This window comes from Ischnura elegans, chromosome 5 (genome assembly GCF_921293095.1).
Source record: "Ischnura elegans chromosome 5, ioIscEleg1.1, whole genome shotgun sequence".
Taxonomy (NCBI): Eukaryota; Metazoa; Arthropoda; class Insecta; order Odonata; family Coenagrionidae; genus Ischnura; species Ischnura elegans.
Window position 1 is genome coordinate 128,999,739 of NC_060250.1, and position 144,179 is coordinate 129,143,917.

At 39.8% G+C, this 144,179-nt stretch overlaps 5 protein-coding genes and 1 long non-coding RNA gene across 10 annotated transcripts in view; 4 read left to right on the forward strand and 2 right to left on the reverse strand.

Annotated features, from left to right (window-relative positions):
* Positions 1-632, forward strand: part of LOC124159555 — a 5,048-nt gene extending 4,416 nt beyond the window's left edge. For all 3 annotated transcript variants that reach the window (XM_046535436.1, XM_046535435.1, XM_046535437.1), the window contains exon 9: positions 1-632. This exon is cut by the window's left edge and continues 809 nt beyond it. The gene's annotated coding sequence lies outside the window, so the exon portion shown is untranslated.
* A 3,876-nt stretch (positions 633-4,508) lies between these two features.
* LOC124159557 lies at positions 4,509-56,824 on the forward strand. 2 transcript variants are annotated; one of them, XM_046535438.1, is made up of 12 exons: positions 4,509-4,644; positions 5,021-5,235; positions 6,113-6,316; positions 16,957-22,937; positions 24,239-24,485; positions 25,735-25,912; positions 29,497-29,688; positions 30,991-31,154; positions 38,473-38,650; positions 40,684-40,995; positions 44,262-44,771; positions 51,807-56,824. In XM_046535438.1, exons 2-12 carry the CDS (start codon positions 5,105-5,107, stop codon positions 52,734-52,736), a joined length of 9,027 nt encoding a protein of 3,008 aa, XP_046391394.1. In that variant the 5' UTR covers positions 4,509-4,644; positions 5,021-5,104; the 3' UTR covers positions 52,737-56,824. The 2 variants fall into 2 exon arrangements, with proteins under 2 accessions (XP_046391394.1, XP_046391395.1); XM_046535439.1 differs by having other exon boundaries at positions 5,024-5,235.
* On the reverse strand, positions 56,701-59,492 carry LOC124159558 (STING ER exit protein). The gene is made up of 4 exons (XM_046535440.1): positions 59,080-59,492; positions 58,844-59,000; positions 58,537-58,759; positions 56,701-56,993 (listed from the first exon to the last, which is right to left on the reverse strand). Exons 1-4 carry the CDS (start codon positions 59,198-59,200, stop codon positions 56,838-56,840), a joined length of 657 nt encoding a protein of 218 aa, XP_046391396.1. The 5' UTR covers positions 59,201-59,492; the 3' UTR covers positions 56,701-56,837.
* A 234-nt stretch (positions 59,493-59,726) lies between these two features.
* On the forward strand, positions 59,727-70,303 carry LOC124159559 (cyclin-dependent kinase 9). 2 transcript variants are annotated; one of them, XM_046535442.1, is made up of 7 exons: positions 59,727-60,097; positions 60,570-60,651; positions 60,731-60,821; positions 60,901-61,067; positions 63,417-63,535; positions 66,447-66,585; positions 68,029-70,303. In XM_046535442.1, the coding sequence occupies exons 1-7, from the start codon at positions 59,958-59,960 to the stop codon at positions 68,515-68,517; spliced, it is 1,227 nt and encodes a 408-aa protein (XP_046391398.1). In that variant the 5' UTR covers positions 59,727-59,957; the 3' UTR covers positions 68,518-70,303. The 2 variants fall into 2 exon arrangements, with proteins under 2 accessions (XP_046391398.1, XP_046391399.1); XM_046535443.1 differs by lacking the exon at positions 59,727-60,097 and adding an exon at positions 60,235-60,428.
* Positions 70,304-92,759: 22,456 nt separating this feature from the next.
* On the reverse strand, positions 92,760-94,051 carry LOC124159892. The gene is made up of 3 exons (XR_006865056.1): positions 93,598-94,051; positions 93,286-93,451; positions 92,760-92,965 (listed from the first exon to the last, which is right to left on the reverse strand). It is a non-coding gene; the product is annotated as an uncharacterized LOC124159892 (long non-coding RNA).
* Positions 94,052-99,859: 5,808 nt separating this feature from the next.
* Positions 99,860-144,179, forward strand: part of LOC124159780 — a 777,878-nt gene continuing 733,558 nt past the window's right edge. The window contains exon 1 of the mRNA XM_046535698.1: positions 99,860-100,973. Within this exon, the coding sequence (XP_046391654.1) occupies positions 100,772-100,973 (202 nt within the window). The 5' untranslated portion in view covers positions 99,860-100,771. The remainder of the gene's footprint in view (positions 100,974-144,179) is intronic.

Genomic DNA, 144,179 nt, shown 5'->3' on the forward strand with positions numbered 1-144,179 from the left:
AGTCTGTAATTTATTTTGATGACGGGCGCTATGTAAATAATTCTTAACTATGACGATGAAAATTCCACATGACGACTGCAAGTTTGCTCTACTTCATAATATGTAAATATAATATCAGTGACCAAAGCTTGTTGGCTTCAATATGACTTGTGCTTATAAAATGTAATATAATGTATATTAATTCCAATTTCTGACATTCCATCACTGCAAACAAAGCATCACCACAAGACCGGATACACCAGCAATGCAAGGACACCAGGGTAAAAGCGAAAGACATCACCGCGAGCACTTCATCGACCAACAACAACATCAGCTTCATATGCACGGCGGTCTACGTGGGGTTTTGCCGGTTTCCCTCACGTCTCGGACGAATGTCGGACCAAATAGCCATTCCGGAGGAAAAGAGTTCCAGAATACTGTCGCAATTGTTACCCACGATCACATCAAACTTGCACGCATGCAGCACCGCAATTATATTGTTTTTTTTGTATTATATATAGTTTTGTATTGTTCATAATATTTTACAGCGTTTATTGCAACCCTTAAATAAATTATGGACAATTACTTACTATTATCTTACTATGATGTTAGCTATGTATCTCTTTCGAAATATATTTGGTGTACTTCTCATAGCACATTTTTTTATTTGATTCTTCTCTAAAAAACAATTTGTTGGTGGTACTGCTTTCCAGTGGCACCAATTCCATGGGGCCTGAGGGGGCCCGAGCCCCCCCAAAAATTCGTTCAGATGTGAGGAAAAAATGTGCCACGCTTGTCGATTTTCCCCTGAGTGTCCAGATATCGACATTCGAGTGATCAGGGCTCTAATGTTGATCATATGACTCTTCTAAAATGCTTAAAAACTTAAAATTCACTACTTACCTATCCCAATGAAGTGGAATGAGTGCATTAATAATGCACATTCAATATACCTAAAATGGGTAGGAAAAAAAGTGCATTCACAATGCACATTCAATGTACCTAAAATGCACAGACAAAAAATGTGCATTCACAATGCACATATAATGTGCATTCACAATGCACATATAATGTGCATTTAAGGGGGGGGGACTGAAATGCGCTTTAAATGTGCATTTTCTATGTGCATTTAATGCAGTATTGAATGCACATTAAAAGCACATAAAATGCACTTTGGCTCTGCTTGGGAGATAGCAAGGGATCCCTCGAGGCAAGCCCAACTGAGGTAGAGAAATGGAATAGCCTCAAGAATATCATCACAGAGGTTGCAAAGTAGTATATCTCCGAATATAGTCCCCCCCCCCCTAATTTTGATGTTTGAGTTTTGGGGGAAAAAAAAAATTAGGTTTGAATATAGTCCCCCCTTTACTTTTACCATAGGCATTTTGGAAAAAAAGGGCGGACTATAATATTCAGACAAATACGGTAACTTGTGAGTGTGGAGGTGGGAATCGAGAAACCATGGATCACTGATCACATCATAGTTCTCATAAACGAAAGTAAGGAGTGCAAGAACGCAAATGAAAATGAAGAAAGACACCGTAGGACATTGAGGAATCAAGTCATCCAAGAGTCAAAAAAAAGATAGGGATACAAATCTCCTGCAAGAACATTAACCCTTTCCTGCCAGTGCCTACAATAGGTAAACATTTTCTGTGCTAGAAGTAGCAGAAGAATGTTTAAACCTCTCTGTACAGAGCTCTTTTTTGGGGTGGAGTTACCCTGGTATTTTCCCCCCTCAGATTTGGGACCCAGCTCAATGGGGCACATCCCTTACCCCGGCCACTAGACCGGACCCTCACACCCCATCTTAGCACGATTCCACCGTCAACTTATCGTGTTACCTGTTTTTTTTAACCAAATATTGCATTTGATTTCAATAACTTACTGTTCTATAAGAATAACTGATATTTTTTTAAGCATTGTGAAAGTTTAAACAGATTTCTAGAGTTGATAACAACAAAGTTGGTGAACACAAGGTATTCCCCTCCCCCCACTCCTACGCACACCTCCGTCATTACCTTAGTCACCAACAACCTTCCGTTACTCTCGACCAACGGTCTTCCACACCCTGCCCCTCTCCAACTCTCACCACCCACCCACAACGCCCAATCACCTACCTCAGATTTCCCAGCCACCCCTTCCACCTACCTTCTTCTTCCCTCACAGATACCACATGATATATAAGGATGTTTGATTCTTTGTAACCTTTGTACCTGAGGATGACGCCACTGTGTCGAAACTAGTCGTACCGCGTAAATAAATTGGTGGATTAATACAAAGTTTGTTCGTTTTTATTTATTGGAAAGAACTTCCACTAACTTGAGCCTGCGCCTATAGAGATTAAAAGAATCTAGAGCAAGTAACCAAAGGGATCTAGGAGAATGTAGAAGAAATAAGCATGCTAAGATTTGCAGATGAGATTAAAATCATTTCACACAATGAGGAATACCTACAGGACTCCATTGATAAGATTGAAGAAGTGTTTCAGGAATACAGTATGAAAATAAATAGGAAGAAAACCAAAATAATTGAAGGTGTATGGAAGTGAGAAAACTGTGGCTGACATTTTCCTCCAAGGAGAGAGATTGGAGCAAGTGGAATTGGAGTCATTCACCTAACTTTGGAGCACCATTGCCTCGAGCAGTAGAGGTACAACAGTCAAGAATTCAGTAGTCTAAGGTAAGGTGGTGTTCATGGCAAAGGCGCTGCTACTGAGATTGACAACCAGAGAGAATATGGCTGGAGACCACGTGGAACGAGACTCCAGGGTAAGCTCACAGGGTTACTCTCCCAGAGCAGGGTCTGTAAGCTATGTATTCGCTTTTCACCTCTGCACCACGGAAGGGGGAGGACATGGAAGGAGGTGCCGGTGCGATGGAGACAGTGTGTGACAGCATTCATGTGGGCAGTAGCAATCTATGGTTCGGTAGCTTGGACCGTCGGAAAAAGTGATCATAAAAGAAAAGAGGCCAGGGGGACACCAAGGACAAGTATGTAGGATGAAGGATACAGGGAAGAAGAGCCTCAGGGAGAAACTGGTGTGGAAGGGATTGGGATAAATGGAGGACTGCAGTTAGTCACTCTTAGGATAACAATACTATGCATTTGAGGATGGCCAGTTCAGCCTTGAGGATCATTCTGAAGATCTTAGGGTTGGGTGCTAATTGCCCTGCTTGAGGTAACAATGACTTCGGGGGTGCACATAGGGGTGGGGGTTATGGGAAAATATCATGTTGTGTCCTTTAAAATGAATTAACCTAACATAATACATATTGGCCTTGTCCCACCCTACCAATTATTGATCCATATAATTGTTATTGCTAATAGCAAGGTTCGCATGAGAGGTAAGGAGAAGAAATTCTGACAGGATAAAGTCATCCAGCTAAATTTGATGGAAGAGTCCTGACAAGCAGGATGACCCCCTGTCACTCCACTCCTTTGGGGCCAAACCAATGTTTAGAGTCGCTAATTAATGGCAGCCCATCAAAGCCATAGGCACTCTCCCAAAGAATAACCAGGTAATGACCTTGTGCTGCTAAGTGTTTTAAATAATTTTTTATGTCTGTATCTGTATCTTTCATTCAAGCATATAGCTTTAAAACGATCGCTATTAGTCCATTGCCCCCCTGTAGTCTTTTAGACTTGGCTCTGCCACACTTTGGAAGGAGCAATTGATACTTCTCGCCATCTTCATCTACCCGATAGAGTGAGATATTGACGCACTAGTAATGATAATTCTCCTCAGAAAGAGCAAGGTTTCCCTCGTCATTAATTATATATGGAATTCCCATGAGTGAAAAAGGTGGACACCTTGAAATCAGAGTATGAGGAGTAGAGTTTTGATGAAGTTCCTCACGTACCTCGCTAGTCTCTTTCGAATATTTTTTTAACTAACCAGTCTTCTCCGAGCAAAAACTTAAGGCGCAGAGCACAACATAAGACAGCGTATATCATATAAAGAAATGGGAATGTTTAGGAGTCTAGAAACAAAACAGTTGACATTACCACGGAATTACCAGAATACTCTAACGCGGCATAGAGTTGGCACGAAATATAGCGCTCGCTTGATATCATTTAGGCCATCCACTTGAAATGGGTAAAAATTCAACTTTGAGAGAATTATGAGAAATCTCAGTCTTGAATTAACGCGTACATTGAGACTGCCTTCGTTTTCCACGCTCATCTTTAGGTGGTAGGAGAAATGTTAATCCCCTTCTCCAATATATATTGGGACCCAGAGGCGAAAAGCGTGAAAATGAGAAAGTTATTGTTACGGCAATTTAAAGGGAAAGCATTCCCCCTTATCTAAACAACAAAAAAATACTCAGGTGTCAATGGACGTAAAGGGTCTTCGACGAAAACAAATTATTATGATTGAAGCGCTGAGATAGCATATAAAAATATATTTTTTCCAATTTATTTCGAAAAATTATATTGCACTGGATTAAAAATGAATTTAGTGACTCCATTTGTTTCTTATTTATGAAGATGATGAAGATTCACTGAAACCGGGAGCAGGCTATTGTTTTGACTCAGGAGTACATGCACGTACTGCGTGCGCAGTGAAAGCAAGGGTTTGGCAATGGTTGTGGTGAATTAAGCAGACGACTGTTTTTGTTTTACCGTTGGTGTGAGATGTTTAATTCCTTAATTTTTAATCTGGTAAAGATATTATGTGTTTTTGAAAATATTTTTAACTTTCAGCTTTGTATGTTTATTCAGGGAATGTTAACTTGCACATTTTTATCCTAATAGATGCACTTTAGGCGTCGTTATTGCCATCATTTTCTCCAAAATGCTATTCTTTAAATTTGGCAGTTTTGCTTGTCGCAAATGCCAAATCACTGCATTATTTGTACTCTACAAGACATCGTTAAAATTAATCAGTTGTTCGTTTCTAATAATATAGACTAAAGTTGGTGGTTCGAACGAATGAATTGCATGTTCATGAATTAGTGACTTCTTTCGCGAGATGATGTATTATTTTGGCTGTGTCTGCTTTGTGTGTGTTTTAATTTAAAGCATATAACATATTCAGCAGGGGCCACCGCTGAAATACATTATATGGCTGTGTGACAGGTAAAGTGGGAGTGGCTTTTGGGCACTGTTGTGGTCATGCCTCATGGCAGGAGAGGCTCTTTCGAAGACAGCCTCGGCCACATCTCTCACAATATCATTTCATAAAAAATGTGACAAAGAGTGGAGGAAACTACGAGATAAACTTGAAGCACAATTTCAGGAAGACATTGGAAGGTGTGTACGTCATCTTGAGTCCTTATTTAGGCGCTCTAGCTTTAAAAATATTTTTGATGATGCCAAGCAGCAGTATTTCTTTTATATTTAATTTATATCTTTTTTGACATACGAATGCTGCTGATGGTGATGACTGCTTGGCTAATATTTGAATTCAATGATACCTGAGTCGTTGTTTTGAAGTAATTTTTATGATTTAAAGATATTGCTCAATCGTACCAATTATATACATATTGCTTCTTCTTAAGTTATTGTTTTCCAAGTTCATGGCTTTTTTATAGCTTCACCTTAATATGTAATTAGTCGCGACAACCAATTGTTGTTAGAAAAATTTTAGCAGTATTATTTTTAAGTACCATCTTCTGTAGGGTTCACATTATGCTGTTGTCGTTTCATGAAAACTATTGTTTTGTATTTGAACACCTACTACGAAAAGGCTTTTATTTCTAATGTGTAGTATTTTAAATTGTTGCATGACTGTAATGACACCCTTTAATTTGGACATCTGCAACTATCCGCTATGACTCTTTTGTTGTTATTATTTGCATATTCTGTAGAATTGTCATTTTTAAAAATGTATTTCAGGGGTTTATTTAATTACCTTGGGGCAAGATGAAAGCAAATTATGGAAAGACAGTTTTCATAACTGTAAAGTGGTTGACTGTGGTAGATACTCTTTTATTATTGGTAAGTTTTATTCTATATCAACTCTAGAAAGTTTTATTTTTAATTTTCCCTCGTTTTGTTCTCATGCATGAATTATTTTTTCTCATGTATGTATGTATATCAGCCTTACGCTTAATAGTGGCACTGTAGTTGCTTTTTTGGCTGTTTTTTTCATGAGGAATTGTTACAGAGTCTCTTTGTATCTTAACAGACTGTATACAAAATCTCTCTATTGGGACTTGGAGGTCATTGTCAATTGCAAGACAATAAGAGCGCACCACGGTTTCTTGAAAGTAAGAGCACCCAAGTTCTTCTCGCACCTCAGTGCCATCCAAGAACCTTCGTCTCCCAGTAGTCGTTATTCTTCTGCTGCTTTAGAGAAGGCTTCTGTGGACTATTTAGAAAGCTTTATAAGGTATGAATCCTATCTATGATCTTATTTTTAACTCTTGTCAATCAACATCAAAGTTCAATATATATCTGCGCTTGTGTTCTGTTATAAGCCATTAGTATAAATCAGCTGAATTTTTGGCATTGATCCTGGATGCTTTTCAAATAGCTATGCTGATACGTTTAAATTTAATGGTGATTTGTACATATTTGAGGTATGTATTTTATTGCTGCATTATTTTATGCTGTGCTTTGATTGCTATGTTTATGGCCTTCCTCCAATTATTCATGTGCAGACAATCAATGGTGTACTAGGGAGGGGAGGTAGGTGTCCCGGAAGCAATAATGGGGGGGAGAGGCACAAAAATTGAATGTTAAAACTCATTGAACCTTTAAGCCTTTGGGGCCAGCTATCATTGAGCTCTCTTTAGTAGCCGTGATATGCCACCGAAGATAATTATGCATTAATTTTATCTAAGTGCTATATTTGACAAAACAATGTTAGGTCACTGAATATTTTGTGTTGCTAACATTGTTGTTTGCATTCTTAACTGTGTGATTAAATTGACAGAAAAATCTGTTGAAGTATCAAAATTTTTCATAATTATAACATTTTATTCACATATAAAGAGATACATATTCTATTGCTGCCTACTGTAGAGAAAATAATTCATGTAGCGGTCTCCTCAGATGTAGGCTCTTCATTTTGTATTCACTACAATGGGCTAGTTCAACAAATTTATTTCATTGTTGATTATGATTCTAGTGTTTAAAAATAAAGAGACCTACATTTTTTGATATGTTGCTTGCTTCTCAAACTGTTCATAACAAAAATCAACTGCCGTGTAACTCTTTCGCATATTTTTATGATGTCCTGTGCTCTTAGCTGAGCAGTTCACACCTTTTCAGGCTCTCTGGAGCCCTTTGCATCTGCCTTGCTTGGTTTTTTTGTTGCTTTCTCTCTCATGTGTGACTCTATTCCTCTTCCTGCAAGAGTTGAGGAACGGAAAACCATTGACGTCATTGACTCAGGAAAAGTAGCCGGTAACTTTCTCATTTTTCCTATTTTTAACTCATGAGAGAAGGGCAGAAAGAGATCAGATTTTATTTTGTTACTACTTTTGCCGTATTATGTTTCCTGTTCAACTATTCAATAGGGTGGGTTCCTATTATTTTTTTATTGCCTAAATGGAAAGATTATTACTCCTGGAATACATATTTCACGCTTGTAGATTTTTAACTCTTTCGAGACGGCGGAGTTTTCGTCTTAGCATGACTGCTGCACTGAGCCCCAAGAGACTCTTCTTTCTCGAGACTCGTGGTACGTAGCATTTTTGGAGGGCATTCGTTGAGAAGGGTCTCGCTTAACCTTTTTCGACCCCTCCACGCTTGGACTTCGCATTATCTCGGACTCCGAGAGTAGATGTGCTCCCTCCTTTCCGGGTTTATGACTATACCTGCGGCATTGATTCGCGGTCAACCTATGTATTGCTTATATGCATTTATCAAATGGATAATTGTTGCTTGCACATCAATGGCAGACTTTGAATTGAAGTCCTCATTTTTTTCTGAGAATTTTCAATTTTTAAACTAATTTCTAAGGCCAATATTAACGCATTTAATGCAGACACAATTTCTGTGTTGATGTTTATACATAACTCGAGATATAAGTAAATATTTATCGTAGAATTTTGTTTAAAAATTGTAAACGCTGCTCAAAAGACAAATAATTCAATTCTTAGTTTATTTTTCTTGAGAAATGAACAAAAATTTATTTCGAAACCTGACTGGATAAAAAATTGTATGACCGCTGTCCCTTACCGCTAAGAGGGGTTATAAAAGACGAGGGGTCCCGTCGTCTCCCGGGTCAGGAAACGTCCACACGTATATACGCGTATATAGTAGGAAAAAGGTTAAATGATGATATCTATTATTTGCGATTAAATGAAAAGTGAAAATTTTCAAGCGCGCGAAAACGCAACGGCTTAGTATGAATGCTGGGAAAACCATGTGTGACGTCGTTCTGGCTCCCGCTGCCTTAAGTGAGGTGACCTTGGGGCGAGGCTTTGAGCGCTGATACGACGCAGGATGCTAGCAGGTAGCAGAGTACCCTGCTAGCTGGTAGCACTTGGCTTAAATAAGGATTATAGATATCAAACGAAGGAAACTTTCTGACCATAGGCAGTTTTAATAGGTGATTATTAAGACATGTTTCCCTAAGCTCTGTGCCTCATGCATGCATTGGTAATCTCAGACGATGTAAAACTCCTATCTACTCGTACAGAAACTAGGTCCCTGTGACGTCACGTGGAGTGGAATCGCATGGGCTCCAATCTGGCCTTTTTCAAATGAGGATAAAATTGACCATTGCCATTCATCTAAACCGGTATTTCTAAAACCAAATAATTTGTATATTATGAATACACTAATGGTGGGTAACGAATCGCAATCAATACCTTTCGTTTTCTTTGATGAAGGAAACTACCCTATTCTTTCCAGAAATTCAATTTCAGGTCTTAGTGATTTGCCCCATTTGTACTATATCTCATGATATAGTAGTACGCTTACAGGGTTCCCACTCAACCGTGATAACCTTAAAACCGTGAATAAGCCGTGAATTTCGTTGTAAAACCTTAAAAACCTCTCAAACTTGATTGTAGACCTACAAGTGGTGGATCAAAATAAAAATCGATTTGTCGCTCATATTTCAAGGTCAGTCACTTGCAGACACTGTCCATGCATTTATTTATCTGCACACATATATTCGACGCGCAAATATTGGTCGGTGTGCCATGAAGATACACAGACCTTAATCCTGTGATTGGAAGGCCGGTTGCTAAAGTGCTCATTAATTAAAGGTGAAAAATTGACTTCCCTGCCACCCTCCCACTCACAACCTTTAGCCGGCTCAAAATTTTGGCAACTATTGGCGTCCTGAAAGCACTTTCATTTCTGCGTTTGCATTCCCGGCGTTTATCGCGTTTGCTAAATTTTTAGTTTAGTTAAAAGTGCGGCCGGTTATTGTTACGTGATCAATATTTCTTCCTAAAATGCCTTATCAAAAGACAGTGAATTTGGCAAAATTTTGGACCGTGAAAACCTGGAAAAAAAACCGTGAATTTTATAATTAAGTTTGATTGGGAACCCTGGCTTAGTATCACCTAGGGGGCGATGCCAGTCCTATTACATGTAAAATACAGTACTCAGTTAAAATTTCCTCTGTATTGGTTTTTTCACCTGCAAATTAACTTCTTCTTTAAATTCATTTGATGGAGTGGATCAAATTTATTAATACCATTAGTGGTTGTTAAAATTAGTGCCCCCATCACTCTCTTTGTCAATTTTCCATTTACTATTTGATAGACTTGCTACAGCAGCAATGGATTTGATGGACTTTTTCATTTTGATTTTCATGTGCGGATGTCGCTTGCAGAATTAAGAGGACTCATAGAGTCTTTCACGTTGTAGTATTGGGTAGGGAACATTTAAAGCTTCCACACTCCTTTCAACGGATAGGGGAAAAGCCATCGCTAGATTAGGGCAACATGGATATTATCACCCAGTGTACCTGGGAACCTATGGACACATTCAGTCAGTGGGAGAGCTTGAAATCTTGCATTAGCTTTGTGTATTTGTTACTGTATTTTATTTCTTAAGCAGTAAAATAAGTTTTCTAATCATATTAAACTTCATAATGGGAAACCTATGGAAGAATTCTGGAAAAATTGTCTTTTCTAGGCTAAAAGAGCGAAAAAATTTGTTGTTACACCATTGTTTTACTGTCATTTTCATACTTTCGCTAACAAGCATGAACATGCAACCAGAGCCTGTGACATAAGGGCTTTGATCATCATTGGTCAACAATCCTAGGATTGGTTTGATGCAGCTCTCCACTCTATTCTCCTTTCAGCTAATCTTTTCATACCTACGTATTTCTTCTCTTTCACATCTCTCTTTACTTGTTCCATATATTTTGTTCGAGGTCTTCCTTTTCCATTCTTACCTTCCACTTGTCCTTCGATGATTGTCTTCATCAGGCCATCATGTCTCAGGATGTGGCCTATAAGGTTGTTCCGTCTTCTTATTAAGGTTTTCATGAGGCTTCTCTTCTCTCCTACTCTTCTTAGGACTTTTTTGTTACTAACTCTGTCGATCCATTTGATTTTCATCATTCTTCTGTAGCACCACATTTCAAAGGCCTCTATCCTTGCTCTCTCCGCTGCGGTCATTGTCCATGCCTCACTTCCGTATAGGAGCATACTCCAGATGTAGGGTCTTATAAATTGTTTCTTTACTTCCATATTTAAGTTTCCTGCTGTAAGCAGGTCTCTCTTTTGGTGGAATGCTCTCTTCGCCTGGGCTATTCTGCTGATAATTTCTTTCTTACTTCTCCCGTCACTAGTTATCTTGCTTCCCAAATAGCAGAATTCATCCACCTCTATCAGTTTTTGCTTCCCTATTTTAATGTTAGTCTTGACTTCTTCTCTTCTGCTGCATACTAAGATCTTGGTTTTCTTTGTGCTTATTTTCAGTTGATATCTACCCATTACCCTACCCATATTAACTAGAATATTTTTCAAATCCGTCTCTGTTTCTGCTATAACGGCAATGTCATCGGCAAATCTTAGCATGCTAATTTTTTCTCCATGAATATTCACTCCCAATGCATTTTCTTTGATTTCATTAATGGCTTTCTCAATGTAAACGTTGAAAATTACGGGTGACTATGTACAGCCTTGTCGCACTCCTTTCCTAATTCTTGCTTCTTCACAGCTGGGCCCTGATTTTATCACCGCTACTTGGTTTTTGTATAAACTGTGGATGATTCTTCTGTCATTATAAAGAACCCCGATTTCCTTTAGGATTCCGAGCATTGTGCTCCAATCCACGTTGTCAAATGCTTTCTCTAAGTCCACAAACGCAATGAACGTTGGCTTATTCTTTTCCATTCTCTTCTCTATGAGCAGTCTTATGGCCAATATTGCTTCTCTTGTGCCTTTGTTTTTTCTGAATCCAAATTGGTCCTCATCCAAGTACTCTTCTGCTTTTCGTTCTATTCTTCTATAGATGATCCTTGTCAGTATCTTCGACGCATGTGTAGTCAGGCTAATGGTCCTAAAATCTTCGCAGTTCTCCGCTCTTTTCTTCTTAGGGATAGGGATTATAATGTTCCTCTCAAAGTCCTCTGGTATCTCACCTGTCGAATACATTTCACTAATGATTTTGTATAGCTGGTTCAACGTCTTCTCTCCTGAATGTTTAATTAGTTCTGCAGGAATGTCATCAATGCCAGACGCTTTATTTATCCTGAGGTCTCTTACAGCCGCATCAAATTCCGATCTTAAAATTGGGGCTCCCATGTCATCGGCATCCACTTCCCTCTCGTTTTCGATAGCATTCCTTCTGAGGCTGCTTCCATTGTACAAATCTTCCAGATATTCCTTCCATCTCTTCCCTTTTTCTTCGTTTTCAATCATTAGTTCTCCGTTTTTGTCCCTAAGGGTATTACATCTTACGCCCCTTTCCTTAAAGTGGTTCCTCACTGTCCTATAGGCGGCCTCTACTTTTCCGTGCTTAAGATAGTTTTGCACGTCTTCACAAATACTTTTCATCCACATTTCTCTAGCCTTCCGCGCTTTACGACATATTTCATTCCTTATTCTCTTGTAACGATTCTGTCCTTCCTCTGTTTTGGCAGCCTTGTATTTTCTTCTTTCTTCAATGAGATCTAATACTTCCTGCGTGATCCATGGTTTTTTCATAACGACTCTTCTTTTACCAAGAACTTCCTCAGCTGCTGCCTGCAGCCCACTTCTAATGGTTTTCCAGCTCTCTTCCATTGGTTTGTTGGTCGTATCCTCTCCTATTTTATTTTCTACAGCCTCTTTAAAAGCCAGTTGATGCTGAACCTCCCTCAATTTTTCAACCTGCCATATGTTTTTCACGGCTTTCTTCAACTTTTTAAATTTAAGGTGGCATTTCATAATAACTAAATTATGGTCACTATCGACATCTGCCCCTGGATAACTTTTGCAGTCATTCACCTGGTTCCTGAATCTTTGTTTCACTAGAATGTAGTCGATAAGGGCTTTGATATTGATATGAAATAATTATAGTTTTTATGCTCATGATACTATGTATATATTTAAGATATGCTACAAAGAAAAGTTATGTGCTTGGGATTGATTCTCTTTAAATATAAAGAGTTGCCGATGATTCACTCTTTGCCTAGCACACATGCAAATATGTACTAATATATTGCTCTGAGAATTTCCTGTTATGGTCTTCGGTAATAGTTATTGAAACTACCCTGTACATACTTATAAAAATATAGTATAAATAAGAATGAATATTTTCATTGTTGAGTGCTTGATCAAAATGGTTCCTCATGATTCCGTGTGCAAAATCATTTGAATTTCTCTACTTTTTGGCATTAATTTTTTTTCTCAAAACATCATTTGTTGGAAATATAAAAAAAACTTTCATTCAGCTGGCATTATAATAGATCCAATGAAAATAGTCGATGCCATTGATTAAAATTATATCATTCTCTAGAAATTTCAAGGGTAAAAATCCATGAATCTTTTATACTATCTTATGTCTTTATGACAGAAAAAATTATGAATCTTTACTTTGAACATTTTTGACTATGGGTACTCTTTTCTGAGACTTATACTTTTGTTTTGATGGTCATGCACGTTTTCCTTTACTGCCTAAAAGCACACTATGGCCAACAAGGACAAGCACACTAGTCCTATGTTTAAGTATGTACAACAAATGATTTGAAAATTTTTCTTTCGCAATGAATAATATCTCATTGAATTTTGACCTCTTGTCCGTATCACTCATACACTTGAGAAATAGCCAGTCATTTAATGGAGCCATAGCTGCTATTGGTATTGTAAACCAATACTGCATGTACATTTTCACTATAAAAGTGAATAAGCATCTCACCTTCATCTTCTGTTCCGGTATAACTTGTGGGAATTGTTGGCAAACGAAGAATATCAAGAAAACGTAAATCGCACGGTTTATCCGCCAAATACTGTGAGTGGATGGTGGGGCACTGAAGCGTAGGCACATTCAAGGAGCTCCACTCAGGCACTGTCTTAAGGGAAAAAAATTCATACATGTAGACATATCTGCCACCTTTAAGACACAAAATGCCAATAGGGTAGTTTCCTTCATCAAAGAAAACAAAAGGCATTGATTGCGATTCGTTACCCACCATTAGTGTATTCATAATATACAAATTATTTGGTTTTAGAAATACCGGTTTAGATGAATGGCAATGGTCAATTTTATCCTCATTTGAAAAAGGCCAGATTGGTGCCCATGCGATTCCACTCCACGTGACGTCACAGGGACCTAGTTTCTATATGAGTAGATAGGAGTTTTACATCGTCTGAGATTACCAATGCATGCATGAGGCACAGAGCTCAGGGAAACATGTCTTAATAATCACCTATTAAAACTGCCTAAGGTTGGAAAGTTTTCTTCGTTTGATAAGGTATTAATAATCCTTATTTAAACCAAGCGCTACCAGCTAGCAGGGTACTCTGCCACCTGCTAGCATCCTGCGTCGTATTAGCGCTCAAAGCCTCGCCCCAAGGTCACCTCACTTACGGCAGCGGGAACCAGAACGACGTCACACAGGGTTTTCCCAGCATTCATACTAAGCCGTTGCGTTTACGCGCGCTTGAAATTTTTCACTTTTCATTTAATCGCGAAAAATAGATATCGTCATTTAAAAATCTAAAAGCGTGAAATACGTACTCTAGGAGTAATAATCTTTCGATTTAGGCAATAAAAAAATTAATAGGAAACCACCCTATTTTGAGTGCTGGCCCACGATCAAATATTTCAAAGTCCATGGCAGCATGGCAGGTAGAGGAGTAGCAGGTCGCTTGTGTTCACTTTATGCTTTCCTAACCCCTCTCATGTGCCAAAGGAATCTGGTTTAACGTATATTGCTCAACAACATTTTTATTAATGTACACCAGGATTAAGAGATTTCTTCAAAATTTTATCTCATCCATGCAGTGCCCTCTCCCCTCATTGAGAAAATTCTGTATTTTGCTTTCTGTTTTTCTTATTATTCATATACAGTTAGCCATATTCTTATAATTTCCCCAGTTGATATCCATTTTTTTTGTCCTAACTTGCTTCCTGTGTCGTTGATAGGAAAAGGTGTTAATTATTTTTCCTTGGTCGGAATCATTGACTGTGTCATATCTGCCAACTCAAACTAAGTATTAAACACCTAAGTGTCTTAGGAAAAAAAGTGCCCTTGCCTTGTTTGGTTTGACTCAGGGGTTTGATTATGAAATGTAATGGTGTTCATGTTAAAGTCGTCGTAGAATTTTCTCTGATCACTTTGTTTCCTTGTTATTTATAATTTAATGACTGAGTGAGCTCCTTAGTGAAAGGGTTGGTTGCAGTGAAATCGATCACAGAATTTTACCCATGGTATCAGAAACAATATGTAAATTTCATCAAGCAAAAATAAAGAATGGCTGTGTTTCCAGCTGCCTTAGGACTTGCATCTTTGACACCGAAAGATATGTTAAATTTACCTCTGGAAATACGTAAGATTAGATGGCATGGTTGGGGATGGGTGCGATGAAATTTACAATTAGACAGTTAAGGCTCATTGTGCCAATCCATGTTTATCCTGCTTGGTACACGCAGACAGCACACAAGAGCTCTATGGTAAATGGATGAATGGACACTTCAATTTAATTTTGGTCCAGCATTGCTTAAATTTGGCGATATTAGGGGAACCATTGGGTCAATGTGGCTAGGCCCTTGCCAGTCTAAATGAGTTAATTTCATTTAAGAAAGTATTTTAAATGTATTTTATTCGTAATTTGTATTTAATTCATCCTTAATACAGGTTCAAAAATGTTTGTTGGTTATCGAAAGTAGGGGGTGAATAAGAGTAAATAAGGAAATGTTTATGGTCTTTGTTTATGAGTTCTTAGTTTTTTTAGTACCTGGAGATGTAATTATTTTAAAGGGATCACACTTCTGCTTATGTTGCTTTTTCATGAAATATCATCCCTTATTCATGTTCCCATTTAATGTATTAATTGTGGTCATTTTTCTATGATTTGCTATGTACATTAATTCACAATACAACTATATATTATGCCTACACCTGCTGTGACAACTTAATCGGCATGTCATGAGTGGGAATGGTCTAATGAAAATAATCGTTGAAGGACTGATGGAAGGGAAGAATGGCAGAGGAAATTCGTGTGTGAGATAGAGCAGACGATGAAGGATGATGCAAGTGTCAAAACAGAAGCTGATAGGAGAATTGAGTTGTGAGCTGTGTCAAATCAACCTTCAGATTGTTGACTGATTGTTGGTGATTATAAGGAAAAGGAGTACCTGAGCTTATGACTGTTCATGTTTAAAAATTGCTTAAACTGTCCACTATTATCTTTCGTTAGAGACTGGATTAGCTCTTCAAGAAAAGACGTATGTATCATTGAAAACATAATAAGCTAATAGCCATGACAAAAAGGGTAGCACAAGTGCAAGGGTGGCTTAACATATGACCAGCGTGCAATTATGCAAATAAAGTAAAAAATGCAAATTCCGCAATTGAAATGAAATCTGAATTTGTACAGTAAATTGCAGATGTCATATGCAAAAATGCAGATATTTTATGCAAAAATCAATGATGACCTTTTAAATGATTTAGTCCCAAGTTTTTATTGTATTTTCTGCCAAAATTATGATGCATGCTGAAATACATCTTCTAATGAACAGAGTATCATCTATGTACGTCTGACTTTTTCGAATCTCAAGAACTCGAAGAACTTAGAACCCCCGAATCGAGCCATATTATCTCTTGATGGAAATTTAGTAATTGATTAATCCTTTGAAAATTCCTTTCATCCATTTTGTGTGTTTTGACATGACTTTCCTGTTGTTGTTTATGAGAAAATTGTGCAGGTTTATGTTATCTTTACTTGAATTACTATTATACCTGTTAAATGCTTGAATCTTTTGCTGAAGAATCACATTTTCATGAATAATTTTTCTCATTTTGGCATAATTGCTTGTATATATTTCTCTTGCTGTTGATTCTGCAGGGCTCAGTTACTAAAGTAAATCAATGCTAAATTATAGTCTTTTTTATGGGAAATATGTTTGGATGAAAGGAAAACCAAATTTTAATTTACAATTATTTATTCTTAACACGCCATGATGTTTTTGTACATATTTCCTGTGAAGTCTTTGGTGTCTTTTTATCAGCTACTTATTGCTATCAGCTACTTATTTTTATCAGTTACTTATTGCTTCATGGCATATAGAAATAATCATTGCAAATGAATCTAAAATGAATTTTTCTCTGTTACAAAGTATTTCAGTCATGATGACCATTTCCTTCATTATCTATGCCTACACAATATCCTAGTCACCCATGGTGCCAGAAATCCACTGAGATTTAGTCGCTCCATGGCTGCTCACTATAACTTGCATGTGAGAAACCTATTGCTGGTCACTATGGCTGGTGTGGTGATGAATCCATTAATTATCTAAGTGCATAAATATTCAGGTAGTCCTTCATTCTATTCATCATGAAAACTCTGATTAATTTTCCACAACTTTCGTCCTTTAATTTTGTTTTTTTCCCCTTCATCATTCCAGGGACGTATATGTGAAAAATTCCATTGAAGAAGAAGAGAAATCTCTGTTGCGCTACCTGGAGAATATATTGTTGAACCCGAACCTGCCGGGAGAGTTTGACGGCAGTCGGATCGATTCCATTTTGAGCCCTGAATCTGATGTGTATGTCACACCTAAAACCTCTCCAAGTGAAATAATTGAGCAGTTTGGATTGATTGGTAGAAACAGCAACAAGCCCCTGTCTAATGAAAGCATAGATCAACTAATACATTCCACCGAGTACATTTTGCCCTTGGAGACAGAGGCAAAAGATTGCAAGGAAGGTGCAACTTCAGATTGCAGCGGTGAAGAAGATTTCCTATTCTCATCACCAATAAGGAGGAAGAGACCGATAAGCGATCGCGATACGCATGCCTCTTATTACTCGATTGTTCCTGTGGATGATGTTTGCCGTGAAGAAAGGCCACGCCACTTGGATTTGAAGGGAAAGGGGTTCACCCCTGCGTTCAGCAGCAACCCAGGGGGAGAGGCACTGGAGAGGGAGCTAGCGGAACAGGACGAATTGTTGAAGTCCTTCCAGTCAATCCTCTCCAAGGAGGGCGGGAAACCGGAGAGGGGGAGGGGCGGCAGCGGGGGGCGATACAATACCGCTTTCAGAGGATCAAATAGACTCGGCATCCCTGTGCGTGATCGGTCCAGGTCGAATGACTCCTTTGTCAGGAACTTGAGGCAATCGAAAGAAACCCCTGTCAAGGGTGCCGGCAGCAATCCCACCTCCAAGAACAGGGATATTGGTGTCTCTCGTCTCCCAGTCAGGAAGCAACCTAAGGCGTTGAATTTAGCCTCCAGCAGGGGAAACGAGAGGGTATCTGCATCATCTTCGGCAAGCAATCACAGTGCTTCTGTGAGCGATCAGGAGGGATCTTTGTCATTTAGTTTGAACCATTCCTACCCTAAGGACTTGAAGAGATCAGTTCCATTGGCTCATAATTCGATCGCGTCAAAACCTGGACCACTGGAAAACAACCAATATGGGACAGATGCTGAGATGGATGGTTTAATTGATTACCATGAGGACATAGATAGGTCTGTCCCGTTCAAGGCATCACCATATTCTTGTGAAGAAGCTGAAGAGGACGACGAGGAATTCTTGTGTAGTGCCTGTAGTCCCTGTAGCCCCGACATGGAGGGTGGCATCAGTAGTAGCCAGCAGGATTCTGGCCTGGACACTGGAACGAGTGGCTCTGGAGGAAATCCCCCCCCTGGAGGGGGTATGACTGCTGGAGATCCGACTCCCAGCGATGCCACCACGTCATCATCTTGGCACTGCCTTCACTCCGTGTCGAGCCCTCTCCTACCCCGAGATCCCTCTGTTCCTCAACTACTGTCTCCTTCGTACGTATCTGTGACTTCAGAGGGTAATGCAGAAGCCATGGGGATGCTACCTGGGGCAGAGTGCTGTAGCAATGCCATCGGAGAAGACGACACAGAAGCAGCTGTGCTGTCTAAGTTGAAATCTTCCTCTGTATCTGTTTCATCTGGTGCTGTTTCTGACACAGAAGATGTCGGAATGATGGAATACGATGAGACGGAAGTTCGCTGTGAAAACGTTCCTTCATCAAAGGATAATCTAGTCTCCTCTGAAGAAACTGGCAAAGTCAAGGGTCAGACATTGTTTTCGAACACAATGACCAAGTCAATAGAAGTTTATCAGACAGTTGAGGTTGGAGCTGGATACTCGGATGTCTCCTCTTCACCTCAAGTAAATTTTGCCAAATGCGAGAGTGTGAAAGTAGCTGTTGGAATGAATGGACTCCCCGATGAAATGTTTGAAACCCCACCACCCAAAGATGGCCAAAATTCAGTCATAGATAATCAAGAAACGAGTGAATCCCATGAATTAATGAATCCTGTGGATCAACCTTGTAAAATAGATGAAGGAAAAGGTGATACTTGTTCATCTCCCTCTCTTGAATGTCCTTCCAAAGAAGTAAACGGTAGTCTGGCCTGTGATGATGGCATTCACACCTGTACTGAGGGAGAAGTTGGTGATCTCAGAGGTACAGATTTTCACTCTTCACAGCACAATGTAGTTGATAGTAGCATTCTTGAAGCTGATGCACATAATCAAGGGGCACATGGTGATAGCAAGGACATATCAGATTCTGTATGCACTGGCAGTGAAATCCACGAAGACGCATCGTCTAAGGTGACACAGCATTTCTTCATCGATGCTGCCACATTGCTGGATGAGAATGAGGTAGTTTCTCACTTGAGTGACTCCAAAATGATGGGTGTTCATGAAATATCAGGTCATTCTGGTGCTAGCAAAGCACTTGAACCATCCTCTCAGTATCAAAAGCATGGTGATCCACTCAGTCCCAGCAAAGCACTGGATGTAGATAATAAAACAGGTGAATGTAACGGTGAGGCTGATATCCCTGTGTACAGGGAAGGAGATGATAGTCATGGCGGGGCTTCTTCGAAAAGCCGATCACCTTGTAAAGAAACATCAGGAGATGATCCAGTGTCCACAAATGCCTCACTGAATGAAGTGCAACTAAATTATGAGCCTGCTATTAAGGAAATTTCTCAGCAAGAAGAGGGCTTAATTGGCTCTAGTGAAGATAAAACACATTCCCTGTCTAGTTTTCGGGGTGAGGAAGTTGAAGTGCACGAATCTGGACAATGTTGTACGAATGAAGATGGACAAATCATCAGTGAAATGTCTGTTGTGGACCATAAAGTTTTGGGAAGTATTCAACCTGAGGTTCAAGTTGCAATGGTTGACCCTCTAGAGAATGGTAAACCAGAAGGAAGTGAACTCGAATGCATTGATATCCATTCTTCTGGGAGAAGCCATGTTAAGGTTATGGGTGCAGAAATACCCTCAAGTTTAGTGAAGGATTCGATTGCTTGTTCTGGGGAGAAAATGGCTGTGAACTCAACCACACTAAATGAACAACATTCCTTAAAGATGGTTAATCATGTTCCAGATACACAAGTCACTGAGTGTGAACTTACCCAAAAGTTTCCATCTGGGGGAGTGGAGGAAATGGTCTCTATTGCATCTGCTGAACAAGAAATCAGACAAAAGGATGAGGTACAGGTTGAAGTAGGGAAAAAAGAAAAAGGTGCGGTTCCTCAACGTGTCGGGGAGTTGGTTAGAGGAGATACCTTTGAGTTGCAGCCTGGAGAAGAGAGGGTGAATTGGTTTAGACAGGAGCACGAGCGTCGTCAAGGGAGCATGCTCTTCCAGGGTTTACAGAGGCAGTCATCAGCCGATTCCATTAGCAAGATGGAGTCGAGGGGGCACATCAACAATTTCATGGGTGTGGAGAAGGTGCAGAGCCACAACGGCCAATTTTGTGCCTCCGCCATGCCACTGACTCAATCCCTACCTCCGATGCTCGTGCACAATTTGAGCATGCCATCGATCCCCACTCCACCAAACACCCTGCAGCGTACAAAACATCAAAATCAGACTTCACCTGGAATTCCCATGAATTCAGCCGCTGTTGACTCACTTCACAAGCTCTTCGGTGACCAACAGCGAATGCAAGGTGATGTTGACTCTGTGTCACCCCTTCAGAGGTTTTCTCAGCGATTCAAACCATCAAAAGAAGAAGACATTCAGTCTCCAGACTCTCTCAACAATGATGGTCCTATGGAGACCTTTGTTAGGGATGCTGTCATGATAAATCGCGTCTCTGCCCCCAATACAGTTGTTTCGATGGAAACAGGTGAAGAGGAGGAGGAAACAGGTCCAATTGTTGAGAAACAAACTGATGAGTACCTGGAGAAAGAGCGGAGGGATGAGATCAATCAGGGTCTGCCTGTTTGTGGGGTTTTGAAGAGTGACACAGGAGAGTGTTCAGCCGTCAGTGGCAACTCAAAGAATGAGGATTCTGCCAGCCAATCAACTGTTGAAAGTATCAAGTGGCAGAAACGCACAGAGTCCACTCCCATTGTCTCTGGTGGGGCTTCTGCTGCGGATTTCGTGCAGAAGGCGAGGCCCACTGACAGTCCTCTAATGCGTCGTCGGTCGGAAGCAGCACCAATTCTGTCTGGTGGTGGTCCACCATTAGAAGAGCCGAAGAAGGAAAGCAATCCAGGCGGAAGCCCTCGGTGTCCTAGGCGCTGGGATGGAACGCCTCCACCTCTCTCAGCATGGGTTGTTGATATGAGCGATTGCATCAAAGGGGATTCTTCAAGTGCTGGTCCATCATCGCTTGTGTCTTCCTGGTCACCATCCACTCCTGAAGCTCGCAAAAGGCATCGTAGGAGGAGGAGTGAAGGCATGCCGTTCAACATTGGGAAAAGCGGCTTGAGAGCTGTGGAGTTTTCAGAGCAGCCTGTTGATGACGTTTCACCCTCCAGCTCTAATAATGTGAACTCAGCCGAAGTGCAAGAAATCTCATCAGACAGAAGCGCAGAAGGTCCAGGTGTTGAAAACCAAGTGGCGGAGAAGAAGAAACCCCTTTTCTCCATGTTCATTGATATTGGGGACTCCTGTAAATCTGGTGGGCCAAAAAGTAAAGATCCAAAAAGGCCCAAAGACTCATCTGGCATGAGTGCTTCATGGCAGGGTGGTCCATCCCACAATAGAGGTACCTCGGGAAGTGTCGAAAATGTCAGCAAGATGAGTGCTCAAAGGAGTGTGGAGTCTGAAGCTCCCAAGACATCTGATACCAGTAAGAGTGGCTCTGTGTTCATGTATATTGATGCGAGCCAGCCTCCTAAAACAAAATCTGAGCCTGAAAGGGAGGCCAAAGTGGCCGACTCCTCAAAAGTGGAGGCTCCTTTGCAGCAGGCGGGTGGTCAACAACGATCCGAGCAGAAAGGCTTCTTCATGTTCATTGAAGCTGACCCGACTCCTCCAGTGATGAGGAAACCATTCCACTTGAGAGATGGTCACCTGACCAGCACCCCTCCTTCAAAGAGACATTCCTGGAACCAAGAGGCACCCAATGTGCTGGATGGAATGGCATCGTGCTCTACACATCCTAACCGGCGTCATAAGAGAACTCAAAGCCTCTCCGTTGTTGGTCGAAGCAGCTCAGGAAGTAACGTGCCTCATTTGCTCGAAAGTGCCAGTGGGGAAGACAGCGATCACGCATCTCAGTCTGCCAGCATTTCATCCATGTCTGTGGGGCAAGTGTCGACATCCGTTGCCGGCAGCAGCCTCTCTTTAGTGGAAGGTGGTCTTGATTCGGGTTCTTCGACGGGAGAATTCAAAGCCAGGACCGCTGGCTCGAGGGATCGGGGTACATTGATCGGATCAAGTCCCGAGAACATGGTCTTACCTCATGAGGGATCATCAAGGTGTGAGACAGTGGAAGAAGATCGTGAAGAGAGCTCTAGCAGCAGGCCATCGGCAGATGTAGATGTCACTCAGGATGTGTCCGTTGGCTCATGCAATGAATCCTTCAGTGAACCTTTGACCAATGAAGAGGGAGGAGAGAAGAAAGTGGAATCTCAAGGATCCAGTGAACGTACTTACCAGGTTAGCGTCCCGCAAGTGAAGCACGAAGCAGTTGTACCTGCAAGCAGTGCTCCCAAACCAAGGCCAGACACAAAGGAAGCGATAGAAGAAGAAGCGAAGAAGCAGTTTGTGAAACTGTCAGATCTGGACAAGAGCACCTCAACGATTGACGTGGACACCACGATGATGGAGAGTTCTGAGTCTTTTGGGGCAGATGATGTGATGAGTTCATCGAGCGGGTCACGAAGGGTTCGTCCGGTGGAGGAGATGTCGTGGATTGAGAGCAAGGCAAGGCAGGGTGGTGCGTCGAGCAGGGGTCGGCTCCTCTATCCGATTGGCCTGAACAAGGGGACGAGTCGGAGTCGTCGGGGTCGGAGCGAGTCACCGGGAAAGAATGGAAGCAACAGTGGGGGCAGTCCAGCACCTTTGCATCGCGAGGGAGTGGAGGAGCAGCCCCTCTCGGAGTCGGCCTCTGCGCTCAGCAGCATGCAGAGCAGTGTAGACCGATCGGCTTTGGGTGAGTTTGTTTGATCAGATCGTTTTCCAGTAGGGATGTTAGTAATAATGAAAACAAAGCTATTGCACTGTCCACTTCCTCAGTTTTGCACCAAGGGTGAAATTCACCCTAAAAGTCATTTGGCTGAGCAGGGATTCAAACCCACACCCCCCAATTACTGTGCTGGTATGACCTCGTACACCACTGAGCCTTCTTCTAAGGGAATTTCCAGACTGGATTTACTGAACAAGGTGTAAGCATCCCAAGTCCACGTTGTGGCGTAAGAGACAAGAGGTCGTGCTTAGTCCACTGTTAGAGATGAAATTGCTTTTCAGCTATGGACATTTTACTAAGTACTGCATTAATGATGCAACTTGTTTCAGGCAGTATTTTGGAATCCTAATAATCATCATCATGAAGACAACTGATGTTGGACAACTAATTTATTCACGCACAGCAGGTCATTTAATTTTCTAGTCAGTATAAAATATACCCCTGATAAGAAGTTCCCAGATAAGAAGCTTTCCCCTTTAATAAGTTTGGTTCATAAGTCACAAATTAAAGCTCATGACTTGTATGGTAATTTTTTATGGATTATAAGTTTCCGCTTAATAAGTTATCCTGTTGAAGAAGTTTTTACTGGCAGTACCTGTACCTCGTATTACTATAAGTTTTACCTACGTAAGAAGCATTAGAAGTTTTGGCATACATTTTTATTTTCATTAGGTCTATAATACATACTAAAATTCATAGCACAGATTTTTTTCAATGTTCAATAGATAGAAAGTAGTCAAAAGTTCTGGTTTTGGTCGTTTGATTTTGTGACATTGTGACCCTCTTATTACAATGCATCCCATAAACTTATGAATATTGCAGTTATATAACACATTTAGCAGTAGGTATTTGTCATGGTTTCTCTGTAAGGTTAAGGCTCTTTCTAGTTAAAATGACAATAGCTGGAGACCCACAAAATTTTTTCAGTTTCCCCTCGCTGTTTACCCTACCGCAAGGGTATTTCCCTCCTTGGTTAGTGGTTTTTTCTGCACTAATTAATTTAATAGATCTCTAATGACACCCCTGACTCATGAAAAATGGGCTGAGTGGGGAATTGTATGGCTGGTAACTTGTCTTTTCTTTACATCCTCCAAATTCTTTGAACAATTTGGAGTTTGGGTCTAATTGATCAACCCCATCCAAGTGGGAGTGAGCTACTAAGGTGTGGACATTTTTTTGACGTTTCATCGAAAAAACTTAATTAGTAAACTTAATTTATCATGCCTGTGTTATTGTTTGATGAATGGAAATCTTTCCTTTGGATGTAGAGGGCAGCACTGAAGAGACGGATATGTCATCGTCGCTGGGTGGCAGTCGGTCGGCTCCTTGCTCTCGCCTTGGCCAGGACCTGCTGCGCATGTTCTTGGACGAAGTAAACACGGACGTGACGGTGGAGGTGGAGGGACACAGCGTACGTGCACACAAGTGCATTCTGTCGTCGCGGTGCCAGTACTTTGCAGCCATGCTTAGTGGTGGTTGGGTGGAAAGTGCCGGAAATGTGATATCATTACAGGGGTAAGTGTGGAAATATATCATTCTTTTAAAAAAATCTTTAGCCTTGCACAAAAAAATACAGTTTCAGGTGTAATTCTGTGAAATTTTTATTATGAAACATAATGAAATCACTCAGTCTTATTTATACACACTTTTATTTCGACTGTCCTAAGTTTCAGCCCTTGATGCCATTTTCAAATAAAAAATGGCATTATGTGCTAAAACCTGGGCCAGTCAAAATAAAAGTGTGGAAATAAGACTAAGTGATTTCATTATGTTAAATATATTAGCGTCGGAAGTTGACACTGCTAAATTGACTTTTGTATAAACTAAATTGACTTCTGCTATGGTGTAAATGAGGTAGGTATGCTGAATGAAAAAGAATTGGCCATGCAAATTGCATCATTTAAACTTCCTACGCAAAGCTCCAGTATTACTTGGGCCTCTAAATTTCACCTTATAAGCATGCGCGTCACTCACCTTGAGGATCATGTCTACTGTACAGATTTTGCAGATTTTTCTAGACCTCTTCTTTATTTGGATAGATTTCAGTGTTATTACTCTGAAAATTGCTCTTTTCACTTAAAGTTCCGTAGTCCACCTGTGCAGTGGTGCTCATAGCCAATGCAGCACCTGATGTAAAGTAAAACCTCCACAGACTGGCAAACATGGGAGAGGTCAAGGGTGGAGTTGGGAAGGGGTGGCTACTGAGAGGGGGTAAGAGCTGCCTGGTATATTACAGGGGTGAGGTTTGCTCATTGCATGGCAAAGGTGGGAGTTCCTATGATCATCTAGTCTGAGGAGTTCAGGTGCTCCTTAACTTCTTCTTGAGCACTTGTGCACAAAAATATTTGGATATTGATAGAGCTCTCAACTTCTCGGTACAGATATCATATTGCCATAATATTTACAACAGCTTAGAAAAGGTTTTACATATAACTTGCTGCACAACCAACTCCATTGGCAGTGAGGCTTATTTCAGTTTGCCTTCATTAAAAGTGGAATCTTTTTACTTGGATTAAAGGCTTTTTTTGACATTGTTAACAGCAGGACTTTGTTATAATCGGGTTTGTTTTATGCGGCCTCTGCACATATCAGGAAAACATGGATATCTCAGAGAATTTTCAATCGCCCAGCTGCTGGACATGCTGTTTAATAGATGTTTGTATTAGAGTGGTTTAAAAAATATGTTAGCTTAATAAGTAAAAATATTTTCAATCGTCTTGTATCAAATAGAGTTTCCGTCTTACATGATTGCCTTGGCTTGCAGGTTCTCCTATAGTGCTGTGCATTTCGCTCTTTGCCATATATACAGCGGAACAAGTAACATTCCAGACTCTATTAGCATAGTTGAGTTAGCTACGTTGGCAGACATGCTTGGTTTGGAGGGCTTAAAAGAAGTCATCATGTACACCTTGAAAGTGAAATATTGTCACTTCTTTCATAAGGTAAGTATTGTGAGGCTGAGATTTACCATTAATTAAGTTTATTCCAGTGGATATAAGCATCTGAGAACTACTTTTCTTACTATCCAGCAATTAACGTAGAGCACCACATCCACTTTTGAGTGTTGTAAGTTGCTAGAGAAATTTCGAGTTTATTTAATGTTTAATTTTTATTGTATTAGGATTATATGAATCAAGTTATTGGTTAATTTAAAAGGTTATACATAGACGCAACAATGGATATGTTGAACGGCTAGTGTCCTAACACCCCCTGCCACGCACCTTTAAGGCGGCTTGCTGGGTAGTATGTAGATGTAGATGTAAAATCATATACACACAAATAAGAAACACATAAAATTATTTCTTTTAGACGAATGAAATTAGAAAAATAAGAATAAGAAAAGTCCCAGGACTAAATAATTAGCACCTTGTAGTATCAAATTATATGATATCAAGAATTTGTAATAAATCGTTCATAATGTTTATTCTTATTTTTCTAATTTCATTTGTTTAAAAGAAATAATTTTATGTGTTTCTTTATGTGAATTTAGAATTCTTTATAAAATGCTTTTTGCTGTTGACGCAAATTTATTTAAAATTTGGCTCGATGCTCAATTGTATGGTATGAGATACCCTATGATCTGATTAATGAAGTATGTACTATGATCCCTTATATTCTGCAGTTATTAGTTACCGACATTATCTTAAACCCTTTCAATACAAATGACGAAAATATGCTGTAAGACGTTTCTTGACCTGGGAGACAAAAGCAGCAAATTTTTGTCAGATATTTTCCCACGGAGGCGAACAAATGCTGAAAATATGTATATACGTTTCCTTGCTCTCCCTTATACAGTGGAACCTCGATCTGTCGTTTTTCAGGGGGATGGATGAAAAAAATGATGAATGCGGGAAAACGATCGGTGCGGGAAAGTTTGTCCGGGTTGCCTATGTCCCAGGAAACGATTGATTTAGCGAATAATGATATTCACTAATGGATTCAAACAGGATTTTAGCTGATTACAGGAATTTTATTACTTTATCGAAACACTTTAGGTCATATTGTTGATTCGAATTATATCTCTTTCAAATATCCTTAAGGAACGCCGATTTGCTAAAAAATGTTTGCACTCCACTCGGAATTTTCATTGCTATTTCACTGTAAAAATTCTTATCCATCAAATGCCATTTCAAGTACACGTATTTATGAGAGAAATGTGCGTGTTATGCCTCAAACAACTGATTTCGCCGTCGCAGTGATTGGTTATGAGATGGATCAAGAAGGCAAAAAAAAGTTTACTATTTGAAATGTTCCTTTCTAGCAATTAAATTTTTAAGATGATTGAGGCAATGTGGCGTTAATCGTCAGCAGCACGCCCACCTGTTCCTCGGCTTCATCCCATTTCTCGTTTTCACCAGGGATCTCGCTCTAACCCAACCCCTGCCGTCATGTGCTAGCGGACATACCGAGGCGTTCTGCAGTATTCGTGCATTTCTAGCCCGGATTCTTTTCTTCATCTTCAATTATTTTCAGTCCATCTTTTAAAGTTCTCACTTGTGTCTTCGGAAGGGCCATGGTCCGAAGACGAATAAGAATAAAACTAATAAAAATGAAACCGGATTCTATTGAACCAACACTCGCTGGTTTTAAGTCAACCCACCCTGGAAAGTACGGAACCACTCGTACGAGGTGAAGTTCGGCACTAATGCTATCGCGTACGGCGTAAGCAGAGCTTACTGCAGAGGGTGAAGCATGACCATATGACTGCGCAATGAAATTTTTTATCCTATAGAGAAGGCAACTTACCCACTCATTTCTAACAATAAGTAGCGTAGCTCTAGATGAGCCGATGAATTCAGATTGCTAGTAGAGAGAAACAAAATATCCTGGGAAGACATCGCTTCGTTAGCAACTCAGACAAGTGAGACTTGTAGCATAACTCGTAAATTGCAACCAGACGCCCTGTTTTCGACAAAAATCCGCATCAACTGCTTTGAAGCTCACTATCAGCTGCGAGGATATCGATATTCGCCAGAAATCACCATCGTATTATTCCAATTATTTCGTTGCTTAAAATGCTTAAATTACGTTAGAAATACGTCGTGTTTGGTATCATTCTTTTTTTAATTATGTGCACATCAGTAATATCTCAATCTAACAAAAGTATAATACAAATTGCCGAAATTCATTTTTAGACACCTTTTGGGCTAATTGGTGATTCATGCAGCAGTTGACCTCCAGAAGTGGGGATCTTTGAAGCGAGTCGGCCAAAAAAGACAGGAGTCAAGAAAGGGGGAGGCGTGAAAAAGGTTTCTTTTGTCCTCGAGTAACTTGATATTTTCTTTCGAAGGTCTTCGTAATACGATCCCTGCTCGAGCTGGGACCTTTTTTTTCTTAGGGAGAAGAGGAAAGCTTCAGACGGGGGGAGACGAGTGCTGAATGGAGGGGGATACCGGATGTTGGGAAATGCACTAATGTAACTATCCCACGGCACTCAGCTTCTCCCTATCGTATTTCAATCTCTTGGGGAAGATTCAAACTATGTGTATGTCGTTATTAGCCATAAATAACACGTTGTAAACACTTCGTCTCATTTTCGTCAAACGATGGATGCGGGAAAATTATATGACGGGACCGCGATCTTCAAACGATCGATGCGGGAAAAGGATACTTCGGGGAACGATAGATGCGGGAAAAAATTGCATTGTCTTTATGGAACTTAATTTGGGACCAGGAGCGGCGAACGATGAATGCGGGAAAACGATCAATGCGGGAACGATAGATCGGGGTTCCACTGTATATATATCGGTTGAGGATTTGCAAAGTCTTAGTTTCAGGGCCCAACAAAGCGGAACTTACCACATACCTTCAAAATCCAGGAGTAGGTACCGGACCCCTCATCTTATATTAACACCTCTTTGTGATAAGGGACCATGGTCATGCAATCGTTCATTCAGCCAGTTTTCAAAATAAGCATTTGTTCCTTCTCAATTGAATTCTTTGTCTTTTGAGCAGAGTATACAATTTTAAAATTAAATTCTACCATAAATATTAACTTATATCTCAATTTCAGCATAAAAATTGCGTTAAATCCGTTAATATTTTTATTAGAGCTTCGTTCAAAATTTGACAATTCTCAGAATAAAATGGAATTCAATTCGAAGTCTACAATTTACCGGCCAGCAGCAACCATCCATGTAGATAATTCATATAAACAAAGCATGAATGGCTGCGAACCAATGCCTCTGGTAGGGTTGTAAGCCACGAAAGGAGGGAGCCTAACTACATTTGGAGACAGAGATAATGCGGAGTCCCAGCCAGGAAGGGTCGAAAATGGTTGGTTGTGACAGTGTGATTATCCGCAAGATTTATGTTAATGAATGTTGTGCAAAAATGCTGCGTACAAAGGGGACCGAATAGTCTCTTGGGGATCAGTCCCGCAGTCATGCTAAGGAGAGAACTCCACCGTCTCGAAAGGGCTAAAAGTGTTTTCATAAGCGATTCATGCACTTGGAGTACATCAAACCGTAATATAACTTTTCTGCATTTGCCTGCTCCTCTTATAATTTGAATCCATGTCTTTCAGCCATGTGCAGTGTGCGCTGTTGGAGTTTTGGAGTGTCTGCCTTTGGCTGCTGCCTATGGTTTGGATGAAATTTACCGAAAGAGCTTGAAATGGATTACCAAGTACTTCATCAGAATATGGCCATCGAAAGCATTTGCCGCTCTGCCACGGGAACTCATTGACAAATGCTACCATCAGCATGTGGTCCACATGGTGAGTTCAATGCCACAAATGCCCTCCTCTGTTGCCTGCAATGTCGTGAACAGGGATGGTCAGATCGCATGCGTTTGATCCAAATATCGGAGGATATTACATTTCTCTCAACAAGCCTATCCTTGGTTATTCCGCTGTTAAACAAATTAGGACTCGTGAAAAAGATGAAATCATGAATTGAATTAACCCTTTTAGTGCTATCCTTCTTCCCGGGGTAAAGTCGAAAAATGCAGAGGGTATTTTAATAAAATGTAGCAACTAGGAAAGATAAACATTATAAAGTTAATTTTTTAGGTATCTTTAGGCGGTTTTTTTAATTAATGAGATTAAATTGGACAATAATCGCAACATTTTTATACATTTACTCATATATAAGTTTTTTTTATTTCAATGTCCTCAAATTTAACAACAATAACTTAAAAGCCGATATATATTGGCGTGCCGCACTTTTCAGCCAAGCAGTAAAAGCCGATATATCGGCGCGCCGCACTAAAAGGGTTAAGAACCATCAAGTTGAACAGCAGCTGATCCATTAGGCCATCATGCTAAAGCCAGGAAATAGAACCTTTGGTCCATATAAATCCAAATAATCTTGGTTTAAATGGAGTTTGCTCTACATTTCGAAGTAACAGCAATAATAGGCAATCAAAAGCTTTAACTGTGCCAATGTGTCATCAGTCATCTGCTGCTGTGGCATGCTGGGAGTAATGCAACAGTCATAGGTGTTTAGATTAATTTTAAAAAAGAAGTGACGATTTAAGTGCCGCTGGTAGAATTAGTTTTGCTAATTGTGGTGTGTCAGGGTGGTTCTTAAAGTATTTGGCTGGAAGAAATTCCAATGAATTACTGAAACAAAAGAATAGTCATGGTTACAACGTGAGAGCTTTGAATTCTTGGAGTAATTTCTTCAAAATATGTGGATAGCAAACTGATCATGACAGAAATAAACTTCACTTTTTACAGCTGTCTACCAAATTACCCAAAAACAATTCACTTTTAAATTAACCTTTGAAAATGATTGAATAGCAAATACATAGTTACATCTGCCTTGCCATAAATAATACCTTGATGGTGATGTTCAAGTTGTCTAATTATCATTTTATGACATTTTTCGCGGAGATTTGGGGCAAGGGAGTGGAAGCTATATCCGAATAAACGCTTTACTAATGTCTGCCTTATAATTAGTATTTCACATTACTATTTTGTATTACATTCATATGTATGAATGATACAAAAGGTTTCCTATCACTGAAATTCTGTTTAGAAATAATGGGTCTCATTGGTTTTTTGATTGTCTTTCAGAGTGTTGAAAATATCTTGGATACTGTCATGTGCTGTGACAAACTCCTAGCCACTCTCCCCAACGTTCGCTGGGCTGAACCTGTTTTTGGAATAACTTCTCAGCTTTTGGAAGCATCTGTCAAGTTTATTGCTGATAACTTGAGTGGAGTGGTTCTCAGTGATAAGTAAGTTGTGGCTTTTGTTTGTTCTTTGTGTTATTTTGACTTTGGAGTTCAAGGTAGATAGTAGAGATGTGCGAATAGTGTACGCAAATTCAGGCATAGAGTTACGTAAGAGATGCGTTCCGGCAGACTCTGCGTAAGTCGAAATTTACGTAAGTCGAACCTTTTCGTTAGTGCTTCAGAGATTGCGATCGGCGCGGTGAAATTCTCAGTGGAGAAATGCACGGTAAATTCTCGGTGAAGTTTCATTCAATTCACTGCGATATTCATGAACTCTACCGCGTATTCTTACGTCATTAGATACAAAATCGATAAACATTAATATAGTCTGAGAGTTGCATCTCTAGCATTGCCAATCAAAATGCATAATATTATTCCCAGAGTTGACCGATCGTGTGGATTCGGGAAAGTACGGTATCTCAACGCTACATTGCTAACCTGAATACTTAAATTGATTCATTATGTTGTACTGCGATCTAAGGACCCAAAGAATGCACTGTCTACCTACCTATAATCATTAAATCTTCTGCCTTTTATATATTACGTTGATCGATGAATCTGGTGGTTTCACTGTCACAGTTAATACACGTAGGAGTGTCTAGGATTACGAGCAAATAACACACAAAAAATACCAGTAACTTACTATATTCTTAGATACATTCACACGCACATGAGTATTTCCAAAGCACGAAGCTAATTAAAAGTGAGCTTTTATTCAGCCAACTCCGTCATTAACGTGCAACAAAGTTAGTGGGGAAAAGCTTTCAATGACGCAATATTCATTTACAGTTGAACACAATATGAGAGAAAGAGAAAATGCAGCTTAATAAAATTTTCCGCCAGAAACATGTAAACAAATACGCAATTAATATCGTGTGTCAACTTTTTCTTAACTTTTTCGCGGCGTTCATTGCCAACACTCAAAATTTCAATGCCGTTACGTGGGTACTAAACAATTATTTTCCGCAATAAAGATTTCTGCTTGAACTTCATTTTCTTTTAATTCCACAGATGGAAATGTCCAAACTTAAGGATGCAATTTTTAAATAGTTGAAAGTCAGAGTTCGGGAGTGCATGCTGTATAACAAGTTGCATCTTACAGGAATGAGCGCAACCACATCCATCGCTAGAACTGCAAATCTTCACGTTGATTACTAAATTGGGATTTATAAGTGATTTTTCTACAGAAATTAATGAAAATTCCTTGGAGGAATGACAAAAATGGGTCACTTTGTTATTTTTAGCGTGTAAAAAACTCGATAACTATTCGATATTTTTTCTACCATAGGTTGTACGAGCGAATATCTACTTCTTCGCGCTCACATTCGAAAATTAACGTAATCATTTGAAATACGGTTATGGCTTACGTAAGTACGGATTTACGCAAGTCGAGACATACGTAACTCGGGGGATGCCTGTACTCGAATACAGTGGAAGCCCCTTATAACGAGTACGGGATATAGCGACAAGCTCGAATTAGCGACAGCTACCCAAGGAACCATTTTAAACCCTATGATTTAAATGTAAAATAAATTTGTATTAGCGATAATGGCTCGATTCCTCTCTTGCGCCATTCGTAATTACAACAGGTTGACTTTTTGACCACGTGCCACATCTCTGGAATTCAATGCTTTTAAAACGGCATTTTTTCCACCAACGTCAACGTCTACATGTTCCGTATTCTCCTATTCTTCTTTCCTTAATAAATTTCTCGAGTACACATTTCATTGCTCTTTTGTCTTCTCCCTCCCGTGCCTCCGCAGTGAGGTTAAAAATTATTCCGCCCATCTGCTAGCACCATGGCTGGTAAACGCAAGTCCAAAAACCAAAATGGGGGAACACTGGTGGAACTCGATGGTAGCCTCTTCCTCGTGGTGAGTTCTGGGTAGTTTCTTCACGAAACTAGCAGAGAGCTACTTAGTGAAATGCTTGGTGTTCAGGTTCTGTTCTTTCTCAGCCTTGGCTGAATTTCTTGTTGAAAATAGCTCCACAGGTACGTTATTCGTCATTATGATTGATGTTAATTTAAAATAATTTACCTTATTATTACTTTTTGTGGGATTATTTACTACTATATGATGACTTATTTGCTAAAAAATTAAATTCAATTTAAATAAATATTATTTTACCTGCAATTTAGCCCCCAAAATGGAATTTTAGATACGTAGGCAAAAATGAGTTGGGTTGTGTGGGTGGTTTATACTATAATTTTGTTGTTAATTCATAGACATTGTTTGAACCATAGATTCTGTCAAATAAACTTCAAATTTCATTTTTATAAACTATAAACATGTATACACTCTTTGATATTATCCATTATCCAATGTTTTCATAGAATTCGTCTTCATAGCCACTTGATTCTGAAATCAGCCTGATTTTTCGCAAAATTTTAAACTTTAGAGCTCGGGCGGCAGTGGTTAATATTATCCGATTTGAAAAAATTTTGTGTGCGAGATCCTTATATCATTTCGCAACTTTCCCGCGTAGGGCAAATTTGATCAGGAAAAAAAACCTTTTTTCGGCCCACCCTACTGTGTAGGGTTTTTTCTCTCTGACAATGGTGACCTCCGTCTCCTATGACACAGTCGACACTACATAAGTGGTGGGGGGTAACTCCATCGTCAAGTTCTCAGAAATGACGTGGATGATGCCAGTTTTCTACTCTGGTTGCGTAATGAGACCTAACTATGAAACCAAGAAAAGACGTCTGATAATTTTCAGGCGTATTGTTTGGGTAATGGCTCTCGGTAAATAAACAAGTGGTGTCATCAGCCAGGTCGTGTTGGTTCATTAATTATGGCTGCAAATACTCTCATATTGAGCCGGAAGTAGACTCATATTGTCTTTAAATTAGGGATGGTCGGATCGGATATCTCAGATATATCGGATATACCAAATATCCACGGATATTGCTCTTCATCGGATACATCGGATCCAGAGTCGCCGTAGACATCGGTTCTGGATCCGAAATTTTGAATAATAGCTTCAGTGGATGCAACCCCATCAGGGTTGAAAGAGTTCGGATTCCCTCTTTGAATGTGCCGTCGCATGCGATTCTTGTCCTACTCATGAACCGTTTTGTTTGAAAGCTCTCCAAGAGGTTACGTAGGAGAATTTCAGCCGCGGAAAATAAAAAAGGAAAAATACGACTGGCACATAGTGTAACTCTTCCCATGAGATTGAACAATCATCGGGGGAATCTCAGCGTCTGGAATTTGAAAATGCATTTGGATCCAAAATATCCGATCCGAAAGATCCGGCTCCGAAAATCAAGGATCCGAGAAAAATCCTGGGTCCGTCCATCCCTACTTTAAATCACTTCAAAAGTGGTATGCACAAGATAGTGATAAGTACGGGGCAAATATGATCATTGATGTGAGAAATTACGTTGCATCATCAAGGTTCCTCATTTGCTTCTACCTTCTGTGGTTAATTTTATTATGTGGCAAATAGTGGCATGAAAATACGATTTCTATGGTTGTACGTAAACAATATTAGTTTCTCTAAAGCGTACCAAGTGCCAAAGGTGTAATATATATCTGCAGAAACAAGGTGATGTATACCACTATATTGTATTCATTATCTTCAGCCAATTTTATTATTTATTTCACTATATGGGTATATTGTGGTAGTATTATTACCTTTCTGCTATGTTACTGTAAATTTTTAAATGGTTTGTGTGAGCTCGTCTCCCTTAATATGCATTGTAACGCAGATTCTTTAATTGAAATGATCAGTAGCAGACCAAATTTGGCCGCCATGTTTTTTAGGGGTCTAGAGCTGGTTCGGGCACCCTACAATAAGTAGGGCCCGTTCAGTTCCAAAATCAGCCATATGTAGGGCTTGATGTGGCGTATGTATGGTGAGATCGGCTTATGGTTCTCAGCAAATGGGCTTGCCCTCAGTACAGAAAAAACCCAACAGATGGTATTCTCTCTAAGCCCCAATTTGTATCATACCGGCACTCTAAAGCTACTAGGCTTTGACTTTGACTGCAGACTACTATGGGACTGTCATACTTCCTCTACCACTGTAAAATTGTCTAAAGCTATGTACAGTAAAACTTTGATTTTACGCAGTTGGAGGGACCGAAATATGGGCACTGTGTAAAATCAAAGTGTGTAAAATCAAGTGTTGGTATTGAGGAGGAGTATAGTTTTCAGGATAACTATTGCACATTATTTTTAGAAGGCTTTTGTGTAGCTCTGATCTAAGCCAAAACCGGACCAGAAAAAGTCTCATATGTGAGGTTTTAGGTTAAAAGAGCATGAAATCTTTTTCAATCACGTCAGATATGTTTCTTGGATTCAATCACCCATTTGAGGGCAAGAAAATGAAGCCTAATAATCTGATTTACTCACAAGCAATACCACAGATGACGTTGCATTCCTGAACAATTTTTCCCATCGTTGAACAACATGGTTGAATTGCTAGCATTTCTGGCACTAAGATTACTTCTGTTACCCAGGAGAAATTTCGGAATGGTGATACTAAATGCTCGCAGAGCAGCTAATTTTCGAAAATATTCTCATTAAAAGCAGTTTTCAGGAAATCTGTTAAACCACCTGCAGACAAACAAAGATTGGAGATTGAAGAAATGAGGTATCTGAGGTTCGTCATCCAGATTAACCCCATTAACAGGGAGCAAAATTTTGCTAATACATCACAAAGGCTTTACACCCTGTGGGCCTGGGTTCAAGTCCTGGCAGTAGCAGAAACTTATCAGAGTGTAATGTGGAGGGCACTTCCCGTGCATCACTCTGTCCATCAGATGGGACGTTAAGTCCTGGTCCCTTTAGAGCCTATCATTACAACCTGGCTAATGCCAACATAGGGTTCCTATCCCCCCAGCCCTTACTTTATGGCGCTAATGACCCCAGCTGTCGGTTACTTCCTTCCAAATAGCATACCATAGATAATACGGAGCACTCAGGACCCGGGATATTCTGAAATTTTAGATTTTTCCGGTGTATAGATCACATTTTTTAAGTGAGCCATTTAAATAACCGCGCAACTACCGTCATGCCGCCAGTGACAAATAAAAAAATGATTAATAGTTCGAAACAATTTTCCCTCTTTATAATTTTTACGCATTAAAAAAACATTTTCCAATGAAATTTTAGCATTAGTAGATTAAATCTACCGGGTATAGCTTCTCTGTTGGCATTCTTCCGCGAATTCAGCGCCGAGACCTTCGGCTTACAAGCCGTGTGACTCATCTTCACGTAATATTTTGCTTCCCCATATCTGATAACAACACCGGAAACTCTTTGTATTTCGATTTAATGGTGCTAAGCCATTCCTGAGTTTAAAGGGACTGTCATATCACTCACATCTTGAATTTGACTTGAATGATTACGTGACGATTGACGACGCGACTTATTCTCCGAGGGCATTAACTCCCGTTCAGTTAAAAATAAACCCTTGCCACCTAGCGGAGTTAAGCTAATAGCTATTGAAGTTCCGATCATGTTTCATTAAAACCCACTGACAATGAGATACAAGTTGAGTCAGTTCTGATAAGTGCGCCGCGCAAGCAACTTTCCCTCGCCTCCATTCGTCCCGCAGATGTGGGGTTAGCCCGCGGAATGAGATAACGCATGCTCCTTTTACCATCGTGTTGAATCAACATCGACTTACCTACATACTAGAAGTTCGACTATCTTTTTTGGATTACCTTGGAAGCCAAAATTTTAGCACGGGAGGATTTTTAACGACTCATTTCGCCGTTATATTTCGCTGGGGCGACGGAAAACATAGCGTCGGCAAAATTTTACAAAACCTTCCGTTAGGGATAAATATTCCGTTGCTCATAATTCCGGATTAACGACCATCTACTGTAATTACAATAAATATGTTATAAACCGTGTTGATCAATAGACCGAATAATAAACAAAAGGTGATAATGTTAATATCTCCGGCGATCATCTGTCTTAATCAAAAGTAGTTATGCATACTCGTCGATTGCCGTATGTTTTAGGTTTCGATATCCTTCTACGGCAAATTTGAACTAAGAGCGATATTTGAGTTCGTAAAGGAGCCTGAAATATTACTGAGAGGGCGCACGGGGAAGCAATTATTAGATTGGCGATGTTTTTAGTTTCACGCACACAGCACGACGCCATTTCAACTGTTCCTGTATTCATTTTTGCAACTCATTGAGATGAATAAATAACCTAACTTCATATTGCTCCAGTCGGAATTATCAAAACAAGTCGAAAGACAACTGCGTAAAATCAAGATTAGCGGCCTCTATGGGGATGGGGTTATGCTGTGCAAAATCAAAAAACTGCGTAAAATCAAGAAAAGATGTAAAATCGAAGTTTCACCATTGCAACTCCCTATGCTTTCCGGCCAGACTTGAGTGTCGCTGCGTAAAAACGAGACTTGATGTAAAATCGAAGTGCGTAAAATCGAAGTTTTACTGTACATGCTAAGAAAGCTGAAAACTCTCATTCCCACTGAATATCTTCGAGCAGTTTACTTTGCCATTTTTCGCTACCACTTAAACTGTGGCATTGAGGTTTGGGGCCATTTTTCCTCTGCTAAAGAATTATTTATTCTACAGAAAAGAGCAATTAGAATCATTACGAATTCAAAAGCTATGGAACATTGTAAACATCTATTCAAGGAGCTAGGCATAATGACATTGTATGGTCAATATATATTTAAATGTCTTATAAATGTAAAAATTGACCGGGACAGCCATAAAACTGGTAGTGACGTTCACCATCATAACACTAGGCTAAAAAATAATCTTATTCAGCCTCAATGTAGGCTGTCAACAACAAGCAAGTCTTTTGACCATGTAAAGCTGTGCCTTTTCAACCACCTACCCCGAGAGGCCAGAGACTGTTCATTACCCAAGTTTAAGCGTTGTCTCCACCTATGGATATGTAGCCAAGCTTTCTACTCTATGAATGAATTTCTTGAATGCAGTACTCAGAATTGTATTATTTAGCTCTAGAATTTCATTGACTTTGACGAAGACTATTGCATTGTATTGTGTTTAACGTCGAATAAATTATTATTATTATTATGTAGGGGCTGATGACATATCTGGGGTCGGTTGGCCCTATAGGGCTGACTAAGAATACGGGCCTTAAGCTCCCATGTTATTTTTTACCCCTGTGGATTTATTTCAAATTAAGGGTTTTCTGAATCAGAGCCATTCTGAGAAGAAAGATTTTCCTCTTTGTGAAATTTTACCAATTATATATTGTAGTTCCCTATGGTTATTTTTAAGAGCCTAATTTTAGCTTCTCCATTTTCTAAGAACTAAAGTCCTTAAAAACCTGTTGTATCCCTTTCCTTATGAAAGGTTCCAGTCATTGGGGAAAGAGTTGAGCTGGAATATAAGCCGCTTGGAGGAGAGTGTGGTTGGGGCCGCCGATATGTTGTCATTGGAGCAGGCCTGCCTCAGCTACATCAACATCTCAAGGCTGCTGTCGACGGCCACCTCTCCTGACCAGGAAACCCATGAAGCGCAATGGAGCACAGTGAGTTTACAATTGATGTTCTTTTCATGTTAGACCTAGCTAAATTTTAGCTCTTGAACTGCTGTGCCAGTTGTTGTGGCCACCAATCAGAGTTCTCACCACTCCATGCTTGTATTGGATGCTAGCCACGGAGCAGCTGAATTGATGAGGATTTCTGACACCAAAGGTGGCTGGGACCATATGAATAGGCATGAAGAGCAATGGGAGTGGCATTAGACTAGTTTTTAATTCGGCAACCTTTGTACTAGAGATGGGTCCATTCCCGATTCTCAGCATTGCTGGTTCTTGGCCTGTGGAACCGTATCCAGAACTGATTGCATAATGTTGGTACTTAAGAACTGGCTCAGAGTGGTGGTTTGGATTTGAATTTGGCACCCAAAGCTGAAATGGTCTGCAGCGTATTCTAGGGCAAAAAGCGAAGAAAAGATTTTTAAAAATGCATGTATTAATTTTCGATTGTGTGGCATCAACGTTTTTTTTTCTTTTGAGAGTTGCTCACTAACATGCGCATTTAAGGGTTTGTCAGTTTTTTGCTCTCGTAAGCACTGTAACATTTCCCCGTAGCTGCACCTGCTTAGGCTGCTGTAAGGGCACGCGGCCGGCTTCTCAGGGCATGGACTCTTGGGGGAAACCCAGGAGAAGGGGCGTGAAGGCCCCCAACGGGGAGAGGGGCTTTGGCCCGTTGTAAAAGAGAAAGAATTAAGAGTTGAGTTTGGGACCTCGAAGTGAGTGGAGGTTATTTAGAATATCCTTCCCCCGCGAACTGGCGCTACAGCTGCATTTAAACAAGCTGACTATTTGCCTGCCGCCGTCCACGGCATGGCACTGTTCTTTCAACTAATCATAGGCACAGTCTAAACATAACATAACACAAACATGTTTAGGCTATGCCATAGGTCTCTATGGATGTCTTCAAACGAGTTGACATGTACAGTAACTCTTCAAAACACGAGCAAGATGCGTTCCGAGAGCTTGTTCGTAAGTCGATAAACCTATACAAGGCATCGAAAAGTGTGGTTATCCTGCATAATGCAACACTGCATTACAATTTTTAGTAATCTCATGGCCGCGTAGTTTATCCATGGTGTCACTGTACTGTTGTGTTGAGCAGTTTATTTTTGAGGTTTTAAGAACTGTGATATTGAAGCATGCAAATAAGTTTTCAATTAAAGTAGCAATTTCAACTACATCACAGTGTATAGAATATATTTTGAACAAGCTACAGCAGTCACTGTCGTGCTTACTAAGGCACTGTCAAGGTGAAAAACCCTTGTTTTGTCGCTGGTCTGCGACGACAAATTTCAAAGCACGGCAGGAACAAGTGACTTCGTACGCAGTCATGCGCACGTGTGCAAAGTTGACCCTTTGCCACATGTGCCACAGTGTGGACTTGTGACGTCAACATCTTGTTCGATAAAACCCATCCCAAAGTTCGCTCTGAGAAAATGGCTGGGTGGTGCAACTGGTAAACACGCCTGACTGGCAATCGGGAGATTCGGGTTCGAATCCCAGCTAAGTCAAATATTTTTTCATGGCGAACTTCATCCCTTGGTGTATTTAACTTTGCACCCGTGCGGGTGACTGCGTACAAAGTCTCTTGTTCCTACAGTGCTCCTCTACTTTATTTTCAGCTCTCATATAGAGCTGATAGATCATTCCAAAAGAGCCTCATTGCTAATTTTATTCCCAAGATAGACTACCCTCATACTTTCCTCATGTTTAAATTGCTATGATTTATTTGGGGGCAGATTTTGAATATTAATTAAAATTATGTGGTAGTAACCAAATCTGGAGACTTAAGAGTCTTGACGGAATTTCTCACCTACCTTAAGAGCCATTCTATCATGAACCATTCAGGCTCTATTTGAATTGCTCGAGTATCATAATTCTTAGGGTTGCGTATTAGTAATAAAAAATCAAGCGAAATCTCCGTTCAATTTGTTGGATGACATTGCCACGGTCCTTGTGCCGAATCATACATTCTTTCGTGTGTATATGAATCAGAAGACGTAAGCCCTCTCTTCCCATTTCAGAATTTCATCGACTTCTTGAAACGCCTCGAGGGGCGAGTGGAGGGTCGGCTGGTGCGTGGAGCAAGTCGCGTGTCTCGCTGTCGTTCGTGGACGCAGCTGGACCCGCAGGTGCGCAGGCGCATCCAGGAAAAGGCATGCCTCGTGGGGCTGGATCACCACTCGTCATCGTCTGGGGGCCGTCGGAGGAGGGTGGGGCTGGAGGAGGAAGATGGGGGCAGCAGCAGCGGGTGCGGTGGAAGCGACGAGACAGGGGGCGGCACCGTCGGCAGGAGGGGGCGCTCGCGACACTCGAGTCTACTCAGATCCAGCGAGGTGAGAGATGGATGGTTATGTATCTCACTTTATTCAGTACGGAAGTCATGTTCATCTAAAGATACAGTAGATCATGTACTTTACGAATTTCTTAATCTTCCAGCTATGGGGGAACATATATGTATGTTTACTAGTACCTGAAGATGGGGCGGTTGCACTTTTTTTATTTATAGTTTGGTTCTTGTATCTAGTTCTTAATTTAGCACCCAAACTAATCAAATTTGAAATTTTAAGGTGCAATTTATCTGGTAAGCAAGCATATCTTGGTATTTACTTACTGTATGTAGATTACTTTCATTCAGCCATTAAGCAATACTACCTAATGGTTGGATATGATTGCTTGTAAATTCGGAAACTATTACATTTTTGTTAAACACTAACTCTTTTTAAATTAAACATATTTTATTTAAATTTCATCTCATGTTGTTGTAACTTGTGGAATTCTCTCATTAAAAACATCTTAGACCCCTTAATTACACTGGTATAACATACAGTGGAACCTCGTTAAAGCGAGTACGGGCTATAGCGACACCCCCGCTATTACGAGAGATAGCCGATGCACCGTCAATTGACCCTATAATAAGCGTGTTAAAAAATTCGTTTTTACGAGACCCTTTCGGCGTTGGCTCTCGCCATAGCGAGGGTTTCACCGCCGGAAGACTTTCATCAAGACTCCTTAATCTCTGTAACTGCTAGCGATCTGTTAGAAATGAAGTTAATGGAGTGCTCAGTCTCAAATTTATGTGGTAAACTCTCGTTCGATAAATATAATGATTGACGAAACAATGCTTTAAATTAGGGATGGGTCGAATAGTAGATTTCTCGAATTCGAATATCGAATTCGAATATTAAATCATTGCTCGAATATTCGAATACCTCGAATTTCGAATACCTCGAATACTAAACGATGAATGTGAAAATGTTTGACTAGGTCGCCTATGCAGCAGGAAACCCAAGATTTTGGCGAGTAATTGCGATTGCCTTTAAAGGATTCAAACAGGAATTTAGCTGATTAATGGAATATTTTAATTTTATGTAAACAATAGGGTAGTTTCATTCATTAAAGAAAACGAAAGGTATTGATTGTGATTCGTTACCCACCAGTAGTGTATTCATAATATACAAATTATTTCGTTCTAGAAATACCGGTTTAGACTAATGGCAATGTTCAATTTTACCTCATTTGAAAAAGGCCAGATTGGCGCCTATGCGATGCCACTCCACGTGACATCACAGGGACTTAGTTTTTACACGAGAGGATCAGAGTTTTACATCGTCTGAGGTTACCAATGCATGCATGAGGCACAGAGCTCAGGGAGACATGTCTTAATAATCACACAGTCTGTTTGATAAGGTATTAATAAACCTTATTTAAGCCAAGCGCTACCAGCTAGCATGGTACTCGGCTACCTGCTAGCATCCTGCGTCGTAATAGCGCTCAGAGCCTCGCCCCAAGGTCACCTCACTTGCGGCAGCGGGAACCAGAACGACGTCACGCGGAGTTTTTCCCGGCATTCATACTTACCCGTCGCGTTTTCGCGCGCTTGAAAATTTTCACTTTTAATTTAATCGCGAAAAATAGATATCGTCTTATAAAACTCTAAAAGCGTTAAATACGTACTTCAGGAGTATTAATATTTCGATTTAGGCAATAAAAAATAATAGGAAACCACCCTATTTGAGCATTACGCCTCCGTCGTATTTCTTCTTCTTCCCGGTATTTATTTTCCTGCGCAAAATGCTTAACTAAAGTCAGAAATATGTCGTGTTTGGTCTTATTCTTTTTTAAATTACGCGCACATTACTAAAATTTCAATCCAATAAAGGTGTAATAACAAATGCCGAAAGTCATTGTTAGACACCTTTCGGGCTAGTAGATGACTCATGCAGCAGTTGACCTCGAGAAAGGGGGAAATTCGAAGCAGGTAGGTAGAAAAAGGTCAGTGGGTGAGAAAAGGGGGTGGGTGCGAGACACGTTTTTATTTTTCTCGCGTAACTTGATATTTTTTGAAGCTAAGGTTTTTGTAATACAATCCCTGCGCGAGCTGGGATCTTTTGTTTGATTTCGGAGAAGAGGAAATCGTCAAGAGTGGGTGAGGCGAATGCTGAATGGAGGGGAATAGCAGATCGTGGGAAATGCGCCAATGTCACTATCCCACGGCACTGAGTTCCTCCCTATGGTAGTTTCATCTCCTGGGGAAGATTCAAAATAAGTGCCTGTCATTATTAGCCACAAAGGACACACGGCAAACACCTCCTCTCATTTTATCAAAAGATGGATGCGGGAAAATGGTCAGTGGGGAGAAAGAGGGAAGGGTGAAACAAGATTCTATTATTTTCCAGTAACTTGATATTTTTTTCAAAGCTGAGGTCTTCGTAATACGATCCCTGCATGAGCCGGGACCTTTTTTTTGTTTTCGGGGAAGAGGAAATCGTTTGAGGGGTTGGGGCGAACGCTGAATGGATGGGGATAGCGGATCGTGGGAAATGCGCCAATGTTGCTATCCCACGGAACTGAGGTTCTCCTGATAAGGGACACCTGGGAATTTCGGATTTTTTTCATCCGATCAATTTCGGTTCCCCACGTCGAACTCTTTTCACCGCTCGAACCCGTGAATTTGATGTATTTCGTCAGCTTGCTTAAAATGGCGCTGCATGCACTAGACGACTAGAGTTCTCATTTTTCCGAGTCAACTACCAACGACGTGCGAGCGATAGTGTATGACGCGAAATTCATAGTATTCGAGGTATTCGAGACGGTACCTTTGGCATAACTATTCGAGATCTCGAATATCGAATACTTTCTATTATTCGAGGTATTCGAGTATTCGCGGATACTATTCGCACATCTCTACTTTAAATGATTTTTATTCAGTGCGGCGCTTATAAATTCTTTGAAAAGTTAGTCGTTATTTGAGTAAGGAAATTTAGTGATGCAAAAAAACATCGCCTTTCGTCTGGATTTATGCTTACGTTTATCGGATAGATGTTTATCTGTCGCCGCACCACTCCTGTTCCTGTATATCTGTTCGCAACAGGTATATTGGCTATTATTTGCTCCACCTCCGGTAAAGCAACAATTCGCTATAGCGAGTGTTTTTTAGTGCACCGTGGGGTGTCGTTATATCGAGGTTGCACTGTACTATACTACCACAGCATCAGAACTCCTGCAAAATCCCAAATCTTGCTTCACCCTAATGCAGCCAGACAGTGCTGGATTCAGGGTGCTCAATTGTACACGTTTCTCTTGTTCTTTTCTCCCACAGAAACAGAGGCCCAGCAGTGCCAGGGGCAGTAGTACGTCCGGGGGAAGCGTGTATTGCACCATGCCGAGGTCTTCCTCTGTCAGGGCGAAAGGGAAGGATGGCGATGGACGTGGGAAGCTGGCCAGTGGAGCAAACGGCACGGCCTCTGCGTCTCAGTCGCAGGCTGCGGCAGCCGCTGCAGCCCTCCTCGACTCAAAGCACAAGACTGCCAGGAAGGAGAAAGGCGTGGCTTCGTCGGTTGGAGGCGTGGTGGGTGCGCACGGCAAGAGCGGGAGGCTGCACCAGAAGGGACAAGCGGCTGCTGTGGCGACGGAGGAGAGCCGAGGGCAGGGCACGAAGAAGGAGGTGGCGTCGTCGTCGGTGGTGGTGAGGGCGAGGAAGAAAGTGTCGCAGCTCGACAAGGAGAAGAGCGCATCGACGGTGGTGACCAAGGGTGACGCCAAGGCCGTGTCTCAGTCAACGGAGAACGTGGCCTCAAGACCCAAGACGTGGCCCATGAGAGTCATGGAGGTAATTTCTATTTGCAATTGAATAGGGATGGATTCGTCCAAAATCTTAAATGATTTTAGATATTTTTGGTGAATTGAATTAAAAATGAAGTATTCTTTGGTGTTTTCCGAGCATATAGTGTTGTGGGAAGCTATTCAAGTTTTCCTTTGGGTCAATAATAACATGGCTACCAATATTTCGCACATGGAGTCTGCTTTCATCCTTGGGCCTGGTGTTAATCAAATCTATTCTGATTGGCTTGTTTGTGTCTTCCGTGTACCATTCGAATTCTCCTCAGTATAGGCTTCCATGCTTGGCTGTGTACGTAATCTGTGTTGTGATCGTAGTTCTTTATCTCAAGCCAGATATAGTTGCATTCTTTTGACGAGTTTAAGGTGCCTTTGATGTTCATTTAATGTCGTTGCGATTATTCTCCATCTTTCCTACCTACATTTGTCCTCACCCATTGTCATTAGTGGAAATGTTGGCAGCCATGTCATCATTGACCTGGTGAATAACCTTCCACGATGAATGTTATGTTGTTTCTTGGTCTTCTTGGTTGGTGATTTTTGTAATGGCACAGATCTAGTGGAAAATGACTCATTTTTATTCAGCAGGACATTTTCGTCCTTGCTGACAACGTTCCCCTTCCTAGGTAAATTTTTAAGAGTAAATATCCATCGTTCCTTGATATTATGGGCACTAGCCAAGACTTATAAGATCTTGAGAAGTAGTTTCATAATGAAAGGTGAAGTTGACCTGTCATCATCATCATTGGTCAGCAATCCTAAGATTGGTTTGACGCAGCTCTCCATTTCTCTCTCCTATCCGCTAATCTTCTTCATAGCTACATATTTATTCTCTTTTACATCCTTTATAATCTGTCCTATATAACTCATTCGGGGCTGTCCCTTGCCCTTTTTCCCTTTCGCTTGTCCTTTAACGATTGTCTTTATCAGACCATCATGCCTCAAAATGTGGCCAACTAAGCTGTCCCTTCTTCTGCTTAATGTTTTTAGGAGGCTTCTCTTTTCTCCTACTGTCCTTAGCACTTCCTGGTTACTCACACGGTCAATCCATTTTATCTTCATCATTCTCCGGTAGCAACACATTTCGAATGCTTCCACTCTTGACTTCTCTGCTGCTGTCAACGTCCAAGCCTCGCTTCCATAGAGAAACATACTCCATATGTAGCATCTGATGAATTGTTTCCTTACTTCTATGCTGGTATTTTCAGCTGTAAGAAGATTCTTCTTTTTGTAGAAAGCCCTCTTCACCTGCACTATTCTACTGTGTATTTCTTTCTTGCTCCGTCTATCGCTGGTAATTCGGCTTCCCAGGTAAGAGAACTCGTTCACCTCTTCAAGCTTATGCTTTCCTAGGTTGATGTTTGTTTTAGCCCCCTCTCTTTTGCTGCAAACTAATTTGATGATAATGAAAAAGTTGACCTATAAGGTTTATAATAATATGAATCTCAATAATCTAGCCTATTGTACTGCCTAAAAGGACATTTCTGTAATAAGAGACTTTGTTTTATGGATAACACATGCAAATAATGAGCGTGATTGGCAGTAGTGGCTTATTGTGACCCAGTGGTAAGGGAATATTTCTCAAGCATGTGAATATTGTGGCTGAGGTGAGGTTTAAGTTTGAGAGGTGGGGTGTGAAAATTTTTTAGCCCATTCAAATTTAAAGTGGTATTGGGAACAATAAAATTTATCACCTTAAGTTATTTTTGTAACTGATATCTGCCATACCTGCTATAAAATCTTAATTGCTATAGATTCCTTTCGTAATATCCTCGGAATCCTAACTATTTTTCTAAACAAATGTATGTACAGTAAACTCTTGATTTTACGAAGTCAGTGGGACCGGAAAATTGGCACTTCGTAAAATCGAGTTTCGTAATTTCAAACCTTTTTCATAAGTCACGAAAAAATGTTCGCTTTTGTTTCTTCCGCCCTTTTTTGTCTTTAGTGGTCTTATTTAAATATTTTCGGTGGTTATTCTCGGTATTATTCACAGAAAAGGCTTTTTGTTACCGATTTATGCTGTGATAGATCATTAAATAATTATACCACCATAAAATTCCCATTTCTCGTTCATACTTCAACATCAACGATCGCTTAAGAAATTCCCGACCAGTTTAGAAAACGTAATCAAATAATGAATTGCAAAGTTTATTATAAGAATTTAATGTTATAAATTTGTGGTTAGGAGCGAATAACAACTATTAAGTTCGTGTAAGATATATATTTGTTTCCAGCACCCACGGAATTTTAGCGGCAGCCGGCCTAACCGCCATTTATGTCGCCCTCTATTGCTCAGTGACGAGAAAAAAAGAAAAGCGAGGGCCTCCACCCGTTTCCAAAGTAACCTTCGTAAGTTAATATTTTGAGTTACTCCGTATTTTCAGTTGAATGTGCTATCTTTTCCATTAGTTATTTTCATTGAGATTCAGTTACGATTATAAATTACGTAGGATATGATTATCTTCTGGCGAATATTTGAAGTAAATTCTGTTTGAGTTCTCCGTCCGGATCCTGCGCTCCGTCATCTTAGCAGACATTGCTACGAAAGACTTTATTCTTCATCAGGACCATATTCTTCATACCGGGTGTGAAGTGCTATGTTCATATAGTATTTCTCTCTTCTTTTATGCCGACAGGAGCAAGGTTCCAAGCGGAAAACGACAGGAGAAACATCTTTCATTATCGGAGAAATAAAGAGAGAAAGGTTATTATCCGCATTGATTGTTTTCCTACAAGAGATGTTTCATCATTTCTCAACGTGTGTGAAGTATTGGTTCACTTGCGTGAATTCCCAAAAATGACACACAAAAACCTGTACATTTGCCTCATTTAGTTTTCGTGTCCCTTTCTCCGCCGTATTGAAAGTTATGCAAAGAATCATTGATGTAGAGAAAAGATTTTCTTAGCTTCAGCACTAAAAAATAGTTGCGCCATAATCGTAAATAAATATAGTGAGGAAAGAGCAAAGAAAATAATTTCAATTGAAACGTCAGCAGAGAAGAAGAGAGACAATTATAAGTGCGGCACCATTTCCCCGATAGTGGAAGATACTTCTTCAGCCTGTCTCCGGTTAATAACTTACCCCGGTTGCAGGTAAAGATGAACCATGCCCTTCTCCACAATCGGGGAACGTTCCCAGTGGGTGGGGTGAATAAGAGTGGGATGGGGATTGCCTGAGGAAAGAAGCGGTCAGCATATGGTGTGGTGAAGGGGGCAGGAGAAACAAGGGTGGGGAAAGGGCCTTCAGCTCTGCCTCAGTGTACGTTTGAGGGCGTATTTTTCTACGACGCACTCAAGCTCCATAACCTTAGGGGGGGAGTGAATGGGCAATGCTGGGGAAGGAGGGGTTTGGGATGCGTAAGGTGGGTGTCAGCAAGATCAGCAGAAGGCCGCGGGAGGAAGTAAACAAAGACTTTGGAAAAAAAGATCTCTCGGCATGGGAAAACGGGGAGACGCGCGAGAAGAAAGTTCATAGTTAGAGTTAGAAGTGCGTCTTCATTACGAGTAGCCTGAAAAATAAGTTTGTGGTTATTAGAGCCCAATACTTAAGATATTTAAGTTGTTTACTCAGGAAGGCTATTGTATACATGAAAAGATACTACTAAAAAAATCTGTTATTTTTTTTCTTTTTGCCCTTCTCCGTCGCCGCTTCCACCATGGTTTCTAACTTGCGTAAATGGGAATGAAATTGGGGACCTAACTCGTTAGCCAGATCAAAATATCTTAATGTTTGGAGGGCAGCGTGTACTTCTTTTTTATTTGGTGAAATTACTTCCTCACTTTCATCCTTGTCGTCACTGCTATTCTCACTAGTCCCGGCCGCTGCTTCTTCCAACGTATGTACCGGCGTCCCATTGTCGCAAGCCCGGAGATCATCGTCAAGGGCGATATAATCGTTTGATGTTGCGCGCTGTGCTCTTCCTGCTTTTTCCACAAAATTTTCAAAATCATCTTTTAAGCCTCTAATCTCCTCCGCGATTTTATCCGCTGCAGCTTCCTGAAGGTATAAGGTAACGAATCAACTATAGCCGTGATATTATAGCAGTAGAATTACTAGTAGGCTAGTTGTATCAATTACCAATCTCGAGAACATCCTGATGATGCGCTATCAAAGGGAATCCGGCCGATTTCCAGCAATTTGCGATTGTAGTGGAGGAAATAAAGTACGTCTTTGAACCGTGTTCCTGCAATGAAAAATGACAATTTTATTAACTTGGCCATTTTAGCAAAGTTAACAAAATCGTTATTTCTCATCGCAGAAACACTTTTGTGTTCACATCGCACTTTTGGGGAGAAAGGCTCGAAGGGTCGAAGAGAGGGGCCAGCGAGGGTGAGCTCGTCGAGAAAAGGGTCCCGGATTAGGGACCCTTCGAAGTGCTTCGGCGAAAAGTAGTCAAGTAGTCTTCGAAGTACGTTCACAGCAGCCTGCCTTGCGAACGTACCACGTATGTTCACAGCAGTGCAAATTGTTAATTAGGTGTGTAAGAAATACCCCGCGCGACCTTCCTGACATGTTAAACTACGAAGTATTGTCGTTGCGATGTTTACGAATAGGCACGTAAATAGGGGCATTATGTCAGTCGCGATATTTTACTGCACTCCTACTTCCCCTAATTTCCCACCGTGAGGTTTTAGGCGAACCCTTTCTCTCCAAAGTTGCACTATCATTTACAATTTCACACTTTAGATGAACCACAGTTGAAAGCTGATTTTTTTTAGCTACATACGCCGGCGTAACTAGTTTTGTTGACAAATATTTCGCCATAGTTTGTATAAACGAATGCCTTTCGCTCCTGGGGACCGATCCAGGGTTCGTAAATTCAAAACATTTCGTAAAATCGAAACTTCGTGTAATCGAATAGGACCATGTATTTACCATAAGCTTTTCACCGGGACCGCACTATCACTTCGTAAAATCCTGCTTCGTATAATCAAGAGTTTACTGTAAATAGTGCCAAATGTGAATTCTTGAAACAGAAAAGTGATTAAAAAAAGTAAATACCCTCATAGAAGTTTTAGACTTTTGGCAAGCTATAATGTAAATATTTAAGTAAATGAAAGGTCGTAGCACTTTTCCACAAGAATTTTTAATGCGTACAACGCGTTTCGGCTCACTGAGCCATCATCTGGTACAAGACTTGGTACAAGGTCTTGTACCAGATGATAGCTCAGTGAGCCGAAACGCGTTGTACGCATTAAAAATTCTTGTGGAAAAGTGCTACGACCTTTCATTTACTTAAATATGTCTAACTTCCACCAATTGAAGCCTGAATCTGTTGAACTTATAATGTAAATGGTGCAAACGAGCCATCATTGAAATTAAAAACAATTTTGTGTTTACTAAATCACAATAATAACATGTTTATATGCATTGTTGAACAAGGACACAGCAGGCAAAGTCCTCTTCAAGACAATAATGCTTGAAAATTAAGATTTACCAAGCACAAAAATTTGCTGATATTCTTTCACTGATGAATCCTTGAGTATATGTATTCATTTATTTACAGTAAGTCCTCATTCTACGTCACCCCGTTTAACGTCATTTTGCGATGAAGTCACGAAAATTTTGAGATAGTCATTCGTTTATCCCACCTTTGCTTCGCGATAACAGCAAGTCTTTTAAATTTTGCGCGAGAAAAAAGGCAAAGCGGCAGGCGTTGCAGGTTGTTCGTTTAGTGGGCGGTAATACAGTCAGTCTGTACAAAATGTAAAATGGTGTGTTTATTGTTAATTGCCATTACGGTTTTAGCGAATTTTCTGCAAAATGAATTCTTAGGTAGGTGCTAAGGTTTTACATGACATAATGGTTTTCAGGAACCTAAAACGTGATTTCAAGGCATTTTTCCGTGCAGAACTCTAAATTTTTTGTCATCACTTTTTCCTTCGTGTTCACAATAATTTTGGTTCCTGTAACTGCGACGATGTTTCAGCGATGATGATGCCCCGGCGACCCTTGCTCGGGCGACCACCATAGCAAAGACGGAAAGCAATTGCGGGAAGATACAAAAATGGAGAAGGATTTACGTCACTGCTGCTATTGTCGTTGATGAAGACAAGAACTCTTATTTATGCCATAGTTTGGCATTCCCATCGTAAAAAATGCCCCAAATATGATATGCTAAAATTTTTTCGTGTAGGAATTGTTTGGTCTAGGAGCCGATATTCACTTTTTACATTGTTTTTTATGGGATATTATGTTTTGATTAACGTCATTTCGTTTATCATCACATTTTTCAGGAACGGTATGTGACGTTAAAAGAGGACTCACTGTACTTAAGTAAGAGAAAATCTGACAGTGAAAAACACCGGAGTTAGGCATTAAGAAAACCCCACGGGAGTTAGACATTAAGTTGGTGGTATAATTAAACATTGTTAATATCTTAAAAATTAATTATTAACTTATATAAATTCTTCTCTGGGTGCCAAGTCCAAGCAAGAAAGAAATACACAGTAGAATAGTGCAGGCGAAGAGGGCTTTCTACAAAAAGAAGGTCCAATGGCATTTACAGAGCTCCATTTATTTAATTTTTTGAAACGTCAACTATGATTGTTTGGGGTGCCTTGCCTTACATGCCTTATTTTCTGAACTGCATACCGATAAGTGTCGGTTGTACCGACAGTCGTCAGTAGTGCAGTCCAAGAATTAAATTTTCAGGAATGCAAGCACTGATCATCTGTAGCTACGTACAGAATTCAGCTCACTATGATGAAAAACAAGTTGTTTTTCCTATGAACTTAATTTTGTTTTGTCTTTCATTTTTTAATCATCCTCTTTGGTTATTTTTATGGCGATGACATAAAATACAATTTTCTGGCCCCATGAATCCTCTTTTCCTTCCATCGGTTGATTATTTTTGTTACTGGGATTTTGGGTCTGAGTAATTGAAACTCATGAAACTTTTTCACTTGGGAAACTTTGTTTGGTGGTCCTATGAAAGTTTCATGGGTGAGGTGTTATTGCATGTATATTATTGTACATTCATTAGATCTGACCATTGGTTTAAGAATGCCTCTTCTTTTTCAGGGTAAGAGTTCCAGGTCATCCCCTCAGTTGCAAGGCCCTAACTCATCCACTGGAGGAGTGTCATCAAATACAGGCACTCCAGAGAAGGCCAGCTCAGTCTCTTCTAGGGTGAAAATTTCGTCATCTGATTCTTCCAGGAATTCCTCACCCGCACTCAGGCCAAAGGGCTCTGTCAGGGCAGCCGCCAGCAAGGCCAATCGCACTTTCACCCCTACGCCGACACGTGCTGCCAGGAAAGCGGAAGTTGCTTCCCAGCCGCAGCAGACGGGCTCCCCACTCAGCGGTTCCCAAGGCACTCTCACAAAGGGTGGGACGTCGTCCCCTAGGCGAGGGCCCATCAGCAACGCCAAGGGTCCCTCGCGACCCACTCCCGATTCCACATCCTCGAGGGCCAGTAACTCTCCAGTCGCTAATCTCAGGAGGACGGGAGCGGCAGCAGCCGGGGGGAGAACGGCCCAAACCACGGCACCGATAACGCCCACGCCGAAGAGGACCCCGTGGTCCCGAAACAAAAACGCGACACCCGCCCAAGTGAAGCAGGGGGCTGGGGGGGCAGTTGCATCTCCTCCGAGGACCACCTCGGTGAGGAGCGGCAACGAGATACTGGCAAAGAAAATCATCCCTGGGTCGAAGCCCAGGACTCCGCTAGCGGAGAGGTCAACGCGGCCCTTCTCGCCGAAGACGTCGACCGTCAATGGGGGAGGGGGGAGCACGGGGTCACCTGGAGGTCATTCATCCTCGACGTTGGCCTCGAGGAAGAAGCCCCTGTCAGGGACCTACACTCACTCCCGCTCCGGGTCAAATGTTTCCCTGGACAAGGGCAAGGTGGACATAGTGACCCCATCAGGGGTTGGGGAGAGGTCGGGAACTTTCTTGAAGGATGAGCCGACAGTGTTGAAGAGGCCGGAAAATATGGGAGCAGGGAAGTAGTGCGAATGCAGTGCAGTTTGGGCTGTGAGCAAGTGAGGTTTAGGATGGGTTGCAGCTTGGCTGTCATTTGCCGAGTGTCTCTGTTTTGGTGAGTGGTTTCTGTGAATGTGTGTATTGGCATGATGTGATGCACATTGTGCTTAAAAGAATGTTACTTATACTCAACCAGGTGCAATCTTTGATTTGCTCGGGGTAAGGTAATGGAATCGCAATTGAGAGCTCATTATTTATTATGAAGATTGTCTCTTAATCTTTTACTTTCATGATCGTTAGATACGTATGTAACAAAAAAGAGAATTATGAAATTGCTGATAGTACGAGTCCGATGATTGCGATGCATTTATTTTTTTGAAATGGATGCAAATTTGGACAGGAGTTCAAGCCCATTTGTTGTTAAGTTTTATGTTGCTCAAACCAAGAGGCCAAAATGTAAGGAACACGTAAAAGCCATACTTGCTCGTATCAATCCCAGTCAAGGTATTCTAATCAGATTGCATTTATAAAAATCTTTTTTCCGGAATGAAAGTGCAATATAATCTAGTCAGATTAGTGTTATGTGGAAGAGAACATTCGGTGTGAACTCTCAAGCAGTCATAATTAATACTTATATTTATTATAATTTCAAGTTGTTTTTGTTTTTTTTCTTTTCATTGGATGAGTTAAAGATTATGATATTTATTTTTTATTACATATATTTTTCACCAGAAGGTAAACACGAGTGTGTGTTACATGAATATGATATAGTTTTCTTATACAATATGAAAATGGTCATCCATGGATGTATACATATGTATACATTTGCATTGGAATGAGGATGACAGTCAGTATTAAATATGTATGCGAAAGGGCTCTCCCTCTCAATTTGGCCCCATTTGATCTTTTTTTGATGATAATTATTATCCATGTAAACCCATTTGCAATCATCTTGGAATTTTAATGGTAATCAGAGCAGACCTTTATCGCCATTAATTAGCCTATATCTCAAAATTAAGGAATTACATCTGAAAAAATAATTGAAAAGTAAAAATCAAATGTCAAATACATATGAGACAGGAAAATGTTACTCAGGGTTTGATTTTTTAACCATAAAATTCTGAGATGATAGCATAGTTGTTAAGGAAGTAATACATCACGTATTAAGGGCAGGAGGGGTACACATCCTCGTGAGGTGAGGAACTGGCAATCCTATGCATAAGGTTGTCAATTTCTCATCTCAAATTCTGTCGCATTTAAACGTATTCTTTTTTATATTATCTTAAATTATTTCAAGAAGGACATTGGTAGAATTGTCAGCATTGCTTAGATGACTCGAGTAAATACCTATGTAGCATTTTTATTTGCATTTACTAGTCATTGTGCTCTTTATTGTTTTCTAGTCTTGAGGAAAACAAATCTTTATTTCTATTGGCTTTATCATTATTGTGATCAATTTCTTACCAAAAAATACTCTTTATATGTTATCTCTGTTTGAAATCTAGTTCTTCTTACTGTTGTTTATGCTTACTGAAATATGTACAATTCTGTATTTGTTTATGTTTTTGTAGAAGTTTTAGAATTTTGTGATGGATGGATGAAAATGTGATGGATCATATCACGTTTTACATGTTATTTTCTTTTGGTGTTAGTGTTCATAGTCACAGATTTGATGTTTAATTAGGGGACGTCTCTCCTTAAAATTTTTGTTGACTCTTCAATCTTTTCATGTGGGGTATTTATCGGCTCAGTTTATTGCTCTTTGTGATATCAATTTGCAAGTGAAATGTCAGATTACAGCATGTTTAACAGTAGCATCATATTATCTGGCAGTGATTCAATCAACACGGAAGTATGCTTGTCATAAAAAAGTTCCTGGCCATGTATGATGATTCCAATGTATTGCTCAGTGCGCAATCCGTAGCAAATAAGTGCACTGAATTGAATCCATTTATGTACACCGTGCGTCTGTGGTGGCTTGCTGGAAGACGATATACCCATGCAACTGCCTTGTTTGGAAAGTATGTAGTATCAGATGACAAAATTTTGCTGTTTTGAACTCTCTGAGTTTTTAATAGAAGTAATCAAATGATGTCCACTGACCTTACTTGATGCATACCACCCTGTGGTTTCAATATCTATCCTGTTTCAATATCATATAACCGTTGGTTTCCTTCAACGAAATCCGGATATTATTCTAATTTAAGTTATATTTGTTGCTTATCATTTATTTATTTGTTTTCTAGATGGTAGTTTGAAATTGTTTAATTTTATTGCTTGTGCCGTAGTGTGTGGAAAATTTTTACTTCATATTATTAACCATTGGGTGTCAATGGTGTCACTTAACAGGTATAAAAAAGTGAAAGCAAAGCTTTCTTTGTTTCCCCTGATGCCATGAATATTAGTGCATTTATTTGGTATGTCCATGAAATAGTTTTCCATAAAAAACCCTGGGAGTATTTTCAAGCAGCCGTATATCATGGTAACGTAGAAATTTGATCTAAAGCCTAAACTGTCAGAAAAATGTGTGAAATTGTTCCTGTTGACATTCATTCATTCTCAATTTTGTAATGGTAATACAAATAGTCTTCCTCCTCCTGCACATAAATCTGACTTATGTAAAGGATATATTTCATGTTTCCTCTGAGATGTAATTCCAATGGTGTTGATTGAAGTGTAAGAAATCTCAGCAATGTGGGCACAAAAAAATGTTGTATTACTTGGATATTAAGTGAAAATTACATAATGGAAGTAAGTTCCTTTTTGGTTTATCAGAATGAATTTAGATGCTCTCTCTAATGAAGAAAAAGGTGCATCATAGACATTTTCTTGTCTTCTGTGGTTTTTGTGGAATATAAATGCGTAGTCACATACATATTGAGAAATTTGACCTTTTAATTTAAAAGTAGTATACCCTGTTTAACTGAATGACTTTGTGATTTTCATGTTATAGTGGGCTCTGAACAAGAGCTGCATGATAAATATTTATTCAGGAATAAGGATTTTGATGATGACAGTAATTTGATGGAAAAAGCCGCCGAAGTGTTGAGTCAGGGACAGTATGTTAATCGGATCCATGTGTTTCGTTGTCTGCGTAACTGTTATGAGTGAATGGATAGCTGTTTTAGCTAGCATTTTAATGCTTTAACCAGAATCAGCCTTGTATTACTTCAAGCCAATCCAATGAATTGTTTTCAGTTCCTTTTTCTCCAATTTGTCGTTTGATGACTTAGGAAGCTCTGTATAAGCTGAATTTTCAGTGATACATTTGCAGTTTCCGGTAGCACAATGTACATTTAACTGAGCACAAAGCATCTTGTGTATTTAAATGCTTTTCCTCTTTGCATGGCTAGTATGTAATGCCTTCAAGCAGCATCATGATAGCAAGTACGTACATGTGAGGCAGTAGCTGTGTTAACTTTGGGCCATATTTTTAGCAAGGACATTTGATTGTTCCGGTATCTTTGCCTTGAAAATTTTAATTTGCTGCAGATGATATTGAGAATGATTATAAAAAATAGTTTAATCTAAATTTTAAGGATACCAGAAAGTTTCATCCTATCTTGAACTGAGGTAAATGCCAGGATGACTAAGTCATCAATGAGTCTTTATTCAACATGAATTCAAGGGTTAATGAAGAAAAGTAAAGGTCACTCACAACTGCCAGCATATTTCCATGATATTATTTTAGCCAAGTTAATGATGATGGGATGCATCTAATACAGCCTTGGGTGGTTTCTTACATTGATATTTTTTACAGTGTGTAATCAATGAATACCAGAGAATTTATTACCCTGGTCTTACAGCACAAGTTCAACTCTTGTTATATTGTGCTTCACATTTATTCAGTTGACTATGACATTGTTCTATTGTTAAAAATATATGTCACAATTATTTACCTCGAAGCTGATGACCTTGAAAGAATTTAACAGAAGAATCAAATTGTTCCACAGGCAAAATTTTCTCTGCTGGTTAAAAAAATAACACTCACTTGAATTGATAACAAAATTTTTATTTTTGTATACATTATTGCAACGGCTTATATTTTGTGTGTTTGATGGATGATGTACGTTGTAAATAAACATGATGCTTCAGTTCATGGTAATTTAAAAGAATGACTAAAAGAATTCATTTGTCAATTAATGTCCCCCTAACCCTATTCCTCTGGGCATCCATTTCGGCTTGCGTTTGAAGTTCCACTTGTTTGCGTTTTGTCACCCCTTTCCTTTCCAATTGCTTCTCTATAATTCTGGCATTATTTGCATACGAGTCAGCAACTTCTCTCTGGAAAGGAAAAAATTATTTAATATGCACATGTATACATATTTAAGATGTGTCGAGGGGCGGGAAAAATACCAACAACATTTGTGGCACCACTTGAGGAGAAAATGCTTGCTTTCTGATAATATGCCACTGAGTCGGAATCCTGATGAGACAAATTTAAACACATCCCACTATTTTCTCCATTTCATGAAACAAGTCAGAGACTAAAAGTGAACTGATTGACCGTAGGCAAGAGTAGGAGAAGGAGTAAGGCATGAAGAACATAGATGGAGAAGAGTAGGTATGCAGGAAAGTTTAGGCATTACAGCTAAGTAGAACATGTCAAAGGCGTCAAATAAAAACTAGGTAAATATCTAATAGACCACCGCTAGTTGCTATCAAGGCAGACAAGCTATAATAATTTTGTCCCTAATTTGTTTTGTGAAAAGAGGAAGGCGGTGAGATATGCTTGAACTCCCCTTTTCAGAATTTGGACTTCTGACATGTCATCATAAATGAAACTCATTAAGAGACCACTATTGGCAACACTAACTTTGTTGGGATATTATTTTTCTCCCTTAGTACCTTGAAAAGGTTATTCTCCTACAAACTTTGGGGCATGGATGCCAATTGAAAATGACTACTTACTTAATTTTTATTAGTTTTGTTCTCAGGAGAAGAGATAAACATGGAGTTAAGACTGCAATGGAATCGAAACTACTGTGAGTCGAAACGGTGCACAACAGCCAGAGCGAAACGAAAAGGATTTATGGTTTGAACCACAGCAACAACGTGCTTCACCAACCAATTACCGATGACACCAAGAACCATTCGGAGACAATGTGTTGACCATTATGCCCCTTCTCTGCCCATTTTTTACTCACCTTTCTTTAACCATTCAACTTACCAATCAATTTCTGAGCACTTAAAGGTTAAGGCTTTCACCAGGACTGTACACAGTGACCTTGTTTTAAGCAGATGGGTGATATGAGAGGGACAATGGCAATGACAATCTTGAAGCTCCCTAAAAATGTACTGGCTATAGCATCAACATTTCATACTAGGCTTTGGATTCACCTTGGTAAAGATAATGGCTTTTCTCATTTCTGTTGCACCTAAATCTAATTCATAGATTCTATGCTTTGATTTTGAAAATATGCAGAAAAAATTTATGGTTCTCCCAATTACAGAAGTGAATTATACATCTCAAGGGAATGTGACAATGCTTACGGTCAAAAAGCAACTCCATGGTTCCATGAATTATGTATCATGAAACAGTCTAGCCGCTGGTCAAAGCAATCATGAAATTTCAGAGGTTAACCCACTAATAGTCCCATAAGATGCTTGCTTGGTAGCAGGGACGGGCAATGCACTTACAATATCCTTTAGTACATTCGTCCAAAAAATATATATTTAGCGGTAAATAAGTCTCCAGTATGGCAGACGAATGTGTGTTATAAGTCTGTGAAAAGTATATTATCCAGATGTGGGACTCAATGGTCTTCTCTAACCCATGCTTCTTCGGCTACTCCTTATATCAAATCATAAGCACGAGCTAACTTACCGCCTCAATTTCATCTTCCTCTTCGTCTATGGTTGAAACAGTAACAGAGCTAAATTTGCCCATGTTCTTCGTATGTTTGGTAACCATGATTTTCTTAGGCTTCTCAACAGCAACCTGGTTATAAATATCGGTGGCTCCTTCTCCAGAGCTTTTTAGAGCTCCTTTAACGATAAAGATAACGTTACTATGTCGATCGTGCTTGTAGTATAAGAGCAGCTCGCACCTGGAAGGGATTACAAAGCCCAATTAAACATCAATATTTTCATTAATATGATGGATTAACCACATAGCTACACAAGTAACTTACTTGCGGCATTTCATTCGATACTGCCTCTCTATACCTTCAGGTCTTTTTATGTAAACAGTCTCATCAGGTTCGCACGTTACTTTATGAGCATGTTTACTTCCGTCAATTACCCTGGCACCATCTCTTCTCCGGAGGGGCAGCTTTTCAATGTGGCAATCTGAAAGTTTTTCCTCCATTTATTTAATCCAAATATGATCAATTAAGTGCCCGGCAATCAATGTATGCGTGTGACTTACCTAAAATTAATGTCATGTGTCCACAGAGACAATAGTACAAGTGAAGGGGCCTCTCCTCCCTGTACTCTTCTTTATCTCTCGTGTCCGAGCAGACAATACTGCGCGATACAACTTTAGGCATCGCCAAAAATTTCCGAAGAAAATCACTACTTAATTCACGCTATGAACGATACGTCCGCGAGTTTTATTTTGTCAACAAGGAGAGTTACATCACTAAGCACAGAAAAACCAACCACACTGCAGGAATATCAGAGGAATTTATGAGATATTCATCCAAGTGCAGTGCATAGAGTTATCCAAGACAACAAGAGAGAACGCCAAATGGCATAAATACCTCCGCAATTAGGCAAAGATTAACCAAAACCAAAAGATCTTGTTTCCCTTGTTTACCTGACTCCAACAACAGAAGACAACCGAAAATACAACCAGACTCGACTGCTGAGTCGATCAGTCGACAAATATTTTTTGCTGGTATTAATGCTGGCCATTTCCATTAATGTGTGTTTAATATAATTAATAAGTTAAATGAGTTGAAAATTAACCATTTAATCGAGTAATTTTTATTACCATAAATTTGATTTAGTACAAATTGAGGAATTGCATATTTCGATACATCGATTAGTTAACCGTCGACAGTATCGCTTTTTGCTTCCACATTGTTTTGGGTCTAGGGCAGTCTAGGGTGTCGTGGAATACTGAGGAATATCTTCATGAATTTGCCTTGAAATTGTGTGCAGCTGTAAGGAGTACGGCATAATGTTGAGGATATTATTAAGCCAATCCCTTTGAATGGTGGATGAAGATTTAATGCGAGCGTTGTGTATTATGTGATAGTGTTAACTTCAGAGCAATTGTGAGTGGATTCATCAGCTTTCACCATGACCAGTGGAAATGCTCCTTCTTCTACTATTATGAACTGCAGGGAGAAGGAAAAGTACATAGAAGACTTCGATTTTCCATTTTGTGATGAGGTGGCTAAATATGAAAAAGTTGCAAAAATAGGTCAAGGAACATTCGGGTAAGTTTCTTTATCTGATGTCGGCTCTGACCTCGACCTTGCGTCATTTGGCAGTGAGAATAAGAAAGCCTATGCTATCACATTTTGTTTAAATTCAAGCGCAGTTCATTATTCCTAAATATATTGTGTACTGTTACTTCTGCTGTGAGTTATCTCAAGCGTGTAGCTCAAAATAGACTTAAGACTTCAAAGGTCGCCCCCTCTAAACACTGAGTGTAACGAGTAACTATGTATGCAGCCACGCGCACGGGTACTGTGAAACATGGATGAAATTCGTCGTGAAAAAATAATTTGGCTTAGCCAGGATCCCCTATTTTATGGTTATACAAATGTTGGTAACCTCTTTTTACTTAAGTAATACTGCATCTTGTATTAAACGTTCTCGCCAAACTCTAATGGAAGTGAGATATTTTGTCACTGTGACGTGCATGTGAAATGGTTCTGTGATTCCTATCATATATTTATTTTTCAGGGAGGTGTTTAAAGCCCGTGAAAAGAAATCTTTGAAGTTTGTGGCGTTGAAGAAGGTGTTAATGGAAAATGAAAAGGAAGGAGTAAGTAAATTAATTTTTGGGGAAATACTGGAGACAATTCCTGCTAGGTAATGTGTTGACATGGCTGTTCATTTTTCAGTTCCCAATCACAGCCTTGAGAGAGATAAGAATCTTGCAACTTCTCAAACATGAGAACGTTGTAAATCTCCTGGAAATTTGTAGGACGAAAGGTAAAAAGTCAACACTGCAATTTTTACATGTGTGTTACCACATATTATCTATACTTAAATCATTATTGTTTCGTTTCAGCTTCCCAGTACAACAGGTTTCGTTCAACATTCTACTTAGTGTTCGACTTCTGTGAGCATGACTTGGCTGGTCTTTTATCGAATGTCAATGTGAAATTTAGCTTGGGAGAAATAAAAAAAGTTATGCAGCAACTTTTAAACGGACTGTATTACATTCATAGCAACAAGGTAGGTGTTGAATATGCTGATACCTAGTAAACTAATTTTAAAGATCCGTGGCTTCCTTGCGTAGTCTATGCATTAATTTCAGAAGAGTTGGTCTTAAGGCCTGTTTACACGATACATTAACACGTATGAGTTAATGTTACGTTTGCGTGAATGATTTTTGTGGACCGGAACGGAACAGGTATGAATGCGTTAACCAAATTAGAACAGGTTCTATTTTCTGTGCATGCATTCGCACAAGTTGGGTGGTTACACGGTGCATTTTGGCGTTCATTCTCGCATTCATACATTTAGACATTAACCCGTACGAGTTGATGTACCATGTAAACAGGCCTTTAAGGTAGTCGTTATTGCCGCCAAGATATTCCTTGCCTCTGATTGTGGAAGTTTTTCTTGGTTTTATGGGCTATCAAGTTACATATATGAACACTGTTTGTTTACTGTTTTTAATTTTTATGTGCCCTAATTTTATGATTGATAATCCCTTGCACATCTTCTATTTTTTTAGATTTTTGGTTTGCATGTACAAGTTTCTATCAGCTGAAGATTATTTCATAATGTTTGCAGGAGAATGTAGTAACAAACATGTCAGTTCAACCAATCGGAATGAAAGATATTTGTGCAATATTGCTGGATGTTGGGAGATTAGAAGATGGAATGATTGGGGGTGCAGCTTTGTCAGGTGCTCTGTCACTTAGACATTTCTTGATTGGTTGTGCCAACCCCATATTTACCATGCCTGTTATTTGCAAACTCAAGTCGAGAGCACCACAGTTTAAGTGTGATTGGGCACCCAATGTGCCAACCATAGTGCCGGCTTAAATTCTTTAACTTCAGTAATATTATGGGATCTGATGTGTCGATGTCGCTTGTCCCTTGCTCAATGTTAGTCCAGTCATTCAGTTCGTAGACAACTTGAATAATTTCAACCTTTTAGAGGTATTTTTTGTAAGCATTTTTGTCATCTAATGTCTGTGGTAAATCCAAGTTGAATGTAGATTTTGAAGTATGCACTTAGCAGAGAGCAATGTCCACAGTTATCAAGGTTTCCTTTTTACCTTTTTTCTGTATAATAAGTGTCCATATCAAGATTTTTGTAAAATATTAAACTATGCACACCATATATGGTCCACAGTTTAACACATCGCTTGGTATTGATGCACCCAATAGTGCTAATTCTGGATATTGTTTTTAATCTCATGTGTTCTGTGGTATTGTTATTTGAGGTTCTTCCTCCTTACCAATCGATAGTTTTAGAATCCAAAAAATGATTCTAACATCTATATGTGCCTCTTACTTACAGGAACCAATTGCAGGCATCTTTTTTTTTAATTAGACTTGATCACTGTGCCATCTATGTATTTATATTTTTTTATGCATTGGTTTTTGCTTGGGAAATTTTTTCTTTTTTTTATGTCTGTTATCATGAAAACTATAGCAGAGGTACAACTTCTTCATGTCCCGGAGTAATGGCTGTTAAATTTTGCAATGCCCTTCGTGTGCATTTAAAAGAATTCCTATGTATAGTGTCTGCATCAAATTCCAGTTAAGAAAGTACCTGTTGGCTAAGTGTTTTTAGGGTGTGGAATAGCAATTTTGGTTGTGTTAATATGTTCACACCTTTTTTGTAAACCATTTTCAAAGCATAGCTCATAGCTTCAAAGTCTCTACCAACTTCCAGACTGAATGCAAATTGTATAAATGCTAGGTGAGACTCGGTTAACATTAGTTCTTTCTCCCATAAATACCTTTGGGAAACGTGACTGCCCTGCAGCTGTTTCGTATTTTTAAAGTTGAATATAGGGTTCAGTATTAACTGACAGTGCAATATGAGCACAGAAATGATTAATTGCACACCTAAAGATAACATTTCAGTTAACTACGTATTCTGCTCAGAACTCTCCTGGTGAGACTGTGAAAATGACCAGCTCTCCTTTGCTAGAGGTCGACTTTTTCCTTTGTTGGCTTTGAGGTTTCCGTGAGGAGTAGATGACTGCTCTATTCTGTTTTCAGTATTGCTTCGGCTTGGTTTTTGTTTTTCAAACAACATTTCTCTCCAGCCTGGAAGCATCGAAGATGGATTCACTTATTTTTATGCAGTAGCTGGCTGATTGTGATTGGTTCATACCATTTCTGTTTCTGCTAGTCATTTTTAAGGTCCTTTCCCATGTCTCTGCAAGGTTGTAGCTGTCTTCTTCGCTGAAATGTCTGAAAAACAGCTATTTTGTGGCAGCAATACCGAAAGCAGAATGGAGCACTCAACCTCTGCATTTATATTCATAAAATTTCGCTTGTGTGGGGCTAATGGTTATGATTTTTTATCTTTTTTAACTATTTGTTTTCTATTCACAGATATTGCACAGGGATATGAAGGCTGCAAATGTGTTGATAACTAAAAATGGTGTTCTTAAACTTGCTGATTTTGGTTTAGCAAGAGCATTTAGTGCCAACAAAAATGGAATTGCCAATAGGTAAACAAACGTTTTGAATTTTGTGCATAGTAAAATTATGTAAATAAGTTTAAGAATTTAAAACTGCCTTGTATTCATTGGCAAAGAAAAATCACAGCAAATCATCTCTTTGATAGTTTTTTTTTTAACTTTATTGATCTTTACTAATTCATTCCTAACAGATAGAGGTCCGTGAATTTCGCGAGACGCGATATCGCGAAGTAACACGAAATAACACGACATAACGCGAAATCGGTAAATAAAACCGAAATTTCGCGTTTTTTTTATTTTTGGTGGATTAGTGAAAAAATCGCATCAAATGAGTCATAATCTATTAAAGCCTAAGCCTTCATTGTTTAACGCTTCCGACATTCATTTGCTCTATTTCATTACGATTCCAAGGTCAATTGGCTCGTTTAGTCTCGCGCATGACGCATCCACGTAATATCGCGCAACGAAGTGATTTCTCTGCCAGAATTTGCCGTTAAATTTACCACAGCCTCTGCCTTCAATTCCCATCTATCAATACTGAAATATTTAGAATGAGGCACTTTCTCACCTGAAATATTAGATATTATGAATTAAAAATGTGCGGAAAGAAATTTAACGCGGCTGCGGAAGAGCGGAAATACAAGCTCACGCACCTGGTACGCGTCAATGTTGAGCAGTAATTCCAGTGACTAACCGAAATCGTGTTCAATATTATGTAAAATGCTTAATAAAAGTGTAAGTATTCATGAAACGTGTACCATAAAATAAAAAAACGCCTCTAAACGTGGGAAAATTGTAGCATTATAATAACACCGCCAAGATTTTCTATAACACCGAAATCACATGGTTTTAAAACGAATTTTAGCAAAAAATAAGACCACTTTCACGGACCTCTACTAATAGATTGCTTGTGTTACACTCACCACATTGTCAAACTTTTTTGGTTCCATTCATTCATAGCACTACAATCGTAGGGTTGGTATTCTGCACCCCTCAATTGCTCCCTTTCGCAAGCTAGTTCCTTCTGGACCATAGTGTTGGAGTTCATATTTTTCAACCATTCATGTTTTTTTTCATAATGAATTGAAGTATGGGTGAAATTAGAAGACTCTGGTCTCTGAGGGCACCTATACCTCTTGAGGAAATTATGCATATAGTCCTAGTCCTATTTTTCATCCAATTCTGAAGAAAATTTGAAGGTCATAGAAAAAGTGAGCAAATCCAAATAGTAATGAGAAATATCCTCAGAGATTTTTTAAAAGTTTGTGTTGAAAATAATGTTTTACAGTCAAGCTAATTGTTGTGAAAATAATCATTTAAGTATTACCTACCATTTATAGAAATAAAGTCTGTCATTTTTTTGCATGCTTTGTTAGAAAAAAATGATGTACCGAAAAAATTCTGCTTTTCACAGTCTCCCTTTTGGTACTTCTCCTTTTATTCCTCACATTATTGCTATTAAAACATGGCCAATCCAACGGGCCCTTCTCTGGTAGTTCTGTGGTGTAACTCATTGCCTGTGTGTTTGCTAATGCCAAATAGTATTAGCTTCCACCATTCTCAGGGAGCTCAACATTACCATTTTTAATTTTTCTTGGACGATTAAAATTATTTTATGACATAATATACCACACTGTGTTTTTAGGTTTGTATAGGACAGCACTCATACTTTTAAAATCCATGAAGAATGAATGAACTCTTGGCTGGCCATTATTTCTGTTGCCACATGTCTGTGCAGGATAACCATTTTTTGGCACAAGAGTTTTTATCTTGACAGAAGAAAATTTGGTTCCTGTTATTCCTACTTTAGCTACATGCCTACATTGTGCATGGTGTTATTCATGTATGAGTGGCTAACATAATAATGTTCAATTACATATTATCACGGTTTGAAAAGTGAAAGAGTTTTGCTCTCTTGTCTGATATTTTGTACATGTGTCCTTTCAAGCAAAATCTTGCAACTTGAATTTAAATCACTTCCTGGTTAGGTATGTGCTTAAAATTTTCAGTACAGATCAGAACCAAATGACATCACACTCTTTTGATATTTCTAGTTCTTCTGAAGCATTGTGAGGCCCCATTTTTGATGTTTAACATTAGTTAATCACTCAGCTGCAGCATAAGTTTTAACAATGTAATTATTCGTATTTGAGTAAGGGGCCCTGTGGTAAAACCGATAACTCATCTGACTATGGACCAGAATACTCCAGGTTTGGATCCTGACAGGGTAGTCACTTTTAATGTTTTGTACAAGTTGGCTCTGCACATCTCCAACTATTTTTGGTTTTGCCATTTCACACTTTTTTATGCTGAAGTTTTTGGTAGTCCTCTTGGCCTCACTTTTATAAAAAGATTTTGAGAAATTAATGTTGCTCAGGTTAAAGGATTAATCTGGAATGTTACATTTTTATTTAAAATGGAAAGAAGAAAATATGTATCAAAATCAATTTAAAATACTGATATTCTTCAAAGTTAACCATTTTTTTGGGCATAAAATGTTGCTTGTACATACACAGTTGAAGAATTTGTTGAGGTTGGGAAAACAAATCAAGAAATCATGAATTTTTTTTTTCATAGTCCTCACATCCTTGCTATTATTGCACCTTAACACTTTCGTCTGAAATGAGAGGGAATGACTTTATTAAGTGAAATGGTGCACTTTCAGAAGTGCACACTTAAAATGGAAGAAATTTTGAATCCTCTTAACCTTTGGGAGGCTGTAAACTAGTAAAGATCAAGAATATTTTGGCTTTTCTCATAGGCTTAGCTTGGTGAGTGGATGATGTTCATCAAGTTTCATCAAAATCTGGGTTGGTTGATGCGATGGTGTGCTCGGAATGAACTCTATACTTATTCAACCTCACTGTATCATAAGTATTATTATCAATATGTTCATTATCATTTACATTTTCCTTATCATCATCATTATTATTATTCTCAGGTATACGAATCGAGTTGTAACATTGTGGTACAGGCCTCCGGAGCTCCTCCTCGGAGACCGAAACTATGGTCCTCCTGTGGACTTGTGGGGTGCTGGCTGCATCATGGCAGAAATGTGGACACGGAGTCCCATCATGCAGGTAATTTCAATTACATACTTATTAGTGTTTGATGGTTTAGTTTTGGGCTGCCATAGATAGATTGGTTAAATTCAGTACTACTGTTTCCAAAAGTCTGGATGCATCTATGCTCCACTCTACAGTTGAATGAACGGGGAAGAATTTCTGGAAAAATCTCTGAAGGGTTGGCACACAACTCATGAGAGGTTGGGCCCTTGCAGGAAGAGCTTTACCTTGCCGTTCACTGATGAAGATACATTTTGTCAGGGCTAGAATATCTGGAGTCAAACACCAAGACAAGATGTCCCAGCAAAAGGAATTTGAAGATGAGGAACCTTGTCCCCACACTTGCACCGACCGTAGTTTCATCTTCCTGGCTACCTGTCTCAACATTGGCTTTCCCTCCCTCTATGCATTCTGATTACAGGCTGTCCTGCGAGGTTGGTGACTGTTGCCATGGAAATGGTGTAAATCTTTATGGAGAAGTGCACGATGCAAGATGGGTTTGAGTCCATAAAAAATTGCAGAACTTTCTCCGCATTATTTTAATTCTTCAATGAGTGCCAGAGCATTGATGTTTTATTCTCCGCAGGAACACATTGCTTTGGATTTCTTTGTATCCCTCTGTGGACCTGCATTGAAAAGAGCGGGGGCAGCACGCTCGTAATCCTTAAAAATAGCCATGGTGCATATCTGCCCGTTTCCCCTTAAGACTCATCATAGCATATAGGGTAACAATGGCAGACACCACCTTTCCCGTAATAGAAGTGTATGCAGTGGTGATGGAATATTGTTTATAGTTGAATCTAGGGTTGCTGAGACTTGGTGATCTGCTCAGAATGAGAATGTGACATCATCATCAGCTTAACTGCTTAAGTTGAAAGGCCTCTGATTTTTTGCTGTGATTGGCTGGAAAAGTTGGTAGCATAATGGAAACTGGAAAAATATGTATGGGTCTCTTTATTTTTCAAGCCCCATAACAATGGGAAGTGAAAGGAATTAGGTGAACTAGCTCATTGCTGGACAACATTACCACCAGAAAGCCAGGGAATTAGCGTCAAGTTCAGTACAATATTTTGTATGTGCATCTTATTCTGGGCTGAAAATATTGAATATAATGAAATCACGATCAAGTATCAATGGTCTTAACCCCTCCGCAGTTAAATTGACGATGTCATATGTTCCCGCCAAGTGGCCCTTGGCTTCGTTTTTGCATTACCTTAAGTAGCTCATGAGTATTTTTTTGATGAGTAATGAAACTCTCTATCTTTTCCTTCAATCTGCCAAATTCTTTTAATGAATTGTAATTTAGGATCTTAGTCAAAGACCCCATTGAGAATATGTAAGTTTATTTAGTGAATTAATTAAATCATGCTTTTATTAAAAAGCTTGCATTTGTACATTTTTGATTCTAAAAATCATGAGAAACCCTGATTGACTTGCTTGCTTCCTTTAATCACTCAGGGTAACACGGAACAGCAACAGCTGACGCTAATATCTCAGCTGTGTGGATCAGTGACACCAGAGACCTGGCCCGGAGTGGAATCTTTGGAACTCTACAGCAAGATGGAGCTGCCGAAGGGACAGAAGAGGAAAGTGAAGGAGCGTCTCAAGCCGTATGTCAAGGACGCATACGCCTGCGACCTTCTCGACAGACTTCTCGTCCTCGACCCGTCTAAGCGTGCCGATTCTGACTCAGCCCTTAATCACGACTTCTTCTGGACGGACCCCATGCCCTGTGACTTGTCCAAGATGCTTGCCCAACATACGCAGAGCATGTTTGAGTATCTTGCGCCACCCCGACGTCCGGCCGCCGCAGCAGCCGCTGGTGCTGCTGGCGGTCACCACCACCATCATCATCACCAGGGACACCACGGGCACCATGGACACCACGTGCGAGCTGCGCAGCGCCCCCCACCCGGCGACGGAGGGTACCAAGATCGGGTCTTCTAGCACACAGCTCAAGAGTATGTCCCGAATCATGTCATTCATGTATCCAAGTGGAGCAATCGTGCATTCTCATAGCACTGCAGTATTGTTGAGGATTGCTGTTGTTATTATTTATGTGTTCGTGCAGCATGGGTGCATAAATAATTTACTTATTTGAATTAATTGTGGGAGAAAGGGGCCTGGAGTTAGGTGCTGTGTTGAAAAAATTGAGATATACTGAATAAAATGCAAAATGGGTCAGAATTTTGTAATCGTGAGGTAGAATTGCTTCAAAGGTTACTTGTTCAGTTATTTATACTGTTAATCTTTTTAATTTAGTGAGTATAAATTCGAAAAAAAATCTAAGATTAGGGGCAACATGCTAACATCAGTATATCTTCCAATGAATTCGACTGTGTTAGGAGAGGAGAAGGCCATTTTGTTAATATGGAAATCCCGTATTGAAGGGGAAATAGCATTTTTTTTTACCATATCATCCAGATCATATTCTACATGCTCAATTGTGTGCATTGACTGATCCTCTATTTTCTCTTGATTCATCTCAACTGTAGCTGGTCATTTTTTTGCATCAGAAGGGCTGCAATTTTCTGTTCACTTTCCGATAGATTGGTTTTTTTTGTTGACAATTTGCTGGTTTATTTATTCAGCCAAAAATACCATTGTTAAATATAATCATATTCTTCATTATGCTTAGTCATGGCACTGAATTGGTGGAAGAGATATTCCGACCTTTGATACTCCAGTTCTTAGCCAATGTAGCATTGCCATTTGCCATTGAATCTCATATAAATTTTTTTAAAACATCTGTCCATTGCTTTTTAAGAGTGGCTCATCTATTTTCTCTATCTTGTATGTAATGCGCGGTGTAATTATTCCAGTATATTCTTTCATCAATTTTGTTTCTGTTAGAGTTACATTTTGGTGTGTAATTATAGTTTCCTTGTACTTATAACCAGCTGAATCATTTCTCTTGAAAGAATTTCCAAAAAAATTCTTTTGTGCACATTATCTACGTTTTGCAAGTCACATAGAAATAATGGGTGAATCCAATTATTTGCACTTATTGTGTATACTTAAGTGTTCTTTATATGTCCTTGCATTTCAAATGCCACGGCTTTGTGAGTGAATTGTGAACCGAAGCATTAATCAAGCAGATGATGATGTGTTTTTGGGATGGTTACACATATAATGACTGCAACTGTAGAAAAATTCATGCAATGCATTTTCAGAGAAGTTGCCATTGCTTATATAGTATTAAGATGATTATAACAAGTCATTGCTTATCCTGTATTTCAAAAGATTGAATTTCTCTGAACTCGAGAGTATTGATAATAACTGATGTGCACTTTAGAAATTTATCAAGACAGTCGCGGACTGCGGGAGAGAGATAAAAAAGTGACGTTGCTTGCGGTACACTTTTCAGAGGGTTCAATCTGTGAGGAAGTCATTTGTGATGGAAGTGGGTGTCATTTCTATTGGAAATACAGATTATTTCTTCCTGTTGAACAAATATTTGGGAAATGTGTAATTTAGGACCACATTTACACTAGTCTTAAACTGTGATTCAAGGTCATACGATAATTAGCACATTGATTTTTAAAGAAGGTGCATGTATTAATGACACTTGAATTTTAGAGCTGGTGATTCCCCAGGGCTATTATGTATGTGATGTTGAAGAGACCTTGGTAGAACTATCACTTCTGTGGCTGATTACAGTCAGTTATGTATGAGTTTTGTAAAGTATTGAATATGAATTTTTTATTAGAAAATATAAAAAAATTTAAAGAAATGAACCTTTTTAATCCTCACCATTGACATTTTTCCTGTTTTAACGCATTCACTGCTGAGCCGTAACTCTCAGGTTCAGGCTGCTGTGGAACCAACGGGTGGGCCACGGGTGTAGGTGCAGTACACTTATCCCGATTATCCTGGCTAATGATGGGGAGATATGGCACGAATAATCAGAAAACACGGATAACAAAAGTTTCACTAAAGGGTCTTGTAATGGTCATGGTTTACGTAAAACAAACAGTATATTATTATTATTTATGCAGTTTTTCTGTTATTTAAGAGTGCTTATATAATCAACAGATTTAGGCGTTACTTGGTGGAACGATGAGATATTCATGGTTAAATAAAAAAAAAACACAGTACTGTTCCACAACCTTGAACCAACCTCGAGGTTGTGGAACAGTACTGTGTTTTTTATTTAACCATGAATTTAAGAGTGCTTCCCGAACTCATTGAGAGTTTTCTTTGCCATTTCGCGATCTTTTTAGCGGCGATAATGTGGTTGTACTCATATTATTAATGCTCAATGTAAGGCCTGGTTTCGAAAACCACACATCCGTGGCTGTGTGATCACAGATACAGAAAAGTGGTTTGCACGAATGCTTCAAAACCACTGCTCGACGTCGGAAACTACACTTTCAGGCACCACGCCACGTAGTCGCGTCTCGCACAAGTTGCCAAATGTATCCGTGATCAAGGAGCGCGGTCGCGCACTGCGCGGCTTGGAAAACAGGAACACGGTGCTTCCGTGAATGCAGCTAGTGCGTGATCGCTTTCGTTTTACGAATGGGATTCCATTGGGGAAGGTAGAGGTGAAGTGGGGGAGCATGGGACGGCCACCGTTTGGGCCTACTGCGGCTGGGGAGTACGCCAGAGGCCCTCCCAATTATACACCTACTTCAGCACCTCTTGAAAATGATGCACGTCCACTACCTGGTCTTGGCACCGCTAATCTTTCTAAAAATCTGTCCCTGGCAGGGTGTCAGTCTGAGGCAAGGGTCGGACAAAGCCAGCTAGCATGCACCCGTGAGATATTTTCATCCATTTAATTTCAACTGCAGTTGTCAAACTCTATTCTGAAGTGATGTCAACGAGATGAATGTGTTTATTTCTTACAAAATAGGACTCTGAGAGGTTTCCTCTGAACAGACATGGAGTTGTGGATGGTCGGCCATTTCATGTGGTGCCATCCAGTCTGTAAAGAGTGAATCGCATGATCGTTTTTTCCATCCCTTCCAAGTGATCCCTCAAATGATGGCGGAAAAATGACCGTATCACGCAATCATTTCTCACTACAGCTCCAGGGATGAAAACCCATATCTTTTTCCATCACACGGCACGTTTTCTGTCTATGAAACCATCTCTGTTACTGTCTTTAGGCCAATCAGAATGCACTGTGGCCTCCAATAATTTTGATAAAATTCATATTTTGATGCATGACTTGGTGAAATTGAAATGCGGAATAAAAAACCTCGTAAATTTCACATAAATACTTCACACACACACACATGAGAATTTTGCACAGCAACAAAACTGATTGTTATCAAAATTCATGTGTGTGAAATTTACTAGGACTTCAGTTCAATAGCAGTTGTAATGCAACCCTTGGCTTATAGTTGAATGACAGTTGTAAAATGGAAGGCGGCTGTAGAAGCGATGGAAGAAGGGGGACTGCTGAGATGATTGTGTGTGGCTCAAAAAATGAAAGTTCGAGAGGTCACTCTTTTGGTCCTTGCAAACGTACGACTGAGGCTATCACTTGGAGGAATGGAAGAAATTAACATGTGATTCAGGCATAAGAGTGTGACTCATAGTCTTCATCTATCAACTAAGCCACTGACATGTGAATTTCCTTAATTCAGGCGTATGCTAGGTATCTATTGTATGTCCATTGATTGTATATGGTAATAGATGTGTGTTGTTGTTGCAGAGTAATCAACACTAACTTTTTTAGGTTTGGCTTCTTTTTTATTGATGAGCCCCAGTGGCTATACAGTTGGGTGTTCACAATGGTTTGTGGCCAAGGGTGGGTCACTAGAGGATACAACCACAAGGCCTGGGAACTAGGGATGTGCAAGTACTCAAAAACTCGAGTTAGGTCGAGTATTTGGTACTCGACTCGAGTGATTCGAGTAGTGTCATGAATGTCAAATCAAGTAGTTTCTGTTACATAGCTGTCAAGGGCAGTCAGTTCAGAATTCTGTCGACAGGAGGCAAAATCATATAATGGTGTTGTTTTTAAAGTTGATAAGTCGTTCTAATGCCTGGGAGTTTCAGCTTGCTATAAACGAAGTAGTCAACCAACCACTGTAGCACTTTAATGGTCGATGTGGGCACCGAATATCTTTTCGTCATCCATGGGAGGCACCCATCTTCCCACCCGGTGGCGTATTCGTAGTGGACCACTGCAATACTCATACTTATTTATGCTATACTTTTATACCCTACCCTACTTTCTTTCCTCAGATGCCGAAAGAATACGTAAAAATGGTTATTTCTATGAAAAAATAGGCAACTTCCAGGTTTTTGCGGATAATGCCGGTTTTTCCCGGTGTTTGACATCACCAAAGCCATCATTTAGCCTTTTTTGAGCACTACATACATCCTATGTTAATTTTAATGTATTCCTTTGTTGCGTTTATGCTCCATCTTGAACTTATAAAAAAAGAGTTGCTAAGGTTGATTAAATGATGTGGAAAATGAAGAAATTTTCTTTTTTAGTCTATAAAGCTAAAGGTAAGTTGTATACATAGTTTGTTCGATTTGTCCACCTGAATTTCATGAAGATACAAGATCCAAAAAATTGTTGATATAATTTTTAATAAAAATTAACTAGGTTCCCAGGTCTTACAATTTTGTCAAGAAATTTCTTTTTTCCATCCACGCAAGGGTGTAGAGAAAGACAATTTTCGGCAGGGAGTAATACCGCAATCTGAAGATGTCAAAACCTGCTGCCTGAGCATATAGATCAATTGGTTTTTGTGCATGAGAATTTTAAAGGGTCCAATATTACATGATTCATTTATGAATAAATTCTTTAATACAAATACCTTGACTCAGCACTCTTCTTAGCAGATTGGATACATATACATATGTAATAATGAAATTGTCGACATATTACTAAGGGTTAATTCATTTCTATCGTGTTTATGGATCTGTTTAAGATGCATTAATTTCCATTTATCCCTAATTCTCACACAATTACCATCAACGTTCCTCATTATTTTTCCTTTTTTCATCAGTCTTAGTATTAAGAATGGAAAATTCTCTCAGGGATTGGAAAATGAGAATATGTTGGTACGTGCGTTGTTTTATTGCCTGGTTCAGAAATTTTCATACTCAACTTGACTCAATACTTGCGAGTAGTTTTCAACTCGACTCGAGATCAAAAGGTGCTACTAGCACATTCCTACTGGGAACCAAGCACTATAAACTATTCACCCAGTCACCTCGGAAGGGGGGTGGAGAGGATGGAAAATGAAAATGGGGGAGCCGCTGCGATAGGAGCCGGAGCCAGGGTTGGACGCTTCCAGGGTTGGGATTGGAATGGGAGAAACCCACATGGTCATTGGGGCGACGTGGGCTACTACAAGCGAAACCATGATTTGATGTTCCTACAGAAATAATCTGCAATTAAGTATTCCTCAGATTTTTCCATAGAAAGTTGGGTGTTCACAGTAAAACTTACTCCACATGCAGGAAGATGTGGCATTTTATAGTTGCCTCGGACTGTAGCGTAGCCAGGATTTTGAAAAGATTAGCCAGGATTTTTTTGGGGGTGTTTGCCGATTTGGGACCCTTCCAGAGTGAATGGAAAGCACCCAAGGGCAAAGGGAAGTCCCCCCCCCCTCCCCACGCAAAAAATGTTGGGGTTTTTGATGTTGGAAACGTGTTTTTAGGACTCACAAACAGTAATTTTGTACGAGTGTTCAATAAAAGAAAGTACACATATTGGATGAAGTAAAAGCATGAATTCAATAAGGCTCAAAGGGGGGTTGGTATAACCAGGAAACCACCCCCTTCCCTTCAGGGGCGCAGCTAGAAATAAAGGCTAGGGGGGGTTTTAGGCGCAACTAACACTGGAGCGTGTGGTATACCCGCCAGGATAAGCGGGAGGTGCGGGGGCCCTTCCCCAGAATTTTTTATGATAAATGGTTCAAAATGGTGAGTTTTTCTGGCTTTCTGAGGGATATTTTATTAATCCTTATACTCTTCTATAAGTAGATATATTAATCAAATTAAGTGAAATAGATAAAACTTAAAAGTTTCTCTGAGCTCTGGGGGGCTTCATTCCCCACCAAACCCCCCCCCCCCCCCCGCGCTGCGCTACTGCTTCTCTTGGCCTCGGAATCACTCGATGCCTGGCGCCGTTGTCTTTCGGCGTGCCGGTTAACTGGGCCTCCGCGCGAACCCGCCACATCTCTCCCCCACGAAAAATTCCGAAGAAAACCATGGAAGGGAAAACAGGACTATATACATGTATCTCACAATCAGTGGGAGGCGCACGAGTCGTCCGTATCTCGTCTTGACTAATCCCGTCTCCGCTGGGTTGTCGCTCCCCGATGTGGCTGGTCTCTAGGTCTGGGAAGGAATATTCCGATGCACCCGTTGTGCTGAGGTGAGCTCTACCCGATTCCTCTTGATCACGAATATTAAAAAAGAGGATCCTCAAGTTGGCCTCTAAAAGTGTTGTCCCCCACCGCGCATTTAAATGGGTTTACAAAAGTCGCCGCAAGTGTCGCTGACGGACTAATTGATCCGAGTTTCACGGGGAATTAAAGGTATAATTAGGGGTATTGACTGAAATTTATTCACGTGATTATGCCATCTTTCAAATTCATTACGATTCAATGCTATATTGGGAAAAAAAAAGTGGATCGTATTGCACTCATCCCCGCGCCGCGGACATTTTTGAAAACCGATTAAAGTGCGACCGAAGTGGTGACAGAAATGAGGAGCCTTGAATGGAATTGGGCCTCCCCTATGCACTCCCCTTGCTCTTGATCATGGGCGCAGCTAGGAATTAAGGCTGGGGGGGGGGGGGGGGTTTAGGTGCAACCGATACCGGGGTGCGTGGGACTATGGATTACCCTCCAGGATAAGCGGTGGGTGCGACATTATTAAATTGCGGAATTTTAAGATAAACGGTTCAAAAGGGTGAGTTGTACGGCTTAATGAGGGATATTTTATTAATCCTTACACTATTATATTCTATTAGTAATATCAATCCAATTAAGTAAAATGGATTACACTCAAATATTTCTCTGAGCTCTAGGGGGGGGGGGTTTAACCCCCAAAACCACCCCTCGCTGCGCCCGTGCTCTTGATGACTCCGCTATCTGTCTCAATCAGATAGGACCGGGGACTCTCCGAAAATCGTTCCATACTCCCGACGAACCTCTCTTACACCCAAATCGGGGCTGCCGCATTCGATAGGGGTAATTCTTTAGTCTGATGCCTTCGGTCGCAGTGCCTCTCCTGTCTCTCCACGATGACCTCATTCGTACGTCCTAACGTGCGTACCCCGTACGCCCGAAAAGTGGCTGGGCCATTTGGGATTCAACTTCCTGGGACACAACGGCAAGGTTGTTCTCAGATTACGTCCCATTAGCTGTTCCGCCGGGGAATTCGCAAACTCCAGGAGCGAAGCAAGGTAAGGTAAGTCCCAACCATTCGTCTCTTTCTTTCGCGAGCATGTTTTTTGTACCGTTTTCACAGCTGATTCCGCAAGTCCATTACTCTTTGGGTGTTACAAAATGCTTACTGTCGGCGTCAAAATGATGTGCCGCTGTACTTAGCCAATTTATATCTGCGCTTGTGCTCATGCTAAAATAATGAATACTAATAATAGATACGTCGTTTTAAAGAAAATTATATTTTTAATTCCATTGTATTTTTATGATCGACAAAATATGCATTCCAAAAAATACGCTAAAGCCATTTTCTTGATCTACATAAATGTATGCAACTTATTGTGGAATATGAATGCTGTGGACGTAGTGGTAGTTTTCCGTAAGTTGAGTTACATAGTTCATGAAGTTGACAAAACGGCTAATTTTATGGTGCACGGAGTCATAAATTGCACTGGTGTGTATATATTTTTGATTTTTCCATTTTAAAAAATATATCAAATTAAAAATAAAATTTATATGTATATACATTTGCAAAGTACAGCGGCACATCATTTTGACTCCGACAGTATTTACGAGATCATGTACCGAATGCCTTCCCCAGGGCCGGCCCTAGCAGGTGCGGGGCTAGGGGCGAACCTTCAGTGCGGGGCCCTTCACTTAAAATATTAAACTCTATACCTCATCTACAAACTCGAGCATTTTGAATCCCTACCACTCTCTGGCTAAGTATGTGTTCCCCCCCCCAAATTCAGACTTCGTAATTACGCCGTTATGATACCATCACGCAGTTGAGTTCAAAATAGTATAATACAAATAAAATTATAATTATATTTATTCATAAAATTATAACGTAAAATAAACATAAAAAGCGCGCTTTTTCAATAGGTACGTATTTTTATAAGTCAGATTATGAAAGTTAATTAGTTGTAAGCCTAAAGCAATTACTGTAAAATGAAAAAAGATAATTTTAATTTCACATGCAGGTCAAAATGGTAATAAATTAATAAAAATAAATATACCATTGTATTGAAGTTTAATCACTCTTATGTAGTGGGTTATAATAAAAACTCACTCGTTGTTATCACTCACACGACACAGTACTGTACCTATACATACTGACAAACGCAATTGCACAATAAAATTATTGCATTATTATTCCTTTTTCATAATATTATTTTTTGTCTAGCATGGACTTAACAATACAGTAATAGTTGAAATTGCGTTTTCAAAACTATCGTATATTTTAATTTTTTTTTCACGAACGCGGGGCCCCCCAAAGCGCGGGGCGGTCGCTCCGCCCTAAGGCCGGCCCTGGCCTTCCCCTTGTTCCTTTGGGCAACTCGTGAGATTCCGTGACGCGCGAATGTGGATTTTAATTTCCCAGTGACTTTCGGGGCCCTCGTATTTTACGAATCCGCGGTCTCCGAGTATTTTGAAAAGTGGTCGACGATGACTACGTATTCACGCCCTCGGCTGTGGGAATGTTCATTCCTACCATCTGCCAGGGCCGCCCCAGTGACTCCGTCGGTCTCAATGCCTCTGCCATCGATGGGCGACGTTCGAGACATTCCGGGTATGTACTTGCTTATCAACTTTAACATTTGTTGCGATCGGTGGCGTAGCCAGGAATTTCGTTCGGAGGGGGTGGTTACAAAACCGTTTTTTGAAAAACAGGGTGCTTAGTCAGGGAAGCCGACTCACAAAAAATATTGGGGGAGGCCCAAACCGGGGATCTTGCCCCAGGAAATTTTATAAGTAGTGACTTTTACGTTTTATAAGCATTTTAGAAGAGTCATAAGATCAACATTAGAACCCTGATAACTCGAATCTCGATTTCTGGACACTCCGGGGAAAATCGACAAGGCTGACACATTTTATTCTCACACCCATAACGAATTTTCGAGGAGGCTCGGCCCCCCTCAGGCCCCATGGAGTCGGCGCCACTGTACTTAGTAGAGGGTTTTTAACTAATTTTAACACTTTTTATAACAAAAAAAACACTTCATTTTCCAAAGAAATCTTTCGTAAATTCATGATTTTTCAATATTTGGTTTTCTTTTGTGATGCAAAGTAAGGGTGCTTTTAACTTTCGGGGGGGGAGGGGGGGGGGGGCGCTTGTCTGGACCCCACTTACCCCCCTTCGCTACGCCACTGGTTGCGATGCTCCTGGTATTGCTGTTGCATCCGCCTCCTGCAATCATAAATACATACAAGTCGTGCATGGGGTCGGCCCAACATTTCTTTCATCCACGACTGCGTGATGTAAACCTTTGTCCCCCTGATTAGTTGGCCGTAAAGGAGGGAAATGTTTCCTCGTTCAAGGTGGAAGCTGGTATCTTCCAGCAGCAGTTTCTCTTTCCATGGTCACCCTTTTTTCGCATATTTAATTATTCATCGACTTCATTCATCTTCTCGTGGCGCTTTCAAAACTTCCTTCAGGAGTTTGTCACTCATTGGTGATTCCGCTGATATTGCTTCCACGTACAATTCCACGTCTTTACAGCTGGAATTATCGCCTTCTTTTGGATATGGTGAGAGAGCATACGGCGCTTTCCCGGATTTGGGGGGGGGGGGGTAACGGGGGCACCTGCCCCCCCCCCCCCCAAAAAGCTTAAAAAATAAACGAAATTGCTAATACGGTTATCGCTAAGTTTCTTTTGTTTTTTGTATTACGGAGCCTCAATCATTAAATATCATATTAATAACTTTCATATTACAATCATGAGAATATTTCGTACAGTAATGTTTGTAATGTTGTTTTTAATTACAAATATAAGAAGATCGTTTGCCTGTCACACCCTTGCCCCGACCACTCCCGGAAAAATAATCCTGTATCTGCCCTTGAACTGACGTATGCAATTTCTTTACCGGAATATAAATTACCTCAGTCAAAAGGCATAATGTCCATACTGAAACACTGCACTCGGGCGGACAATTCGATTAGAGGCTTCCTTCCAATAGTGCCGCGAGTGGTTCATGATCCTTGCATTTCTTGCCAACTGAATCATTTTCTAGTGTCTCACAAGCCCAGGTGAGTGCCAATATTTCCTTTTCCATTTGGGCATAGCGTCGTTCCAGTATCTGTCAAAGTCCGTTGCTCAAAACATACCGTTTTCCATTCACCATCTGTCTGCTGCTGATCTAGTGTTAACTCCCAATCCATATGACGATGAGTCGGTTGATAAATACTCTTTTCGGACGATTTGTTTCGCAGATGTCCAACGATGGGACACACCTTCGCTTGATTTCTTGAAAAGCTTTGGCGTGTGTCACTGCCCATGGCTGCATTTCCATTTCCTCCATCAGCTCTATCAAGACGAAGATTTCACCAGTCTCCCTTTGAAATTCCCCACCCACTCTTCAACCTCCAAAATACGTTCTTCCCTAAACAAGGGCATACCAAGGATCAAAACTAGGGGCAAGCCATGGTTGTTCAAGTTGCAGGTAAGATTTAAGCATGGAAAAAACGAATGAAATCAACATTTTAAGGAAAATGTAACAGCTCTTTATTAACTTCTAAAATTATTTGCTTGAAAAATATATTATCCCTACAGATATTTGCGATTTTTGCTTCTGGGGGGGTACTCAGCTGCCCCCTCCTGCCCCTCGCTGGGTACGCCCATTTCCCTAAATCTCGTTTGATCACCAACCCATCGTGTTTTTCCACACTATATCCTCACCTTCCCCTTCATCTGCCAGCTGTTGGGCTGGCACGCGCTTCATTTATGTATCAATGCCTACGTTCAGTTCAATTCGCCACTGTTGGAACGGCGCGCGACTGTCAAATTACGCCGCGAGAGCTGGACGAGAAAACTGTTTATCTTCAATCACACGATGCTTTTTTCCCCCCGGTCGTTTGGAGCGATTGCTCGAGTGATCGCACCAATGATCGCTCCAATGATAGCGAAAGAAATGACCATTTCACGCGATCATTTTGCGGGATGGAAAAAATGATCGCGTGTTTCAGGTTTTCCATTTTGAGCCGTTACAGAGCTCCTCCCTTTGAGGAATTGCCTCTTCGCGTGGGCCACTTCAACTATTTCCCTCTTGCTTCGTGCATAGTATTTAAGTCTGAATCACACAATCATTTTTTTCCGTCCCTCTGAGCGATAGCTCCTGTGGTAGGTTTTCAGGAACCAAAGGAGTATATATTCCATTATTTTGAAACCGCTCGACTAATCATTTTCTGAATCACACGATCATTCCCACCGGGGCCGCAGCTAAGAATTAAGGCTGGGGGGGGGGGGGGGTGCAATAGGTTCATAGGTGCAATTAATACTGGGGTGTGTGTGGGTATGGAATACCCACCAGAATAAGCGGTAGGTGCGAGATTAATAAATTGCAGCGGAATTTTAAGATATGGCTCAAAATGGTGAGTTTTTATGGTGAGTGAGCTTTCTGAGGGATATTTTATTGATCCTGACCCTATTCTACCAGGAATATCAATCCAATAGGGTAGTTTCCTTCATCAAAGAAAACGAAATGCATTCTTTGCGATTCGTTACCCACCATTAGTGTATTCATAATATACAAATCATTTGGTTTTAGAAATACCGGTTTAGACGAATGGCAATGGTCAATTTTATCCTCATTTGAAAAAGGCCAGATTGGCGCCCATGCGATTCCACTCCACGTGACGTCAAAGAGACCTAGTTTCTATACGAGTAGATAGGAGTTTTACATTGTCTGAGATTACTAATGCATGCATGAGGCACAGAGCTCAGGTAAACATCTCTTAATAATCACACATTAAAAATACCTAAGTTCGGAAAGTTTCCTTCGTTTGATAGGGTATTAATAATCCTTATTTACGCCAAGCGCTACCTGCTAGCAGGATACTCAGCTACCTGCTAACAGCCTGCGTCGTATCAGCGCTCAAGCCTCGCCCCAAGGTCACCTCACAGGGCGACAGCTGGAACCAGAAATACGTAGCACGGACTTTTCCCAGCATTCAACCTTTGCCGTCGCGTTTTCGCGCGCTTGAAATTTGTCACTTTTCGTTTAATCGCGAAAAATAGATAATGTCATTCGAAAATCTAAGAGCGTGAAATGCGCACTCCAGGAGTAATAATCTTTCGCTTTATACAATAAAAAAATAATAGGAAACCACCCTATGAAGTAGAATGGATGAAACTTAAAAATTTCTCTGAGCCGTGGGTTGGGGGGGGGGTTATCAACCAAACCCCCCCCCCCCTCGCTGCGCCAATGATTCCCACCGTCACATTCCTTATTTTCAACTGTCATTCCATCTAAAGCCAAGTGTGGCGTTACAGTCGCTGTTAGCGGCCGTGTGTTTTCCTTGGCTGAAAGACGTTACGATTGGAGAAGGGGTACGCCGAATGATGGGAAAAGGGATGGAATCCCTGGAGCCATCGCGGAAAATGATGGCGTGAAACGAACATTTTTACGCCGTCCTTGGAGCTGTCCCTTTAAAGGGATGGGAAAAATGACCGTGTGATTCAGTCTTTACATTCCGAGCCGTTTCTGTGCCCCTCTCTTTGATGAATGCCCTCTCTTCGCATTGGCTATGCTCATATTTTCTCTTCGCTTCGTCCGTCGTAGTTAGGAACACGGGGTGGGATGTAGCAATCTCTCCTTGGCGACGGTAGAAAAACAATGGGAGTCAAATAATAATGGGCAGGGGCGGATCCAGGATTTTTTTCTGGGAGGTCACTAGGGTCTGATAGCTCTTCTCATATTTGAGATTAAAAACAAAATACAACTATTTCTGTATAAAGTATTTCTTTATTTTGATAAGTTATTAATATTAAATGAAATGATTGAGGCTCCTCGGTACACAAAATAAAACGAACTGAATGTTAGCCGTATAAATATTTTCCCTATTCGTTTAAGCGTCCTTGGGGCAGTTGCCCCCGAGTCCCCCTCCTAAATCCGCCCATGATAATGGACAATAATTCTTATTGACGACGCGAAAATAAACAAAAGGGGAGTCATGGAAACAATGGCGTTTGGTAGTACGCGTCGTCGCTCCCGATTTTTCGTTCTGAATATTGATCAATTGCTTTTATTGTATTTGATTTGTGAAGCAAAAGTAAGACGTTTCAGGGAAAACCTTAGAGAGGGCCACTCTCAGTCAGTCTCGTTGAAGCTTGATATATATGCTGCATTCAATTCGGGAGCATTTTAATCAGCTTTTAAACATGTCAGAGGGCGGCAATGAGTGCGGATCGATCCATTTATTATTATCAATATTTATCATATCGCATTTGCAATCGCGAGGAATAGGATTTTAAATGGAAGAACTTGACGCATCACCAATTCAAATTTTTTTCAAAGCCGTAACTACAGCTAATTTATTCACGGAATTCGAATCGCTTTGCCAATCAGCGACGCCAGTGGCGACTTTTGTCAGCTCATTTAAATGCGCGGTAGGTGGAAAAACAATTGGATGCGGATTGCAGTATCCTCTTACGTCAATTATTTCAACTAAGTCGACGTGGAACATCCAAGATATCCTGTTTATCTGTATCTCGTATCGCGTAACAATTCTCAAGACGATGTCATCTGCTATGGACGCAACCAACCCGGCCATAAAAGACCAGACTGTCCGAACAGGAACAAGAAAACAGCACAGACATCCAGGTCAACCCACAAGCAGGTAAACAAGTTAGAATACACCTTATTCTCCGATTTAGGCGCTGGTGGTTGTGCTCGAAGCAATTAAAAAGGATTGGTTCATAGATTCTGGGGGAACCGCTGATATGACTCCTCATAAAGATATTTTGTCCAATGTAAAAAGTAATTCTGGTTTGGAGGTATTTGGAGGAATTACATGGGCTGATAAACAAAAGTTGCAGACTGACTGTATAGGTGAGGTCACGATAGTTAAAAGTAATAACTACAACAGTATTTATGAAGTTGTTCATGTGCCTAATCTTGTGACAAATCTTATATCTGTGTCAAAAGGTTTTGTTTTAGTATTTACCCAAGAAGGTGCTAAATTGTTTCATGAAAATGATTATTTAGTAATTTATTAGAAAACAATTTTTCCGGAGGAAGCAGTGCTGATTTTCAAATTCCATTGGATTCTCATTGTGAAAATGCAGATTCAGCAAAAATAAAGTTGCGTCTTATGTTCAAGAAACTGATATAAGTCCAAGATATCCACCAAGGGTACGTAAGAAGAAACAGTTTTCTGATTATGTTGTCTTACAAGCTAAACAGAGAACAAATAGAAAACGTAGAATTTCTCACCCCTGAGGAAATGGCAGCAGACATGCTTACCAAGGGTTTATATTGCATCATACACAAAAAGTGTATGCAAGGTTTAAAGATGGTTCAACAATTGTTTCTATGTAATTTTTAATAGTGTCATTTCAATGTTTGTGTTGATAATTCAGTTGCTTGAAATGTTGAAGAATCTATTTATGTACTTCTATTCACTGCATGTTCTTCTGACTGAATTCATACAGTATTAATTTTTCTCAGTGTCTTTGTTGATATGAAGATTACATAATGATACCTCCTCCGCAGAAACGCTCAACAATCGCCCCTGGAGCATAAACGCTCACTTCCAATTCTCCATGCTTCGGCGGTGAGCGTTTATGCTCTGGCTTTTGCCAGCTGAGACAACACCACCTAGACTAAGGCCTGAGTGCTGAAGGCTTGAAATCCTCTGATGTCACTAGGCGGAGGCCTAGCGAATTCTGGCAACCCTCTCGTTGCTAGCGAGACCTAATAATAATAAAATTACGTGAAAAGTACATTTAAAACGTGTATCCTGCGTGCATGCCTGCTTGTATTAGTGAAGTTTTGCGCGTATTTCGGTGATTTTAATAAAAAAAACTGAAGTTAACGAGTGGATAAGTGGATAATGGTGAATAAGTGCTGTGTACCTCACTGCCGAGGCAATTATGCGAAGGTTTCCGTTTTTCATTTCCCGGAAGACGACGAGCTGAAGAAGAAATGGATTAGGAGAATTCCGAGGGAGAATTTCATCCCTACGGCATATTCTAAGGTAAGTTGGTAAGGGTATGAACAATCTTAATGCCTGGTTGTACAATTAATTAATATTTACGAGTTAATATACGAGTGTCTGTACGAAAGTTGAACCGCTATTATTTTATGGCCATCCATAATTAATGCATTCGTGCAGGTTGTTGTTATTTGTTGGAACGTACACTCGTACGTTATCTCTTATGTTTTCATTCATCTTGTGTAACCAGGCAATTACGAGATATATTTCTGAAATATTGTGGTATTTAGTTTTTCGCTGAAATATCTCAATGCTAATGTTTGTAGAAGGCTGTCACAATGGCGCCTAGTTTTTAGTTTATGGAGGTTCTGTATTTGTATACTGTAATCATGCAATACTATTTTCCCTTGTACTTCAGGTATGCATTAAGCATTTCCTGGCTCATGATGTTTACTCGGAAACATCCGCCTTTGATGAGAAGACTGGCAAGGTAATTACAGTGAAATTGCCAACACACAGACTGAAAACTGGTGCAGTACCTTCTGTTTTCCTTGGCTGCCCGTCTTACTTAAGTTCGGCTTCATCATCGCGTGAGGAACCCGAGACGAAGCGACTGAGATTGGAGATGAAGCACCTGGAGAGGTGTATTAAAGAGAGTGAAGAAGAGAGAAGGCTCTCCGAGGAAAATGTGAAGTTTAAGGATTCATGTGAACTTCACAACAAATTGGGAGAATGTGACTGGTTGGGTAATTTTTCCATTGTCAAGAAAGGTGATGAATTGCTTCTCTGCTATATCACAACCGATCCTCTTCCAGAAATTAGGGCGAGTGTTTTGGTGGGAAATGATTTGGAAGTCAGAAGCTTTTTGGGCACTGTTTCCTTGAAAAAAGTTGGTAAATATAAGTTTCCCATGCATGTTAATGATATGAATGTACTGAAAGAAATTTTGGATGGGCTAAATGTTTTGATGGGGAATAGACCCAAGGTTGAAAAGTCAGAAATGTGCCTTAAGTTAGAGGTCATTATGTCTATTTTAGATGTTATGGCAGCAGATGATGAAGTAGGAGTGAAAGTTAACTTTATCATTGAACAACTGAAGCTTATGATGATGAACAAGTTTACCTGTCGTTATAGAAGTGAGACTTTAGTTTTTTCTTGTATATTGTTTACAATTAGATTAAAAGATTTTAGATTAAAAAATTTTAGATTAAAAGACCCCTTGCAAACACTTATGACTTTGGATTCTAAAGGGAGAAAGGTATTAGAGAAAGTGTTCTATTGGGTGCAGAGGTGGGATGGTACCGTGGGTGGGTTGTCAAAAGAAACCCATTCCGCCTTCATGCATACCACACATGCATGCATAAACGTGAAATGGCATCCTATTGTACGGTGGAGTTAGGGATGGAGTTTATGTTGCCTGGCAAAGTTCAAACCGACTGCCTTGAAGAGCGATTTGGTCTCTACAAGCAGCTTGCTGGCTCTAACTATCACATTTCTATCAGGCAGTTGTACGAGTCAGAGACCAAATTAAGGCTTCAAAACTACTTACCTCTGAAGCTTAAGTATCAATCATTCAAAAATATATTAGTGGACAGTGTAACTGATGATGTACTTGAGCCAAAACAATCAGTTGATTCGTTTTTACACTACAATATATCTGTGGAGTCTGACGATATAAAAAAATATAAGCAATGCTGTACCTGTGTTAACATACATAGCTGGGTATTGTGTGAGATCACATTTAAAATTGATTAATTGCCCATTTTGTAAAAAAATGTTAGTGAAGGAAAGACAGTGATAATTTGGTGAAGTGCCTTAGTCGAGGTGGTCTTTTTGTGCCTAAGGAAGTTGCTGTCCATGTATATGTTGTGATTAATAAAATCATCAGCAGTGATTTAGAAGAAGAATTTCTAAAAGAAGTCAGTCAGAGGAATGTATTATAGTGTTAGCATAAATGCGTTGATTCTAAATGACTACTTAAATGACAATATCTGTGACAATGGGCACCAAATGAATAATGCAATCAAAAAAATTGTATATGTTTGTGCCAACATCTTTTTTAAAAATTACTGTTGTAGAAAGAATGCGATAAATGCTGTCATGTTAGTAATGCAAGAAAGATAATGAAATTTGTGAAGTGATTCAGCATCAATAAATATAGCGATATAATGAATTGGTATTCTTAATTATTTATTACAGTTTTTTATTAGATCCTGGTGTCTTATTTAATCGCACGTTCGCATTGTTTTTCTTTGAGAACCTCGAATCAACGCAAGATTTATCAATGGTAAGTGAAATTCGACTGGTTCCTGTTAAAATCCTGTCTTTAATATTTCAAAAAAAGCTTTCCGATTGTGAAGGAATTTAGATGAAGTCTTTCTACTCTCTGACGAATCCGATTAATGAGTTCTGATATTTCGTAAAAAGTTCGGCTTTCTACGGTTTGTTTAAAAGTGAAAAATATGCATTTATGGTAAAGTTTCATTGAGTGGGTCATGGTTTGCATAGACGCGAATTTAATGGCTATGATAAATACGCAGTTGTACTAGTTATATTCATCCTTTTATTTTCGGAGTTGGACGAAATAGATAATTCCCGTACATTTACAAGAGACGAGCTTTCAGTACGATGAATGGTTCACAATCGGCCGGATGGCCTTCGGGTTGTGACGTCACGCGCGAGTCCTCAGGCCTTATCTCTAGGTGGTGTTGGCTGAGGGCATTCGTATTGTTGGGCTACTAGATGAGAGCATTTGATTTGATAGGCGATTGTTGAGCGCTTGTGCAGCGGAGGTATTGTTATGTAATTAATTGTTAATCATCGGTAACACATCTGGGGTGTTGTTATTTGTAATTTTCAGATGTTCGTCGGTTGGCGACCAAATATTTATTTATGTTTACTCTTTGCAACAATGCTCCTCTGATCTGATATTCATTAAATGAAGTGTCTGAGTTGAAGGTAATTTTTCATTTACATTAAATCAGTGTCTTCAATAACTCCGCGTAAAGAAGCTAACACAAGTTGAATATTGATTATATTTTAATGATTGAATTTGCTATAGTGAGATTTGAAGGTTCGTTATTAATTCACAGCCTTGTTGAGTAAATCATTAAAACTATTTTTGTCAAATTTCCGAAATTTTCAAATATGTATAGTGATATGGTGACGAAACGTAGTAATGGGTTTGGTCACGGCCGTCTTTAAACAGGCCGGAGTGACCGATGTGGCAACGTCGCGCGCCCATCATCTAGGAGGCCTGCGGGATTGCTCTCACCTGCGACCAAGTCTATTGTTTCGGCGTAGAATATCGGAAAGAGAAATCGCTTTGCGGCTAGGAAATCCACTAAAAAACTGCTGTTTTACTTACCACGGGATAATCGTGCATCCATTGCTGATTGTGAAGCAGGAGCAGACAGGAATGATACAAATTAGTCATGTATAAAACAGATGATTTTATTGAAATATATAGTCACCGAATTGAAAGAAGTCACATAATTGTAGAGTATTTTCTCTTATTGGAAGTGTGCCTAGCGACATCCAATCTGTTATTCCTCACTTTAGTATAATTATTTAGAAATACATTTGTCAGAGTTTTAATAAATTTTGCAAAAAAATATCTGTTCGGTACATTGCACTGAAAACACCTGTCTTTATAAATTCCTCTTAAATTATCGTCAAGGAGGATAATTTTAAGAAATGTAGCCTCATACTTGGGTTCTGCTAGAGTCATCATAATGGGAAATGCATGAAGACCAACACTTATTACAGACATACAAGGAGAAATAAGTCCGTTTTACACGGAATTGCGCAATCTGACGTACGTGCGAAGGCGCAATCAAAATTGCGTCGTGTAAAGCGGTGAATTGCTAGAACAGATGCGAGACGGCAAAATTGTAGCCCAATATCAGGAAATCCTGGGCAAGAAACTAGAAGAAGGAGCAGAGAACCTGAGTGTAAATGACTCGATAGAGAGAAAATGGCTTAATATAAAGAAGGCTATGGCAGAGGCTGCAAAGGAGACCATAGGAGAAAGAAAGAGAATAAGGAATGAAGAATCGTTTGATAATGAGTGCAGAAAAGCTATAGAAAGGAAGAATATGGATCGAAGAAACACCATCCAGAAAGAGACAAGACAAAATGTCGAAAGATATAAAGAAAGCAGGAGACAAGCAAATAAAATACTACGAAAAAAAACCGTACCTACTTAAAAGGGTATGTGGAAAAGATTGAGGAACTGAACGCACAAAATGAAAGTAGAAAGTTATACCAGGCAATCAAACGGATGACAAATAAATTTCAACCAAGAACAAACGCATGTAAGGATAATAATGGGAGGTTGGTTGGAACAGAGGAAGAAGTAATGGGAAGATGGGTCGAGTACTTTAAGGAATTGCTGAATGCCAATGAGATAGATGAGGAGGATGGAGAAATTTTGGACATGAGGGTGGACACCAGTATTAGTAGGCCATCAATTGAGGAGGTGGAGGAGTCGTTGAAACGGCAGCGGAATGGGAGAGCTCCCGGGGAAGATCAAATTGTACCGGAGTTAATCAAGTATGGAGGAAAAAATTTAACAAAGAACCTACGTAGACTGATATGTGAAATATGGGAGAAAGAAGAGATGCCTGAGAAATGGAAGATTGGTTTAATTTGCCCTATATTCAAGAAGGGAGATAAATTGCAATGCAGCAACTATAGGGGAATCACATTACTAAATGTCACTTATAAGATACTTTCTTGTATACTGCAGAGGAGACTTAACACGTATACTGAAGTAATCCTTGGCGAATACCAATGTGGCTTCAGGCCGGGAAGAGGAACAACCGACCAAATCATTATAATGAGACATGCATGCATGGAGAAATGTTATGAGTACAAAATTGACCTACATACATTTTTCATTGATTTCAAGCAAGCTTTTGATAGTGTCAATAGAAGAAAAATGTTGACGGCATTTGAGGGATTTGGAATACCAAAAAAACTAAGTTGGTAAATATGACTCTGGAAGGATCTCAAGCTAAGGCCTATATCGCGGGCAAGACTAGTGAAGCCTTTAAGATAACAACTGGAGTAAGAAAAGGAGATTCTCTATCAGCAGTACTATTAAATCTGTGTCTACATTAAGCCATGAAAGAACTGGGGTTAGAGGGGACAATTGTGCATAAATCTACTCAGGCATGTGCCCATGCCGACGACATAGTTCTAATGGCACGGAATATGGATTCTCTGGAAGAAATATTCAAAATATTAGAACAGAAAAGTAAGAATATAGGGCTCAGAATCAATGAGAGAAAAACGAATAACATGAAAATGTCGACCACGGAAGACAGAAGATGGACTCAAAACGTTACATTTGGGCAGTACAACTTTGAAAATGTAAAATATTTCAGCTACCTCGGTACTAATTTAAACTGTAAGAACTCAATGACAGAAGAGATCAACAAGAGGATAATGGCTGGAGATAGGGCTTACTTTGCTAATATTAAGCTCCTGAAGACAACTCTTCTATCTAAGGAGATGAAATTCAAGATCTATAAGACACTTATCAGACCGGTCGTGACATATGGAGCAGAAACGTGGAGCATCTTCGCTGGAAACGAGCAAGCTCTGCGGATATTTGAACGGTAGATTTTGCGAAAGATATATGGTCCCGTGACAGATGGGGTAACTTGGAGGATAAGAAAAAACAAGGAAATAGAAAATATTATCCGACGCGAAGACATAGTGAGATTTGTGAAGTCCCAACGGCTAGCTTGGCTAGGTCATGTAAAAAGAATGAGTGAAGAAAGGATGCCTAAGAAGATTCTACATGGAAATATGGATGGAAAGAGAAAAAGAGGAAGACCGAGGAAAAGATGGATGCAGGATGTGGAAGAAGGCATAAAGGCTATGAGGATTGTCAGATGGTGGGAGAAAGAGCAGAGCAGGAGAGAATGGACAGGCGTCTTGACGGAGGCCAAAGCCCATACCGGGCTGTGGTGCCGAGGAATAAGTAGTAAGTAGAGACGGCAAAATAGCCCCTGTTCTAACGAAAATAGAACGTGGGCTATTTTTCCGTCTCGCGTCCACGCATTCTCGCATCTGTTCTAGCAATTCACCGCTTTACACGACGCAATTTTGATTGCGCTTTCGCACGTACACGAAATTGCGCAATCTGACGTACGTCAGATTGCGCAATTTCGTGTGCCGTGTAAAGTCTATGAAATAGGCATCTTCACTACCCTCATTTGAAATAAATGAACATGCACATATATCAATGGTTAAGTGCTGCAATGCCTTCCTGACAGCATACCCACAAACGTAATTGAGACCCAAATATTCCTCGGCAGTGATTAATATTGGTTTGCTCACAGTTTCCAGGAGGTCGAACTGATTGAGTACGTATGAGCTCATCATCTTCCAACGCTTCAACTTACAAATAAATAACTTACCTTCGACTACAGCTAATATTATATGTTAAAAAATGAATCTTCTAACGTCATCTCCTGCAGAAATAGGGTTTAGAGGAAGAAAATTAACTTCAAACGAGTCATGTCGAGTATCTTATTCACCACGAGTCCACTGTTGTAGAATGATAAACAAATAATAAACAGGCCTCCTTCGCGTTGTTGCCAAATATCATCCCTCCGGCCTGTTTAAAGACGGCCGTGCCCCACCCCACCTCCCCAAGCTTTTATACTTTTTGTTTTGAACCTCCTATCCAACCAACAATGCCCAACCAACAATGCCCAACCAACAATGCCCAACCAACAATGCTCAATGCTGCTCCTCATTTAGTTCCCCCCCCTCCTTCTTCCCTCACACTATTGTTGGATAAATAAGGCTGGATGTTGTATGCTTCTCTCAGTTAGTCTTGATAATGACGTTGTAACGTTGAAACTAGTAGACTGCAAAAATATAAGGTTGTGGAATAGTACTGTGTTTTTTATTTAACCATGAAAGTAGAAAGTTATACCAGGCAATCAAACGGATGACAAATAAATTTCAACCAAGAACAAACGCATGTAAGGATATGAATGGGAGGTTGGTTGGAACAGAGGAAGAAGTAATGGGAAGATGGGCCGAGTACTTTAAGGAATGGAGAACTTGCACATTTTTTGAAAAAAATAGAGGAGATAGAGGACGTTGAATCTTGCACAACGCAAAAAACCCGAGGGCTAGGTAACGCTTCGTTCCCGAGATAAAAATTCTCAAAGTTGTCGAAAATCCAATGGCGCGAAAAACGGCGTTCGAAATGGTCGTGGTCGTTTCCATGGGTCTGACGTCATATATGCCGTTCCGAGTACTCTGAGGTAGTACTGCAGCGAGGGCCGCCGTTCCGGCCGCTTCCTCCGGGACTCTGGGCTGCACTAACGGGGAAAAGGTGCACGGGCGGAGTTTTGGGGAGGGCAGCGGAGCCTTATATGGTAATGAAATGTAACTTAAATGGCAAATTGTCAGAAAAATTGCGTAAATTTTATGCCAATAAAATAGCTGCAGGATTGATGAATTTATAAAATAAGGTAATTAAGAAGTGTGATTAGTTATTGCAATTTAATGAGTCAGTGAGAGCTTGTCTATTATTATAGCAATACTTGTAAATAAAAGCATTAAAAACATTCTACAAACCTCTGAAATCAGTATTTTACCATAAGTTTAGAAGCACCTCATCTTTTCTCTGGTAACTCATATTTTCATATTCACATTACTTACATTTTGCCATCCATAATCCAACCATTCCAATTATGGAATACAGAGATAGGTTGTTAACATAGACAGTTGACTTCTGGTGAAATTTAAATGGATTAAGGTTTTAAAAGAAATTGTAAAGTAAAATCCATTAAAACATTTTATTGAAATCAAAGGGCTTTAATTAACAGTGGGAATATATTTTTTCTCCAGAGTTCTCTGGCCCAGTCAACCAGTGTCTTCGCTAAATTTGTATAGTAATTGACATTTTTAATTTCAATTTTGGAAATGACTTCGTACTTAGGGTCAGCAACGCACAATATTCCTATTTCCTTCCCATAAAACAACATTTGGAGTTGCAGTTGTGCATGGCATCTACCGCCCACTTTCCCACATTTGCTAATATAATTCTTGCATGTTTCAGATGTGGGACACTTCACCTTTACCACATATTCAGAACTAATCAGGCGATGCCACAAATTCAGGGAGTTCAGCTTTCAATAAAAGTCCTGTATTTTCAAAACTAACACCCAACTCTCGTCTTAATGACTTAATTACATCACCTTCTAGGTCTTTCCCCCTCTTCATTGGCCCTGTGATTTTAAAGGGTCGAGCACCCAACTGCAGCTCTGCCAGGGCACCATCACCATCCATCTTACAGTTACCCTCTGTATAAATAATTGAGGCACCCAATCGTGCATACCTCAACTTATGCCACAGGTGACATGATGCCTGCGCAACAGTCAATGATGATGCTTGTAAACAAAGGGGCAGGGTCATTTTTGACTTAGCAAATTGAATAAAGTCCTCATAGAGCTCCTTGTGTAGGCTTTCGCGGTGTGGTGAGGATTCAGCAGACCGGTTTTCGGAGTTACTACCGCGTAGATTCATCTCTGCAGACGACAATTTCGCCGGTATTGCAGAAGGCTTCTTGCACCGGCCTCCGACGGGGTGTTTAAGAGACGGGCGATACCACGGATCTCCACTTCATTGACCTGAAGAAGCCTGCTGTAATGCCGGTGAAACTGTCGTCTGCAGAGATGAATCTACGCGGTAGTAACTCCGAAAACCTGTCAGCTGAATCCTCATAGAGCTTATGGGTCAAATTTTGAGTTTTAAATAAAATGCCCAAATAAAATAAGTCCAACTGCTCAAGGGAGTGAGAGGGAGAGTTGTAAGCCAACAGAACACATTGATTGTTATTTTCCCTGCAGTCCATCTATACCCGGTCCTTGAAATCACCAATTCCAAGAATTGGGTCCACAGGCTTCAAATTTCCTAGATCAGTGGCCATAAGGAGTTGGTTTCTCACACCAGACAAAGGTGGTTTGCGCCAATAGCACTCAACTTCAGTTGGGGAAGGCTCTAAGCTCTTGTTGTGGAGCCACACTAGGAAAGCCAAGGAAGGCATGCTTGCATCCCCCTTAAAACATGAAGTGGTAAACATTGCATCATTAGTCATCTTCCAGAAAAATAATTCACATTTTATTTTTTACAAATTATTGTTTTACATATTACCATCGATTCTACTTGCATATTTCGTCTATAAAAACGTCGGTATACGTCTAAACTTTGATGAAATTACAATAAATTTAAGAGTTACTTGAAACCATTACAAATAAACATCATAACATAAAGGTACTTATAAAGCCATTAACTGTGGTCACAGCTACTAATAAAGATATGCATGAATTAGTTAATAAATAGTACTAATGAATCATTACGCCGATGCATTATAATTACCCGACGACGCTGTGCAATCGTGACAGACAATGCTCAAAATCGTCTTCATTATAATTTTTGGCCGTAACTTTACGTTCCAGAAAAACACTTCACCCGGCATAAATTATTAGATCTTTGTAATGGCACACGTAAAGTCGCCCTCTCAATGTATTCTTTTCTCATAGATCTGAAATAGAAATTCATAATGTAAACATTGCGAAAAGGTCACATGTATTTTCACAACTTTGCTAATAATGACGACCTAGTGCAACAGAATTCACATGAAAACAATTTATATATTCATTTATCCTGTAAATAACATAAAATACTTACCGCAAAGCCTTTACATTTCGTATTTCAGCTGATGTTTACTTGTCACAGCTCATTAAGTACTCCATCATTATGGGAGAATCGACTTCGGGCAGATTTCCGGACTACGCACGAATATATCCAGCTTTCATGCCGATAATTCTCTTAAGTGTAAAATAAAAACAGATAGCGTACTTCTTTAAACTTGTACTTCAGCGCAGGAGATGTATATCTCAAGGTAAATCCACTTTCCAGCGTCTCGAACTGATAAACACTTTGTTATGCCTGGTTACCATGCCACGGAACGGCATATATGACGTCACGCGTCATTAATGCCGTAAAACGATTTCATTATTTTCAGGGCGCTATTGTTCAGTTAATATGCGTCACTCAGGTTAAAGAGAAGTGTACTTTTTAAAGATTTTTGTTGTTCTATACGATGCATGAGTTAAATTGCCTGTACAAAATCCTTGCAAGTTCTCCATTGCTGAATGTCAATGAGATAGATGAGGAGGATGGAGAAATGTTGGACATGAGGGTGGACACCAGTATTAGTAGGCCATCAATTGAGGAGGTGGAGGAGTCGTTAAAACGGCAGCGGAATGGGAGAGCTCCAGGGGAAGATCAAATTGTACCGGAGTTAATCAAGTATGGAGGAAAAACATTAACAAAGAACCTACATAGACTGATATGTGAAATATGGGAGAAAGAAGAGATGCCTGAGAAATGGAAGATTGGTTTAATTTGCCCTATATTCAAGAAGGGAGATAAATTGCAATGCAGCAACTATAGGGGAATCACATTACTAAATGTCACTTATAAGATACTTTTTTGTATACTGCAGAGGAGACTTATCACGTATGCTGAAGTAATCCTTGGTGAATACCAATGTGGCTTCTGGCCGGGAAGAGGAACAACCGACCAAATCTTTGTAATGAGACATGCATGCATGGAGAAATGTTATGAGTACAACATTGACCTACATTACATTGATTTCCAGCAAGATTTTGATAGTGTCAATAGAAGAAAAATGTTGAAGGCATTTGAGGGATTTGGAATACCAAAAAAAATAATTAAGTTGGTAAATATGACTATGGAAGGATCTCAAGCTATATCGGCCTATATCGGGGGCAAGACTAGTGAAGCCTTTAAGATAACAACTGGAGTAAGACAAGGAGATTCTCTATCAGCAGTACTATTAAATCTGTATCTACGTGAAGCCATGAAAGAACTGGGGTTAGAGGGGACAATTGCGCATAAATCTGCTCAGGCATGTGCCTATGCCGACGACAAAGTTCTAATGGCACGGAATACGGATTCTCTGAAAGAAATATTCAAAATATGAGAACAGAAGAGTAAGAATATAGGGCTCAGAATCAATGAGAGAAAAACGAAATACACGAAAATGTCGACCACGGAAGACAGAAGATGGACTCAAAACGTTACATTTGGGCAGTACAACTTTGAAAATGTAAAATATTTCAGCTACCTCGGTACTAATTTAAACTGTAAGAACTCAATGACAGAAGAGATCAGCAAGAGGATGATGGCTGGAAATAGGGCTTACTTTGCTAATATTAAGCTCCTGAAGTCAACTCTTCTATCTAAGGAGATGAAATTCAAGATCTATAAGACACTTATCAGACCGGTCGTGACATATGGAGCAGAAACGTGGAGCATCTCCGCTGGAAACGAGCAAGCTCTGCGGATATTTGAACGGAAGATTTTGCGAAAGATATATGGTCCCGTGACAGATGGGGTAACTTGGAGGATAAGAACAAACAAGGAAATAGAAAATATTATCTGAGGCGAAGACATAGTGAGATTTGTGAAGTCCCAACGGCTAGCTTGGCTAGGTCATGTAAAAAGAATGAGTGAAGAAAGGATGCCTAAGAAGATTCTACATGGAAATATGGATGGAAAGAGAAAAAGAGGAAGACCGAGGAAAAGATGGATGCAGGATGTGGAAGAAGACATAAAGGCTATGAGGATTGTAAGATGGTAGGAGAAAGTGCAGAACAGGAGAGAATGGACAGGCGTCTTGACGGAGGCCAAGGCCCATACCGGGCTGTGGTGCCGAGGAAGTAGTAAGTAGAGACGGCAAAATAGCCCCTGTTCTAACGAAAATAGAACATGGGCTATTTTGCCGTCTCGCGTCCACGCATTCTCGCATGTGTTCTAGCAATTCACCGCTTTACACGACGCAATTTTGATTGCGCCTTCGCACGTACGTCAGATTGCGCAATTCCGTGTGCCGTGTTAAGTCTTTGAAATAGGCATCTTCACTACCCTCATTTGAAATGCATGAACATGCACATATATCAATGGTTAAGTGCTGCAATGCCTTCCTGACAGCATACCCACAAACGTAATTGAGACCCGAATATTCCTCGGCAGTGATTAATATTGGTTTGCTCATAATTTCCAGGAGGTCGAACTGATTGAGTATGAGCTCATCATCTTCCAACGCTTCAAATTAAAAATAAATAACTTACCTTCGACTACAGCTAATATGATAGGTTAAAAAATGAATCTTCTAACGTCATCTCCTGCAAAAACAGGGTTTAGAGGAAGAAAATTAACTTCAAACGAGTCATGTTGAGTATCTTATTCACCACGAGTCCACTGTCGTAGAATGATAAACAAATAATAAACAGGCCTCCTCCGCGTTGTTGCCAAATATCATCCCTCCGGCCTGTTTAAAGACGGCCGTGGTTTGGTGGTAATTATTTTGCTGTATCTATTTTTCGTTATGGTGGAGCTAGTTATTGTAAACAATTTTATAACCAAATTATTCATGCTATAGTAGCTATCGCGTATTGTATATGATATGTATTTCAAGGGCGGACGCAGGATTTTTCTCGGTGGGGGGGGGGGCACAAGGATCTTACATACAAACGATCTAATAGGAGGGAACACTCAAAATTAAAAATTGGTTTTTGTTATTTAAAACCAAAAAGATATGAATGAAAAACACACACGCCAAATTTTAGGGCTCAAATTCCATTTTTAACCGAGATAAGTAGCTTTGAAAGTCCGCTAGGAGCTTCGGCCACGCCCACGGCGCGAAACGTATTTCTATTGGCTGACGCCGCGTGACGTGTGAACCTCATGAATGTCGCGAGAGTAATGCTTGAAGAAGCCGTAAACACACTGCGTTCGTGGAAATAGTAGCCAAAAGTTTATCGTCATGGCGAAACACAATGTTAATTTTGTTCTAGCAGATACCAGAAGTGTACTGACATTATTAACAGGGACTGTGGACAATTTTTTGTCTAAAAAACAATCATTTCTTTGAAATGAAACTTCTTAAGATGAAATGTTTACACTTTTCAAAGAGACAGTAATGGACGTGGATGTTTTAACTTGTGGGCATACCATCATAAAATCCTTTACTTATTACTAGTTTTTAGTTTCCGGATGTAAATTGTGAAATAAATGAACAAATGTGCTATAGTTAAAGCTGTTTTCTTGCCCTCTGAAGGGAGGAATTTCGGGGTTCTCTCCGTTTCTTTTAGGATTAGCATTCAAATTTCGTTGGAATAGCATTTTTTTCAAAGCAGAGGTCTCGCTTTGGTCCACCTATTTTCCTGATAAATGTTCAAGTCAGTTACGTACTATGAAAAATGGTAAAGAATTTTCATCAAAATGAAAGAGTAACTCAGAGATGGGGATTTTTACATGAAATAATCCGTAAGTTCACTTATATTTACATCAGAGTTACACGTACAGTCACTTTCAAAAGTTTTAGCACAAAGTTTGTGGCACCACTTCTGCTTCTCAAGGAAATTTACTATCCTATAATCCTTTCGTAGTTATCTGCTGCACTCCGCTGACATTCCGCTTGTGATTATATATCTACATGCACACAAAGGGACAAATTATTTTATACTGCAAATTTATCATTCCGCTTCTATTTATTTAGGGTGTAATGATTATTTCGTGAGCATTTACTGCATACTTGCACCGGTTTTTACCCTTAGTGGTTAAAGTAACTATTATATAATTTTTGCCATGTAACGGGTCGCCGCGGCGGTGGCCTAGTGAGCAACGCTTTGAGCTCTGGTAGTGAAGATTGAGGGGTCGGGACTGTCTCTCATAATTCTTTCAGCTCCTTTTCCTACTTATTAACAGGTTTCTTATAATCGTAACTTCGCTGTATTTGATATTATGCTTTTATTGTTGCCGATGCGAAATTTTAAAATTAAGAGAAAAATGGTGGATAAAATCCTGTCGTTAGCATTAACGTACAGTTTGAAGTCTGGCGAAAGGAGTCTCACATAATTTATTATTTGTCAATTATTTTTTTCCGATTAATGATAGTTCAAACTAATTGCTAGTATTTATTCAGTAAGTATTTGCCTCCGGTTTCTCTGTTTTGTTGTAAGATTTGCAAAGTTATCCGCGTTTATTATTAACTATTTGTTCTTCTATTTATAGATATGGCGGCACCGGGAGTCAAATGTGCTTATTTCTCTTTATTGTGATTAATTCGATATCGTAGTGTTCCTGGAGTACAAATTTGAGATTATCATGTATTAGTTTGTACTATTTGATACATCACCAGGTTAGCGTCGAAGTCCTTTTCCGTTGCAAAGGTTGGCTTTTAATGCGCAAGATAGAAACAAAGAGTGAACACCAGGGCAAATATGCAGTAAATGCACACGAAATAATCATTATATCCAACATAAATTGAAGCAGAATTATTATTATTAGTATTTGCAATTAAAAAGGAAAATTTTCCGTTAAGTGCGTATATATTTAAGCACATACGAATTTTTTGCGATGTGTGGTCAAAGACAACATAAGGAGCAATGGAAACTAAATCTCTTTGAGAAGCAGAAGAGATTTATATTAATAATGGCCCTCACACATTCTATAACAGCCTATTTATGAAGGAATATGCAGTCTCCATGCAGCGTCGCACCACCGCCTTCCCCGGTATGGGTCGTTTGGAACCACAAAAAATACTTTTCTAGCGTTTAACGAGAGGTAAATTCACATCTCGGCACACAATAATATACATAAGATTTCCTACCACTCATTTAAAATTCTCCGTTTTATCTAGTATTTACTTATACTCGAAATAACGTACGAGACAATGCACTCCTTATGCAAGCAATGCAGATATCATGAGGTTCACACGTCATCAACATGGCGTCGCCCGAGAAATACGTTTTTGGCGCGGAATTCAAGTTGAAACTTTAAACTGCTCTGGGGGCGAAATTATTCTGCGCTCAATGGTAAAATTTGGTGAGAGCCTTTCTTACACCCATTGCTTTATAAACCAGACAAAATATTTGGTGGTGTAATCCCTTCTATTATACTTGAGGTTAAAAAAAGATATAACAAGTATCATACGAAATGTTCTCTTTATTTTAATATTAAAGTTATTAATATGAAATTGAATTATTGTGGTTCCGTAATACACTAAACAAAACTAACTTATTGATAACCGTATTAAAAATTTTTGTCCATTTTTTAAGCGTCTGGGGTGACACGTGCCCCCTCCCCCTAAATCCACCCGTGTTGTATTTTATCAATGGCTACGATTTCCTTTTTATAAAGAGTGTTATGTGTTTCATATAATTAGTTTAAAATCAGTTTCTTGATGTGAAATTATTTTATTTTACATCAGTTTCTTGATGTGAAATAATTTTATTTTAGCTATGGTTTGGAGATGGTATGCATATATAATGTTACATCATTAGTTGTTCGGGGCGTTAAATTTTTAATCATGTTTCTAACAGAAGGTAATGAGTGGTGAAATACTTTAAATAATGTATCCATAATTATTGTAAAGGAGGATCAAAAAATGTATGTTGCTGCTAAGGAATAAGAATTTCTCTATTTATTGATTGTATGATAATTCTGATTAATGCGCTAATCCAATTACACAATATTATTTTACTTTTGACACATTTTTGTATTTATTAAACCGTTTTTTATTATTGCTAATAAATTTTAGTGCTAACGTATTCAATTCCCTTAAATTGAAATTATTTCCTTCAAATTAGTTTTTTTTCATTTCGGTCTTTCGATATTCGTGGTTAGAGAGATCAGTAGTTTCATTAACTTTCATCGTTTCTCTCTGTTTACGTGTATCCGTCCGTTTTCCACTCGCGGGATGCGTCATTTTTTCGCCGCAGGGAGGCGCCTCCGTCGCTTTGGTGGCTGCCCTCTGCGCCGCCGCGACTCAACCCCCTTTCCCCCCCCTCCCCCCATCCCCAAGCCCCCCCCCCCGCCCCCCTCCAGCCAGCATGCGACAACAACCGCGGTATTATCGCCCCACTTCCTTCCACTTTTCTCGCAGTCAGTCCTTCCTCGGTCGCTGTACGTGCGTGGTCATTCTCCTGGGTGGCTCACCCATTTGACGACACCTGACTGCATTACACCAGCACGCTCCTCGGTCTACAAGTCCCCTTGAGTGAAGTGGGGGAAAATACCCTTTTCTCGTGGGACGGAGGAAATAATAATATACGTCTCTTCTCTGCTCATAATCATTCTTTCGCCACTTAGTTTTCCGTGTCAGCAGACCGAAGCAACTCGTGCAAACGAGTCTCAGCGTAAAGGTCTGGAGTGAATAGGAAGAAATTGGAAGAAAAAACGCCATTTGAAGGAAACATCCCCGAAGAAAATAGTATCTGGTGAGAAGTATTCTTTCGCTGGTTATTCCTGGTCCTCTGCATCACCTAGACCGAATAAGTTCGTGAGCGTGTGAACGTCGGGTGTGCAGATAAAGGCATCGAACCCGGCCCCTCGCCCCCCCCAACAGGTGAACGCGCGTACGGAACTCGTACGCACGTGTCCTTTCAGTTCAGTCCCTGCGCGCGTCTTTTGTTTATTCAGCGGAACTCTCTGTATCCATGTGTGTGCTGCTCATTTTTTTTTCTGGCAGGTAAAAATCCCGGTCCGAAAGTCGGACGAAAGTGTCCAAGTAGTGTCGTGCGAGCGTGTTTGTTTCTGCAGTGGCCTCGTGTACCCAAGGGGAGGAATCCCGCCTCTAATCTACTCCCTTCATCCCCCTCCGTGTGACCCATTCTTACGATCCGTTTCACCCCCACCCTGCAACCAACCCCCTCTTCCGTTTGGATTGGGAGCGTGGGCAGGAAAGAAAGAAAGAGTCCTGGAAAGTGTGGTGGTGCCGTGGGGCACTGTTTTCGCTGCATCCTCCTATCGATTGCGACATGACCCCAGAATGAGGAGGTCTGCGCTCGCCCAACTCCCGGCCAGGAGCCCTCGTCCTCGCCGAGAGCGGACCTGCGGTGGCCGGGCGCCCGCCTCCACTGCCATGAGATCTGCCCCGCTCCTGGCGTTGCTGATGTGCTGCCTGGCGGCCGCCTCCTCTGCTTCCTCGGCGTCTTCCCCAAGGTGGACGGCCACGGATGACTTCCAAGACGGTGCGCATTCCCACACTCTTTTGTTTACGCCTCGTTCCGCTTTCCATATTGTTGTCATTGTCGGGTTTCGGCTTCGGAGGACTTGATTTCGCAATTTGTCATTTTTGTTGTTTGATGTAATCGTCTGGAATCTCTCCATTTTCACCGATCATTGTTGTTAATTGTTATCATTTCCGTCTTACGACTCCATTTGCACGCGTCATTGAAATAGGTAAATAGCTGGTGCGATACAATTTTAGCCGGCTGTTACGTAACATTATGATTATCGCTGTCAACGCGTTGAACATCAGGGCCAGTCCTTTTTGACGTACGTGTTTCTTTTGTTTCCCAATTGGACATCTGACGAACGGTTTATGATCTTTTTATGATCTTTCCGCGAGGCATCCGAAATGAAATTCTACCTTCCATATGCTGCAACCAACTTTTTGATGTAATCTTGCTGTCCGGCCAAATATTTTGTCTGTTTAAACTAATTATGCAAAGACATTTTTTCGCGTCTGAAAGTGAATTTTTCATGGGATTTGATGTCACTGCCATTTAAACCTTAAAGAAATCTTGTAAAAAATCGTTGATACCTAGGGATTTTAAAATTGAGTTAAAAGGGTGTTAACATGGATTTGAATGAGAAAGGAGAATCCGATTCTGATCAATTTTCCTCTTCATGATGCGTTGAAAATAGCTGTTTTGGATACCCGTACCTCCTAGCGAAATTATTGGCCGTCCCAAGAACTTAGTATAGAAAATATTGGTTAGTCCGTCGAGAATTTTTTTGACCCAGCATGTATACTAATTGTAAGTACCTATATCTGTTAAGGCCGTTTTACACGTGGCACGTACTTGCACAATCTGACGTATGTATATACGAAGGCGCAGTCAAAATTGCGTCGTGTAAAGCGGTGAATTGCTGGAACACATACGAGAATGCATGGACGTGAGATGGCAAAATTTCCCCTGTTCTAATCTCATTCATGCATTCGCGCAATTCCACGCTATTTTAGAATTTTGGAGTTCTAACCTGCGCAATTCCGTGTCCCGTGTAAAACGGCCTTTCTAGCAAAAACCTTTTCATGTGCTCAAATCGAAATCTAAATTTCACTGTCGAAATACTAATTATTAATATTATCAATGGGTATTTGGTAAATGTGCTGCAGTTGATTTCGGAGAATAATGAGCCATTTTTCAGCTAAAATTTAGATTTTCAGGTGAAGGTTAATTCGGTTAAAGTAGTTAGGAAGGTCATTTAATTATCCATCTAATAAGTCTATTCATCTCGAGTAAAAGTGCTTTTGTTAAACAAAAGTTAAAACCGAGGCACCTCACCCAATGCTTAGCATATGGTCCATTAAGAACGGACCTTCATGAGCCCTGGAGGAAAGTTGTGACTAATGTATGTATAGACAAGTTGTTACGAAATAACCTTGTATCAATAATTCAGTGACGGATACAGATGGGGGGCGCGCGTCCCCCCCTTGCGGGGCCACCCGTATTGCCAAATATTGCAGAACTACAGTTGTAACTTTTTTATATTATGAGATGGCATTGTCTTGTATATGCCTACAATCACTTTAATTAAAAATTTCTGAAGCTCTGCATGTGACTTGATTATTTTTTATTACGATGAAAGTGAAGATAACTCAAGATATCGTTTCCAGCCCCCCCTTGAATTTTCTCTGTATCCGCTACTGTAATATTTTCAGTATGAAGTACTGAGTAGGTGTTACTTAATACTCCTAACGGTATCTACATCCTTCGACGAATCCTTTTAATCGTGATTTTATTTACTTAGGTAGGGTACTGGCAGTAATCCCGAGTAATCTGTTCTACATACTTAAGCATTGAAGCATCTGGCAATTCATCTGATGATACGAGTACCGATTCCTCTGTAGCGGTAACACATACTTGGGCGCATTCCTTAATTTCGTCAACTTCAACCTGTAAATGTAAGATTTCACTTTTTCCCGGCGTATGATGGCGGTGAATTCTTCTCGGGTTTCCATCCGGGTGAGCTCCATCTCCATCGCTGCCGACGTTTCGATAGAATCCTTTTCTATCGTCATCGGCCCTGATGACGATAGAAAAGGATTCTATCGAAACGTCGGCAGCGATGGAGATGGAGCTCACCCGGATGGAAACCCGAGAAGAATTCACCGCCTTCAACCTGTAAACTTAGCTTGTGTGGCACACATGGCAGCGTGGTGGAATGTGGAAGTAATGGAGACTAATTGTAATGGAGGCCTTTGTCCGTCCCGTGGAAGCTTGGTTTATGGCGAAACTTTTGTCGTGTTTTTTATTTGTTTTCAAAAGTGTCCGCATCCGTTGAGTGCAGAGTACGATCCTATTATTGTCAATATTTGCTATTTAGGAAAGTCGTTCAATGAGTCCTTAGAATGTATTATATATTACTTACGTAATGTCAAAAATTATTTTTCCCGGGAAGGAAAACTCATAGCATGTCAATGGTTAGAATTTCAGCTGTATCCGTCGCGTAGTTTCATTATTGTTATACACCACTTTCATTTGTTTGTAAAAATTGATAAAATTGATTTACGAGCGGTGATCATTCACTTGTTATTTTAAAGATTATCACCGAAAGAAATCGAAGTTGAGTTCTATAAAGTTCGTGGCAAATCTGCACCTTTGTTGTCTACTATTAATTTTATCGGGTTTGAATGAGTTTGAACGTGGCCGTATATCCACAAAAAGGGAACGATCCCCGTGAAGTGTCCACGATGTGGTTTGTAGTGATGGATTCGAAGTATGAGGTATAGTTGAGGACTTAATGATTTCGCAAAGGCATAGTCGCGTGAATTTTGCACGAAAAATTGGGTGAGGAAAAACTATCGGGTGAAAGACCGCTGCCGCGTTTCTTCACAGTGGAGAATAAAAGCAATCGTGTGGTCAACTCTGAAACTGCTTTGACGCCATTCCGTCGCAATCTTGGGGATTTTTCTGCGTCGATACATAACGTTTGATAAGTCATGGATTCAGTTCTGTACTCCAGTGACAAAAGAGCAGTCAAAAAAGTGGACTTTAGAAGGGAAGCGGTCTTCAAAGATGGCGGAGACGGTGAAATTGGCAGGCAAGATTGTGGCTAATCTGTCTTTTTGGATGAACGAGGAGTAACTTACATCGATTACTTTAAAAAGAGGAGAAACGGGTACAAGGAGAGTATTAAGAATCGCTATTGGACCGGTTGATCGAAGGAATCAGGGAAAAATGTTCTCATTTGAAACGGAAAAATATCTTCTTTCATCAAGACATTGCACGGGCTCACACTTGTGCAGTTGCGATAACGAAAATTGTGGAATGAAAGGCCCAATTATAACAACATACACACCACATTCACCTCACCTCTACCCCTCCCCCCACCCTTCCTTCTTTCCCCCTCCACGGTGACTTTTTCTTATTTCCCAAGTTGAATTAAGAGCTTGGCGGACAAAGGTTTACGTCTGACGAGGAGGCCATCGCCCAAACGAATGCCTATTTTGAGGAACATCCGTATTTTGGACGTCATTATTATTTTGGAGAAACGCTTGGAAAATTTTATGAAATTTAGAGGAGATTATGCTGAAAAATAAAAAAATCACCAAATTTCATTTGTTTATCTACCTTTTCTAAAGACTTGTTGCGCGTCCCTCGCAATATTAACAATCGTGAGGAATAGTAATGAAAAATTATGAATTTGATACATTTCATTGCATTAAATATGAATTTGTGTGAAGAGCCATAATTTTTAGTTAATTTCTCCGTGAAATATGGGTCGTTGTGCTCGTCTGCGACGCAAATGGCGCCTTTTTTAAGTTCATTTAAATGCGTGTTGAGCTTGACAACACATTTAGTGGCAGAGTCCTCTAGATTTCACTATAAATACTAATCCATCTCCAAGTCGAGTCGACGAATACGCTTCCACTATGGTGAAGGCGTGTCCGCCATTGTTAGGCTCAACCCTAGGATCTTATGGGGAAATGGGCAGATATCATTTTTTTATGGTTTATTAAACGTGTGAAGGTCCTCGGGCATACAAGATTGAGTTGAGTTTTATTCCGGAGCCAGTAAGAATCAAACTGCAAACATTTGAAACGTGGCTGCAATTGGAATGTCGGAAATGAAATGGAAAGCCTGAAATTAATTTATGGAGTCATTTGAAATGTTTTCTGCAAATAATTGTCAATTACTCGTAGTTCTCAATTGGAAATTTTCAAATAAACAAACTCCACACCTGTCGCCACCTATGCTTACACGCTGCTCGCCATGTGCACAACAATGGCGACTCTATCTCATAGTAATTATGACGCAGTCTAGAGGACATTGTTTCTATTGGTCGACTGGAGAATCCTCTATTGTTGTATTTGCGTTAGAAATGGCCAAGAACGCGCGCACTTGGCCAAACCGAACGGCTGAATTGATCGTTATCTAGGAAGATTAGCTTCGGCGCGTACCATGCGGGCGTTCAGTTCAGTAGTGTTCAAACCCACCCCACCACCGAAGTACCCACCCCTCTCTCCTCTGCGACGTATCGCTTTTCGTCTTTTTTTCTCCGAAGATAAACCCGATGGTAGGAGGGGGGGGGGGGGGGGGTGGAGGGCAAGAGCAGGTGGCTTGGGCAGGTTCAACAATGGGTTCGTTGGCACTGCGCGCTCGTGACGTCATACCGTTGATTGGAGAGAAGAAGCGAAGTGAGAGAGAAAACAAGCTCATTTCTTCAATTCCAATATTTATGCATTCATTCAATTGATTAATTATTAGTATAAGCGCAGTCTCCACGATGTAAAGGCCAAACCTTTCCCTATTTTATTTATTAGATGGTCTCGGCATAGCATAGGAAATTCTCCTCCCATGCCATGTGCGTACCCAGCGAGGGGCAGGAGGGGGCAGCTGCCCCCCCTAGAGGCAAAAGTCGCAATTGTCTTTAAGGAAAATAATAATATTTTTTCAAGCAAATACATTTTCAAAATATCATAGGGCTGTTACAGTTTCCTTAAAATGTTGATTTCATTCACATTTCCCATGATTAAATCTTACCTACAACTTGAATGACCATAGCTTGCCCCCCCTAGTTTTGATCCTGGATACGCCCTTGTCTCATGGTATTCTTATGGCGCAATTCAGTTAAGTTTAACGGTAATGTTGTGTCGCACGCCTTGTTCTATGTCCCAATTCTATTTTATTCCAAATAATAATTCACCAGAAAAAAACGATAGCATTATTCAAGACGGAATTCTGTTTCTAAAAAACGGTCAAAAGGTTTTGTCGCTTCCCACTGTAACCTTACGGTAGATTTCGAGGAACGTGAACAATTACAGTGAAACCTGTCTTAAGCGGAATCTCTCGGGCCCTTCACTTTTTTTCCGGATAAGACAGTATTCCGCTTAACTCAGGGTCTGACAATTCAAAAAAGACCGCGAAAGTCATATCACGTCTATTTCATGCGTTGCCTAAAAGGTTGGTTTGACTCGAATTCTACACGTAGACGAAATTATAATGAAATAATTAAAGAACAGCATCGCATTATTTTTAAATAGTTTATTTGAAGTTATCAGCCATTTTTGTCTGTCTTTTATTTTTTTTCCTGTAAAACACAATTTTCTACGTTGCCAATGGCCCCATGTAAGATGTTATACAAATCAGTGTTGCCTTTGGTGAGACTGCATTCTTCAAATTCTTTTAATGAGACCAACACTTATCTTTACGATTTTTTAATTTATTCACATATTAAGGACACTTCTTCGTAGTAGTCACAGCTTTCGTCTTCTTTATTATTGGCTGTTAAGGAACCATCTTCATCGCTCGTGAGAAGATCGTTGTCGAAATCCACAAATCTCTCAGCATTCATGTCAATGCCTATTGCTTGCTGCAATTCGCTTAGATCCACCATTGGCTCTAAAATAGCAAAGGTCATATACCTATATAATCCTGTAAAATCGTAACTATGCATTTACATACGTATACGTATTAGGATGTAAATTATTTTCCTTACCATCCTCGGGGATCAGTTCTGGCAGAATTCCAGCTTCGGCGAAACAGTTGATGTTTTAATATTTTTCACTGCCAAATTAATCCAATTAAAAACATTTTAGGATTTTATTTCCTTACGGTAAAAATTTCCCATGGAATTTTTTTTTGCAATTCCGCTTAACCAAGAAACTCGTGCCCGGGAATCGATTCCGTTTCCGCGTTTGACAGTTTCCGTATAACAGAAGGCACCAATGCACGTAAAACCCTATTGTGACCGCCAGGACCATCAAAATTTTCCGGATAAGACAGGTTTCTGCTTAACTCAGGTTCCGCTAAAGGCAGGTTTCACTGTATATACTTTCGGTCGGCTTGTCGAATGGGCCTTTTACCTTTCATTAATGGCGTAAATGCATTGTAGTATCTTTGGGGAAAAAGCATAGTTCACGTAATTAGCATGTAAAGAAAACATTTCAGTGGAAGTGTTTATTATAACGGCGTGCTAATGTATTATTGCACAAAATAACATGAAACGCATTTTCAACCATCAGTAACAATTTTAAGTATCACCTTGAGGACCGAAACAGAAACAGGTCTACAAAATTCAAACAGATGACAATCGAAATTTAGGTCGTCCGGCGTGTACATATCATAGATCTTTTATACAGATCTATGGTACATATCGGAGGCTCCATTGTTGGTCAATGGCGTGGTGGCAAGTATTTAGTAGCTTTAAGGAGAACTGGTGAAATGATAATAAGGAGTAAAAAAAACTGCATTCGCATACCGTGGAAAATAATGAACGCACGTAAAACCTAAAAAAAAAGCTCGCACTGGCGCAAAATACCACGATCATTTTTACAGCGAAAGCTCCAGCGACCGTTCAAATGATGGCGGAAAAAATAATCATTTCGCGCGATCACCTTTCACGATGGTTCCAAGAATGGAAATCGATCGATCGATCCTCTCAATTTTGATGGGGCTTTTATACCCAATATCCATCCAGCCTCCGGTGAGTATATATACCACCTCTTCGGCGGCGGTGATTTTTTCGCAAGTGCGAAAATCAGGGAAAATTGACGATTTAAGTGTATAGGGACCAGTGTTACCTTTCCAGTGTTAGTGAAGGAGAATTAGAAAGACAGGCTTCTAGTGAGCATGTGCAAAAGCACTCTAAAGTTAACAAGACTACATACTAACGGCGACTGAAGCCGTGAAACGGCCCTGAGTGGCCCCAAAATGACATTTCAAATATTTTTATGACACTTCTTTTTTGATTTTTACACAATTTTATCATTTTTTTGTTGCATACAATGCATTTTGTTCATTTTATTATTTTTTTTTGTACATTTTATCAAGTTTTTATTATTTTTTTTTGCTTGATTTTGAACAATTTTATATATTTTTTTTTGTTTTAAGTATATTTTCTTATTTTTTCAACAACAATACAATACTACTAATTATTTTGAAAGAAAGGACATAGGAAAGAATTCGGTATTAGCGAAATAATATTTCTTTTGGAAGTCTGTAGCTTTTGAAGCGTTTAAAATGTACTGGGTAATCCCATAGAGTTTTTGTGAGCGGGTTGCGTGAAAGGGAGTTCTGAAGTCGCACAGCTTGTGACTTGATGAACTCGTGTATCTTGGGTACCTTGTGAGCGCGTCTTATTTCGGTAATTGGTATGAGTCTACGTTGGTTTGTGATGTAGCGCAGAGTTCGATTTTGGAATGTTTCTAAGCGTTTGATATTCGTAAGGGAAGTGCTGCCGAACACTTCGCACCCGTAAAGCAGCCGAGGTCGAATGTAGGATTTGTACAGCGTCACCTTGTCCTTTCTAGCGATCGCAGATCGCGAATTTAGAAAGCAACTAAGAGCTATCCTAGTTGCTGTTGCTGATTTCAAGGCTTGCTTTACGTGCGCGGACCAGAGTAATTTGGAATCGAAATGTAACCCTAAGAATTTGTGTTTTGAAACCATTGGTACTTTGCAGGAATTAAAGGTAAGGGAATTGGAAATAGGTTTTTTTCGTCGTTGAAAGACGACAAGACTGCTTTTGGCAGCGTTGATTGTCATCTTCGACGAAACAGTCCACTTTTCAAGAAGAGAAAGATGGGTTTGAAGTTTACGCAAAGCGTAAATGCCGCTCCAGGATTGAGCCGCTATTGCGGTATCATCGGCAAACATGAAAGTTTGAGTTTGTGGAGAAGAAGGAAGGTCATTGACATAGAGGTTGAAGATTGTTGGTGACAAAATGGCGCCCTGGGGAACGCCACAGTTTGTTTCTCTCGCTTGCGACAATTCACCGCTTTCAGCTACCTGGAATATTCTCTCGTGCAGGAAACTCTGTATGAGTTTCAAGAGATCGGGCGGAATGTTTGCCCTGCAAAGCTTAAGAATTAGGCCCTTGTGCCACACTTGATCGAAGGCCTTGGCGACATCGAGGTAAACCACTGCCGTATACATACGGCGTTGATAACCTTGGGCAACAAATTCAGCTAGTCTTAGGACTTGGTGCAAAGTTGAGATTCCTTTACGGAATCCCATTTGCTCCGGGCGGAGAACGTCATTTGTCCGTAAGTAAAGGTCGAGACGGGTTTTGATGATTTTTTCGAACATTTTTGAGATGTTCGAAAGTAAGGAAATTGGGCGGCGGTTTAGAGGAATGGAAGGGTCTTTGCCGGGTTTAGGAATGAGGACTAAGCGTGCTGCTTTCCATGCAGATGGAAAATAACTGGCGGCCATGCAGTTATTAAACAGCGCTAGGAGATGGAGAATGACAGGTCTTGGTGCATTCATCAGCTGTCTGTTCGACACCTCGTCGAGTCCAGACGCTTTTCTTGGATTGAGATACTTGATGAGTAATCTCAATTCAGTCTCAGTCGCAGGAATGAATGGAGGAGTAGGAGTATTTGCAAGTGCTGAATACTCTATTTCTGCTTCTTGGTCGTCGTCAGTCACCGACCAATCAGCTTTTAGTGTCATTGTGGCCTGAAAGGCGTCAGCTAAGATCTCTGCTTTGTCCTTAGCGTCATGGATGAACATGTCATTTTGTCGCAAAGGAACCTGAAACGGCCCTTTTTTAGTCAGGGAACGCGCCAACTTCCAAATGGAGTTGTCGTCAACAGAAAGAGAATTAATTTTGTTCATCCATAATTCCCTACGATGTCGTGCAATTTCTTGCTTCACTCGAGCGGCAAGAAAATTGTAAAGTTTTCTGTCAGTAACGTCATGTCTCCGAATCCATCGTCTACGCATTCGGTTTCGTTCCTTCATGAGTTCAAGGATATGGTCAGGGAGGATATTTGGATCGGCCGGTGGCCGGAAGTATGGAAGGGAAGCAAGGGCATGGGCGTCAAGGAGTTTTGATGTTATTAACTCGACATGCGCGTCAATTGCATCAGGGGTGGCTAAGGTTGGGATTGGAATTTGGGAAAAGGAATCGTTAGAATGATTGACAAAAAATTGCCAATTGGTTTTCACTGAAGGTGACGGAGTGAACTCTTCAGGCGAACACCAAACATGCATTTGGATCGGGAAGTGGTCGCTGGAAAGATCGTCAATTACTTTGGGAGTAGAAATTCGGTGGATATTTTTTGTCACGCAGAGATCGAGAATATCCATGTTGCCAAAGGAATCAACGTGTGTCGCCGTGAGCGGCACTTCGACATTACACGCGCCATCAGAGACGAAACTGTTAAGAATCGTCCCACGCGCGTTAGTGCGTTGACAGCCCCAATCTACATGCTTTGCATTCCAGTCGCCTGCAGCGATGATTTTTTCGTCGGCGGATAACAAGAAATAAACTTCGTCACGCTGGAGAGGTTTGGCCGCGGGTTGGTAAACAGAATACATATAAAAATCGCCCGTTGGAGTAGGAATAGAAATACCAATGGTTTCTAATGTGCTAAAGGCATGCGAAGGCAGTGCTTTATGTTTGATGGTGGATTTTACTGCGATCAACACTCCACCGCTACGGTTCGAGCGATCACGCCGATAGAGTTTGAAATTGGGAATATGAATATGTTGTGAGGGAATTAGATGCGTCTCCTGAAGGGCGATCACATCAAAAGTGCCAGAATTTATGAAATTTAGAAACTCCTGTTGGCGGCGTCGGATACCGTTGCAATTCCAACAGAATAAGTTAATACCGCCGAGTCGATTAATTGTCATTCTCGAGCAGTGCGCACATCTGCCTGAGAAGAAACAATTTCTTCTCATTGGTCGTCTTTAGAAGACTCAATTGATCACTGATGGTCAAGAAGAAGGTGAAAAGGTTGTCGGAGGAAGTATTTGCGGGTTGTTGGGTCGGGCAAGATTGAGTGTCGGCGGATGCCGGCTGGGGTACAGTGGGAGTAGGTCTTGGGCGAGGCTGGGTTAGAGGGGGGTAGCCATCTTGGTCCTTTTCGGGACTTCGTGACCAAGGGTTGAAGGTAGGAGTGGGAGCGGGTTGAAAAGCGATCCCTCGGGCTGATCCTTGGGAATTCTTTTTTTCGCGAGCCAATTTCTGCGCCTGCGCAAACTTAAAAGCTTTGCAGCCGCGGTAACTGGCTGTGTGGTCACCACAGCAATTTACACACTTAGCGGGAGTGCGGCTGTCTTTTATACATACGGCCGTCTCATGCGGTCCGGCGCACTTGACACAACGTGGCCGAATGTTGCAATAGTTTTTGCTATGCCCGAAACCCTGACACTTGTGGCACTGGAGCACGCCTTTAGACTTTTGGAATGGAGACACTTTTACTCGCATACCAAGCAAATAAAACGGTACTTCAAGATTAATGTTTTGTGACTCTCGCGTAAAAATAACGTGATAAACTGGCGTGAGGCGCCGGGGAACAGAGTTAATACCATTACTCCTGTCATTCCGAGTGGGCCGCGTTGTTGACAGCTGCACCACAGACTTCGGTTTGAAGCCCTTTTTCTCTAAGGGCCAGTTTCACCAACGAGGATAATTGAATTAACTCGGATAATATTCTCAAAAACCGAGATATTACAACAATCGTGTTTCACCAGATGCATTAACTCGGTTTTGGGCTGTTATCTCGGTTTATACTTTTACTGACGATATTCCGCAGTTCAAAGCTTATTATCCGAGTTAATCTGAGGGCAGATGGCATGGCGCGCATGCAGCTTCATCAGCTCTCGGAAAATACGAATGACAGCGATGAAGAATATCGACATTCTATTCGGAGACCACGTTCATTATGGATAAATGAGCGTGCAGATTATTTTAATATATATGGTGAAGTACATTTATTTACTCATCCCAAAATGGCATATGAAACTGCAAAGGCAGTTCTCGCTCTCATTGAAGAAGACGAATTTTACTAACAAGGGGAAGTGGAGGTTTCCAATGCCGTATATTTTATAGCATTCGGAATGGCGAACACATGTATAAACTGGTGGTGATTCTAATGAATGGGCCTTTGTTTGGCTGTAATTAATTAATTTTCATGCGGTACTTTTAACAAGCCTTATTCAATAATGATTTATAACGCTAAAATAGCGCTATAACTCATATCTCGGGCAGTTGGTGGAGTGGTACCGTCTTCGACTCTCACCCGGGGGACCAGGGTTCGATCCTTCGTCATGGCAACTTTTGCATAGATTTTTTTTTCGTCTTCGTTTTGATCATACGGCGAAAAGTATATGAATAATTTTAATTGTAGCAAGCATAGACATGAGGAAAATTTTTTATCATCATAATGGGGTACGTGATCTCCCCTCGTCAAAGAAATGTCACGTTTCTTTCTCTTAAACTTGAGCTTTCCCATGCCTTGGCTCCCCTTGAGCCAATATTTCCGACAACTCTTGCCAAAATATGTTCGTATTCATAAATGTCATAAGCCTTTCTTTGAATTTTCTTACATATATGTACAAAAACCTTTTATCTCTGTCCTCTTCCTGAATTAATACCTATGTAACAGCATCGTTATCTTCGAAATCGCAATTTTACCAATGTGGACGTAATTAATTATTGTAGCACAAAATAACCAAGAACTGTGTTTGTTTAAATGTGGGAGTCTCGGTAAATTAAAAATTTTTATTTTTAAATAACGATGCATTAAACAAAGGTGCTTACAAGTTTTTTTACCGCAATATTCTCGCATTCCTTGCTCTTGCTAAACGCGGTTCCCCTATTTGTTTTTTATTTATTTTTTACTACCCGTGCGTGGTATTTCGTAAGGCAAATTAATAAATCCTTACACGAAAACTTAATATTTGAGCTTTTTCGAACTCTCATTGTCTATATTAATACTGTTGCTGTTCATTTTATCACTCTGTACTTGATGGTACACTTACCGGCTTATTAAAGCTGATTCCATGTCATACGGTTGCTTACCGTCATTTGTTTTTCCCACGTCAGAGTTATGAAAAACGTACAAGCCAAATCATTTATTCTGATTATCTCGGTTTTTGAAAACTAGGATAAAACGTCGTTGGTGAAACACGGCCCTCACATTTCTGAGATAATGATTTTAACCGAGTTTTTGAAAACTGAGATAATAGAGAATATTATCCGTGTTGGTGAAACTGGGCCTAAGGCCTCCTTAACAGCCTCAGCTGGGGTGTTACTCAGGATGTCCCTGAAGCAATACTCGGTCAGTCGGTCATCGGCTGCCTGGTATGAGGTGAAGAATGGAAATGCCATTCCCATGGCCCTTATATACCATGCCCATCCCCTATTCTGTCGCGGAAACCATTGTCTTCTAGCCAATCAGAACACATGGCCGCTTGGAGCGATTACAGCGTCATGTTTGTCTTTTAGTGGAATGCCAGTTGCGAATGAGGAAAGCGACGTCAGAAGCGTTAGAAAAAAGGGACGACCGTGTGATTCAGAAAATGACGGCTCGAGCGATCGCCATTTCGGTCCTTGAAAAGCTATCACTCCGTTGGACGTAAAACTGATCCTGGGTTTACATTAATATGTGATGTTTAATGCATCGACCAAAAGTATTTGTAATGTCGTCTTCTTAAGTTGGTCGTGTATTTTAATAAATTTAATAATTTCACAATTATTTCTTCTCGCAGCTTTTCAGTTTTTATGAAAACCTTCTTCTTAAGGGGGTCTGAATTATCATTTTGTTTTCTCACAGTGGCGCCGACTCCATGGGGCCTGAGGGGGCCCGAGCCCCCTCAAAGATTCGTTTGGGGGGGCGGAGCCCCCTCAATAATTCAAGAAAATAATTAAGTTATATTATGCCTTGTGAAATCACAAAAATATATTGGTGATTTTTATTTCCCATGCTTGACGATAGTTACCTTTTAAAATACATTCAACAATGAGTGTTGAAACAAATAATTATGAGGTTAAGCAGGTTAACTGAATAAAGTGTTGTGAATCATGGTAGTGTTTCGGTGCTGCGACACACTTTGGATTTAACCTCTTCCTGGGGCAAGACCTCCGATATGGGCCCCCCCAATATTTTTTATAGGTCGGCGCCCCTGTTTTCTCATATTAATGAAATCGCTGGATTACGTTCTTTCAATACCATACATTTAATTGTTTAGTTTTAAGTTTTGGATTTTTTATTTTAAAATTTACGTTAAGTTGAAGTATGAAAGACATCCAGCGATTGTAATAGAAGGAGGGGAAGAAAATGAATATCCAAACGATCCTTTTTTACGCTTGGCATTTTCTTAAAATTATGTTTTTATCGGCGATACATCGCACTTTTCTTGGAGATCTAGTCGTAGAGATTTCCATGAATACCGGGTGTAATAAGAATAACTATTGATAATCGCTTTGAAAATGTAAGACCATTTTAGTTTAAGTATTCATGAGTACTAAGAACTACTCCTCTTCCTTCGATTAGAATTTTATGCTTATACTTATTACTAACTTACTAACATTTACATAGGGAAGCAAAAACTGGTAGAGGTGGATGAATTCTGTGGTTTGTGTGGTATAAAAGCCAACAATGGAGGAGGAAATAAAACAATTATCCTTATAATAGGCCAGGCGAAGAGAGACTTCCACAAATAGAAACATCTACTTACGATTCTAAAATTAAACTTAGGAAGTGAAGCAGCAATTTCTTAGAATCTGCATTTGACGTATGCTTCTCCCACGGAAGAAAGGCATGGAAAAATGATAGCAGCTGAGGACAGTGGCGACGCGAGGGGGAATTTTGGGGGTTAAACCCCCCCTCCCCCCAGAGCTCAGAGAAATATTTAAGTTTAATCCATTTTACTTATTGGACTGATATTACTAATAGAATAGTGTAAGGATTAATAAAATATCCCTCATTAAGCCGTAAAACTCACCATTTTGAACCGTTCATCTTAAAATTCAGCAATTTATTAATCTCGCACCTTCCGCTTATCCTGGTGGGTATTCCATACCCCCACACACCCCGGTAATAGTTGCACCTAAACCACCCCCTCCCCCCCCCAGCCTTAATTCCTAGCTGCGCCCCTGGCTGAGGAATCAAGGGTAGAGGCCTTCGAAATGTGGTCGTTTGGAACAGGGGTCTCCAATTTACTATGCCACGAGGGCCACATTCCAAGTTCCGAATTTCCCCGCAAATTTGCCGATGACTCAAGTACTCGATATCAACGTCTTCTGAAGAATCCGGTGGCGTATTTCTTATTTACGAACAGTTGAAGGCAACGTGCTGTACCAAGGTTCTTAGAGTAAGTACCAAGGTTCTTAAGAGTACAGTCTAAGAACCTGCAGCGTTGCAATGCTCCTAGCGGCGTCTCACAGAGTTAAACGAGCGAGAATCGCGCGCTACTTGAAACGAGTGCGTGGGCCGGATGAAAGTCCTCCGCGGGCCGGATCCGGCTCGCGGAGGACTTTCATCCGGCCGTATTTTGGAGACCCCTGGTTTAGAAGAATGATGAAGATCAAATGGATGAACTGAGTGAATGATGAGGCGCACCTAAGAAAAGTAGAAGAAGAAGAAGAGAAGCCTCGTGAGAACCATGATGAGGAGACAGAACAGCTTAATCGGTCATAGATCGAAACGTGATGTCCTCATGAAGGTAAGGGAAAATTAGTTGGCAAGCGTGGAAAAGGAAGGAAGACTTGGAATAATATTTCGTCATCAATCCTGAGATCGGTTTGACTCACCCCTCCACTCATTTTTCCTATCGGCTAATCTTTTAAATACTATATCGATGGCTAAGTAATATAACAACACTTATCTCAAATTCGGCCGGTTTGAGACAGGTATCCGAAACAAAGCGTAATAACATTTAAAAAAATAAAATACAAGCAAAAACAACAACTGTTTGTTTGCAAATGAATGCTTCTTTTTCAATTTAATGAACTTTTGGTTTTTAATTTCAGTGTACAAGTAACAAATATTAATCGTATAAGTGATTGAACGAACTACGGCCGTTGAACAGTTGAAAGAAAATAAATTCCCCACAAGGCTGACTGGGGGGGCGGGGGGGGGGGTAATACACGTTTCCGTGGATTACCCCCGGTCAGCCTTGTAACTTCTCACCCACCGAAGATTACGGCCTTGGGGAATTTATTTTCTTTCGATATCAATCGTTTTTTTTTGCTTTCCTGAAAATCTGTTATTTCTGAGATATGTGTTGTTAGAACTTAGCCATTGATATGAGTCTTCTGCCTTACGTCCTTCACCACCTGCTTTGTCTGCGTATCTCTCTCTTCCGAAGCCCAGCTCAGTCGTTCTTCCGTTCCTCCACCTGTTCTCCAACAAAAATTTCATTTGGTCCCCGGTGTGTCATGATTTGGCCGAATAAATTGCTCAGTTTACCACCGCAGGTTTTAAAAAGTCTTATTATCTCCTACTTTTTTTATCTATCTCTAATATCTATCCGATAGATCCCCACGAATTAATATACGGAAGAGGCAAAGAAGGGTGTGAAAGAGAAGAATGAATTCGTAGGTGTAAAAATATTAGCAGGCACAAGCTTTGAGTTGGGAGATCTATTTTTTTGGAAAGCAATATTTGGATTGATGACCGATGATGGTGATAATGATATGCTTACTCTGTGAGTAAAGGGATGTACTCTGGTAGGACAATGGCTGCTGGGTTTCGCTAGTCTGGAATAAAATTCATACAAAATTATATACTTTTCCATTGTATTAGCTCCCTTAGTGCTGTTTCTATCCCCGGAGAACCGGCAAGAGACGCAGGGGCTAATTAGAGAAAGCCTTGGAGCTTACTAAAACTAATCATTAATTTGTTGCTGTAGGTATACGTATTTAAGGTTTTCTTAATTTTATTCAAATGACATTAGAGTTTATTGAAAGATCTATTTTCAATCATCTGGTAATGTTAAGTGTTTGATGTGAAAGTTAAATTTTTAATTTATTATAAACAGCTTTGATGACCCAAGCAGCGCTCTCTTACATCGACGCGATTTCCCATTGATACTCATACCTGTGATTGCTGTTGGCCATTGTGGGTTATAGTTTATTTTATTTCTATTAATTCAATTTAACAAATGGAATGAAATGAATATCGAAAATATTAAAATGTGCAAATTGCTCCTGAATCAAACTCCAGCCCGGTGGAAATTCTCTGAAGGCTTTTGCAAATTACGAATGAGCTCCGAATTGATTTGTTTAATGGAATGTCGTTTCTAATTTCAATGGCTCACGTGTAATATTCTGTTTGTGAAATGTGAGTGGAAATTTGAATTGCCTGTATTTTTAGTTATGAAAAATTGATGGTAAATTTTCTTGGATTATTTAATATACTCATTCTAGTGTATCGAGTGATTTTCAGAGAGTAAAATGAACATGGAGCTAGAAAGGAAATCTTTCAGAGCGAAAAAAACTAGTTAAATTTATTCAAAGGACACATTGAGGCTTTGTATTCCTTTATAATTCAAGTGCAATTGAGTAACGCCGAGAATGCATGCTCAGAGTAAAGGTTTCCTTCATCATATCTTATATACAGAGAATGTTTCATCATGGCAGCGAGGCTTTGGCATTGGCACTAGCAGAACAGTCAAGGATGTAAAGGCCTGGTCACACGATACGTTAACAAGTACGGGTCAATGTTTTAATGTATGAACGCAAGAATGAACGCCAAAATGCACCGTGTAACCACCCAACTTGCGCGAATGCATGCGCAGAAAATGGAACCTGTTCTAATTTGGTTCATTCATTCGTACATGTTCTGTTGCGGTCCACAAAAATCATTCACGCAAACGTACATTAACTCGTACGTGTTAATGTACCGTGTAACCAGGCCTTAAGAATTCAAAATGATATTGCTGAATAATAATGAAAATGAAACGAATAGTCCGATTTAGAAATAAAAAAGTCCTTTGAGGAATGGGAGAGAAAAGAAGAAGTTTCCTAAAGTACCGAAGAAGAAGAAGACGGGACAACTCCGCCGAACAACAAAATGACCGTGTGAGGACAATCGTCGAAGGACAGGTGGGCTGAAAGAAGGGAAAAGGATGGCTCCCAATAAGCGGCAGAAGACAAGTTAATAAGGATTTCAAAGAGAAGAGATAAGTACGCACAAAAAAGGCTATCGGTTGGGAGAGTGATGGAAAGAGTGGGAGGACAGAGAGGTCTTCTAAAAATATTGAGGAGAAGGCGAGACTACTTGGTCGGTCTCGTCGTAATAGACGACGGCCTGATGAAAATAATATTCGAAGCGAAAGTGGCCCTGAAGAGAGGCTAAGGAAGGCACAGAATGATTGACATGGGGCAAATTATCAAGGATGTAAAAGAAGAAATCCCAAAAAATAGAAGGCTAGCTGTCAGTCACTGTTCACTATACTGGCTGGAGAAAAATTGCGTCACGAAATTTTAACCCTCAATAGTTGATGCCATTGGGAACAAAAATTACAAATGATGTTTATGTAGAAAACGCACCAATTTAAAACTAAGGACAAGGAAGGGAAGGTCATTTAATTGAAGAAGGTCAGTTTATTGACTTTGCATTTAATTTCCCATCTCACCAGGTTTTTATAAGCGCAAAATTTTGTTTTTTTTTATTTGCGCGTATTCGGAGCAGCTTACGTCATTGTTACAATTACGACTTTTGAGGCCTTACGCTCGAAATGTACTGCATACTCTTTTCAGGGGCCTTGAAACTTTAACTTGAGGAGTTGATTAAAATAAGCACTTAATGATAGCTCTGTTAAGCTTTTCCGGCCGTCAAGTCTATTCCAGTTTTGCTGCGCTTGCCTATCGTCGTCTCGGTTTTTCCATTCATAGAGATAGTTTCGATAATCCGTTGTCCTGCGTCAAGCCAATAAATAGCCCTCGCCCTAAATAATTTAGCCCTACATAAAAAAACATGAATTTTTTTGGTGCACCTAAAACTAATTGCGTGAAAGGGGATTACTTACAACTTTACGCATGACTTTTCAATCCTATCATTGTGGTAATGAAGCCCTTTATTTCTCCAAATTACAAGTCAGTTCCTATGCTCTAATGTCCGATTGTGTAATAACGGGTTGAAATTAATTCTTAAATATTTTGGTTTGACTGTAGTTTGTAGCAAAAGAGAATAGAAATAAATTTTATTTAGAATTAAAACAGCGTGTAGATGCTACTGGGGCCTAAGCAAGTTGCTGAGCTACAAATTGCGTACTGAGATAACCAAAATCAGGATGTATAAGACTTAACTACAAGGTGGAAGGCTTAGCTACTTATACTCAAAGGCGGAGAATTTTGGTGAATAGCTAAGTATTCAGATTAAAAAAAAACTAATAAACTTTGAAAACCAAGTACTAAGGAAAATATTTGGACCAATTTATGAAGCAGGAGTTCGGAGAATCAGAGAAGAAATTAAAAAAACTGAAATAGATTTATAGTGAGCCGGGTATAATTTAAACAATGAAAATTGAGATTTTCGACGACTGAGCCAAATATTGAGAAGGGACAACACCAGCTTCACGAAGAAGATTTTCAATGGTAGACCCAAGTGTAGCAGACCTCTGGGAAGATCAAGACTGCGTTATAGAGGCAAAAAAAACTCTTGGGGTTTAGCATGGCCACAGGAGTAAGTAATTAAGTGAGTAGTTAGAAATTTTGCGTAATTTGAATATTGAAGTTTACAAGCTCTCTCACCATGGGTCTTCAGTGTAACTAACCGATATTCTGGTCTGTTATCTTTTTTGTAACTCTCAACTATTTCGATGTTTAGATTACGGCTCTATAACGGTCTTTCTAATTTAACGGTCAACGCCAAACTGACATTATAAAGCTAGCCTCTAGAAAAATAATCGATAAATACTGGAGCTTCAGTGAATACGGAATGATTCGCACGTATCTACGTCACGCTACTTATCCTGCAAGTCTTTCGTTTATCTCATCCACGTATCCGCATTTCGCTGAAGGATATATAGGATGGTGAAGTCATTCAAAACTGTGATATTGTGGCGAGCAGATCGTGATATAAAGTTGGGTGAGTGACGTGGAATACCGGAGAGGGATGTGGTTACTCTGATAACGATAACTGCTTTTGCCTTTCCACTGATCTCTTTGGAATCTATTTATTCTCTAGATCCTTTTTCCTGAAGTTTTTCCTGGTGTGAAAAAAGTAGGAATTTTTTCTATAGCTCCGCACTATGCTATTGGATTCTATTCCACCCATGAAATGAAGCCAATGACCAATTCCTTAACCTATTTCTTGTCTCACGACGATAGCCGCGCCGAGATTCACTGGGTGCTGTTCCGGTGAGTCCAAAACTCATCCAAACCAGTCAGTTTACAAATTGCACGAATTTAAAATGGCGTATATGTATTGTTGTTGGTGTGAAGTGATGTTTGTGAGAAAGAGGAACTTAAATCTAATTTTTTTTATAAGACACGGTCTCAGGCGTTAGTTTGTGGAATTGCTTCATCATAGAATAAAATAATATAACTTTGTTCTTTTCCACACTTTATTTTAAATAGTACGACCCGGGTTTCTGCATCTAATGCTATCATCAGGTACAATTCGGTGGGTGGCTTGCACTTAAATAGGTAACCGTGGGTGGAGGGGGGGATATGAAAAACTAATTCATAATGCCAAAGTGTCATTTTAAAATCCTGTATCAGTGGTTAAAATCCTTTTTAATACAAAGGACAAGTATGACGATCTACAGAAAAGTGGTGTTTATCAGTTGAAGTGTGATACCTGAGATATTAAATATATTGGACAAACTGGGAGAAATTTTAACGTAAGAATGAAAGAACATCGACGATGTTTTTTAAATAATATATTTTATATATATTTCCCATTTTTTATTGCGTTTTTGTGTTGCCATTCTGGTAACTTGCTTTTGGTTATCATTTTTTTTATTTTTTATTCTTCAATTTTCATTTGAAATTGCGCAGCAAATTTCATTTATTTTGTATTTTCTTTTCAATATTTCATATTTTTCTTGCACACATTTTCTTTAAATCGAAAGTGTTGTTATTAACACTTAATAACCTATGATCAGAAGGAGATTAAGATGTAGGAAAGGCTCATAGAAGAGTTACTTAGTGAGGCAGTGTAAATGCTGTTGAGGTAACATGTATCGTAATCTCATATGTCTGTTATATTTATTGTTTCAGCGCGTCTGTTTTTCAGCGCTTGGGGCTTCGAAAAATATGTCAACCATTTTGTAATGCCCAACGATCTTCATACGTTCAATAAACCTTTTAAAAAAACATAATTTCAGCCCATTTCCCCAAAAGGACTCAAGGGGTGGTTTAGTCTATCAACGGCGGACAAGCCTTTACCATTGTAGAAACGTACCCAACGAATCGCGTGACGAATTAATGTTGAGAGTGCAATATAGAGGACTCTGGTGTAGCTAAAACGGTACCTTCACACTCCTTACCTTGGGTAACGTTTTAATAACATACAAAATATAAGGACAATCATAACTAGTACTAAAACTCAATTTCTCTGAAAAGTGGCGCCTTTCATGTTGTGCTAAAACATTTGCAAACCAGTTTACGATACTGTAAACAACACTTTCAATTTATCCGATTGGCTAATATGCACCCTGAAAAAAATATGCTAACTTCTTCATCCCTTACACAAAGGCAAATGCAAGCAAAGAATTCGAAGTCATGAGTAATTCAAAGTCCAGAGCATCCGGGTACGGAACAAACTCGCGGCCAATCGGAGCGCTTGACTCAATGTTTCTGTACTTAAAATATTGTGCGTTTTAGACCATAACACCACCGGTATTTTTGGTTACCACTGGCATCAGCTATCATCTACGGAAAATCGTAGGATTTTTCTTCCTCATAGGAAAATCTTTCTTTTCCGTAGAAATATCAAATCATGGTTTCGCTAGTAAGTGGGCCCTCTCCGCTTATATAGCGTTGACCCCGTCCCTCCCATCCTTCCCGTCCAGCCCTATACCTATCCCAGGGGCGTCGACGGGCTCCTATCGCGGCGGCGCCAATTTCCTTGTTCCTTTTCATCCAAACCCTTCCCCGGGAGCGCGGACGTGTAAGTCTCGGACTTGGTTCCCGGCCCCGGTGCGTTGTATCCATCAAAGAATGCCCTTGGGTTCTCATTGGTGGCATCAGCTATCCAGTGTTAAAAATGATGAGCTACTGGTCATTAATTTATAATATTTCTTCAATAGGGTAGTTTCCTTCATCAAAGAAAACGAAAGGCATTGATTGCGATTCGTTACCCACCATTAGTGTATTCAAAATATACAAATTATTTGGTTTTAGAAATAGCGGTTTAGACGAATGGCAATGGTCCATTTTTAACCTCATTTGAAAAGGGCCAGATTGGCGCCCATGCGATGCCACTCCACGTGACGTCACAGGGACCTAGTTTCTATACGAGAAGATAGGAGTTATACATCGTCTGAGATTACCAATGCATGCATGAGGCGCAGAGCTCAGGGAAACATGTCTTAATAATCACTTATTAAAACTGGCTAAGGTCGGAAAGTTTTCTTCATTTGATAAGGTATTAATAATCCTTATTTAAGACAAGCGCTACCAGCCAGCAGGGTACTCAGCTACCCGCTAGCAGCCTGCGTCGTATCAGCGCTAAGTCTCGCCTCAAGGTCACCTCACAGGGGGGCAGCGGGAACCAGAAATAAGTCTCACGGAGAGATTTCCCGGCATTCATACTTGCGCGTCGCGTTTTCGCGCGCTTGAAAATTTTCACTTTTCATTTAATCGCGAAAAATAGATATCGTCATTTAAAAATCTAAATGCGTGAAATACGTACTCCAGGTGTAATAATATTTCGATTTAGGCCATAAAAAATAATAGGAAACCACCCTATTCTGTATCATAGGAAAATTAATAACCCGACAAATGGCATGTGAATATCATTCCGATCTTTGAATGGCGTATTGGAAAAAATCACATTAAACGCATTATGAGTCAGCAGTTGCGAGGAATTGATGGCTATAATAAAATTATAATGTTGAAATTTACGATCCCAACCAATTATTTGCAGCCCAAATATCGTTGTATACGAGAATTTTGGTGGTAGCAGCAAGAAATGACAATAGAAATTCGGATGTTCCGGGCTGTATATCTCGGAGACTACGTACCCATTCTATAATTTGTCATGTCAAGCGATTTTTCCATAGTTAAAATAAAATTCGACTATATTAACCAGAAAGCTTACAACACGGCAAGAAGTCAGTTGTCATCATGTGGAGCATTCGCATTGTACGTGTTCTGTAACCAACTTCTGCGATTTAAACACTTATATAAGCCAGTCCTTTGTTCTTTATAGCCGTTGACGCAGTTGTAAGAAACGTACAAAGCGTTAAGTTAATGAATGAAAATTCCTTAGTCACTGCATGCAATATTCATCGTATGTATAACTAATAAAACTATCGATATGCAAAGAACTACATCGCATGCAGGACGAAAATAAAAGGCTTAGAAAATATTGTCGGTATTCTAATGTGGTCTATTTATGAAGGGCTTTGGCAGTACTTGCCTTAAGATATTGAATCATTAATAGCTAATGAATCGTTAATGTTAATCTATGAGACTTGGCTAAAGTTTAAGACATAAAATGAAGATTGCTATGTTCCTCAGTATTATGGTACGACAATTTCTAATGAAATGGCGGACTGATAGATGTCGTCGCGCTGGCATATTTCTCAATTGTTTACTCTCCCTAAAGTCTCTTTTAGCAACGGCCTCTTATTTACGTTTTCGGATTGTTGACGGAAAATGAAAGACGAGCTGCGTAGTCGCGAATATATTTCGCAAAGCTCATTACGCTCGTTTGCCAAGTTGTGTTTCGCCGCCTTAAATCCTACTATACGTGTGTTTGTGGATTTGCTGCGTAATTAAGCGGATTAACTCGATCTTCACGACAGACTGCTCTGCCGTTGGCCTGTTCCATCCTTGCCTGCGCGCTTCTCTCGTGTAAGAGAGGAAAAAAAATTGAATCGCGTTGCGCGACGGGGAGTGGCGGAAGTTCCCTTCTCATTATTCTATTTTTCGACATATCGATGGATAAGTTCTGACGACGCATATCTCAAAAATAGCAAATTTCAAGGAGAGCAAAAAAAATTTAATTTATTTTATTTGCACACTGAAATTAAAAACCAAAAGTTCATAAAACTTAAAAAGAAGCATTCATTTGCAAACAAAGAGTTGTTTTTTGCTTGAATTTTATTTTTTTAATGTTATTACACTTTGTTTAAGATGCCTGTCTCAAACCGGCCAAATTTTGAGACACGTGTTGTGAGAACTTAGCCATCGAAATGTATCCGAGGAAAGACGTTGCCATGGGGAGAAGGCATCAGTGAAGAAAAACCTGGTATGGAAACGTATGAATGTCTCCATGGATGTTATTATTGGGCTGCTCTAAGAGGATGATGATATGTGACAGTGAAGGGAAAAACTAATCTTCGTACGCATCATTTCATTTGTGGACATGCATATTTATCAGACACGGAGAAAGGGTTTTCAGAGAGAACATTATGAGAATACACAATTAAAATCTTAATTTTTTCAATTATGAGAGGTCGCTTAATCGTTGTATTAGCTAATGACACAAGAGTGAGTAAATATAGAGAGGACAGAAGGTGCTTAAAGCATTAATCACTGGATGCGCATTTAGCCATGTTATAAATAAGTTAATTGTGGTTGCTAAGTAGGAAACAAGAATTTAAGATATGCATGGATGCTACCGTTGTTTAGCATCGGATTGCAGGAACTTTTAATAGACGATGATATTATTTGTTCTACGAGAAAATGTACGAGGAATGGAAAGATAAGTAAAGAAGCGATCAGTGGCGCCGACTCCATGGGGCCTGAGGGGGCCCGAGCCCCCTCAAAGATTCGTTTGGGGGGGCGGAGCCCCCTCAATAATTCAAGAAAATAATTAAGTTATATTATGCTTTGTGAAATCACAAAAATATAATGGTAATTTTTATTTCCCATGTTTGACGATAGATACCTTTTAAAATAAATTCAACAATGTGTTAAAACAAATAATTATAAGGTGCTGCGACACACTTTAAATTTAACATCTTCCCGGGGCAAGACCTCCGATATGGGCCCCCCCAATATTTTTTATGAGTCGGCGCCCCTGGAAGCGATTTAGCTTGATGGTCTGCTAGGGTTAAATGCAAAAATAACTACGAGAGGAAATAAAATTACTGCTCTTTTAGATTCACAAAAATCCCGTCAGGTAAGATTTTTCTTAAATACTGGCTATTCTTACACTTAATAAGTTAACCGGAAAAATTCATGTATTATCGACGTCTACTTTTGCCGGTGCCTGGAAATGATAAGATGGGATGGGATACAATTTACTTGTGCTTATGAATGAGGTGCAAAACGAATGGGTGATACGTTGCCGTACACATAGCTGATATTGGATGAAAATCAACAAAAAGAAGGCTATGATATCAACCAGAGGAGACTTGAACAAAAATTAAACTAGACAAGCAAAAGTTGAAAGAGACGAAAGAGTTTTGTAGCGAGGAAGCTGAGTAAACGACGACGGACGAAACGAGATAGAAACGATCATTTGAATCGCGCATGCGAAGAGGGATTTCTCCGTAAAAAAAGAATCATCTTACAGTTGAGAATAGAAGTATAGAGGTAAGGAAACAATGGGGAATTCTACTGAAAATGGATGATTATGCGATTAAAAAAATATCCTTCTTGCTGAAAGTTACAGTTAAAGCAGTTCTTCTCTAACCTGCGTATTATTCGTAAAATTCCAATTTGAAAATTGTATACTAATCTTGCGCTCAAAGCGACCCATCGCCATGTTGGCTGAGCGTGACGACAGAGTCCAGTAAACAATAGTTTTACGTGTTGCCAGTAGACTATTTGTCCCAGTTTTAGAAAAACCTATGTATCTCGCTATACAATTAATTTTTTAATATGTTAATTCCATCATCAGTCATGTGAAATATTTATCCTGAATAATTGACAGGTATAAAGAATGTATGCATGCTTGAAGATGCAGCACAATCTTGATAAATAGCGCTTATTACGTTTTCATCCTCCTCATCCAAGGCGATTTCCACAGTGTGATATTATTGTTCTCACTTAATGTTCTGGTGTTATTTTAGCCCCAACAGTGCAAACGCTCAAATTTATTAACACTTGAACCTAACAAACTGCTGAAACTGCGTCAGAAACATCAGGTGCTACATTTGGAGCACGTTTTTGTATGGAAGCGAAGTTAGTTACGTTGATAGAGTTTGATAGGAGCTGAGAAGTCAAGAGTGGAAGCATAGGCAGATCTATGAGGGGGGGGCAAGGGGGGACGTGCCCTCCCCCCCCCCCCCCGACCATTAAAATATGTGCAAGATTTTTAATACGGTCCCATTATCATTGCGTTCGTTTTGTATTACGAGATATCCTTGTGCCCCACCCCCCCAGAAAAAAATTCTGGATACGTCCATGCCTAGTGCCCCCCATAAAGAAATCCTGGATCCGCCCCTGAGTGGAAGCATTCGAAATGTGGTTCTACCGAAGAATGATGAAGATGAAATGGATCGTAAGTACCGAGGAAGTTCTAAGAATAGTTGGAGAAAAGAGAAGTCTTCTAATCATCTTAAGGAGAAGATTATGAGAGAAGATTCCTGATGAAGAAAATCGTAGAAGGACAGGTGGAATGGAAGCATGGGCACCCGCTCGCCCAGAGTCCTCTGGACGGCAATTTTTAACATTACTCCGTTACCAAATCAAAGGACGGCCCCAAGTGAGTTATTTAGGACAGATTAATTATTAATGAAACAAAAGAGAAGGAATGCGTCACTATGAAAAGACTGGTAGACACGAGAGCGGAAAGCAGAGATGCGTCAAACCAAACTCAGGAATGTTGACTTGTGGCGATGGTGATTGTTCTTTCGTTCTTTCTAAAGCGGGACCGAGTGAATTACGGGAGATTAAGGGAGATAATCGCGTACTTATTCGAGTCTTCTGAAGTTTTTTTAAGGAGCGAACTGGCGCGGATCTAAGCAGGAGGACACATATGCAGCGAAAACGGAAGCAGTGGCGAGCCAAGGCCGACAGGAATTGAAAGATAAGCAAAGGGAGATAAATGTGGTCGATGACGCAACAAAGCTTCGCTGCAATTATTTTTATTCAATTTCCGATTCCAGTTGTCACGTACGATTACTAAAAAAAGAGGATTGCAGCGACTCTAGTGAACCCATTTAAATGCGAGGTGGAACAACTTGTTCAGGCAGAATTGACTGAAGACCCGACAAATACAGCTATTTATTGTTATATTTTAAAATTTGAATATCTTTATGACGTGTTGATTTTACAGTGGCACGTGCTGTCATATGAACTTGACCATTATAATTTTTATTTAGTTAAAAATAACCTGTTAAGTTAAATTATTTGTCATTGTTATGTATTCAGTTAGTCAGAATGGTGTATTAACTTTCTTCTCTAGGTTAGGAGGTGTTGTGTATTGTTATAATACGACTGGTATTATTTTATGGTTGCCATGATGATGTTGGTAATGATTGTTAGTGATTGCTTTGTTGAAGCACATGTTCAAAACGACTCGAAGATCCTTTTTCGGAATATTTGTGGATATAACATTCTCTTATCAACGACGTATTGTTGATTCTTGTTTGGTTCTGTTGTTTATGCATCCCGTAATCATTATTTGGGTATCATTTGGAAAGCGTTGATCCGACTTTAAGTGAGTCGTGTAACTTGGTGGTTACAATCCATTGTCTTTCACATCCTTATATTTTTTCCATTAAATCCCTTAATTTTAACAATGGAAACTATAATATCGATGGCTAAGTTCTAACAACACGTATCTCAAATTCGGCTGGTTTGAGACAGGCATCTTAAACAAAGTGTAATGACATTAAGAAGGTAATAAATACAAGCAAAAAACAACTCTTTGTTTGCAAATGAATGCTTCTTTTTCAATTTTATGAGCTTTTTGTTTTTAATTTCAGTGTACAAGTAAATAAAAATAATCGTTTCTTTGCTCTCCTGAAAAGTTGCTATTTTTGAGATACGTATTGTTATAAAAAAACTCCTCACCTCGGTGTCACCTCGCCACAGCCAAGGGAGGCATGTGCGTCCACAGCCGGACAGCAATGAAACCGATGGACACCCCTATAAACGCGTTTAAATCGACGTGCACCGTGTGTCCGAATACTTTTTGTGCGCGAAAGTTCTGCATATTCGTCTATTGGACTAATTTTATAGCGAAGTAGCAACAAATTTTCCTTCTTTCAACATGTAAAACTTTACCAGAACAGTAAATGATATATAGAACTTAGCCATCGATATGCTGTACATGCATTCATATCTACTCTTGTGTTTTTTCATTCATTTTCACCTCATTTTTGAGATATTTTTTATGCTGCAGGAAATTTTGTTATTTTTTAATTTTCTCTTTCTTCCACAATTGTATACTATCATTCAACAATTGAAATTCCTTCAGCTAGATGAAGTTGAAAGGCATGGAGAAGTATGAAAGAGGAGTAACATGATGGGGCAGTTTGTATATACATAGTTGGAACAGTATAATCGTGGTTCCATATGTGTGTAAGCAGATGGTTGTTAGTTTCCCTGAGCCGAGACTTGATTTATTGACTAATTGGGTGATGGGTTGAATACCTGTGGGTAGTTTTTGGGTGGCAAGGACGTCAGAATTGCGGATTAATTTAGAAGCAACACACCCGCGCCGGAAAGTTGCTATTTATAATATTCATATCTCATTTCGTCGGTGCCTCTCCGAAATTCGAGTTGCGTAGTTATATCGTTTCCTCAAAATCCTTGGTGGTGCGGCGGTCGCTTGCTTGGCTTGAAGAGATAAGTTTCCCAAAGTTTCGGAACTTTCGTGGGTCACCGACCTTACCGAGAAGTTTCATCACGCATGTTCTCGGCTACTTTACATTCACGGTCACGCAGATCCATAGGGAATAGTCAAAGTGGTGCCATCCAATGTATCAATATAAAGTATTACTCTGTTGGGTACCTGATGCATAAAATTTATAGCTAATACTGCGTATACTCTTGTCATCGCAGAACCGCTAGCAGTCCTGACGGATTGATTTTATTTGCTCATCACAACTCACAACCCAAGCCACTGATAATTCAGCCATGATATTATCGGGATATATTGATTGTATGACCTATAGGCAACCTGTGGAGGGATATTTGGGGAAAATAAAACTGTGTTGTATTTTTGCCTTATTACAATGAAATTTTGGATCACACGAGAAACGCTTTGAATTCGGTGCACATATTATTTTTTTTCCTCTTTTAAATTATTTCCAATTCATAATCGGGAAGTAAATATTTATTGTTGCTAAGGAATGATACATACATTCCTTTTTTTAAATTCGTTTTCATTTTAGAGACGTGTTTCAAAAATCTAAATTGATCCATTTTCTTCCATTGGAAATTAAAAATCATCCGTTGCAACCATGAGGCGTTAATGTGCATTCAAAACAATTTTAAACGCGACTTAAAAACATCAGAAATGATAATTATGCTGGCCGTACTTTAATTGAATACATTGAAGTCCATTATGCAACTCCATTGATTCCACCCCTTTTAATGTCAAGGGGTACCGTGCGAAAAGTTCCAGTGATATGATAATACTATATGCTTTTGACTGTGTATTGTACTATCAGATTTAAAAACTTATTTAGAAATAGATGTTTATGAATCAATCACAGGGATTAAAATCTTGACGGCATGTTACAATCCTTATTTACTCCATGTTGCCATAGGTGTTCTTTGAATTGTTACGTTGGACAAATTCGTCATCATCATGATTTATTTTTGTCTTCCATCTGCTTGTTTTGCTGTTTTGTTTCTAAAATGAAATGGGAGGCCACACGGGCGGCGTTGCTCTATTGAAGGATAGGACCCAGGGAAGTGGGATACTTGGAATTCACGGTCACATTAGTGACGTCATAGTAAAAATTAGCATCGCCGGAACGCACTTTCAACTTTTTTTGGAAGTGAATATTATTCCGTGTTTTTTATTACAAGTTTTTATTTACATATTATTGCTACATTTTGTTTTGGTTACGAATGTATCTTCATCATCTTGTGGTCTTCTGCCCGTCGGCAGGTCCCCCGCGCCAATGCTGTCTCCATTCTCTCCTGTCTCCGGCCATCTCCTTGAAGTCTCCATACCTTCCAATTTTAACGTTGTCAATGAACTTCAGCCTTCTCCTTCTCCTTCTTCTCACCCCTTCCACCGTTCCCTCCAAAGCTACTTTCAAAATTCCATTCCCTCTCTTCAAACGTCCCAGCCAGTTACCCTTCCTTTGATTTATTTTCTCCATCAACGTTCTTTTCTCATCTATCCTATCTAACACGTATTCATTCCCAACTCGATCCGTCCACCGTATTCCCTCCATCTTCCTCCAAACCCACATCTCAAACGCCCCAATCCTGTCCCTGTCTCTTCCCCATCGTCCAAGTCTCCCATCCATACATAAACACACTCCACACATAGAATTCACCAATCTCTTCCTCAATTTTAATCCCAGTGCCTTGTTACTCAAGGCTCTTTTCTTCTTCTTGAAAACTTCTTTCGTCATTCCTATCCTTCTTTTTATTTCTCCTTTATATTTCCAGTATTCAGTTAACAAAGTTTCCAAGTAGCTGTAGGTTCTTGCATTCTTTATATCACCTTCTTTTCTCTTCACCCTCATACCATCTGCATTTCTCACTTTTTACGAATGTATGTTTTTAGAAATTTTGAGATGACAAAATTGATAAAAGTGTTATTTGACTATAATGTCTTTTGTTAAACAGTGTCGCAACCGCGATCCGGCAGCATGACACCAGTGGGTCACATGGCAAGATTTTTAAATTGGAACAAAGAAGATATGATAATGGTATATGAATATGTAACATCAAACAATGGAAAAAAAGGATTTCCGTGTACCGCGTGCGGAATCAGCTTAAACTCCACTCCACAATATACTGTCTGTAAAAAAATGCAAGACATCCGAGTTTGAGGAGCTCTATCGTTTAAATGAGGAAATTAATTTCAATGCTACAAAAAGCAAACGAAAGAAAATTTATTTCTACGTTGGGTCAGAAACTTCAAAAAAAATTCCGCTCCATAGTATTTCTGGTACTTAATTTTTTCTAAAAAAAGTACCCCTTTTTTGCGCGTAAAATCAAGTTTCCCAACTTTGAGCGCTTGCTTTTCCTGTAGTTTTCGTTCCAATAACTTGGGATTTTGGTTTAAGAGGGTCTGATCTATTATTGACAATTTGAAGAAAACAAATTGGTTATACCGCGAAAATTAACGGATTTGTTGTAAACAACGCAAATCTCTGCTAACTTCGAAACCAATGGGTCAATTGAAACTTTATTGTTACTGTTGTGTGGCGTAGAATGTAAGCAATGCAAGTATGTGGATCATACACGTTAAATGTCAGCAGTATAATCAATCGTAGTAGATCGTAATGTGAGTCCGTTCTTGCGTTGACCAAAAACATCGTCTGAACGCGTACCCCAGTAAAAAGGTGCCTCGTTTGGCCAATTTTTTAAACAGCGAATCGTAATACCCGGTAAAGTTGCATACTTGGATGGATATTGCAAATATGATTTTTTTAATGCTTTAAAAAAAATATCTTCTGTCCGCCGTTGTGACTTAGACCTTCGAATTTGGTAACGAAAAATGTTAAAATGTAATTAATTTAAATTTAGTTAGAGCAAGCTCTCATTTTTTACAATGGGATTATAAATTTGGACGCTAATAGATATTTTAGATCAAATACGTCAGCTATATTGCTTTTGAATATAGAGAAATTTACATTCGAAAGCAATTTCGTGGGGTAGGCCAACCACAATACTCCGTGTCCTTGTACGATTTGCATGCGAAAAATGACGCCAAATAGAGGACGTTTCCAGTCAAAAACGTGCCGGCGAAACTTTTATCGGGAAGGAATATGTTCGGACGCGGAGGAAAGCCCGGAAGATCGTCATCTTCATATTGGACTTAAAATCCAGGACTTCATAATTCCACATAAATTTATCAAACCGACCAATGCTTCGAAGTAGCAAGTCGTCATCAGGTCACACAGTGCGCGAGTTTGCGTATCTATTTTGTGTACCAATGTCTCTCTCTCCCTGATGATGACGTGCTACGTCGAAACCTTAGTCGGTTAAATACATTTATGTGAAACTTACGAAGTACAGGCTTTTCATTTCCAATACAGTTGGCGAATGCTACCAATTCATGCCAGAGACAACCTCGATCTACATTTAAATTACCACCAACCCGCGGAAGCCATCATATAAGGAACTCGTATCTTGTTGTCTTGGGTGATGGAGACTACCATAATTGTGTAAAGTTGAGGCCATTGATGTTTCGCCGCGAATAGCTCGAGAGAGAAGTAGGATGTAGGAGAAGTAGGAAGATGAACGAAATGATTCTGGTATTTTTATTTTTCAATCTCCATCAGAGTCGACATTAAAAGATAATTGGCGAACAGACGTTTGTATTGCGTAATCCTCTGTTGTGGCGCCATTCGAATGGATTGACGCTCCAATTATAGGGAAGTATTGAAATAGAAGCAGCCATAGGTTCGGGAAATATTACTTTGTACCCTCGATTGTCTTTTATTTTACTTTGCTGGTTACAAAGGTTACAAATTTGCAATCGATGCCTGGTGAGCTGGAAGCAATTAGAGGGAAATTTATTTTTCATTCCGTTGGAAATTAAACTCTGCAGTGCCGTCACAAACGCTTTCTGGATGCGAGCCGTTTAATTGTAATTTCACTCGTCACTTGTAATTAAACTACTTTATGAATCATTTGTGTCTTTTAAATTCTCTGGTGCATGTAAAGGGGAAGCGATTTATTCAATTTTTAAATGCAATTTTTGATCTGACTGTTGATTAACTGCACGAGGAAAATTGTTGAAAATAGAGTAGCGATTCTAGGAAATTGATATTTGCAATTACGACCGCTCAATATTTGTGGGGAATATTTTTTTTAGATAAATAAAAAAAATTGATGGAATACTGTCCTTGCCTGGAGGAATACACATTACTTAATGCTGCATTCTTTGCTTTTATTGGGCCAGAAATGTAATAATTTTGAAACGGACTTTAGATAAAAAAAAATTTAGAATGATATTATTCATCAGTGCTAAAATCGTCTTGAAATCATACGCATTATTGATAATAACTTGCTAAATACTCGCTGCAACATTAATCTTCAGCCTGAATTACAAAATATATGGATTTTCATGAGGCTGAAGGTGCTAACGAATACAACCATATTTAGAAAAATCCCAGGGCTATCCAAATCAACCATGCCCGAAACAGGCGGTTCTTAGACAATTTTTATTTCAGTTTATTGCTTTTTTAGCATGGGAAGCTTTAGATTATCGCAGAATGGAATTGAAAACCTTATTCAAGGAAGATTCTCCAGAAATGAAATAAAAAAATTGCTGTTTTAAAATTCCAAAAGTAAGAAAATTTTTCAATATGCGAATCAATTCATTTGATTTATTTGATGCAATCAAATGGGGTTTCAATGCAAGCATTTTAATGAGCAGACTTGATTTTTTTATGGCTGTTCTGGGTTTAACTGGGAATGAACTTGGGTGAGACAATGACTGTACCATTCGTGATAACAAGCATGAAATTGCTAGGATACTATCGATTGTAGGTAGGATATACGGCATCAATCGATTTTAGAGGCCTTTCGATAGTGTTTTAAATACGTATTAACATTGCTGTCTCTCTGGCCATTGGCTATAATAATACGAAATACGAGTTTTTCCTCTCTAATGACAAGTGTGGTCGTTGAGAAAATTTGTCATATTTTTAGATACCGGTTATTCTTGATGAGAATATACTCTGTAAATACTGCACAAAGAGGGAGCGACGCTTTCTCTTTAAGGGCCTACTTCGAAATTTTAAAGGATATGTTTTGAAGGGAATTCTATGGCAATGGAACACCTTGTTTTTTTTCTGGCAAAAAATGGTAGGAAATATTTCTCTGGTTTCACACCGAGTAAGATTCTTCGAAAAATCTTCCAACGATTCGATAGGCGACTCGCCCATCGTCCTCAGGGGTTCATAAAGGCAAATGACCCAACCGGACTGAAATCTCCAGCAGTATATGCCTGCCATACGAATGCGGCTAATATTGTATTGGAGACACGAGCCGCGATATAGAAACCAGGTTTGAAGGAACACTGCAGACAGGGGCAGCCTGAAAAATCAGCAGCAGCCGATGAAAGGATCCGTATGATTTACTACGAAGAGAAAAAGCTTCTTTGCCGAGGGTCCCATGAGTACTGGGATCGCTTTCTTAGTGAAAGAATCTATTCGGATCCGACGGCATGGCAACACGATCAACAATCCCATATCACGATTCCATGAAGGAGCACTTAAAATTGTGGAGACTTACCAGCCAGTTTAATTGAACAATAAATATTTGACGATTTTTTTTGCCTTGACGGTGTTAATTGTGTGGATGAAAGCTTCTCGGGTTTCCAACCGGGTCAGGGTCTGCATGGTGTAGGCCTACACCATGCAGACCCTGACCCGGTTGGAAACCCGAGAAGCTTTCATCCACGCTATTCACCGGGAAAAGCTCAGATTCTGGTGTTAATTGTGATTTAAGCGAAAAAGCAAACAAAAATCTAACACCTGGACAATCGAACTATGGTAAATTTGTATAAAATGTAGAGACATTGATAAACTGCAGTTTAATTAGATTTTTATGAAATGATGATTGTTTGCTATTATTTGATACTTTTTCTTTCCAATATCTTCCAATAAATTATTTAAATACCACGCTGTTATTTTTTTAACTTATTGTTTGTTTTTATTTTTATTTGCAAATGCGGAATGCACGACATTTTCGTTCATATTTTCTTTTTCCTCTTTTTTCCAATATTAAAAACCATTCACATACCATAGAATTAGAACAGGATATTTAGTGTTTATAACCTAAAGTTTGTTCCTTAAGGTTTAAACTCAAGGTAGACTCATAGAAGAGTGATTTTTGAGCCAGTATACATGCAGTAATAACACTTGAATCATAGCCCTAAATGCCTGTTAGAAGTGTGTTGTTGGTTCCCTTGGGCCTCTATTTTAAGTTTTTAACCAGGTGAGAAATGAAATCGTTTATGGCAGGAAGTTTTAGGGCTTTTATGACATCTAATATGTTGATTAATTTGCTAATACGTGGGAGGGAGCGGTTGCATTTATTCGGGAATGATTCAAGCCCTTTGCGTATTGTTGTGTTAATGGCGTAGATTTCGCATGCGTGCAGTACCAGAGGGTGAATCATGCATTTGTACAAATGAATCCTTGAATGGACAGCAGCTACAAAACAAGTAGAATGTGAGAGCTCCTCTCCCAAGTCCTAGGGGACTGTCAGACAGTCAGGAAACAAAAAGAACAGCCGCTCTTTGCTCCGGTAAACTGTATTAAAACCCGATCTACAAATGGTGCACAATGTAAAAGAATGAGAAAAGAGTAAAAATTATAACAGGATATTAAGAAAATTGCTTATTGCTAAAGAAAAAAAATTAAAAATGATATGGAATGAAAAAAATGGACTTGATAATAGGAAAATTGCAAAACGTTTCTTATTCCATGTACCAAAGTATTACAACCAATGTTTCATTTATTTTCTGCCAAAAAAAGGCAACACATTACCATAAAACGCAAATAGTTGGGAAAACATATTTTTTATTGTTAACTCGCTGGTTGTGGTGAACGTGGTTTACCGGTACAGCGATAACGCGCCGGTGACGCGATAAATAATGTAATTCAGAGTAGTATTAAATTCCTGTATATCTTCGGACGATGGTCTCGTCGCTTATCGAATCTCTGGAAGCGAGCATGGAGAATCTAATCCGATGTGAATACCGTAAAATCTTCACTGAATTAACTCTCTGGTAGTTTTTATGATCTTATTATTCCATTACTCCCTGTTATTCATCCATTTCCGTGTGCACTTTGCGTTTGACGAGGAGACTGCGTCAGATTACTCTCGCCTTCCCCCTCCATCTGAGTTTTCCCAAGGTGGGGTCCCGCCGCAGACTCGCCATTTCCACCCAGCCAGCGACCGTCTTTTTTTTCGCCCGGAAAATCTGCGCATTTCGCCCCTACCTTTTAAGGTATTCATAAGCACGCTGCACACGTGTCTCCCATTCCTATTGCTTCTCCTCCTTATCGCCTCGAGGTCAGTCCTTGTACCTACTGTGACGCCCACGACCCAAGATTATTGTTGCGCAATACCCCTAGAAGAGACGCGCATGCGTGAAAACGTGCAGAGTCCTCTAGATTTCCTCATAAGAACTAGGAAGTGGAGTCATCGCAGCCCACCATTGTTTGGAACATCACTTAAAATGGCGGACTGAGTTGCAGCATAGGTAACGAGACGTGTAAGATTTGTTTAATTTTAATTTTCTAATAAAAAATGAAGAGAAATGGACAATTCACCAAAATTCTGTAGAATCGTTCTTCATGAACAATTCTAATGACTACATAAATGAATTTCACTTTTTTTACGTCGTTTTCATGGTTGCCACTCCTCAAATGTTTTTCATTTGGTTAATTGTGAATAAATTGCAACCCTTCTCGAGTGCCCAACGATCTTCATACATTCAATAAACCTTAAAAGAAAACATTATATCTCCGTATTTTCCATTACACTCTAAGGGGCATTGAGCCAAACAGTGGCAGACACCACCTTCCTAATAGTGGAAGCTTCAGCGACGACTCGACTTGATGACGCAATTGTGTTGAAAGCGCAATATAGATGACTCTGGTAATGTGTAAAAGAAATCACCCAATATGGTGTCGTTGTTAAGTTAATATCGATTTTTGTTGAATGTGAAATTTGCTAATGTGTGGATTATTCCAATAAGATAATGAAACACTGACTTGCAATTTTCCACAAAAATAAAATTTAATTCGACTCGAGTGTCGATGTTACTACATCATTTTCAAGGTACAACTGAGAGAGGAGAAATGGGGTGGAAAGTGCTCAAGGAGGTGGCTGGAATGGGTAGAAGTGCAAGGCGGGGGGGGGGGGGGGGGGAGGGGGGGAGAGTGGAAAAACCAGAGGAGGTAAAAAGGTTGGAAATTAAAGGGTTTTTTCCAGGGTTAAAAAACTTTGAACATAGAAATGAAAGCATTTGAATACACGTGGCGGTCTTCTTATCTTCGGGTGTTGTTTCCGAGGGCCATCGGTGAATGGTGTGGAAAGGGGGGGGGGGAAGTCGTCTTCTGTGCCCGTAGGCTGCCGTGCGGATCAGTAGGGTCCTCGAGGACGCGCTCTTCTGAGGGTGTGTAGGTGGGGAACGGGGGGTCGGCGGTTAGGATTCACAGTATGGTTCTTGTGGGATCTCATTCACGTCGAGTGGGCGACAGGAGGGGGGGAAAAGGGATTGTAACACTTCTGGGAAACGCACTATTGGAACCCAATGGAAAGCAAGGGCGATTTTGAAAGGTAGAGGTTGTCGTTGAGAAGGGAAACCTGGGAATGTTTACGTTGGTGGATCTGTAATTGTTCCAAGGCGTCTAATTTCCTCCCTTTGGTATGTTTATGGAGAACTTTGGTTGTGAAGTTTGGATTGTGGCCTCTATCAATGATGTGTTTGGTCACCATCGAAGTTGGGTTATTATGGGCGATGCACTTCCTATGTTCATTGAATCTCGTGTGGAAATCTCTTCCTGTCTGACCTATATATTGCGCATGGCACTCGCAACACTTAATCTCGTATACACCACTCAGTTTTTCACTTTCGAATAGGTCTTTGTGTTTACTCGAGAGTCGGGATAATGTTGTGGGGGTGTAAAAGGAAACTCTGAATTTTTCCTTAGGGATTTGGTAGGTAATATTATAGGAGAGATCTTTGATGAAGGGAATTTTGCACCATTTACGGGGTTCACTTGTCTGCTGTGGGGAGAGAGAGGTGTTGAGGTTCACTGCTTGTTGTCGTCTTTTCTTTGCAAGCAAAGAGTCGATGAGTTCCACACTGTATCCATTGTTAATTGACTGGATGGTCAGGAGTTCTTGATGGTAGTGATTATTATCCATAGGAATGTTGATTAATCTATGGATTAGGGAATGAAAACCAGCTAGTTTGTGTGAAATAGGGTGACATGTATCCGCTGGGATGACCTGATCTGTGAAAGTAGGTTTTCTGTATATTGAAAAGACATGGTTTTGTTTTTGAATTTCCACAGACAAATCTAAGAAATTTAATTTTTTGTCAACTTCCAGTTCCATTGTAAACTTTATAGAGTTATGTAGTGAGTTAATGAGCTGGAGAAAACTATTTAGCTGTCTATTGGTGCCGGTCCAGCAGGCTTTCTTTTGCTAAGGTGAGTGCTTCAATACTATCTAAATCAAACATCCACCCACTGATCATAGAAGAGCTATATCAATTAATGGAAATCTGTATGGAGCAAAATTATTGCCGCTTTAACGGACAATTCTATAAGATAAATGAAGGTCTAACCATAGGATCACCACTTTCGCCCATACTATCCGAGATTTTCATGGACCACCTAGAAGAAAAACTGTTCAAGTCACACCCACAGTATTACCAAAACATTTTCTACTGCTTCAGATACGTCGATGACATTTTGTGCTGCTCTGGTTTTTCCACTCTCCCCTCCCCCCCACGCCTTGCAATTCTACCCAATCCAGCCACCTCCTTGAGCACTTTCCACCCCATTTCTCCTCTCTCAGTTGTACCTTGAAAATGATGTAGTAACATCGAAACTCGAGTCGAATTAAATTTTATTTTTGTGGAAAATTGCAAGTCAGTGTTTCATTATCTCCACTCCATCTCGCTTGATTCTTCAAAAAAGATAAAGAATAAATATAATAAAATAAAATTAGATAGTACGAAGTGTTGTGATCGGGAATTTAACTGATTTATTGCGTCGTTATATGGATAGTTCTATCAGGAAACAAAAACAAGGTTGTTTCTCGGTTTCCACCATAGCAAACCAGTTTGAGACAACAACATCCACATAGCATGATCGGCTGACTACGACCATGGCGTTGGTTTCGAATGTTTTCCTTTAATCTCGCTTTGAAATTGTATTCTCATTTAATTTTACACCTGCACAAATTGAAATATATCAGGAATAAAGAAATAAATTCCCCTCAATTATTATTGCCAATGATGTTTACGTTGAAAACGCACCCTTTTTAAACTTCAGAAACTTTGAGCCAATCGCTCCGAATCGCCACGAGTTTGCCATTGTTGCCGGAAACCTGGGATACATCGATGGAATTGGGCCTCCTCTACGCAGTCTCATTGGAAAGGATCAAGGCGACTACATTAAAGGAGGCCCAAGAACATGGCGGTTAAGCGTTATATCTGTTGCCGTTTCGCGCGCATTTTATTCAGCGGTGCCACTGGGCAGCTGTGCCTCGCCCAATGTGCCTTTCGTCATCAGCCGCAGTGGAAGTGGTGTTTTTTTAGCTAAAAATCATCCTGCATGTGTTACATTTTTGGTACTTATGTTTTATTGGCTCAGTTACGTAATAATGACGTGCATTTCCCGGTGAAAAGTGTATATAGATGACTGGTAGCGCCGCGAGTGGCGATTTTGAAATATGATTTTAATGCGCGGAGCGACAACAATTCTAGCGGCGGACTTGAGAATCATCTCATGTAACATTCGTAGGAAGGATCAAGGTTCTTAGAGTAAATAGTAGATTTACTAGTTCGAGAGAAAATATTATGATTAAAATTAAAGTAAGTTTCTTTTCTGTGAACTACGATTTAACAATTTATTCCTGATAAATATTATAATTCACGCTAAAACTTTTCTGTCCATAAATTATTAAACGATTTTGCGCAACCGTGGCCTCGAAACTTTCTCAATAGCTCCCAAGGGCATACGGAAGGACTCAAATTTACAGACTTAGTACTAGAAATTTGTTCACCTGATATCTTAACATTGGCACACGATGTTACTCATAGCATACGAGGTAAACGATGATTCGATTAGTTAATATATACAATAAAAAGATTTTTCAACTTAAGCACCCGCCTGTGATATGAGACATTCCGTCCAGCTTTCTTCGTTTTCGACAAGCTGTTGGAGCACGTTGCCGCAGTACAACGGGAGCCTGGCATATCCGACGATTAAAGGTGCTCTTCACCCACAAAAAGTTTGTCTTATGAGTAGTGGATTACAAAGACGATTTGCAGTGAAATTGCAGGAATTGTGTTCAGATTCGCGTTAAACACAAGGCGGCGCAAGGTCTCAGGAACTTATTCTCTCTCAATTTCTAGCGTGCAAACAATGAAATGGCTAGGATCAGCTGGGATACAGGGTCTACAGTGACGTAACGGGACTTCTGCTGACGCATGCGTAGTTATGAATGAGGCAACCTTACAGTCTAAGAACCTTGGGAAGGATGCTGATCACGGCAAAGGTAGTTAACCGCGCCGTCGTATTTTATTTAGCAGCGCCACTGGGCAGCTGTATCTCGCCCAATGTGCCTTTCGTCATTAACCGTGGTGGAAGTGGTTTTTATTAAGCTAAAAATCATCTTGCATGCGTTAAATGTGTGGTGCATATGAATTATTGGCTCAGTTACGTAATAATGCCGTGTATGAAAACTCAGCGCAAAAATAAATTACAAATCGGCGAAATTCCAAAGGCACGGCGCAACGTAATGTAAATAGCCGTAGGCCCTACACCACCAAACATAATAAAGAAGATAAGACGAACCATGCCGCACCTTTCGCTATTATCTAGGATTATCTATGTGCTATGAAATGGTGTCAGCGCGAGCGACGCAGCAACCAAACCAAGGCCGTAGATACGAGTGTTTCCATTCCTGCGAGCAAACAGATAATCGCAAACAACCAACCGCAATAAACTCCCAAAACGTGCACACGTTGAGTTAAAGCACGCTTGATATGCGAAACGTGACTGCTCCATGCTTAGTAGGCGAAATATGCTCCCGTTGGGAAGTTGTGGAATCATTGCAATTTTAGCTATCTTATGATGTTCGCTTTTAAATATATTGAGTTTTCAGACATAATAAAATCAAATAAAAGTACAGTGTAGGATAGTTGCGAAACTATATATTAGCAACGAATTTGATTTTTAAATCCTTTTCATCCTTTTCATTGAGTTCTTCAGTTTTAGTCTCATTTTAGCCTTTTGTCAACAAACTTGGCCTCCATGGCAACTGTCTAATTTTGGTGCCTTTTCTTAGTTTATTAAATTTACATTTCTGATTTCTTTATAATTTCAAAAAACATAATTTTTATTACTGATGAAGAGAGTGGTGATTCATTATTAAAAATGATCATTACTTGGTCGCACGAATTATTACTTTATTGCGATAATAATGTCCTATACGATCGTACAGTCAAACCTTAAATAAGTGAAATAGAGTCCAGGTAATCCCATTGGTATTGATCAGCTTGGTTGCTAGGCTGCCGTCGGAAATGTATCCACTAGATCGTTGGCTTTTAAATTAGATGTTGTGAACGCAGAAAAGGTGTTGATTTTGAGTACACGAAAGAAAAGATGGTTGCCGCGTTTTCAGGATAGAATCACCTTGATTTACCAATTATATACCAAACCACAATCATTTGGAATGGAGCACGTGGAAATCCAAGCAAATTTTAATCGCAAATATTAGAGCCCTTCAACCCTTTATCATGGAACGTGGATGGCTCATCGGTTTTGAGGAGTGCATGGAAGTCACACTGCAGCCGGATGCATTCATTCGAACGAGTATTTATGAATTTATTTATTTAAAAAGTGGTTTCAAGTATTTTGGCGAGAAATTTAAGCTAAATCCACAGCCTGGCGTCCTCAGGCCACGGTTATGAGTTCTTGTCTTCTGATCAATTCTCGAAATTTGATCATCAGTGGACAAGTAGTTTGATGGGAGTAGCAGAGCTTTGGTTTTTCCTCTGGCATTTGAGAACGTCCTTTATCTATAGTCGCTGCACTCGGTATTTAGTTGGCATGGTAAGGTCTTCATAACCCAATGTTGCTTCTATGCAACATCAAAAATGTAAACATTTTCTGCTCTATTTAGGAAATATCTAAACTACGCATTTTTATTATTTGGTGTAAGTAGTAATGACGAAATAGAAAACTGCCACGATAATTATGATCTAATGCAAAATTTTCAAGTTTTCAAAATGAAAAATCTTAAAATTTTATTTCGCCCAGAAACAGCTCTGGGTTAGAAAAGGTTAAAGGATCATTTTTATCATGAGTGACATTGGTGCAGCAAAATCCAAGTTGGGCACTTGTGAACGATTTTTTAAGCTAATTTTTAAATACGTCAAAAAAAGTTTCATTGAATCTAAATGACCCTGGATAATCGCTGCAGTGTGTTTTTTTATGTTAAGAGGACGTGTTCTTTCTTGATTGACGTGAGGAGTTCGTGAAGTCTCGGTGCGGAAGGTTAGACCACCAGTAGTGTTAGCATATTTTGTATTTCAGATTTGGGCTTTGATTCGGATGGCGTCACAGATTTAGCTAAGAACGGCCATTGGAAGCTGTATGGAAGTGTCCGCCTGGGGTGCGCGAATAACGGTTCAACACCACGGGAGCAGTTCATTTCGCTCGTGTCATCGTTGTAGCCTCCAGCAGTGAATTAGCGAGTTTAGCGAGTCATTTGAACACCCTACAGCTCTCCGAATGTGGTCATTATCATTCAAAAATACAGAATTCCAGATTCATCCTTCAAAAATATTCCAGTACAAATGTTAAATAATTATCGTGAGTCATATGAAGCCGAAGATTGGTTTGAAACAGTAGAACCCCAAGTGTGTGATCGAGCGAGTTTCCTTTGAAAAATCAAGCCGCACGCTTTTTAGTGCTTTTCAATTTATATTTTTTATGCTACTCTTGGCAATGCCGTCTTTGCTTGGTAACATCAAATTCAACAGTTAAGGGAATGGGGAAGAAGCCTTAAACGCATGAGGAATACCGTAATAATTGTTCGCAAGACTTATAAATTGCGGTTGGCAATTGGCTGCCTCTACTCATGCGACATGTACTGCTGTTCGGTGTAATGATGAAAACAAAACATTACGGACGAATGAGGCGGTCATTATATTTGCGAGAATGCACTTCCTGGAAACACTTGGAAATAGGGGCAGAATAAACAAATATCTATCAGCCTAATGAGGTGACGTCACCGTGTTTTCCCGCAGAGAATATCACGAATTCTGAGTACATATTGTATATCTAATATGAACGGAATGCGCGACGGATAACTAGTTAAAGATTCACATCGAACTCATTCAGAGTGCGTCGAAGCAAAACAGAGGACCACGAACGAATGTGGCGTTAATATGCATCGCCACCCTATGACCTCGGAGTGACTGTTTCCAGGTAAACAAGAGAGATGAAAGCAGCCACGAAGTAATTGGAACTAGTCATGATCAACGTTGAATCTATGTGATTCCGGCGTAGTTCCAATATTATTACGGCTACCGATTTTTTTGTGAATTGAATTCCTTGCAAATTTGTAATTGCGACTTAACTGTGCTTACGGATTCTAAATTCAAAAGAAATTTATTTTAATTCGAAAGTATGTTTGTATTACTTGCATTATTATTATTGAGAATTTTTTTTAGAAGAAAATTTGAATGGATCGCAGCAAAAGTCGAAATAACTGAACTAGTGTTAATTCTAATTGAAAAACTACTAGGGTCTTGCTGATGCATACGTGCCCACAATTAGAAAAAAAGTGCGCTCGGTCAATCATCTTTACATATCCACAAAATTTATGCTATGTTTCACTTCCACGAAATGAGTCATTCCCTACTAATGCTACCTGAGAATTTAGTCGTTATGACTTTATTAAAAGAACGCCATTGAAGTTTTGTTCTTTCCCGTCTCTCTGAAAATTTG

What these genes read in the sequence shown, in the direction of transcription:
- LOC124159557 (XM_046535438.1), top strand. Translation starts at nt 5,105, where the DNA reads ATGGCAGGAGAGGCTCTTTCGAAGACAGCCTCGGCCACATCTCTCACA. An exon ending in GTCTACTCAGATCCAGCGAG is followed by an intron (nt 40,996 to 44,261) that starts GTGAGAGATGGA and finishes TTTCTCCCACAG; the next exon opens with AAACAGAGGCCCAGCAGTGC. An exon ending in GGCCCATGAGAGTCATGGAG is followed by an intron (nt 44,772 to 51,806) that starts GTAATTTCTATT and finishes CTTCTTTTTCAG; the next exon opens with GGTAAGAGTTCCAGGTCATC.
- LOC124159558 (XM_046535440.1), bottom strand. Translation starts at nt 59,200, where the DNA reads ATGCCTAAAGTTGTATCGCGCAGTATTGTCTGCTCGGACACGAGAGAT. An exon ending in TATCGAATGAAATGCCGCAA is followed by an intron (nt 58,760 to 58,843) that starts GTAAGTTACTTG and finishes AATCCCTTCCAG; the next exon opens with GTGCGAGCTGCTCTTATACT. An exon ending in AGGAAGATGAAATTGAGGCG is followed by an intron (nt 56,994 to 58,536) that starts GTAAGTTAGCTC and finishes TTTCCTTTCCAG; the next exon opens with AGAGAAGTTGCTGACTCGTA.
- LOC124159559 (XM_046535442.1), top strand. Translation starts at nt 59,958, where the DNA reads ATGACCAGTGGAAATGCTCCTTCTTCTACTATTATGAACTGCAGGGAG. An exon ending in AAAAATGGAATTGCCAATAG is followed by an intron (nt 63,536 to 66,446) that starts GTAAACAAACGT and finishes TATTATTCTCAG; the next exon opens with GTATACGAATCGAGTTGTAA. An exon ending in CACGGAGTCCCATCATGCAG is followed by an intron (nt 66,586 to 68,028) that starts GTAATTTCAATT and finishes TTAATCACTCAG; the next exon opens with GGTAACACGGAACAGCAACA.